At 41.7% G+C, this 144,179-nt stretch overlaps 4 protein-coding genes across 7 annotated transcripts in view; all 4 read right to left on the bottom strand.

Annotated features, from left to right (window-relative positions):
- LOC123022208 (gamma-aminobutyric acid receptor subunit rho-1) overlaps positions 1-13,354 on the bottom strand; it is a 32,675-nt gene extending 19,321 nt beyond the window's left edge. The window contains exon 1 of the mRNA XM_044427771.1: positions 13,161-13,354. Within this exon, the coding sequence (XP_044283706.1) occupies positions 13,161-13,282 (122 nt within the window). The 5' untranslated portion in view covers positions 13,283-13,354. The remainder of the gene's footprint in view (positions 1-13,160) is intronic.
- Positions 13,355-34,594: 21,240 nt separating this feature from the next.
- On the bottom strand, positions 34,595-77,011 carry LOC123022184 (gamma-aminobutyric acid receptor subunit rho-2). 2 transcript variants are annotated; one of them, XM_044427686.1, is made up of 9 exons: positions 73,076-77,011; positions 61,349-61,455; positions 48,862-48,929; positions 44,299-44,522; positions 42,873-42,955; positions 40,772-40,912; positions 39,291-39,443; positions 38,574-38,770; positions 34,595-35,229 (listed from the first exon to the last, which is right to left on the bottom strand). In XM_044427686.1, exons 1-9 carry the CDS (start codon positions 73,276-73,278, stop codon positions 34,921-34,923), a joined length of 1,485 nt encoding a protein of 494 aa, XP_044283621.1. In that variant the 5' UTR covers positions 73,279-77,011; the 3' UTR covers positions 34,595-34,920. The 2 variants fall into 2 exon arrangements, with proteins under 2 accessions (XP_044283621.1, XP_044283631.1); XM_044427696.1 differs by lacking the exon at positions 73,076-77,011 and having other exon boundaries at positions 61,349-61,466.
- Positions 77,012-77,137: 126 nt separating this feature from the next.
- Positions 77,138-96,601, bottom strand: UBE2J1 (ubiquitin conjugating enzyme E2 J1). Of its 2 annotated transcripts, none has more exons than XM_044427726.1 (8): positions 96,138-96,601; positions 88,254-88,327; positions 85,826-85,957; positions 84,561-84,645; positions 84,188-84,293; positions 83,322-83,451; positions 82,397-82,531; positions 77,138-78,214 (listed from the first exon to the last, which is right to left on the bottom strand). In XM_044427726.1, exons 1-8 carry the CDS (start codon positions 96,166-96,168, stop codon positions 77,951-77,953), a joined length of 957 nt encoding a protein of 318 aa, XP_044283661.1. In that variant the 5' UTR covers positions 96,169-96,601; the 3' UTR covers positions 77,138-77,950. The 2 variants fall into 2 exon arrangements, with proteins under 2 accessions (XP_044283661.1, XP_044283670.1); XM_044427735.1 differs by lacking the exon at positions 96,138-96,601 and adding an exon at positions 91,578-93,555.
- Positions 96,602-99,747: 3,146 nt separating this feature from the next.
- Positions 99,748-121,767, bottom strand: RRAGD (Ras related GTP binding D). Of its 2 annotated transcripts, XR_006414483.1 has the most exons (8): positions 121,387-121,767; positions 112,497-112,792; positions 110,679-110,878; positions 109,661-109,775; positions 108,489-108,631; positions 106,369-106,517; positions 104,139-104,349; positions 100,340-100,473 (listed from the first exon to the last, which is right to left on the bottom strand). XR_006414483.1 is itself a non-coding variant. In XM_044427712.1 (7 exons), exons 1-7 carry the CDS (start codon positions 121,568-121,570, stop codon positions 100,322-100,324), a joined length of 1,239 nt encoding a protein of 412 aa, XP_044283647.1. In that variant the 5' UTR covers positions 121,571-121,765; the 3' UTR covers positions 99,748-100,321. The 2 variants fall into 2 exon arrangements, 1 of the variants encoding a protein (XP_044283647.1); XM_044427712.1 differs by lacking the exon at positions 104,139-104,349 and having other exon boundaries at positions 99,748-100,473; positions 121,387-121,765.
- Between the last annotated feature and the right edge of the window lie 22,412 nt (positions 121,768-144,179).

Here is a 144,179-nt window from a genome sequence, read left to right as displayed (position 1 = left end):
CCTCCGCCCCGTCCTCCAGAGCTGTAGGGACTAGAAGGTGAGTCTGCTTTCAACACTGACAATGGGACAGCAACCTGCTCTGCTCCTGGAGATAGCAGGTTTGCTGGGACGATGCAGGGCAGGGCACATGGCACACGGCACACTGCAACACTTCATAGCTGCTCTAGGCCCCCACAATCTGCTGTCGATGGGAGGCTAGCCCTGAACAGGAATAGAATGGAATGAAGAAGATGGGAGGGGATAGTTCCAACTTTCTGGAGGAATTAATTAGTTCCACTAAGGGCAGGTCACCTGCATCTTCCACATAGTGGAACGTGAGTGGGGTCCCCCACACCACAGGGTGCACATCAGGGTTAAGCAGTATGTGGCCTTCCAGATGTTGCTGGATTTCAGTGTCCACCAGCCCAGTTAAAGTTGGCAATGGTGACAGATGTTAGGACTGACCATTCTGCATCATTTGGAGAACCTCAAGCTGCTCACCCCATTGCACACCCTGACATCTCCAGGTGAGGCTAGGAAAGAATCGCATCTGAAACCTGGAGAGCTACTGCCAGTCAGTGTCAACAATAGCAGGCTAGATGTCTGACTCAGAACTTGAGTTCTGTGAGAAGATACATTAACTGTACCTAGAGCTGAACTTAAATAGGGGATGGCAGGATTTCAGCCCCCATCCCAGGCTGGACCAGTCAGAACCTGCCACCTGGGTGCTAGAATCAGGCTTGCCTTGAGACCCCATGTGCTCTGGGGAAATGTGGTGTCCCAGCTCAGCTTAGTCCCAGAAATGGGTTGAATAGCCACAATCCCCACCAAGTTAAAACTGTGGCAAAATTAGAAACACAGCTGGCGTTGTGCAATAGTCAATTGCTACGTGGAAGGCAAAACCCCTGCAGCTGTACTGCCCAACTCACCAGGACTTAAACTTTCTTCCCAGCCCCATCAGTCCCTGAGTGACCCTGGTTCATGGGAAAATCAGAACAGGGTGGCTGGGGAAGTCAGTTGTGGCTCGGGCCTGTACTGCAGTGCAGGCCCCCATATATAGCCCAGATGCAGGCTGGGAGAACCTCCTTCCCAAGGTGCTGCCTCAAGGGACCAACCAGGGCTGCTGCCTGGCCCCCGGGGTTGCTCCCAGCAGGTCATCTGTGTGGCTTGACTTCTCCTTAGAGCCACCAGCACAGCACAAATGACCCCATTTCTCCTTAAAGCCACCAGCACAGCACAAACGAGGTCCCCAGTAAGCAGGGACCTGGTCCTGCAGTGCCTGAAGAAGAATGGCTGCATTGCCTTTCTCAATGGACTCCTGACTGAGGGTGAAGATGCTGATGAACAAGTGTCTCACCTCCCAAGGGCCCAGAATGTTTCCCGTCTGCAGCCAGACTTTCAACCTTCCTCCAGACAGCTCCAGCCAGGGAAGAAAGACCTACATAACTGGCCCAGCAGGGATCGCAACATAGGAAAGCAGCTGCTGTACCACCGGGTATATGCGAAGGTGTTTCAAGTCAGGCTCTTCCAGGTGTCTTTAAATTGCAACACTACACCATGTCCTAAAAATGTCGACTCTTTGTGTTTCAGGTCACTACCTTAGTGGCATTGGAAATGAATAGATGAGGATTGCTGCTGGGTAGTAGTGAAGGTATTTCAGTGCTTTGCTAGCCAGGAGCCAACAGAGAAAGCCAGCCAGAACAAGCCCCAGCAGGAAGCCTTACCGTCCATCACCAGCCACTCCATGACCCAGCAGCATCCCAGCAGGGGTGGCTCCGTTGCAATGCTGAGGATTCACAGACAGTTGGTCTTGGAGAGCATTAACATCCATGCTGAGGCCACCCTATCGGGAGCATCTCAGGATTTCATGGACTCCATGACAACCATGGGGCTGTCCTAACATGTGACTGGCCCAGCACATATCTCAGGGCACACTCCTGATTTGCTTTTTTCAGCTGGGCATGGACTGGAAGGTGGGGGACTTTGAATGGGTCCCTTTGTCATGACTGGATCACAACCAGATGGCCCAGGCAGTGGGCATGATTATTCCTGAGCTGTAGCAGAGCCCTGTGATATGTCCCAGAGTTGAGAGCAATCAAATAACACGGGATGCCACCAGAGCACCAGTGGAGGAAAACTCCTAGTGGATGCAGTCGAGCCCTGATCAGTGCCTCTAATCAGGTCCATGTGGGGGCACTGAGGGCAGCTAACAAATACTGCTTCTATTCAGTCTACCTTGCTGAGCTCTTGAGGGTCATCTGGGGCCTATTACAGGTTGTCCCCAAGGGCATCTGAGACCCAAGGTATTATATTTGCTGGGCACGTCCAGGGTAAAATCTCTTGCATCCACCAGGACTCTACTGCTACAGCAGCTGAATCAAGTGAGGTAGCCAGTTTTATTGGATGAGTTCCAGTTGTACAGCTTAAGGATGTTGACAAGGTGCTTGGACAAGCTCCCGCAACCACATCCGTACTGGATCCTTACAGCTCTTGACTTACAAAACTAGCAAGGAGGGAACAGCAGGCTGGATCAGGGAGGTGACCCATGCCTTTCTATGAGACACATGGTCCCATGCTGCATTAAAGAGGCCACTCCTGAAGAAACCTTCCCTGGACCTGAAAAGGTTACTCCTGTGGCAAATGCTCCCTTCCTGAGCAAGGTCCTGGATCCATTCAGCTGGGATTCGGGCCAGATTTTGGCATAGAAATGGCTTTGTTCACTCTGTATGAAGAGTTATTCTGAGGGAGAGACGGGAAAGTGCTCCTGTGTTGATACTCTTGGAACTCGTCATGGCTTTTGATACCATCGACCATGGTGTCCTTTTGGGATGACTCTATGAATTGAGAATGGGCAGTAATGCAATGCAGTGGCTCCACTTCTACTTGGAGGTTTGGCCTGGGGATATTGCTTGGGTCTGTGGATTCTCCAGTGTGGGGTTCCTCAGTGGTCAGTCTGGTCCCCCATCCTAAATAACATCTACATGAAATTGTGGAGTGCAGTCATCTGGAGTCTTTGAGTGTGTTGCTATCAGTATGCCGCTAAATAGCAGCTCTATATCTCCTTTCCAGCTTCAGCAGGTAAGGCTCTGGAGGTGCTGTATGAAAGCTAACAAACTGAAGCTCAGTCCAGACAAGACTGAGACAAGGCTGTTGGTGGGTGGTTTCTTTGACCAAATGGAGGGCGCTCCACCTGTTCTGGATGGAGTTGTACCCCATTTATAACCTGGGGTGCCTTCTTGATCTGTCTTTGTCTCTATTCTCAGCCTATAAAGACCTTCATGGCTTGAAGTCTTTCACAACAGAATTCCTGTTCCAACTACAATGTACATGGCCACTCCCCTCCACCTCTTGGGCTTTCCTCCAAAAGGGAGTCTCAGCTGGTACAACAAGGAGAACCTTCTTTGTGGTAGTCCCTAAACTGAAGAATGACCTCCTCACCAACATCCACTTGGCACCAACTTTGCTCTCTGTGGGCACTGAGTAAAGGCCTTCCACTTTGCTGAGCCATTTACCAATTCTAAACACGGTTGTATATGTGCATGTGTGTGCGTGTGCAGGGAGGGGGTATTGCCAGCTATTTTTCTGTAAGTAGAGCAGCATGGAGCTTTTAGCTGTTTCATTTTTAAAATGAGCTTTTAACTGTGGTTTTAAAATGTTTAATGTAATTTGATGAAGTTTCGTTGCTGCTTGATTCTACTTTGTATGATGATGTTGCATTTATATGTCATCCTTTCCCTCTTGTGAGGAACCCAAAGCAGCTGACAGCATTTCATTTTATCCTCACAACAACAACCCTGTGAGCTTCATGGCTACGTGGGAGCTAGTACACAGATCTCCCAGGTCCCAGTCCAACACTCCAACCACAGTGGCTGAGACTCTGTATTACTGAACTCATTACTGTTGTCCACCCCTCTCCAGAGAACTTCGGCTTTTGTGTGGTACAGAAAATAGGGAGGGAGGGAGGTAAGTGATAGACAAAGAATGAGTCTTGCTCAGCCAGGTGTCAGATGTGCTCCCAGGATCCCTGCCAGGTTACCGAAGGCTGATATAAGTCATATCTAAAATCAGATAGTCGAGCTGTACAAACACATTCCATTTTAGATTGCAAGCCGGGCCTTGTTCTCTGTCAAGCACCAAACATGCCAATGTCACTTTATAAGCAAACAAATAAATAGCTCTAGGAATGTGAACAAACAGTAATTCGGAAAAACTGAGGGAAGGCTGAAATGCTTGCTATCTCCTCCATGTAGTGTGGCAAAAGACACCTCGGTGATGTATTTGGAGGACTGTGTCTGGTCCATCACTTCTTGCCAGCCCCAGGGACAACTGGGGAAAGTGTTTTTTCCTCCAGACAGCTACGTTTCCCTGAAATGCTTTGGCTGCACTAAAGAAAGGAAGCTTAGCATTTCTGAACCAGCTGCTCAGCTGCTATATTGCTGAAATAAAAGGAAATAATTCTTATGCAGTGCATAGTTAAGCTATTTAAGAGAAGGAAGGAATTTAGTTCATAACTAATAGAAACTTTATATTTTGTTGGAATTTCTAAATCAGACATGGCACTTTTATTCTAAGCATGCTTTGTGTTTTGCTCTTATATCTATAGCTGTAGATGTCTCAATATGGCAATTCAGACTATGCATGCTTACATTCATTTATTTAGCAAACTTATATGCCGCCCCATTCGCATAAGCCTCGGGGCAGCTTACAAACATAAATAAATATCATCAATACAATACAATACAATCTTTTGGAGTAAGAGCCATTAAATTCATCAAGAATTACTTGGTGTAAACATGGATATAGAATTACTCTGTAAATTTCAGGTTCAACATGTTTAATGCTTTGCTTTATGTGGTGTTAATTATCCAGGGAACCAGGCATAATGTATATATAAACATTAATAATGCCTCTGTTTCATATGAGAATGGATGAAGACGTGCATCACAGTCTTTGCAGGTTTTCCTCTCTGCTTTCAGAATGCCCTTCTGTGACCTTCACAATAGAAGGTGACACTGTGGCAGAGGGTGGAATTATGGGAAAACTGCAGCCTTCTGTAGTGAATAATGCCACCATCTTGGAAAATACTAGGCTTGGGGAGGGGGGCAGCAGGGGGAAGCCATGGAAATGCCTGGAAAATTCTGGTGTAGCCCTGGAGGAGGAGGAAGAAATTGTCCTGAAAAGACCTCACAGACTTCCATGAGTGACAGATCAAAGCACACAATAAATGTCTCATGCAGAGAAGCTTATAACAGAGCCAAAAGTGCGGGGAGGTGAAGGCTGATGAGAGTGTTGTGTGGAGCTGGTGGAGGGGGAAGAATGGATAATACTTGAATCCTGACAGTGAAGCTGAAAGTGACACACCATGCTGGAGCACACAATGTATTGGTCAGCTTGTAGTATTTAGACATTTGCTTTATTTAAACATTGCAATTATGATTCAAAAGTCTCTTCAGTGATTTTTTCACTGCATTTAAAAAATAATTTGGTAATTATCTTCATCACTCGGTTTAGAATTGACGTGAAGCACTCAAAAGCAAGGCACTGAATTCTGCATGTGCTGGAGACTTTTCTAGGACATCAGAATAGATTAGGATGTACATTAAAAGAAGATGAGCTTGGTTTTTCCCCCCAAGGCTCAATATTTGCTCAGTGACTCAAGTACTTACAGTATTAATAACTGAGTATTTATAGTGTCTATTGGGAGGCGGGGAAGAAAATGGAATGGGGAGGGAATTTGGCCGCGGAAGACCATAACTTACAACCAAGATAGCCTGGTGTTTGGATTTAAACTCTTGACATTCTTGACCATGGGCTATGCTGGCAAAGACGTCTGGGAGCTGTAGTCCAAAACATCAGGTAATCTAATATCTGCCCACCTTTTATAATATCCTTGGGGAGGAATTACTGCCAAGAGGATCCATGCAATGAAGTTAGCATGGGTTTAGCTCCCATGCTGTTCAGATAAGATTTTGGGAAGGAAGGAAACAAAGAAGGTGCCCTTTCCCCTCTCCTCCTACCTGAAAGCCTTCCCTGCCTCAGTGGGTAGGTTCACAAATCACCACATATCAAGTTTTTTTTAACCTGCATGTGGAGATCAAGTGAGAGTGGACACGTGTGCTGGCTTCTGCTCTCCAAATTCCACCCCCCACACACACACACACCTCATTTGCCCTGAGTTCTGGCTATGAACTAAGAGCATTTCTCCCCAAGGTCTATCATAGCTCCAATATTTTTAATTTCAAACATTGACAATTACAAAACATAAAGAAGTGTCAAGAATGTGAGGAGATATTGGTAACCACTGGCTTTTGTGCTATAGAAGATAGTTACTTAAACAAGTAAAAGTCACAGGTATTAAATAAACCAAGGATTCTTAACATTTGGTATAATGCTAGGGATGTGTAAGACATCTGTTTTGGGTGGGAAAACTGCCAGATTCCCTGCTTTTGGCTTCCTAGACTCGAGTCTGCTTTGCAGTGTCTTGGAGTCTGAGTTCCTGGTGAGTGTGCCCCAGGTCTGGAATTGAGCCCCCCACTCTATGTAAGCAGTGCCATTCCACCATGCCCGCCACCAGCACCATGTGGGGAAGAAGCCTGGCCACCAGGAATGGCGGCTGGGGAAGGTTGCTGGTTGTGCAAGTGGGGCTTGATGAGCATTCATGAACCTCCTCTTGACCTGCAGGACTGGGCTGAGCACAAGAGAAAGTCTATGGAGGGAGGGACAGATCCTGAAAGGGTTCATTCCAACCCTAATGAGTACTCCCAAGTCCAGGAAAATGAAGTCTAACGATTAATAAAGAGGTATGTTGCCATGAAGATGTGCTATAAAGGCCAGACTGTCACTGAATTGTGGGTTGTTACTGAATTGTGAATTTTTGTTATATGGGAACCCTACACCATGTTTAACTAGGAGCTGTTAACCATGGACACACACTGGAAGAGGACCCCCATGGTTGATTGCCATGCAATGAACTCTTGAGTTGTTCATGGTTAACCCATGATTAAACCATAGTGAAGGATTCAAGCATATTGATGAACCATGATCCAACAGCCACGCATACTCAGCTTGTACTCTGGGTTGTTGTACATGTGAACCAAATTGCAGACTACTGAACCTGGTGTCCTCCAGATATGTTGTCATACAGCCCTACATTGCCTCGTGCCAGTCAATATTGGTTGTAGACAGGCCAACAAAACTGAAGAGCAAGAAACTGGGGAAGGCTGGACTAACATGAATGTGTAGTATGGTAAGTACCATTTTAAGGAATCACCAGGTCCCAAGGAATATTTGCAAGGCAGAGGAAGAAAAAGACAGTTCAACCAAAGCTCAGTGCAGGGGAAGGAAAATGAAATTGGTATTTGTTCTCCAGCTTCTCCTGATGCATTATTGTACTCACAATAAGAAAACCAAGGGGGTAAAAAGATAGACTATAACAGCTGCTAGAAATGAGGTTGCTCTAAAAAGCACAGAGAGAGATGCAAAAAGATGGGAAAGGTACAAATAAAGGGAATCTAGCTTATAGAGGGGTCCTAATGCTAGTTCAAGAAAGCAGTAGGGTTGTTTTGGGTCACTGGGGCACTCTCCCCCTCTCTAGCTTTGGCAAGTTAGTCAGCCTGTACAAGTAAAATAATCATTTTTGGAACTCCACTAGCCCTCCTTTTACCAGCTTCTGTCCAAATTCTGAGCCTGAATTGCAGTGGGGGCTGTTTCGCAAAATCTGCAAAGCAGTTTTAGCTAGGCTCTGGCCATCATCCTTCAACCACCCTGCCTTATCCAGTAATTTATACAAGCAGCCCACCTGTGGCTGCAGTATTAGAAGAAAATCCAATCAAAGCCAATTTCTGATTCTATTAGGGATTCGAATGCTCAGCTAGAAAAATAAAATACTAGGAAAAATGTTACTTTTTCAGAAATTTAATGTGAGTACTAAGCATCAGAGATTGGGTTAAATGGACCTGCTTAAATATGATATACATTTTAGGCCCTGCACAGGGACAGACTAAGATAATAGAATCATAGCATAGTAGAGTTGGAAGGAGCCATGAAGGCCATCAGGTCCAACCCCCTGCTGTTGCAGGACACCAGTTCACACCATCCCACTCAGATGGCTGTCCAGTTTCTTTCTGAATGTCTCTAGTGTGGCAGAGCCCACCACCTCTAGGCAGCTGGTTCCACTGTTGTATTGCTCTGACGGTGAGGAAGCTTTTACTGATATCTAGTCTGAACCTGGGTTGTCTCAACTTGACTTGATTATTACGTGTCCTGCACTCTGGTATCAGTGAGGAGAGAGCTTGACCTTTCTCTTTGTGGAAGCCTTTGAGGTACTTATAGAGGAATATCATGTCTCCCCTCAGTCTTCTCTTCTCAAGGCTGATCATGCCAAGTTCTCTCGGTCTCTCTTCATACGGAAGTGTTTCCAAATGCTGGATCATTTTTGTTGTCCTCTGGGAACAGTATTCCAGATGAGGTCTGACTAGTAAAGCGTATAAGGAAACTATTTCTTCTTGTGATTTGGAAGTAATACTTATATTAATGCATCCTAAAATAGCATTTGCCTTTTTGTGACTGCATCACAAAATATAAACAATTAGTTTGCTTGGACAATCATATTTTGGTTTAATAAGAAATACTTGACTATGGAGCAAGTTTTGCTCCAATCCTGGTTTTCACGCATTTGTTGGAATGTCTGAAATGTGTCTAGGAGCAGAACCAGCACAGGTGTCAGACCTGGCAAGGCGCAGGGTGCACCCTCCACTGCAGGGTGGAGGAAGTGGGTCTGGGCGTGATCCTGAGCAGAGGCAGGTCGAAATGTGCAGTCAGGATGTAATGAAAATGCTGAAGACTCTTCAGGACCATGGACAAGTCCCAAGAAGAGCCAACTTGCTCTGACAGGGGCTGGATGGTAAATGACAGCTTGCTCCAGATCTTTCCCTGTTGCTGGAAGCTGTAGCTTCTTAAACAAACAACTTTCCACCTTGGAAGTCTACTATCTTCTCCCTTCTTGGTCTTCCATGCAGTGCATGACTTGTGGTGGTGAACAGACACTTCTAATTCATCTGATCCGTCTCCCTCTGAATCCAAGTCACTGCTGGTGTTCTAGACGCCCTGATACCCTCCAGATAGTTTGAGCTGCAGCTCTCATAATCTGCAGCCAGCATGGTTAATGGTTAGCAAGTCTGGGAATTATTTTACATAACATCTGTAGGGTATTGGATTGCCTTATCCTTGGCCTAGAACATGCGAACAGGCATCACTGTTCATATTTAGGAAACCTGGCAGGTTCCTGATCACATGGAGAGGTTCCTACACCTCTGCACCTGTAGGCATAAGCTTGATTCAGATGTTACAAAAAACAGTTATGGGTCTGACCTGTTTCTTAGATGCTGCTTCTATCTACAAGGGTCGATTTCCACAAAGAATAGCTTTTGAAAAAGGCACAGAGCCTCATACACAAATAGACCAGAACAAAGTGAACATCAGAAAGGTTGTTAACACTCTTAACAACTGGCAGTGTTTACTCTGGAAACTATTTAATAAAACAAATAATTTATTTTTTTTATTTTTTATTAAAACATTTTATAATACAAGGCAACATGGGTTAGTATACTGAAACTCTTTCAGTTATATTGCATTTCTGTGGTCAGAATTGGTGCAGGGGGCAGAATCGCAGTCCCAGTGTTCAAAGCCAGCCCTGCTCAGGTGCCCTAGATAGCACTGCCCTCTTCCCCCTGCCCTGCTCCTTTCCCCCCACCCCAATCATTTTGAATTTTCCTGGCTTTTGTAACATTCCCCACCCCACCCCATGTTCTGCTAAGCTTTAGTTAATGGCAGGAAGTGCTTTAAGCTAAAATATGTCAGTATATTTGGAATTTAGAGGCAAGGGAATGAATAAATATTCTAAATAAAAGGTGCTGTGCATGGCTAACAGCCCAATATAAGAGCCATTTCAGCTTGAGAGCTCGATTCTCATGCCCCGGGGAAGTCAGCATGAGTAAACCAGCCCCTGTTCTTCTGTGTCTTTGGAGAGGCCCACAGAAGTGACTGTGGCCTGAAGCACAACTATAGGAAGGTATTTGGGACTGTTCAGCTTAACGGAATAATGGACACTCCTTGCCTCTGGCAAATTAAGGAAAGAATCCCTGTTGCCCTTGTGCAATAATGTTGGGTCTGACCATCTGGGCAGCTTCAGTTGTGCTGTCGTGCCAGTAAAGGGAAACTCAGGCCCAGCTGCTACAAGCTTGCTTCACTGGTACCGTATGCTCTTGTGCACCTCAGCATTTAAGTTGACATGTCTGTCTGGACTAAGGCCATATCACAGGGCAGTGTTCACCAGGCTATGATGTAGACTAGATATAGACAAAAGAAAGTGTAGCTAGATTTCTCTTTCCTACTAATAAACTCAGCCGGATGTGAAACAAGAGTATTGATCGTAGTTCTAGGGTGTTTTTCTGTCTCAACATACATTAGGCCAGTGCCCTTAGTAGAGCTGCATTTTCATGAGTAGGAATAACTTTTCCATTCCCCCCCCCATGAATGAAACTCCTTAAGTGCTTCTCTTGTTTAGCTTTTCTTTTCAGGGCCCCATTTTGCTACTCTGGTGCAGGAAATACCCCTTTTAAAAAGGAACTTTGTTCTATTATCTCAGGAAATTGACTTCCTGATAACCGCCAAAAAGCTCCCTACATAAGCAATTTAAAATAACTCATTTTCTAATACCTGAGAGAATTTTTCTGGAATGATTTTCATGTAGCTTTATCTGCACCATGTTAAGCTCCCTCTCTCCAGCATCCCCCTTTCGCGAAGGAACACTGCTTTAAAATCCAGAATGGATTCTATCACCCCTCCATGGAGTTAGATCCGAACCTCTCAGGACCGCAGGGGACCCCTCCTACCTGAGTATAGCACATAATGATGTGATCACTTAGATTCTGTAACAAGACCACACAACAGACCTGAGCAGTCTGCTGCTCATCAAATGCAGCCTACCCCTGGCCATTGCTTGAAAGTGCTTCCCCACCACCACCTCCACCATTTTTGTAGTATTGAAGTTGGCACCAAAGCAAGAAGGTTTATGGAGCCCCTAGTGGCCATCGCACAAGGCTGGTGGGTTGGGTTTGGCTTGGGTCCTAAGTTGGCAGACCTGCCATATGACTGCATGCAACTCATGTCTGAGTATTCTCCAGTCATATCCCTGCAAGTGGCCCCTGGTGATTGCTGGCTGCCACCTGAAACAATATCCTGTACATTTCAGTGGAGAATTCATTACAAAATCAGTAAATAGAGTGCTTCAAAAGGCCTGAGAAAATCTGCCGGTGCAGAAGCATTTGACTGCATAGTGGGAGACCTGGGAGCATCTCAAGGTACCTTGGTGCCTTGGGAAAGGTACCGTTTCGGCAAGGTGCACAACCAGCACAGAGTGGTTGTGCAGAGCCTCTCATCTCCCTGGTGTTGCTCCAAATGTCTGCAAATCCCTCCACAGCTCAGAACTCCAGCTGAGACATCATAACATCATAATGACCTTTTGGTCATTCCGAAGTCTGAGCTACAAGTTAGTGTTTTCTTTCACGAGCTATTTCTACCTTTCCACTTCATGCCATCTATTCTGCTTTGTATCTGTGTTTTCTACTGCTGAGCCCCAAGGAAGTCATTGGAAGTGGAAATGAGCATGAATACAGATGCCAGCAGCACACGGAGGTGTGACTAATCCAGAAAATGCCAACTAGGCTGTTTCTAGATTAACATTTCCTGACCCCTCCTTGCCCCTTCAGCCCCTCGCTCCTCCCGAAAATCCTCTTTGGGCAGGGCCCTCCAGGACAACATGGCTGTGGGAAGCCGTGGGGAGAAGATTCCCCCCAGTTCAAACAGCCCTTGTAAATATGAGTAACATCCCCTTCCTTCCACAGCCCCTGGTACATCACCCCACATTGTTCAGGGGGGCTGTCCTTCAAAGAGGCTTTTGGGGGCACAGAGGTTTTGTGGCAAGGGGCAAGGGGATGGGAACTCTCCTTCCATGGCTATCCTAAGAATCCAAGCCAATGCCATATATACTTTAATTTATTGTGTATTTTATTAGATGTTGTAAGCCGCCCCGAGGCTTCGGCAAGGGACGGCATAGAAATGGTTTAATAAATAAATAAATAAATAAATAAATAAATAAATAAATAAAATATACTGACAAAGCAGTCATATATTTGTAATATTGAAGCCTTGTGCTACACTAAATGCTTTGTGCATGGTGAAGAGAAGCGTTATGGCCATCATAACTTGCACATAAGCATTAAGCGCGATCATATACCTGTCTTTTCTGCAGTAAGACTGATGGAGTTCATTGGAGTTTACTCCAGGTAAGTGAAGACAGTGTATCAGCTTTATTTAGCATGTATCTTAGCTAATAATTTTTACAATGACAACTCCTATCCCATTCTCTGATCTGATCTGTACAAACACATATGTTGGACTGGGCAGCTGGCAAAGAATATCAGAAACACACACACTCAAGCCTGAAACCTGAAAAACCTGAAATACATACATGCAGGGCATGAACCATCAGTATTCCCTCAGGTTCAGACTTTATGCTGCCTCAGATAACCTCCTGTTTGTCTCATTATCTCACTTTCAGAAAAAATAGCATCACATCTTTTATACAAATAGCCACATCACCTAGACAAAATTAATCTTTCTTTCTCAAAATGAGGTCCATGCTAGTCCTTGATTTCTTCTCCTCTCAAAAAACAAATGCACTACCAGCGAATATTAATAATTATAACAAATATAAGCACAGAAAGATGAATGTATGATGTGACGGTAAAAGGTGGGGGGGAGCGATGATACATTTTAAATAGGAAACCAAGTTGTTTTCATGCCCACTGCAGCCTCCTTCAATCATGCCATTGCTCTAATAAATCACTGGGTAATACATCATACATAACTAAACTGCTCCTGTTATTCTTCCCCCAAATTAGGAAAAGGTACTAAACTGTATTCATGTTTTCCTGTTGTAAGAGTTATATTTAATACTTACCTATTAAATCAAAAAGAGTTAAACAGAATATTTGAAGCAAAGAACAGAATAATTTCTGTACAAATGAGGCTGGGTGGCTAGATCTGTTAGAAAGTATGCATTTATCAGAAATATCACATCACGTCTCTTGCTTTGCAGATTCATATTGGAGTCAACTTACCTGCCCTTTTTATACACTTCATGTATTTCTTTTCCTTGCCAGGGAGCTCTGCATTCTGTAGATAAAACCAATCCCCAAAACAGCAAGAACATGCTAAACCTCATTTTATGGACAGTCCACATGATATCTTCCACTCTTATGTCCAAAAATAATCCACAAAAGGAGACGAAAACCAAAGCAAAGAGCCTTTACTCTTTTTAAGACATTATCAGTCTGTTCATTATTGGAAGGATGTTTACTCATACAAAAAATCATCCCGCAGTATTTAATCTGGATGGTGGGGAAAGCAATTTCCACTAAACCTATAAATCCCCCTACGTCAGATGGCATAGGGATTTTCGGGCAGTGTGGAATTCATGAATCTGCACAGAACAATTATTCATTTTTGCTTGAAATACGCTGCTGCATAAATTGGTTTAAAGCGAAGCATTTCAGGTATTTTGGGAAGATGACATTGATCATTCCCTGAAGGAAAGCCAGGAGAGAATGGCAGCTCAAGGGTTGCCTAGTGTAGCTCTGTAAACATCAAGAAAGGATACAAAGGTAACTGAAGCACCTGTTGATATGCCTATATATATTCTGCTGTGTATTATAGACCACTGCTTCATCCTTGCTCTGTGCATGAAAGATAATATTTTGATCCCCAGCCATTTTATTCCAAGAAAACCGATGCTTCTGGAGAGGTCACTGGTGATATGCTTTAGGGGGCATGTAGAGCTTCTGGCAGTCGCTTTGTTCCTGTCCGTGTGCCAGGCTGCTCAGAGCTACAAGGGGCCGGTAGGAAACAGCCAGCCATGGAAGCAAACATGTGCCTAGAGCAGGGGTCTCAAACTCAACTTACCTGGGGGCCTCTGGAAGCAGAGTCTGGGTGAGGCTGGGCCGCATCAAGAATTCCACCACCGCGGTGGTGGTGGGCCGCTCATCCCGCATCGCTCCCAGAGGCACTTTGAAGGCCGCAGGGCACCTCCCCCATGCCCCACCTGTCCCAGCAATTGGCCCGGGGGCCGTGAGTGTGAGACCCCTGGCCTAGAGTGACCTGGGCATCCTCTCTAGGCTTAGGTATTCTATTAGCCAGCATATCTTGCTGTTCTCATTTCAGGAAAGCATCTCAGGGAGAAATCCCACAGGGAAAGCCCAATCCAAAGTGTCAAACAGCTGAGGTAATAAGAATGCCCGATGTGGTAACTGGGGAAATGCTTAGGCATGCAGCAGAAGGTGTGGGACCAGCTCCAAGCGGAGACTGGGGCTGTGGCGATGTGTCTTCAGTGAGCCCATGAAAAGGGGCCCTCCTCATGGCTGCTGCGGCCCATTCACTTGCCTGTCCCTTTGAGCCCAGCATGCCAACCACCAGGTGGGAAGGGTCAGGTGAGTGCAGGGTGCTGGCCTGTGTGCAGGGTGAACAGGTGGAGGTGGTGAGGAGAAGGAGGGACAGAAGGAGTTGACATGGACCTTGGTAAGTGCCAACGATGTGGACCCCTGACCATTTTTGGTTTTCCTTCTGGACAGGTTGGCTCAGTTGGGTGTTGAAGGCCCTGCTTTGCAGTGGTTCCGCTGCTATCTGGCTTACCACGTCCAGAAGGTGATGCTAGGAGATAGTTGCTCTACTCCATGGTGGCTACTCGCTCTCATTCTCATTAAACCCAGATGAGGTGCTTTCTGTTCTGAACTGAGCTCAGTAATTGACTGGACGATGGCCAATAAATTGCAGCTCAGTCCAAACAAGACAGAGATACTCTTGGTGGGTGCAATGTCTGATCAGTTGCAGGGGTGGGGGGCTTCCACTTGTCCTGGACAGGGACACCCCACCGTAGAGGACAGCGTTCATAGCCTGGGGTAATCCTGGACTCAAAACTATCACTGGAGTCTCAAGCAGACTCAGTGGCCAGGAGCACCTTCCTTCAGCTACACCTGATTTACCAACTTCGGCCCTAGCTGGGCAGACAGAGCCTTGCCGCAGTTCTCCATGCCCTGGTAACCTCTCGGTTAGACTATTGCAAGACACTCTGGGATGCCTTCGAAGGAAGTCTGAAAACTTCAGCTGGCTCAAAATAGGGCAGCATAGCTGTGGGCAAGAAGTAACCCATGCTCCCACATTTTACCAATTTTATGCCACCTTCATTGACTACCGGTTGAAGTCCAGACCTAATTGAAAGAGCTTGTTTTAATCTTTTTATTTAAGCAGCATTTTAAATGTTAATACTATTGAATTTTATTTGGCCAGGGCGGCTTATTTTATTCTAATGTATATATTTTAATTGTTATTGTCTTAATTTATTTTTTGTGTATTTTTACACAATAATTGTGTATTTTATTCTATGCTGTGAGCCGCCCCAAGGCTTCAGCAAGGGGCGGCATAGAAATGTTTTAATAAATAATAAATAAATAAATAAATAAATAAAGCCATAAACAGCTTGCAACCAGGATACCTGAAGGACCGCCTTCTCCCATATACACCGACCCATTCTCTTAGATTGAGCACACAGGACCTTCTGAAAAAGTTATCCTCTAAGGAGATGAGGAGGATGGCAAGCAGAAAGGGCACCTTTTCTGTGACTGCACCCCACCTGCCTCCCTAGAGCAGTTTCCTTGGTGCCTTTATTACAGTCTTTTTGGCACCAGGCAAAAATGATTTTACCCTCCAGATAGTTTAATTGATTTTTATTGTAAGGATTTAAAAAAATATGATTTTAACTCACCATGCTTTGTTTAATACTCACAATTGTTATATCTGTTATACTTATAATATTGCATATATATGTATGTATGTATATTGTTTTGCTATTTATTATCTGTTTTTATTGTTATGATTGTGAACCACTTAGAAAGGACTATTGAAGTGGTCTATAAGATCAATCAGTCAACAGCAATCAGGAAGTTCTTCCTGATATTTGGCCAGACTCTGGCTTTCTGCGGCTTGAACCCATTATTCCATGTCCCGCACTCTGGGATGACCGAGAAAGATGACAGACTTCCTCAAAACTGAATATCATGAGGACGAGGCTGGACTATTCAAAATGAACTGAAAGCTGCCCTGAAAGCACTAGCAGGGAATAAAGCACCTGGAGTAGATAGCATACCAAAACAGCTGATTTATAGGCGACAGCAAAGCCTTTGAGCATACGCTATAGATGGTCCAGAAAGAAATTAGCGTGCCTCAGGACTTGATTGTCCGGATCATGGACAAGAAGCTACAGTCAGGGCAGAATATGGAGAAACAGGATGTTTTCCTATAGGCAAATTTTTTAAAAAAGGATGTATTTTGTCTCCCTATCCATTCAAACTGTACACAGAACATACTATAAGGAAAGCTGGAACAGAATCAAAAAAGGAGTGAAATTGGTGGAAGAAACACCACTAATTTAAGATATGCAGATGATAACACACTAATGGTAGAAGCAGAAATGACAAATGGGTCCCTGATGGAAGTGAAAGAAGAAAGTACAAAAGCGGGACTATAGCTGAATATTAAGAAAACAAAATCATAACTGCAGAAGCATTGCAAAACCTTACTGCTAATAAAGAAGATGTAGTAATTGTGAAACACTTCACATGCCTGGGTGACTGAAGCCAAGAAATTTGAAGAAGACTGAGAATTGGAAGGGCAGCAATGAAGGGACTAGAAAACATCACCAAGTGTAAGGATGCTTTACAGGAGACCAAGGCCAAGATCATCCAAAATATTGCAGTCCTAATCACAGCGTATTGGTGTGAAAACTGGCCAGTGCAGAGAGCTGATTCTCTTCTATGGTCTAGGGAAGAAAATTGATGTTTGAAACATGGTGCTGAAGGAGAGCTTTGCAAATTCCCTGGACTGACAAAAGATGAAAAGTGGGTCCTAGATTAGATCGAGCTAGAGCTTTCTCTAGAAGCAAACATGAGAAAACTGAGGCTGCCATCCTTTGAATACATCATGAGAAGGCAAGACTCACTGGAGAAGACGATCGTTTTAGAGAAAGTCAAAGGAAGATGAGACAGATTGAATCCCTAAAGGAAGCCACAACCTTGCCTTGGAAGAGCAGAGCAGGGCTGTCATGGACAGGACATTTTGGAAGGCGCTCATTCATGGGGTCATCATAAGCCGGAGATGAATCAACAGCACAGAACAGCAACACCAAAGCCCCACCGACTAAAGAGATTTCATCACCATCAGAAAAAGAGTTTCTTTAGATGTGGTGCCAGGCAGTGCAGCTGTGACCTCATCGGGAAATAAAATGCCAGAACACCCATGACCCTGGTGGTCCCCTTAAACCAGAACAAAAATAAAGCACAGGGAAATGTAGTCCAAGTGCATCTAAGCCTGTGTAAATCCCTAAATGGATTATATGCTGCATAAAGAAAGAGGAATATGCTAGACAGAGTACCGCCAGGAAGCCAAAATCTCCAGAGTGGCTCCCACAAAGTGGCCACATGCCAACTTGGCCTAACACTGCCTGATATTGCTTGGATCAGCCCCCTTTAAAGAGCAACCTTCAACTCAAGACAGGATGTTTACGTTTGAACCTGAAAATTTTACATCATTTGTCTTGTACTGGGCTCTTCTCTACCTGATTTTTGTTCCTGTGGCCAGGCACCCCGATTCTTCCCATTGGTTCTTCCACTTGCTTCTGCTTCACATTCCCAGATAGTGCCCAGCCCTGTCTATTGAGATTTCTAAATGAATTTTAATAAATATTTCTGTGTAACAAAATGAACAAGATTAAAAGACAATGACCCCATTTTTACCTCTCTTGTTTGCTAACTGAATAAGCAGTGGGAGACCTTTATCTTGGATTCAGGGAAATATTAATATTCTAATGTATAGAGGTCAGGTCAACTCAGTTCACTGAATAGTATGGAATAGTAAAATATGCCACTGAGGGCTAGGAAGCAAAGGATCAGAAGCACCAGAGGAGGAACTTTAATTTAGGCTTAATATCAAAACTATCCTGGTCAGCCTCCATTCTTAAACATTGCCCATGCAGGAATCACATCTATAGCTGTAACCGTGCACCCTGGCTGCTACGAATTGGACAAGCAACATGAACAAGTCTGCAGTGTGTACATTTCTTTGTGTTTTGTATATCCTGAGCTCTGTATGCCAAGATGCTTTGCCATTTGTACTGATATTTTACTGAGAAAGTTCAGTAAAATTTGGTCAAGCCTAGGGTGATGCTTTCCTTTTGCAGTTTGATTTCTTATTATCTTTGCTAAGTATGACTCCTAGATTTATTTATTTTTTATTTATTAGATTTATTTCCTGCCTTTTTTCTTTTTTTCTAAAGAACTCAAAGCAGCTTACATCCTGCTGCTGTTCTCCATCTGATTGCCACAACAGCCTTGTGAGGTAGGTTGGGCTGCGAGTCTGTGATTGGCCGTAAGTCACCCAGGTTGCCTGAGTCCCACTCCCACTCTTAACCACCACATCCTACTGGCTCTTTAGATAGCATTTCCAGCATTGCCATAGAGTTTGGGATTTTCTGTGGGTTACAGCAATAGCAGTAGATATTTCAAAGTAAATCTTAAAAATGAAGAGCATGTTTATACATTTATTAAACCACCTTCCCACATAACTATGCTCAAAGTAAAATACACTGTAACAAAACATAGAATGAAGCACTGCAGAAAGTCCAATTTATTCCTACCCAATTTAAGAGACATTCAGAACAGCAAGAACAATTTTATAAGATATAAACAACATATAAGACAATGATGTTGCAATGGATCACTAGTTGGTTGAATATAAAGTGGAGAATAGAAATAAAATGGTAAATTCTCTCAGCAGAGAGATGTAAACAGTAGGGTCTTAGAGGGGCCAATGCCTTTCAATGTATTCTTCAAGTATTGGAACAAACACTTTTCAACTTATTCATAAATGATCTGGGCACAGCATTGAACTGCTAACACCATGTTACTCAGAGTGGTTAAAACAAAAAGAGATGTTCCCAAAGGATCCAGTGAGGGAAATTGACATCAAGATGGCAAATGTGGTTCACTGTTGTTAAGATCATCCTGGAGTGGTCCACTCAACCAGACCATACTGACTCTATCCTACCCAGGTCCAGAAGAAAGAAACCTCCTTTTTGGGACTTGACACAGCTCTCCTCGAAAAGCCAAAGACCAGGTTAGCTGGATGATGGCACTGCAATGAGGATGCCCTGGATGAGGTCATCTTAGGCCAAACACCAACACAATGAGGAAACTTCTGGAATCCACTTCAGAGCTGAAGATGAATGATTACCAAAACATCCAAGACAAAAATGCAAGAGATTTTTCTGTAATTCCTCCACCCCAACCAAGGAAGTGAGTGGGACCAAGAAGGATAGCCTCCCCTGGGAAAAGAAATTGGAGATCTTTCTCTCTCAGTACTAGTGCTAAGAGCAGAAGGGTATAGGCAGAGCTTGGTGCAGGCACTAGAGGAAATTGCACCCCAATTCAGCACAAATGCTAATGTACAGGTTCCCTGAAAAGTGATGGAGGGCCCAGAATAAGCACCAGAAGGATTTAACCACAAACACCATGAGAACTTGAAGGACCAGACCTGCAACTTTACTCAGAACTGTGTTACCTAGACGATATTTTCTGTTTATCATTTGCTACTGAACTACCACTTTAAACTGCTTGTTGTTTTGTGCTCTGAAACTGACCAACTTTTTTCTATGTTTCTATTTTTATTTCTAGTCTATTTCCATTTTTCTTTATTCTATTCTGTACTGAATCTCTAATACATCTTTTCGACTGTTTTTACCAGGATCCAGACTGAGTGCTTTAGCAATGAAAGGCAGGAGGGTCACAAGAGAACATACCACATTATTAGTCACTTTAACACTGGTTTCACCTCCAGGAAATTCTTGCAAAAAGGCCATGTACTTGAAAGTTACTTTGAACAAAAATGGCTGTTAGGAATGTCTCTTATTTCAACAAAAGCTGAAAATGCTGGCAGTCACTTGCTTGCAAAATAAGATCATTCATTCATTTATTTACTACTGTCACACCAATCCGCAATTCTGAGGCTCAGAAATCAGTTTCTTGTCAGAGCAAATAGGTTTATTTACAATTGAATGCATGGATCCATGGGTGCCTAAATAGGAACACCCCATGTTAATGTCCTTAGGGTTATATAGAATACACAAAAGGGGAGTGAATACAATACACAGGAAGGTGATTGGATACAAGTCACAGCACAGTAAAGAAAAGCTACATTTCACTCTAATTAGATGCCTTTGACAAGCCTTCTAAACTAAAGTTATCTTGAACAGGCTGGCCAAGTTAAATAAACAAAAAAGGTCACATGTGTGAACTTACAGGGTTAGGGAGGCACTTTAGCAAGCCTATAAAACACAGAGATTACACTTTGACAGTTACCCATTAATGGAGTGGGGTCATTTGGTCTTCACCACCAGACACGAAGGCATCCTTTTTGATCTGTTTATGGCAAGGCAGTGAGGCGGGATGATAAGTCTTGTTTTTCTGAGTACACTATATACATTTATACCCCGTCCTATCACTTCAAGCTTATAACTTATAAGATAATAGTATACGGTGACAACAGCTATTAAAAGTAACCAGTCAGGGGTCCTTTCCAGTGGCATGGACTTAAATAACTGGGGCCTATAGCTGAGGGTCACCCCTTTTATACAGGCATTTGGCACAACACTCTAAAGTACTGTGTTGTCATTGTTCAGTCACAAAGTCTTGCCCGACCCTTCACGACCCCATGGACAACATTCCTTCGGGTTTTCCTGTCCCCCACCATCCCCCGGAGTACACCCAAATAGCCTAAATGCTGTGGCTTGCTTTCCCCCTCCTTCCCCTTCAGTCTTCCAGCTGAAATCCCAGTGTTCTTCTCAACAGAACCAGTCTTGCCTCCACTCCAATTGCTACTTGATTTTATTTGCCACCATGCTGTTGTAATTTTAGGAACGTCACAAAAAGGAGGGTTGGGATTGAATGAGGAGGGATATGTGAAAAAGCACAAATATTCTGCACTTTTAAACTATTAGTTTTGACAGCCTTTCACAGGTGTTCAAGTATGCGCTTGCAGCTATCCAATATGTGTAGTTCCAGCTTGTACATTTGAGCTGTCAAAGGCAAGGAGAGGGCAAGAGATTGACAAGGAATGACAACAGATGTTCCCTAGGGGTTGTGGAAGGAGGGGGCTAACAACTCCTGGAAAACAACAACTCAAGAAAACTCCTTCTGCTGCACTGAAGTCATCTGGTGCTTTCTGCGTGGTCACTGAAGGACCACTGGATGGCAGACCCTTGGATTCTGGCCCTGACTTCCAGCACTAACTGTGGCACAGTCTCAGGTGAAGAAAAACTGTCCCCATTTTATGCAAACCAACTGGACTGGCAGTGGACTCCTACCTTAACTGGAGGTGGGATGTGCCTGAAGTTGGAAGGTACCCAAGGGGTCACCCAGCATACGCCATTCCATTGTCCAGGATGCTGCCACTCCTTCCAATGCACTGCTGAGGAAACTACCCCTCTCAGCTTAATGGTAGGCTCAGCCTAACTTTCTCTCATGCATGAGGTAAGGGACTTGAGAGAGGTTTCAATTAAATTAGAGCATTGCAGGCTGTTGGGCATCTCCACAATTTTGCTGGAGTATTTCCCATGTGTAGGTGAGTTATGCCCTCCAGATTCAAATAGGGGAGAAAACATCCCGCCAAAACTTTCTGTGGGTTTCTTTTAAATAAATAAATACTATTGCATGGTTCTGAGAATCTTCTTGAGGTTTATTTTGAACCCTGCTACTGTTCTTTACACTTCTGCCCTGTAAAATGCTATTAGATGCATTTCTGGCATGAGTGAGAAGGAAAAAGCTGTTTTTAAGTCCAAAAGCCGGAGAAGTATGTGGTGTTATTTCCCCCTGGTGGAGCCAACTTAATACTGCATTTTCTATCGTCCAAATGCTTCAAAAACGTTCCTGGGAGAGAAACGTGCCACATGATTAAAGGCTGGGTGATACCAATTTATAGGTGTCAGATTCAGACTATTTCTTCCTCTTATTCCCATTGTAATCAGCAGGACTTAAGTCATGTCTCACACTAAAAAAATAATAACAAGGCATCCTCCAAAGCAAAATACAGACAGCCATTTACCAGGGACAAATAATAGAAATTAGGGATTGCTCCCCGTAAATAGAGACGGCTGGGGCCCGTGGCTATGGTGCTCGTATTGTGAACCACGCAAGGCCACAGAGCATTCTGCTCGCTGGCTTCCTCCTGCCACTGTGGCAGGTTAATCCCTTGCAACTAGGTCATTTTGCTTCTTGAAATGAGAAGGCAAAGGGCGCTCTTAGTCGCAGCCCAGCCCTCCTTTTACATTTGCTGAAGACGGATGAGTACATTTTGGGTACAGATTTGCCCAGAAAAGGAGAGTGGTTGTTCTTGCGCTCCTAGGTGCAGCTTTAGGACTTCGCATGATAATCATTTGTACAGGGAGGGTTGAAAAAGCTGCCTAGCTTACCTGTTCTTGGATTTTATACTGCTTGGATGCCTGTTCCACCTCTGAACGGACAAGCTGTTGCAGGGCATAGAACCCCCTGCTTCCTTATCTATCAGATAGCAGGAACAGGGTAGATTGCTTCCACAGGTTTAATTTGAAATGTTGCCAAAAAGTTTCAGCTGCTGCTGGTCATGCTGTCTGATGCAGCCATTCCTCAGGGTATTTCATTTATATACAATATTTGCATACCCAGTGCTTTTTTTGTAAGAAAAAAGGTGCTGGAACTCACATCTTGTTAATCTTTTATTTAAAAAATTATATATTCAGTTCTTAACATAAATTTAATTTATTGTATTTAAGGCAAATGTTCATAGTAAATTCCAAAGCTTTGTCCAATTCTCGTCCGAAAAATCTTCTCCACTCCTTTCCCTGCTGTTAGTATCTATGTGTTCTGACATTGTGTCTGTTAATATTCTGGCCTTTTTATTAGCAGAACCGGTGGTTGAGAAGTAATTAGTAATTTTTTTCATCTTTAAATTTGGGGTCACATTTTAACACTAAAAATTAAAAAAAGATTTTCAATTCACCAACTTTTCTTTAAATAAATTATTTACCTTTCACATGTAGTCAATCACTGTACACGCACCCACACACATCAGTTGTGAAATGAAACATAACGGTCGCCGTCCACAGTAAGCACTCAGCGCACAACCACACAACCAATCACAAGCCACACAGCGCCACAAGCAGAGCATCACCATCACAACCAGCGCGGACGAAGTACGCATGCATCAGACTTGACACACAAGCAGCCCGCATGCACCGTTTTAATGATTTTGCTGCCGATCTGCTATGCTCAACAGGGTGATTCAAATCCATGTGGACCAAACATCAAATTTACTTTTAAATTTTAAAGTTACTTTTAAAACTTGGAAAATCCATCAAAAAAAGTGCCGGAACTCCATCCGGTGCGTTCTATAACAAAAAAAGCACTGTGCATGCCATTTAATAAGTATGCAGATTCCAGAGCAGTGAACAGTACAAAGCTAAAACAATAAATAATGCAAAGCAACATATTAAAACAAGCTAGCATTAAAACATGGACATAGAAAAGCAATAAAATATTAAAAGTATTATTCTTTATGCTTCTCCCTGTATAATTATTACAAATCAAACACTGCTTCTTATTGCTGTTCTGATCTCTAGTCAAGTATTATGTATTTGTTCTATATTCACTGGTTCACAAATGCTTTTCTTCACACAGCACTTGAAGATTCCTGTCTAGGGGTCTCAGCAGCTTAGCTAGTAAGCTTTTGTTGTTGTTCCACAAGCCAACACACATACACATGACTCATGTTTTAAGAACATCATAGCAAAAATCAGTGTCACATTTTGAAAATCACAGGCTTCAGGCTAGGCCAGTGAGAACCCTCACTGGAAGGGTTCTTTTAGCTGATAGGTATGCAGAGAAAAATTATGAAACTGTCTATGCACTGAAATATGGACATCTTGGTCCCTAGGCTGAGGCCTTGTTAGCCAGAAAGGATCAAAATAGCCTATTTTCATCACCAAGGGACAGGGTACAATCATATTCTAGCTTATGTACAGATATTCTTGCACTATTCTTTGCACCATACAAACAGGTTGGAAGAACCACCAGTGTGTCACAAGTAACAGTGAGGATCTCTGTGCAAAGCCACATCCTTAATCACCGTGGAAATAAAAGGGCTCCATGCTTCCTAGACTGAGCCATCCATACGGGATTTTTCCTTTATGGGTATTTCAAATAAAACCCTTCACTACCCAGAGTTTGTGCTGTCTTCCAGTTCTGAACTATTATGTAATAAAGCACTGTCAACAAAATGTGCCGTGTTTTCTGTACTTTGCCCTTGAGTATTTTTAATTAATTCTTTTACGAGATTAAGATTTGGACCTTTCCCCCCAAAACATCCCTTTGTCTGATCCAAAAATTGTTGTCTGCAATTCCCATGACAAGTGGATACCTATCAACTGGGCAACAGTTCCTCACACACAAAACATTCCCTTTTGGCATATATACTTAACTGTCCTTGGCACAGTGTTAAGATTTTGCATTTCTTGTAGTGTAGAAAGTAAGTGCTGGTGCTGCTTTCCATATTCTCACCCATTTTGTCATGTTGAAATGTAGTGTGTATTTTGCCCAGGCCAAGAAGCAGTTCATGCTAACAGTGTATATAGGTTGTGTATCCAATGGTGGATTTGCACCAGGGAAAAGTGCACAAGAACCAATGGGTCAAAAGAATGGGGCTGGGGCACAGACAATTTGGGTCTGAGTCCCCATGGAGCTCACTCAGTGACTTTTGGCCAATTACAGGTTCTGAGCCCAACTTATGTCCCTGTTTCATGGCAGGGAAACAGGTTGAATATAAATGCAATAAATAAATAAAGCCACTAGGACAAGGTCATAACTGGATACAATAAAATAATAATTTGAATTAGCATTTACATAGCACATTTCAAAGCACTTTCCAGTTACCATTTAATATCAGCTTAGTTGGAGATACCAATATAATAATTTCTTGAAAAATCTTGCTTGTAAAGAAATACTGGACTTGTTGATGTTCGTCAAAACAACCATTATTTATTTATTTTTCTTTAAAATGCTGCTAAACATCCTCTCCACACAATATATTCAATCCAGACAAGACGGAGGTCCTGTTGGTAGGTGGTTCGGGCCTCGGGACAGGGGACCTGGACCTTGTCCTGAATGGCGTTGCACTCCCTCTTAAGGACAGGGTCCGCAGCTTGGGAGTGCTCCTGGACCCAGAGCTGTCGCTAGAAGCTCAGGTGACAGCAGTGGTGAGGAGTGCTTTCCTTCAGCTGCAGCTGATCCATCAGCTGCGTCTCTACCTGGAGAACGATTGCCTGGCAACAGTGACACATGCATTGGTAACTTCCCAATTAGACTTCTGTAATGTGCTCTACATGGGGCTACCCTTGAAGACGGTCCAGATACTTCAATTGGTGCAAAACAGAGCTGCCAGGTTGCTGATGGGGACTGGGCATTGTTCTCATATAACCCCAGTCCTCCGTCAGCTTCACTGGCTCCCCATTGAAGTGCGGGCCCAATTCAAGGTGTTGGTTATCACCTATAAAACCCTTAACGGCTTGTGACCTGGTTATCTAAAGGAGTGCTTGCGTCCATATATGCCCTCCCACCCCCTGAGATTGGCGGAGGAGGCCCTTCTCAGGGAACCCTCCGTGAAAGATATTAGGAGGGTGAGTACCCAGAGGAGGTCCTTCTCTGCAGTGGTGCCCCACCTATGGAATGCGCTCCCCAGAGAGGTCCACCTGGCACCGTCGTTATTTGTTTTTCGGCGCCAGGCCAAGACCTTTTTATTTAAACGTTATTTTAATTGCTAAATGTATTTATTGATTTTATACATGTGCCGGTTTGCCTCCTGATTTTTAATGTAATTGTATAGTTGTTTATTTGTTTTGGAAGCCGCCCCGAGGCTTTGGCGAATGGGGTGGCATATAAATTTATTTATTTATTTATTTATTTATTTATTTAGAAAATTTCTATGCCGCCCCATTCGCCAAAGCCTCGGGACGGCTCACAAAACATCAATTAAAATATAATACACTAAAAATATAAAACGAATTAACAATATAAAATAAGTCGCCCTGGCCAAAGAATAAAATAAGCAAATAATATTAGCAATTAAAATGACGTTTGAATAAAAAGGTTCCAAATAAATAAATAAAATGTTCCAAATAAATAAATAAATAAATTTAAAATATTTAAAAAAGCAGTATTTTAAAAAATTCTAAAGCCAGCGGACTCAGCATCAGCATCATCAGCCTGTCTAAACACATACAGAATAAGAGAGCAGCAGCAGCAGCCATTCAGTTCCATCCTGGGAGCAATTTATCAGCGGAAAAAAACAAACCTCTTAAATGTTTTGTGGAAACTGTTTGAAAAGCCAAGAAGGAGAAACTGAAATGTCCCTCCTCGGAGAGGTTATTTTCTGCCCTCAGTACAACAGTCATTCAGGATCTGGTTCTAACTACAGCTAGCCTGACCTCAGGGGACTAAGATGCAGGATTCTAAATGGACATCCCAGGGAGAGTCCACAGGGGGAAAGTTGCTCTCTGAGATATGCAGGTAGCTGTTCATCACCTGTTTTTGGTTTCAGCTTTTTTTGGTGTCTATCGCAGTGCCCTCCAGTATATCTGCAACCAGGTACTGAGACAGAATTAGCCCTTTTCTCTTTGTAGACTTCTGAGTATCTGAGTGTAGGAATGTAAATATATTGGGCACCTCATTTGCTTATTCCCATAAGCTAATCAAGTGAGCAGCACCGCTCTGTCTGCTGGAAAGTTCACAGGTAAAATTTGAGCCCCTACAAGTTTGAATGAGTTGGTTGAACAGTAACTTTAGATATGGGAAGATATTTTAGGGGGATTTTCCCCCGGTGGAACAAAGCCGGATTTAAAGGTTGCTGTGGGTGGATGATTGTAACCCTTGATCCACAGCCAAAAGCATTACATTACATAAAGAGTTTTTGTCTTCATTAGGAATTAATCTGGACTAACCAACTGTCAGTTGGTAATGACAGTTTATTAACATGCTGCCCTCCCTGAACGCAGCACTGTTTTTAATTTATATATTGAATTAAGTAGAAATGGGGAAACCATACCTACATGGACATCCGAAAATGCACATTTCATTAGGGTGCATCATGTGATTTATCAGGACGTAGGCGAGAATCACCATCCAGACCTACCTTCTTATCTCACTGTCCTAGTCTGTTTATGGGCATCATTTTTGCTATTGTTAACAAATGTGTTTTTAGACTTGTGGATGCGGTTCATATGCAGGGCCAGTCCTATGCAATTAGAATGTTAAATAAGTATTTGTTTAATTTGAACACCCTGATGGAAGCACTTCTTCCAGCTTATGCAATAGAGTCAGTCTTGCACTGAATCACCGACACACACCAGACACACATGTGGAATTTCTGTTTGGGAAGCATAACTCCCTTCGGACCAAGCACATTTCCTGATGTGGCTCTTTTTTGTGCAATTGCCCTGCCTCAAACATGATGTTCCCTTGGAAGGCAGACCGGTCCATATCCCATTTGGAACCCTGCAGTGTTTTCCCATCACTTTGCTATGTTTTTTTCTTACCAGAAGAAATGTTAGGGGGCAACATTATACTTGTCTAGTCCAAAAAACACCCTACATCTCCCAGCATTCCCTAGCCAGCTTGGTTGGCTGAGGCATCCAGGGAGATGGACTTTTTTTCTATCTAAGCAGGGATAGGATTGTCCCTTTAAGGGGGAAAATATGGAATAGCTGTCCAATGCCTTTTGACTGTTAATCTCAGAAACATCTGGAAGCGGCCTAGAATATAAAGGGTGGATTATATCGACACCTGACAATGCAGATATTTATAAAATTAAACTGGTTAGGAGTTTTAAGGGTTTATGAAAGCACCCTCAGTCTTCAGCAAGTGCTGGAATTCCTGTAGCTGAGTTGCAAGATAGCATCACTCATCCGTATAGTGTCATCTTAAAAATGCAAAACACTTGTGTGAATGGAATGGGGTGATATGCATAAAAAGAACTGAAGCCAGGAGAGTCAGCAGCAATTCAGCATGTGAAATGCAATGTACAGTGCAAGAGCCATGACTGCAGAGCAAGAGGAGTCCCCGGACTGGGGTCACCTTTGGAGGATACACATTTTGCTGAGGCTCTCTTGCTTATGTTCATCATGTTCAATTTGGGGGTCATTTTCTAGCTTGTTTGGGGCACTGAACAAAAAGAAGGCCTTGAAATCCAGGACTGCCTGCCAGTTAAGAGACTGGCTCATGAATGCCATGGTAGTTTTCCTCTGCTTTGCTGGAAACAAGGAAAAGAAACCAAGAAACGCTGACAAGAACGCGTTTGCACTTCGTACCAGGCATACAATTTAAGATGAAAATATTTTTGGCTCTTGGTCTTGGAGGATAGGTCATAATTTAAAAAGCGAGAACAAAAATGTTACTGAGGGTTTTGGTCCAGTAATTAAGCAACATATTGGTAGTTTTAATTGGAGTAAGAACTTTTTATTCAAAATTCTTGAATAAAAGTGATGGATTAATGAGAGCACAGGTAAGTTTCAGGATGTTATCAGAAGCAAAGGGGTTTTATCTCTCTACATTTGTGGCTATTGGCTGCATGTAAGTTGTCATCTTTTCTTACTGCTTGGTTCTGATGCTTTTAACAGTGTGTCTCCTGCCTTCTTCTGAAGTGGGAAGACAGGCAATTGCGCTCCCTGAATATTGTTGGTTATCCTCTTTTTCCTCTCTTTCATGATACTTTGAGCATGCTTACTTTCTTAGAAGAGAAAGTGACTGAGTTTGAAGGTTATGATCACAAATTCTGGGTTGTTTAACACAGGATGAATGGCACATGATAGTCATTTGTTTTTAATCAACAACCCTGGAATGCTCCAGGAACCCTAAGAATCCTGAATGCTTCATAAGTATGGGAAATGCGTGGTACTCTGACACCTGGGAATATGGGGTTATGCTCCAGTTAACACAACAGGGTGGTTAATAAGGCTTCCTAACCAACTTTCATGTACTGATCACAACCAGAGTTCTGCACAGTTTATTGACATGGGTGAAAGCCATCCAGAACCTTATAACTGCCAATGAGTTCTGGGAGGCTGTCAAAGGAAAGGATTGTTGCTTATACTTATGTATACTTATGTCCCTGTCCAAAGTAACCCTGATGAGTCTCATCAAACAGCCTACTTTAAAAGGAAGCTCCCATGAAAGGGGTGGGTTCCACCTTTCCAATTCCCCAAACACTAAGGGTCTTGGGAGATGATGAAAAAGGTACAGGACACTGATAAGAATTAGATGTAACTTTAAAAACTAGAGGATCTCACTGGGAAGGGAGTGATATACAGGCCAGCCTCTTTGCTGACAAAGATATTTTTGTGGCTTTGCATTCACCAGACACCTTGTCTTTTGACAACGATGGAGGGAAAGCAAAGCAACAAATTAACATCTTTGTAACCTTGCTTCATCAATGCTCTTGGACAATGCCTCTTGCACCTTGACAAAGACGTTTCTTGGGACTTTAAGTCAAGGCTTTTCATTTTGGTCATGATAAAGGGAGGAAGAGTGTCCTTGAAAAAGAATTTTAGAAAAAAAGGACAAAGATATACAATTTTAGGCACTTTTTTAAAAAAAAGTTTTTTTTTTAAAGTAGCAAACCAGTGGCAACTACTCCAATGTGCCACTCGGGCCCTTTGGAGGGGATGCCAGTGACTGTCACTTTGGGGATCACAAAAGGTTAGCCATCTCCAGGAAAAAAAGGGGGCAAGTGAAAAAGGACTCACAGTCAGCAAAAAAAAAAAAAAAGGGGGGGGGGGGGGGAGATGAGATGGTTCTTGCCACTGAGACCTCTGAGGTACCTGTGGGAAAACTGAGCGAAAGGAAGGGAGACAATGAGGCATCTCCTCTGCTGGGCACAGGAGCTGCAACAGGCTGTTTTTTGGCAGGGGAGTTGCTGAGATGTGTAAACAGGGCCAGTGAGTTGCTTTCAGGCTGGTCATTAAAAGTTGGGGAGACCAAGTGAGAATTCTACCTGAAATGTGGCTTAAAATCCTTTTACATAACAAGTAAGTGCAAATGCATAGAAACTGTTGTCTTGTGCTTTTATTAGTATCCATTATGGAGCCAGTAACGTAGAGACATTAAATATATTCTCAAACAAGCGCATGCACAAATTCAAGACATTCATTTGGGCACAATCCTATGCACCTTTAGACAGGCCAAAGTCCACAATCCCCAGCATTCCTCAGCAACGTATTGCAAGTTGCAGGACTTTAGGCTGTTTATACAAGTGTAGATTGATCCCTTACATAACCAGGAAAACAAACAAACAGACAAACCCAAAAATGTACCCACACGTGCTCAGACTGCACAATGCCATCCACTGAAACCACTACTGGAACCTTTATGTTTTCAAAGCATTTTGTATTGTATTGCATCCACACACAAGTGCATACCATGCTGTTAGCTAAGGCTAAGCACTTCAGGACAAGTTCATTAAGTAGCATTTAAGTGGGAGATCATGTCAGCAGAACAGAATGTAGCATCCGAATGCCTGTCTCCTGGCACTAGCCAAGTTGCAGAAGGGAGTCTATAAAAATAAATAGCACTCTGAAGCCAAGGTATTTATCTACGCTGCAGGAGATATTACCCTGTATGTACACCATTCTATTATAGTGAACCTGGAAAAAATTTAGCGCAGCACAAAACTGCTGCTGAAATTGCATCAGGGTTTACTATGGCCCCTTTATAGCCACAGTCCCCACATGACATGCATAGGAAGCCAGTTTCCTTGATGAGTCTTTATAATCAACATTAAATTACTAATTAGCTACACACTACTTAATACAATATATTCTCTACAAAATGGCATTTTTTCACCTTGAAAAAAATAACACCCTGCCATTATAGAAGGCCTTGCCCCCAAGAAGCTGCCACACAATATCAGTCATTCTTTGGTCAAGCAGACCTCACCACACTCCTGTGAGGTAGGCTACTTCATCATCCCCATTTTACAGATGGAGAAACTGAGGCACAAACTGGTTCAGTGATACGCCCAAAGTTATCCTGGAAGCTCTGGCAATGAACAAGCTCCATCTTGCACTTCTGACTGAAGACAGATTATTTATAACTGACATGTAGAAATGAGCTTCTGCCTATAGACTGCCATCCTTTATGCAGTCCTGCATATAGGTGTGCAAAGGGATGCTGTGGAAAATAATTATAGCCAGCACAAACATGTGGCCATATAGTGCTCTTGCACAATAGATGTTTGCTACCGGCAGCTCTGACAATATTGGTTGCCTGTCAAGAGGTGGAGAGATTAATTCCAGGCTTCTGTAACCCTTGACAGGCCTTAAGCCCAAGAAAGTGCCTCTGGTCTGGGATATTTAACGATCACAGAATAAAGAACGCCTGTAGCCCTGACTATGGCACGGCATGCTCTTGTGCTCCTGTCTTGTGGGATTTTCATGGGAAGACATCAGCACTGTGTGAACAGGACGCTGGGCCAGGTGCAGCCTTTCTGCAACCCAGCAGCTCTTCCTATGCTCTTCTCTGTGTGCCAAATGCACCTTTCTTGCTAAGGACCTACTTCATGTGCATTCATGTGAATTGCCTGCAGACTTTTAAAAATATGGGCCTCGGAGTGTATCATTGCCAGCTGGAGTGTAGAAGCAGCTGCAGGAAAAAGGGGCTCCAGCATTTGCTGCAACCAGGACAGTCGCAAGACATTTGGCTGCCCAAAGACAAGTGGGTGCCCATCTCCAAGCAGCAAACCAGACTGGCAGCTGGAGCAGATGTTAATGGCTGGTGATGGAGCAGCGGGACAGTCATGAGGACCATAAGCCAGCTGCAGAAGGCCTTACCCGCCACTCCCTGCCCCACAGCATCTGCCCCCTGAGGTGGGCACCATCCTTTGCCTAAGGGTGCAGCTGCCCTGGCTCCCACCCCGAGCCACCATCCTACCTGGGGGGTGCCTGATTTGATCCCCCCTTCCCGATGCACATGGCACTCTTCATGGGAGCTCTCCTCTCTCAGAGAAGCACACTCTGCTTACCACTAGAGTGAGTCTCTTTCATATACATTGCATGTGCATTAGCAGGAAAGAGGATTTGTGGCTTTTAAAATGTAATCCCTCTTTTCCCCTTTTCTTACAAGAGTCTGTTCCAGCACTGAAATGTTCCCTGATGTAGGCACTGGCAGCATGCGACATAGCAAGACTTTATTTTTAAGAATGTGGGATTCATAGTGGAGCATATATATAAGTTCCAGATGAATAAACCTTTTCAGTGAACCAAAAATCAGTTGCAAATTAGTTTCATACTCCAACAAAACACAATCTCTAGTCAGAACTCTTCTTATGTATTTGAATGTGTATTTTATCTAGAATTTTAGGTATTGCTGTAAGGCCTAGTCATGGCTACAACTAAGACAAGGATCACCCCTGGAACAGAGGGCAGCACTGAACAGCTGCCCAACATGAGTACTAGTGACATGTGCCAGATGAAGTCGGTGCTTGTGCAACAGAACTAGCACACCAGGGAACGGCAGGGCCTCTCCACTGAAACTGGGCAGGAACCTTCTCTCATTGCAGTGGTTCAGTTGAACTTGCCTTGGTGCACTGGTGCAATCTCACTCATGCTAGTGTGGTGATATCACTGGATACTATTAGAATACCAAACAAGACATGCAATAGATTTTCCTCCTCACCACAACTGATGTTCACACCTATAGCTCAGATGCAGGCCTTCCTAGCCAGAGGATTTCACCTCCAGGTGAAGGAGAATCTTGAAAGCATCTTTCAGCCATGAATCCCTTTTTGAAAGGACCAGACAGTGGGGGAGCTGATGGAGGAAATCCCACCATTTTAAAGCTTAAAAGTAGCTGTGCGGGGCGCCAAATGAGCCAGGACTCCAGTGCTGGAGAAGGTACCACCCATCCTCCTGTTCCTTCCTCACTCCTGCTCCCTCGGAGCCGCTTTTTGCCTTCAGCGGGTAAAACATACCCACAAATATGTGAAGGGCAGCTGGGGAGGGGATGAGATTAGATCAGTAAAATGGTGCAGGCTTAGGCAATGTTACGTTGTCAATCTAGAGCCGTTCCCCAGGTTGATAGTTATAGAAATGTAATACAGAGATGGGTCTTCCTAGAAATAGCACAAACCTACTGTTAGATATCTGCATCTTTTTTCTCTGAGCATGTGTATAGGTGTGCATGTGATTGAGGGTAACATGTCATGTACCTGACAAAGACATGTCTAGTCCATGAAAGTTTGTCATAATAAATCTGTCAGTCTTTCTGAGACACTTCTTGTTTTTAAATTTAGAATGAGTTTTAGATTCATGTTTCCATTCTTCATCTCTAATTCAAATAAATAAGAAAAACAAGAATATTTCCACCTCAGAATGGAGACCTTTAGGACAATGTCTTAAAAACTTGACTTGTATGTTACCATCAGAAGAAATAATTTCTAATCCTAATTTAGGATGAAAGAAGGTCAGAAAGAAAAGGACAACAGAAGTGCAGAAAATGTTACAGGCCAGGTTTTACCATTTTAAACCTGCTCAGACTAGTGAAACTTAAAATACTGCTAGATTGGAATGCACTTGACTTGGCAGCACACAGAAAGCGCAAGCAGCAAATATTATTCTGTTGGGAAAAAAACAGAGGGCCTTCCTAGGTGGAGAGTTTAATTCACCATTGTGGTTTTAATTCACTGCGGCTTTTGCTTCTGGATTCTTTGTGATATCGAGATGGGATCCTCTCCATGTTTTTCCAACTTTTTAAAATTTCTCTGCCTCTCTGTATGTTCCACTATATAACATCAAGCTGGCACTGTTGCTTAGTGGATTTGCACAGCTACACAAGAGCTTCATTCCACCATTCCCCCAAATGCTGGGTTTTCCCTGAGCAAATAAACCCCACAAAATGCTTGGAAACTTGGAAAGCATGACAGAAGCCTTGGAGGATGCTGCCATTGTCTAAAGCACTCAAAACCCATGATGAATGAGGCATAACGAGCATCTTGCGGAAAAGCTTAGAATGCCAAGGAAGGCATCCCATCAGGACAACAGATTGGAGAGTGAGCTAGGTGCTGCCCAGGTGAGTCAGAGGTTAGTACCAGGATAAATAGCTAGTAGCAACTGGCCCTGATACGCGTTCCAGTCAAAGATCAGTCTCCATAGAGAGTGAGAAATCGAAGGGCTAACTTCTGGGTGAGTGTATCTTTTCAAAATGTGTTCAATATTTAAACAATACTCTTTCAATCATTTGTTTACTGATTGCAGAATTTAGCTAGAAAAATCCCACCAAGTTTTTTTGACTGTGCTCTTGGTTTGATTTTTCAGGTGTATTGTAAAATCAGTGTTCTTCAGCAGTATCCATACCACACGTGCTTTTTTCAGGTACTTTTGTTTCAAATCCTGGAAATTCTGGGGGTCACTGTTAGTGCCACTTGTAAAGTAACTCCAGCAGCAGAGTTCAACAGGTGTCTGTTTCAAGTATGAAAGATGAGACTACCATAAATTAAGAGAGGGATGGGGAAAAGAAAGCAACTGGCACAAGTGAATAGTTTCCAATAGTGTTATGCACAGCGCCTCTTGGAAAAACATGGCCAGTATCTTCATGCTTCAGAGTTGCACCAGGAAAAAATTGTTTTCTTTCTCAGATGCCATGTAGTATCAGAAAGCTCAACAGAGTCTTCTAACCCTCTCTGGGGTCAATCCCTGCCTCACCATATTCAGCAAAAAACAGACCAGTATATTAAGTTAAAAAATATATAAGTGCCTGGAAATATTAATCTTGAGTATTTGTCAATGGCATGTGTGTTTTGCATGATACGTAGACTAACGTGTCCCTTCAGCCCTCTTTTCCTTGATGAATGAGTCTCGTTATTCATGGCCAGATGAACCACCATCTTGTCTTGCTTATCCTCCTCAGTCCCCACCTGGCCTCTCAGGTAACCTTCCAGGCTGTTGGCATCTGAATCACTGTATATACCGTCCAGCATCATCGTTTTTGTAGAAGGTATTCCACAAGTGCATGGAAACTAAGGAAACAGAACAGTGAAATAAACAAAACAGGAGACATTATGTAAAATATTTGTTCTTGTTGCAACAGTAAATTACATCACTGAAGGAGTCTTGGGGTTGGATCCAGTCTTGTGCTGAATGAAACTCCCAACTCAGGTGAACCCATGGGCAGAAATGAGAGAGGCAGGTTTTGGTGTTTCTCTCTCTACCCCAAAAATCTTTTCTGGAGGATCAGGAGGACCTTCTAGAACATGGGTCCTCAAACTATGGCCCGTGGGCTGGATCCGGCCCATCATAGAGGTTTTGGACTAGCCACAAACACACACGCACACGTGGCAAGGCAGTGGCTTGCTCATGCAGAGATTGTTTTGGACTTGCTCAGAGAAAATGACCGCTGCGTGAGCAAGCCACCGCCTCGCAGTGCGCATGCCCAGCGGCAGATTGCTCACACAGAGATCGTTTTGGACTCACTCGGAGAAAACGATCTCTGCGCACGCACGCCCCCCCTGCCCCGCACTGGCCTGCGCCCCCTGCCCGCACTGCCTTGGTGGCCCGCTCCCACTACCAGAACCTTTCAACTGGCCCCCTGTTGAAAAAGTTTGAGGACCCCTGTTCTAGAACATAGAAACAGAGCGAATCAGAAGGGGTCTCCTGGGCCTTCTAGTCTGACCCCCAGCTCCAGCCGGCTCCACTCACAACGTAGAGCACCATGTGAGGGGATGCTACGGGGTGGAAGGTGAAACCAGCTGCTGACAAAGATGGGTTATAAAAGACTCATATTGGCAGCACTGAAGTGTGGTTTCACTGGGTGTTCATTCATTTCTGAGCAAGGTGCTGGGGCTGATCTTTACGGCCTGGGACTGCACATTTCTATGAGAGCCTATGCACAGCTCAGCAATGTTTGGTGAAGGTCTTCTCCAGATACCTTGCCCGCTGTGATCTGGTGAGAAATTACTAGGAAATAAGACCTGTTCTGTGGTGGCATCCCATCTGTGCAATGCTCTCTACACTTCTGTCTTTGTGTCATTGTAAATGTAAATGTCTTTTAATCAATACGGGTTTTAACACAGCACGATAATCTAGAGTTTTATTGCGGCTGCTTTACAGGAAGTCCTTTTTCACACTTCACACAGGTAATCGATGGAATGTGCTACCTCTAGATAAAGTGATGGCCTCCAAGTTGAGCAGCTTCCAATGACAGCTGGACACATTCATGGAAGGTCAGGCTACAAATGGTCCCTAGCCGTGATGCCCACGTGCAACCTCCAGTATTGCAGGAAGACAGGTAGCACACCTATACATTTCGGTTGCTGGCACTCTTTTCCTCCGTCGCTGGCCATCAGGGTGGCTGCTGTGGGAAAACAATACTGGACTTGCTAGTCCTGGGCCTCCAGTGTGAAGGCCATTGCCTTTTGGTCCTTCCTGCCTCTCTTAACACGCTTTTATGTCTTAAGATTTCTTTAAAAATTAACCGGCATATTATAAATCAAAGAAATGATGGGAGTTGTAGTCTAACACATCTGAAGAGTATCAGGTTGGGATCACTTAAGGAATCAAATGTGCTCTTCTGACAATGGCACTATGTAAATTTATAACGTCTATTGGAGAAAATAATTTTTCTGGGTGGCAGAGGAATGCATCTTTGCAATCTAAAATGTCACTAAACAAATGCCATTGTTCAGTGTGAGCCATCAGACCCCACAGAAGTGGCTCAGGCATTTCAGCAATGCACTGTCCTGCAGCAGCATCTCAAAGGAGGTATCTTCTGCTTAGAAGACCCTTCCATTGTCTTACTCTTAGATTCTTCAGCAAATTACACTTCTTTTAGTCTTACCAGTTTGCTTCAGTAAAAAGAGCATTTTGTGCCTGGGCACCCCCAACCATATAAAATGGCACCCCCATTTTATAAGCAAGCAAGCCCCCATGGCAGCCATTTTGTGACAGCACCCACAGCACTCCCTTAGAATTCCAGATGTGCCCCAAAAGGTTGGAGATCCAGGCCTTTGGTTGATCCAGCACAGCTTTTCCTGTGTTCTTATTCTTTTGATTTTTATTGGGAGTTTTTATCCTGTTCCTTCTTGCCTGCCACAAAAGTTTCTTTATTCTAGTTTCATTATGAGTTACTTATTATGGGTTGGATCTAGCATGGCCTGGGATAGTGAGACACAAAGTGCCGTGCATCTGGAGGGCACCTAGTTGTTTCTTTCGCAGGTACCCTTTGCCTATCACAGTTTCCATGTTTGCTTCAGTAGCTGTGCACTTTTAAACCATCACCTTGTTGTGAAATAATATAGCTGAGGATAAAGAAACATGTTTTCTTTCAGGCAGTAACTCTGGCTTATGTGATTGTCGCACTCAGAACAAGGACATCGCAAACGATACTTTTCTGACAGGAATAAGTTTTGAGAGTGGCACTGAAGTGAAGCACTTGATTTTTAAAGCAACTGAATGTAAGGAGCCTCTCTGTGGAAATGTTCTGCCCCTCCTATCCCGACAATTAACAACAGGAATAGAAACTAATTGTGACTCACCATGAAAATCCAACAGGTCCCGCTCTAGACACACAAGTGTCCAAATAAACAACCGAATGGCCTGAGATGAAGATGGGGAGCCCCATTTGCCCACTGGGCCCCCAGTGAACATGGGGTGCCATTCACATGCAAGGCCGGATGCGCATCTCTGCTGGCTGCATGTGGATCTGGCTTTAGAAGCTCCTGCTTGGCATATTTCACAAGAAGTGCACACGGGATGCATAAGCCACACCAGCATCTGTTCTTGTCACTTAATTAATCAATTCATTAATTAAGTTGCTTTATCAGATACCCTTCAGGAAGAGGGCTTTCTTAGGGTGACACAAAATTGGAAACAGATGCGATAAAACCATAAAAACAAAGGCAAGGTCACAAGAGACACAGAAGATACAACTTCTGTGGAACGCAAGAGGCCAATCCGAGTGCATCCCATATCAAGAACTTTCTGCCTTCTATGATACAGGTTGAAGCCAGTCTTTAAGTGTGGCTTTAACTAGCCAGGGGTTTATAATATTTCTTCAGCAGAAAGAAAAAGCAATGCAGCAAACACAGGGAAACGAAATGCTGAATTCCCCCTTCTTACCCTCCCTATATTGTCTCTGCCAAAGTCCCAGGTTGCAGACTTCCCCAGTTCTGATCCGAGTTTCTTTCCCTCTGTGGTTCCTACCATCACCAACTCCTGCTTTAGGGGTGTCAGGGCTCTGGTTTCAGCTCGAGTGTTCTAGACAAAAATGGTTCACACACACAGACACACGAGCATCAGAGTCGTATCATGCACATTCGCAAACCTCTAATATTTTCAGCTCAGGCACACAGGAAGCGCCCCTCACCCTCTCCCGTAGCTTCCGCTGCTTCCGCTCTTGCACGGTGGTCAGGTAGTTCACTGCTGCGTACTCTATCACCGAGAGGAAGACGAACACGAAGCTGACCCAGAGGTAGATGTCCACAGCTTTGATGTAGGAAACCCGAGGCATGGAGGCGTTGACGCCCGTGATGATGGTCGACATGGTCAGCACAGTCGTGATCCCTGAAAAGGGCCCACACACAGTTTTACTCCAAGTGTCCCCACGGATTAAGCAAAGAACTTTGTTTGACCTCGTCCCAATGGCCACAGGAATGGGTCTGACTTTCAGATATACAGCAGACCTGGGGCGTTTTGGGCAGGATCCAGTGCTGCCCACATACTAGCACAGGAGCAGGAAGCCAGTGGATCTAGGAGCAAGTTGAGCTGAGCCGAGCTGAAGCCCTCGTTTCCAGAGCATGGCAGCTCTGCAGAGGCTGCAGAAAGGCGCTCCAGTGTTATGTGTTGCTCCAAAAAACACACATTTCTGCTTTTTCCCATGGATGCTCTAGGTTTTTTCCTCTGTGGTCACTCCTTCTATCCATCGCCCTTATTATATGCCTCTCCCTATTTCTTTTTGCAGAATACAGTCTGAGGCATGGAAATCAGCGTGAGGGTGTATGGTTTTTCATGAGCGTGTGTGGAAGTTTTCTTTTCCTTGGATAGGCCATTCTGTGCTTTGTACATTCAGGGTGTAATCACTCACCTAATGAAACCCTTGCAGGCACAGCTCTGCGGTCTATCCAGAATGACACCCAGGACAGCATGACCATCAGCGTGGCGGGAAAGTAAGTTTGGAGCAGAAAGAAAAAGATATGGCGGCGTAACGTAAAGTTAATGTAGAGGCGATTGTACCAGCCTGTTGGGAGAAAAGTACTTTAATAATGGCAGCTCTTAACATGTGGTGTAACCTCTCTGTGGAGCTATGAGCAATAATTCAGTGAAAGGCAGTGCTTATTATGACAGGACAATGCCTGGGAAGGGGCAGAGAGGAAAAGGGAGTGGCGCTGGAAGAAAGGAATGTGAAAGGGAGGACAAGGGAAAGGGGAAAGACTAATATGTAGAATTTTTATATAGATAGCACTTGCACAGTGTGATTAAATTTAAATACTGTCTTAATCGCAAGCTTTTATTCTCCCATCTGGTAGAGATAATCTCTTCAATGTGTAGGTGTATCATTTGGGGTAACTTGAAGTTTATTGCGGGGTTCATACCTCCATTTTCTTATTTGTCATAATCATCTGGAGGTACTACACATGATGTGCATTGTACAAATATGACTACTGTAATTGGGTGGACTTAGAATTTATATTATGCTTTATTGTATTTGTATTTGTTTCCTTTGTATTTGGTTAATTGTTGTGAACTGCCTGTTGGCTAGAGAAATGAAAATAAATGAAAATGAAAAACAAACAAAGGTGAAGTGATGTTGCCAAGGCAAATAGACCATGCTACTTAAGATTGTCACTAGGCAATCTGCCATACGAAGTGCAGCTTTCATCCATTAACAGTAAGTTAGGGTAGAGGACCTCTGACACATTTCCATGATGGAGGAAACCCTATAGATGACATTACTTGTAGCATCAAGTGACCTCACACATGACTATGTTTGCCCATGTCTGCATTAAAACCTGTATTATGTCCATTTAGTTTGAAAATGGATATCTGCCTTGCAGTACTTGCTTTGTGAAAGAGTGTCAGCTTGGCCCACTGCAGCCAAACTAGATGGGACGCCGGAGACCCCTGAATGGTGTCATCTCAGTTCGGCTGTCAGTGTTTAGTGTGAACATTTCTTGGTCCTCACAAATAAGAGCATGTGAACAGAGAACGGACAGTCTCTGCTGTCTAGCAGTGAAGGTGCTGTGAATGCTCTGGTTAAAACTTTTATTCAGCTATAAATCTTGCTGGGTGACCTTCTTTCTGTTAGCACAACATCTCTCACAGGGTTGATGCGCAAATAAAATAAGGAGGGTGATGGGAAAAGCCACTCCTGAGATGGTGCAGTTAAAGGGAAAACGGGGTGAAAAGGGTAACTGGAATGGGGAAATAAGTACATAAATAAATGGAAGAATTAAATAATAATGGCCAGAAAGCAGCTTAGTGAAACTTTTGGTATTTCACTTGACAACTTTATGAGACTAGGTTATAAAAAGATTCAAAACAAAATTAGAAAGAAAGCCATGATACCAGTGCTACTATAGAAAGCAAGTCTGGAGGTCGTGTGAAATTTTTGTATCAGAAACTGAGACAAGGAAATCTTTTCATCTGTTTTCAGGGATTCGTTCCCATTTTTCCAGTATAGCATGAGATCTTCATCTGTGTAGGCATCTGTAGGTGTTGGGAGCAGGGGTGGGAGCAGAAAAAAAGGCTATTTATAGACTCATTCCCAGGTAAGCATAAGTATGACTATATACTAACTGTCTTAAATCGGCTCCCTTCTACTCAGAAGTAATCCCATTCTATTCAATGAGCTTACTCTCAGGTAACCATGCACAGGACTGCAACCAAGATGTCCCTTTCCTTTCTTTAAGGGGCTACAATAGATACATTAGAGATCTATCTATTTGCTTGAGAATTATTGGCACCATCACAGAGTGTCCATTCCCAAAATTCATTATGGAAAACCACGGCACTGTGGGGAAAGCAGTATAATTTGCAGCATTCATTGTTGGAAGATGACATGGCCAAACAGTGAGACCAAATAGGATCTTGTCATCTCAGCAACATGTGATACACATTCACTGAGGATATGATTCATTGGAATTCAGGTCCATATAAAACATTTGCATAATAAACTGTAAAATGAATTGGTTTGGCCTGTTCAATAAAAGAAAAAGCATTTCAGAGAAAAACAAACAGGAATTAAGAAGGAAACAAACCAATAGGGACTGTTGCTAAGAAGCAAGGTATGATTATGTTGATAAATGCTGCTCTTATGAATTCTACTGAAAGGATCATGGAGCAAAGTCAGTGAATTGATGGAGCAGATTTTGTTGCTGGCAAGATTCTGTACATTTCAGAAGGGCTGGTCTTCTCCAAGGATATGGCTCACTAAGCATGCATGAGATTCTCCAGAATGGCCTTGCCCTCTCTCCACCCTCCATGGCCTTGGGGCCCTTTTTACAATTCTCCTTTTCCTCACCATCAGTGGGCAGCCAGAAAGAGACAGTAGAAAGGAAAAGGAATAGACAATAGGCCCTTCATACTTCCCTTTGCTCATTGGACCTAGTTCCCCACTATAAGGCGGAATAGAATGCAGACTTGTTCTCCACAGAAGAGAGTCAAGAGAATTCTGTGCCTTCAGTTACAATCAGTCTCTCCTCTTGTAGGATGAGGTGCCTCTAGAGGCCAAAAGTTTAAAAATGGAAGACGCTTGCAGGCACAGCTGGATATGCAGAGGTGTGACTAGGCATGAACATGCTGTTGTTGTTAGTTGTAAACCATTCAGGCAGCCTCTGGCTAAGCAAACAGTATGTAAAAGCTTCTATAAAACAAGCAAGTAAATAATTAAATCAGTGCGAATCAGCCATGAATGTCAGAGCCCAGAAGAACAGCTCACGCTGCCTCCCTAAAAGCCCAATGGCATGGCATGGCACGGCACGGGTAGAGCCTCCAAGCCTGGCAATGTGCACTGCAAGAAGTGCGCTGGCATGGCATGGGCTCACATGTCTCTGCTGCCTGGCTGCCAGTTAAGTGAAATGGGAGATGTGAGAATGTCATGCATTTTGCAGTCGCTTATTATGGATGAAATAAAGGGGAATGATGAAGTAGTGGGGCTTTTGCTTTACCCCTTAATGTGCTGCTTCAGCCTTAGTTTCAAGTGCTGTGGGGTCTTGTGTTTCTTTGGTTACCATGGCACTTTAACTCCTGCCCATTGGCCATGCTAGCAGGGACTTCTGAGAGTTGACGCCCAAAATATCTGAAGAGCTTTTTTCTGCCCTCCCCAGCATAGATATTTTCCTCAAGATTCTATATACTTTGTACTCTGTGCTCAATCCACTTCTAAATGATTATGATGCTTAACTTAGACAATATGACAGCCTTCCCCATCCTAGAACCTTCTAGACATGTTAGACAAAAGTCCCATAATTCCATAGCCATTAATTCTGGGAATTGTATTCTGAAAGTTTTGGGGGCTGCCAGGTTCAGAAAGGCATTAGTAGACTCTAAGCAGATTCCATGGATTATGTGGTCTCTTCCATACATACATCCCCATTAATTTAATCTCATTAGTAACTGAGTAGCCATCTCAGAAAGCATTGCCAACAGAAATGCAAATACCACATACAGCTTTCAAGCTCCAGTGTACATGTCTGTGAATCTAGTGGAAATCGGCTGAAGTCCATGTTGCACATTGCTGTCACTGTGATCCTAGACATTCCAAAAGGGAAGGAAAAGGTAAGTTTCACATTGACCGTGTTCACATATCACAACAGGCAAACCTGCATGATTACCATGGTTTGCCATTTCTTACCATGATCTACTTAACAATCAAATGGTTTTTACTTCATCATGGTTTCTATCCTCCCCATTCAGTCCTCTCACAGTTGGCATGCATCCTATCAGCCAGTGTGACTGAAATGCAAGGCCAGGATGCATCACTCCCTGCTTATGTCACCTGCCTCTTACTCATTGGCCAACACTCAGAGTCTGGATGGTTGGAGCAGCTCCTGTAGCTGCCACTCTTTCCAGAGGACTCTGTGGTAGTTGCATACCAAGACCATGGAAACCATGATCCTGGGTTCAGACAACACAGTGAGCCATGGTGGTATGGAAAAACTATATAACAAACAGGTTTCTAAAGACCAAACCTACCATGATGAAATAACCATAGCTGGGTTCAGACGACATGACAGACCAACAACAATTAAAAAACACCACAACTTGTGTTGTCTGAAGCTAGCCATTGTAGCAGGATGTGTTCAAAAACTTTTCCACATAAGACTGCTTGCCTCTTAATCCATTGGAGCTAATTTTGGTTTCATTGCAGTGGTGAAATCTGACCACTACACAAGCATTTGCTCTAGGTGCCAGTGGGCCGCCTTTTCCCTGGCTGTATATTCACATGCTACATTTGAACTGCTCCTTTGGAGCACAGTGCAACCTAGAGGTTATGTAACACAAAAGCAGGAAAGGAAAAGTTCCTTGTGCAGAACTTGGCTCTCAGTCCTGCACTGAAAGTTAGGGTAGAGACAGTGATTAAAAACCTTGTGTGGAAAAGCTCTGCACTGAGAAATACTCATATATTAAGATATCCTGAGTCAGTTTAAAAAAAACAGGAAATATGGTATAGGTATTGGGAGACAGATGTGCCACTCATCACGAATGATGCTATGTGGGATATCTGGTACACACTCAAAGAAATTTTTCTACCATGAGGCAGAAAGAAAAAAGGAAGGAAGGAAATATAGAGATAGATATGCTCTATGAAAAAAGCACCATTTTTCCCCTAGGAAGAATATACCACACTTTAAACAATCAGAAAGCATGGCATCAGGAGTGTAGCTCTGCAGCAAGACTAAGAATCATTTGCACAGAAATGGTAACAAGAGCACATTTTGTATCTGAGCAGCACAGAACACAGAACACCACTGGTTGCGTAGGAAAGGTCTTAACTGCAGCTGGAACAGTACTGGGCAAAACAGACCCGACATTCACTCATTGGCCGCTTATAATTGCCAAGGCCTTCCTAGGCAGCTTACAGTGCAATTCACCTCATACTGTAGAGCACGTGGCCATCCGGGAACACCCGCAGCATGATGTTGTCAGTGGTTGTGTCATGAATGAAGGATCTTTTAGAGTGAACAAAGAAGACATCCGGCACCCAAATCTTCTTCACCAGCCTGCCATCGAATGTCATACTCTTGTTGGTATGACTGGGAAAGGAAAGGCGCTCATCCTTCCAGTAGTGCCTCAGATACAGGGTCATTGTAAAATCCTGCATGGGGAGTGGGGGGGGGGGAAGGAGGGAGAGAAAGATCTGTTGCCACTATAGCCTCCCTTCTGTGAAGAACGAGCGGAACAAGATGCAAAGCGGATGAGCAGATCCCCCAAGCGATGCCACTGAGGGTGGAGCACCAGAAGTGACATTCGGAGATGTAGACCTGGGTCTCCTGTGTGTGTGTGTGTGTGTGTGTGTGTGTGTGCGCGCGCGCGCGCGCGCGCGTGCGTGTGTGAGAGAGAGAGAGAGAGAGAGAGAGAGAGAGAGAGAGAGCACACAGCAGGGGAGTGTACTGAGAGTGTGGTGCTGGCAAAGAGGTCTTTCACTCTTTTGTCCGTGCTTTAAATCCACCCGTGCCACACTTCTACTTGTCCCACAGAGGGAAAATGTGCAGATAGCAAAGACTGCTGCAGCCACCTGGTCCTTCAGCTGGGACAACCTCTATCCTGAGAAGGACAGAGGTGGTGCCATTTTATTGCAGGTGCCTGGTGTTTAGGTTCCCTGCTGGAGGAAGCTGCAGCAACCATGCAGCTGAAGAAGTGCAATTGGAAGAAAGACATTTCCGCATTCAGTTCTATGCTACAGACATTTTCTTTCTTTATTTAGAATTTTTGCATGCCGTCCCATTTGCATGAGCCTTGGGACGGCTTCCATACAATAAATAAACAAACCATATAAATAATGCACATAAAATCCAGATTCACCCTGGCTGTAAAATTAAAGCCAATAAATAATATTAAAAGTTGTTAAAATGTTGTTCAAATAAAAAGGTCTTGGCCTGGTGCCAAAAAAATAAATAAATAACAACGGCGCCAGGCGGACCTCTCTGGGGAGTGCATTCCATATGTTGGGCGCCACCGCAGAGAAAGCCCTCCTCTGGGTACTTAGTCTCCTAATTTCTTTCACAGAGGGTTCTCAGAGGAGGGCCTCTGCTGCCGATCTCAGGGGGTGGGAGGGCAAATATTGAAGAAGGCGTTCCTTTAGGTATCCAGGTCCCAAGCCATTAAGGGATTTATAGGTGATAACCAGCACCTTGAATTGAGCCCGGACTTCGATGGGGAGCCAGTGAAGCTGGCAAAGGACTGGGGTTATGTGAGAATAACGCCCAGTCCCCGTCAGCAACCTGGCTGCTCTATTTTGCACCATCTGAAGTATCTGGACTGCCTTCAAGGGCAGCCCCATGTAGAGCGCGTTACAGAAGTCCAACCAGGAAGTAACCAATGCGTGTGTCACTGTCGCTAGGCAATTGTCCTCCAGGTAGGGACGCAGCTGATAGATTAACCAGAGCTGAAGGAAAGCGCTCCTCGCCACCGCAGTCACGCAGTAATTAATATGAAAACAGAGCTCATTAAGCTCAACCCACAGGTGAACAGAAGGGAGATTTCCAGGTGGTTTTGAGCTCCCAGAAGCCCATGCCAGTATGCCAATGGTCAGGAATGCTGGGACATGAAGTCCAAAACGTCTGGAGGTCTATTTTCTTTTATACCTAGCCTTGGTTTAAATAATGAAACAGTATCATGTGACTTCAATCTATTCCTTGGAGCCACTTTTTCTATTGCTATTTATGATAGTTTTGTGGTAAGAGAATGACTATACTTTGCACCAAGAAGAGAGCATGTGGAAGATAAAGCATCAGCAAAAGCTGCCTCAGTCAAAATGCCTTGGTGTACCAGAAATGACATTACTTCCTCTAGCTTAATTTCTCTAGCCGCTGTGCCAACTGTTTCTTCTCTGATGAAGTGGAAGTCCTATTACATGTTCCTAATAAGTTGGCTGAGGTTGGATTGCTGTTCAAGAATCAGTGAGTGTCAATGACTGACTGTGTAACTGTATACATCTACTCAGAAGTAAGTCCCGGCAAATTCAATATGGTACATGCCCAGTTAAGTGTGCATAGGAATGTAGCCTTAGACTCTAACTCAGGTGTGGACAATGTGTGGCCTTCCAGATGTTTTGGCCTATAACTCCCATCATGCTTTGGCACTGGCTCTCCTGGCTAGGGCTGATGGCTGATGGAACATGTGGAGGGCCAGAAGTTACCCCTCTCCCCCTTGCTCTAGCTAATAGAATTTGACTGACTATACCTAACAAATGAAGGATTAAAATCCAGGTATTTTGTGCATGTATATTAAAACATTTATATCAACCTTCAATTTAAAAAAAAATCCATGGCAGTGTACCGCTATGAGTTTGTCCATTCCCACCTTCCTCCTAGTTCCAAAGACTCAAGACAATCCTTTGAAATGCAGTTGTTTTATTGTAACTCCACCGTGGAGGGTTTAAATAGCTTTTAGCAAAGCTATAAGGAGAAGCCTCTGCTCACGTAAAGGGTTGAGTCCAAACTGGAAACTTCCCTGTGGTAAGTTTCCCCCTTTCAATAAGACTGAGGCTCCACCCTCAGAGGGCTCCTGCCACTGGAGAGCAAGACAGCAAGCGGGATGGAGACCCTCCACCAGAGCAGCTTGTCTCTCCTGATGCCTCCCCACTGAGGCAAGGCCTGGGCCCCACATCCCCCCTTCCTGAAAACGCTTCCCGTGACTCTTCCAGAACAGAGTGACTCCCCCACTCACTGTGAGAAACATCACTAAACAACCTTAAAGGAGCTTCAAAGGTTCCAGTCCCCACTTGTTCCTGCCCTTCCAACTCCTCCTCTTCCTCCTCCACTTCAGAACCTGACCATGGCTTCCACTGCACAGCCTGCCGTGGACAGTAACTGGTCCACTCTGTGCAGGTACAATAAGTCAGCCTTTCCTAACTTAATGCCTTCTGAATGCTTTGGAACACTGCCCCCATCAGTCCCAGCCAGCACAGACATTGTGGGGGATGATGGAAGTCATATGCCAAAACAAGGGGAGGGTACCAGCATGGGAATGCAAACAGTAGGCCGTGAAAGAGTTGCACGGGAATGATTAATTAAACTGGTAGCAGCAGTAAAAGGAAGAACTAAAATTGCATTGCATCAGAACAAAGATTCAGTCTTTGCTCCAGGACTTAGAGATGGCAACATAAGTACCAAGTCAGCGCTCGGGGCTTCCACAGGTGGCATGTCCACAGCACAAAACAAAACAAACACAAATGTAATTTGCACATACAAGTTTGCACAAATCTGCAAAGGACCCTGACTCCTAAGGACAGCTCTATTTATAAAAAGGTAAAGGAGGTTTGATTTCAGGGAAAAAAAACTCGAACAGAAAGATTCAGTGGGAAGCACTAGGAGTAAGTGAAAAACCAGCTAATCCAGCTAAGAAAATGGTAATGAGAAAAGAGTTACTAAGTGGCCTTGTTGAAAAGGGTAAAATAGCTATCAGGAAAAGTAAACTTACTTTGCATTCCAAGCAGAAATATAAATGTTCCTTGTGTTCCTAAGCAAGATTGTACCTAAGCATGCCATGTGTTCCAAAGGAAGATGTGAGTAATCTTTGTTATCCTAAGTTTTGCAAGAGAAACGAGACACACCAGTAGTGAAACTGTTAAACAGTCAGGATAAAGAAGGCATGCCAAAAGTGTGCAAAGAGTGCTACATTGCACAAGGTTTTTGGTGTGACCTCTGAATGACATTGACTTCTTGCATGCAAGAGAATAATGTTTGCGTGTACTACAAGGGGTGAGGCTTCAGCCTCTCCTGGGACTGAGCTTGGAGTCCCACGGTCCCCAGATACCCTGCGTCCCAAGATGCTTTCAGTCTGGACTCCTCAGCGTGCTTCTTACTTCTGCGCCACTTTCCCAAGCTAGTTTCTTACACACCCTTGTCATGGTGGCTGGGAAGGAAAAGAGGTGCCACCTTCCCCAGACTCTGACAGCTTTCAGGGATGAAACATTCCAGTGCAATCCGTACCAAGAAACACTCTTCTAACGATTAATTCTCATAGAGTCATATCGTGTATACACTGGAGCATTAAGAAATAATAATGATCATTTATCAAATTGGTCTTTATCCGTACCTGAATACTTGGACACAGAGGGCTCCACCAAGAAGAACAGATTATGCAGCCAGTTAGTCCTTATTTCCCTAACTGATTTTCCATGGCAAGGAAAATGATAGAAAATACAGAGAGAAAACATGGCAGAACTGTAAGTAGAACCCACCTTTGCTGGAACCCCCCCAGGAAAATTTTAGGAATGTTGAGGAAGGCCAATGGTGCTGTAAAGGCCTTGTGGGCAAGCATCCTGCAATGAAGCATTTTAAGGCAGAGCCATATTGATATTCCTACCCACACTAATCTCCTAACAATTTATTAGTGGCATGAAATAATTAAAGCTTAGTTGTCGAGCCCCTTGCTTTCATCTGAAACCAAAGTATGAGGTCAGTAATAATGCTTAAATGAAAGTTGCATACCATGTCAACCTCAGAAATGCTGTCCAAGCTTTCAACTTGCACATCTACCCCAACAGGAATCGCAGGACCTGTGGGAGAATGAAATTAAGATATTACAGGTGGTCCATTGTAACACTCCAAGTTTTAGATACCTGCAGGAAAGGATGTTAACATTATTTCTAAGGAGACCAGCATCGCTCTGGCTGATCACCACCCGACCCAGTTGCTCATGTTACATCCTGACAAAAGGGATACAAATGTTAAAGCACAGCGAAAAGATTTTAAAATATTATAATACTAGCATTATACTGAATAGTATTTAATCAACACCATCATATATATGTGTTTGCGTGCATGTTTTTAAATAAACTCTAAAAATACACATAAACCCCAGCAACTAGTTTACTCTTAAAGCATTACACTCAGTCTCTGCCTGAGAGCTTTGAGAGGTTGTCCTGGCTGCAGACCATACTGTTGAATTAAGCATCTGGTGATGAGTCACAGAAAGATGTCAAGAGATTTCTGATCTCGCTAATCCTCATGGTCATTAGGAAACTGCTAGATTTTTAATCCCATCTCTGCCTCCAGCTAAACTGCACAGCTATGGAGGGGCAGGGGGTTCAGACGGTTAGTCAAATTCCTCACCAACACTATAGATACTAGGACTCCAAGTAAGGTGGGTGGTGCAGAGAGAAAAGTGGGAATCCAGGCAAGGAGGGATGCGAAACTGGAAATCTGGCGGGGAAAGCACAAAAATTGGGAATGCTGAAAATAAATGTTCATGAGTCAAAATGACACATTTGTTTGTTTGTTTATTATATTTGCATGATGCCCCATAGCCTAAGGGCTTTCTGGGCAGCAGTGAAGATAAAAACAGTCAACCTAAGTAGATAACACCATAAATAGAAATAGAACTATAAAATTCAATATGCAACTTAAATTCCAACTTCAGACAATATACAGGACAGGAGCCCATAGTGCACAAAGTAAGCAGCACTAACATAAAACAATAAAATATAAAATCAGGAGGACTACTAAAAGGAAGTGTTAAATAAAATCGTCTTTACCTGGTGATGAAAGTTCAACAGTGAGGGAGTCAGACACACTTCCTTCAGAAGACAGTTCCACAAGCGAGGTGCAATAGAGGAAAAGACCCTTCTCCTTGCCATCTCTCCCCTTACTTAATTGGGGGTAGTTTCATGGAGAAGGGCCTCCACTGAAGAGCCAAGTGGTCTGGATGTGTGGAGACCAGCCTTCCTTCAGATAGCTCAGCCCTAAGCCATTTAATGTTAACCTAAGCACTCTGAAGTGGGCAGCCAGTGAAGCTGATGGAGGACTAGCATGATGTGCCCTCCAGGAATGGTTCTTGTTAACAGCCGTGCTGATCTGATTTGCATTAGCTGCAGTGTCCAGACCATCTTCAAAGGCAGCCCCACAAAGAGCACATTACAGTAATCAGGCAAGAGTTACCAGCACGTGGAGGACTGGGATGAACCCAGGAGCCTGAAAAAAATTGCAAATATGTCCATGGGCCCAAAAGTTTTGCCTACTCCTGTTACAGAGGAACAAACAAAATAAAACTCAAAGTCCAGGAAATCAAGAGTGGGAAAGGAACGAGAATCTGACAGCCCTGAAAGTGGCAGGTATTTCAGAGCACAGTGCATGGGAAATGTCTCTCAGATTGGTCTCAGTGGAACGAGCACTAGAGGGACATTGACCAATCTCACTTCCATTTCAATGGTATTTGAGTGAAAAATGTTCTCTTGCTAATAATGCTTCCCATTTCCATCCATGCAGTCTTTCAGGTGCTCTTTGTATAGAGAGATTTTTCCTTGCAGCACAGCATTCAGTCAAGCTGTCTCATCTTAGATACATTAGCTGTGGGGCTGATTTAGACTTGGCTTTCGAATCCTCCAAGTGTAGCACAATAAAACAGGGAAACCCTAAAACACCTACCATCGACCTCCACAAAGAACAAGAATCTCTGCAATTACAGTGCAGATGCAAAGTCAGGCACAGCACAGCTGTAGTTGCCAAGCAAGGCTGGAGGGCTAGCACAGTCCTTGGCCAAATTCCCACCCCGCTGTCTTTCTGATTCTCCCACTCCAAGTCTTTCATCTAGTTCTCCCCATTTTACCTCATTCTTTCTCCCACTTCTGCAGCCTGTGGATCACAGCAGTTTCAGGAACAGGAAGGAGAAATAGGCACACTAATGTTGTTTGATTTTTAAAAAATTAAACCTCTTTTTTCAAAGGGGCAGAGAGTAAAGAGCTTTGCAGGTGCTGCTGGAAGTGTGTTCAGGCTCCATGGCATTCATCAGCACAGCATCAGGACCTCTGAATTAAATCATAGCCTAGAGTACAGACCCATCCCAGGTTCTGGAGCTGAAGGAAAGTTTTCAGACCTGCAAGGATCCTTCACACCAGCCTTCCCCAATTTGGCAACTCCAGGTAGCTTGGATTACAATTCCCATCAGCTATAGTCAGCAAGGTTGGGTAGATGACCCTGATTATGTTCCCAAACACCAGCAGGATACCAGGTTAGGAAAGGGTGTGTCACAAAATAAAAAAAGGGAAACTTCCTATAAAAGCAGATTACAGATTGGAGATAAGCCCGGAATCAAAATACATCCAAATCCAGTGATCCTGCAAGGTAGGTTACAGTGTGAGTCCTTGATTGGCCTGAAGTCACCCAGTGAGTTTCCTGGCCAAGTGGCAACCTGAACCTGGGTTTCTCCAACACTCTAACACCACACTAGCTTATCTACAGTTTCTCATTAGCAAAGGATTCTCTTCTCACCCATGAAAGATAAGCAGTGGCCATCTTGGAGACCAAGGACTGGGAAGACCAGACAGCATCCAGTTTGGTAGAAACAGATGCTTGATAATATTGCCAGAATTTGGGAATGGCTTTGTATCATTAATTATGCTTAAAATGAAGGCACATGGGCTTAGCGTGGCCACATGTCCTCTTTCAGAAGGCTGCCAGAAGACTGAGCTGTATTTCACAGGCATTTTGTATTGGAAGGACTGTCCAACCCAAGTCCAACTTAAAGATGAAGAACCATCAGAAGGGAGAATTGGGCCCATCAACAGTATAATGACAGCAGACTGAGCAAAGCACACCCTGCACCCTATGCTGACATGCTGTATTTAGGAACACTGGCGAAACCTGAAATGGGCTCAGATGAGTTCAAATTTCTAAGTAGCTGACCTACTGACTCTGCGCTGGACCATTTTTTCCTAAATTATATGGATTCCTCAGACTTACAAATGATTTTTATTTCAAGTAATTTTACAGAAATTTAGTTGTTTAAAAAGCTATGCAAAATAGGAAAAATACCATCCAAAAAGCATATTTCTCCTTTGACTAAAACATGAAAATATGCATTTAGGGATTTTGCATACTTTGGGGGAATTTATACATTTTGGGGAGTGTAAAACTGGCCTAACTCTGAGTTTGCACAAAATCCAATTCTGTCAATTAGCAGTCCTCAGAAAGAAAGGCACTTGCCCATCTGAGAAACTTGGGTGGAATGGATTTTGCAGTGTCCATAGACCCTTAAATGAATTTCCATTCAAATTATAATAATTAATTTTCAATTTGTAAATTTGTCTTCATTTTTGGTGAGGATGACATGAGGAGAAGCAATGGCAAAAAACTTTCTGCAGTGGATCTGTTGTGTTCTCCAGACCCAGTTCTGGAGTTCCTCCATGGCAGGATTAGTTTTCTGAAACCATGGAGAGAATCAATGGTCTGCACTAAGGTTACCACATTGCACCATAGCTTCTCTGGTCATTTGAACCTGAGACTACCATTTTACCACTGTTGGTATGGAAATATCATAGAGTCCCTTGGCAAAAGTGGCTCTGGAAATGGCTGCTTCTAAGCTTCAGCCTCTACAGGTCACAATAACCTAGTAACAAATGCATAATTGCTCCTCTTATTCCCATTTGCTGGGCAATCTGTTTGGAAACAAGGAGATAACATGAAAATAGATGGAAGGAGGAGTGGGGAAGCATGCTAAAACTGTTTGCAGGCAGTACCCGAGTTATAAACACCCAAGTTACAAATAACCGGTACTTAACAATTAACTGCCACAAAGCCTATTTATTTGAAATAATTGCTGCAGAAAATTGTCATTACCACAGAAAGAGAAGTGAAAGGGGAAAAAGGGAGGCCTCCAAAGCATGCCTTCCTGCCCTACCCCTCCAGAGAAGAAAATCTCTCTGGTATTTCCTTGCTGCAAAAAGGAGGCACTGGTGAGTTTGGGTGCAGGTGAGGTTAGGGAGTTCTAGGGAGTTCCAGAAAAACATCTACTTCTGCTTCATTGACTATGCTGAAGCCTTTGATTGTGTCAATCACAACAAATTGTGGCAAGTTCTTAAAGAGGTGGGAGTGCCAGACCACCTTATTTGTCCCTTGAGAAACCTGTATGAGGGTCAAGAAGCAACAGTGAGAACTGGACATGGAACTACTGATTGGTTCAAAATTGGGAAAGGAGTACGGCAAGATGCTTGTTCCTTGGAAGAAAAGCTATGGGAAATTTAGACAGCATACTAAAAAGCAGAGACATCACCCTGCCAACAAAAGTTTGTATAGTCAAGGCTATTGTTTTCCCAGTTGCAATGTATGGCTGAGAAAGTTGGACCATAAGGAAGGCTGAATGCTGAAGAACTGAGGCCTTTGAACTGTGGTGCTGGAGGAGACTCCTGCAAGTCCCTTGGACTGCAAGCAGATAAAACAAGTCAGTCTTAGAGGAGATCAACCCTGACTGCTCTTTAGAAGGCCAGATACTGAAGATGCAACTCAAATACTTTGGCCACCTAATGAGAAGGAAGGACTCCCTGGAGAAGAGCCTAATGCTGGGAACAATAGATGGCAAAAGAAGAAGGGGACGGCAGAGGATGAGGTGGCTGGATGGAGTCACTGAAGCAGTTGGTGTGAGCTTAAGTAGACTCTGGGGGATGGTGGAGGATAGGAAGGCCTGCAGGAGTGTTGTCCATGAAGTCACGATGGGTTGGACACAGCTTCACAACTAGCAAGCAAGCAAGATGTTAGAGATATTTTCTGTTTTTCCTCTTTCACAGGAGTCCTGCTTCTCTAGCCCCCACAAATCTGGAGGGCCAATTATACGTGATCCAACATACATACAAATTAAAGATGAATTTCCATTTTCTCAGGAAAGGGACTCATTTGTAACCCAGGGACTGCCTCTACTTTCATTTAATAAAAATCTCTGTGCAGGCTGGAGAGGTTGGGAAGCCCACAGACATGCATGTACACCCAGGAGCGGGAAGGGAGAACTTTCCTTGGGACCAGAGCAGACCAATGAGGAGGAGACGGCTGAAGTCCCTAGGCCAGCCTGGATGGGCATTAGCTTGCAGGGGCTGCTGGGGGGCATGGTGAGTTGGGGAGGAAAGCAGGGAGTGCAGAAATCGCACTGCCTGGGTAGCCACAATAGCACAGGACTGTTTGCTGTCGTGTGAAGCCAATCAGTGCTGCAGCAGTGACATTTGCAATCTGCTAGGAACTGGTGCCACATCCATTTCCCAAGTATCTCCAGTGGAACTTCACCTGGAGTTGTTCCACGTGATTGCAACCAGTATCTCTCGACCGTTATTTGTACACAAATTTCTGCAAAAATGTATATCGTACTGGAGTTTTATGATCCAAGGACTGTGAGGTATATGGGTTGAATGGGACATGGCACGCAGCAATATAGATCTCCTAATTGCTGTTCCTTTTCTTTTTCTGTCTGTCTGTCTGTCTGTCTGTCTGTCTGTCTATCTATCTATCTATCTATCTATCTATCTATCTATCTATCTATCTATATGCCGTCCTGTCGCGAAGGCCTCAGGACGACTTACATACCATTTTTGTTCTTGTTCCTTTTAGATTGTAAGCCTATAGGCAAGGACTAGATTTTTTCCTTTATACTAATGTCATATAGGATGACCCAGAAGCCTTTTTGGGATAAGACTGAAATCAGAATGCTTTTGGAACGGAATGGAATAGACTTAGAGTTCGAATAAGGCCACTGAGTCCAAGCCCCTGCTCTGCTTCCACATGTGGCCACCCATGGGTTGCAGCCTGCGCCTTCCCAGCTTAGCAAAGGTAACACGACATGCTAGTTTGATGTATAGCTGTGCAGGCATAAATAAAGCTTTGCCCTCATATTCAGGAGAATCAATGGCACCCAGGTCTCTGGATGAGAGCATATGTGTGGAGATATAGATCAATTGTTGGAAACATGCTGCCTATCAACCTTCTCCAGCTTGGTGAATTCAGAAGTGTTGGACTACAAGTCCCATCATTCCAGCAAGCAGAACTAGTGGCCATTCTGGCTAACTGTGCTGGGATTTCTACCTCAGCAATTCTGAAGAACATCGTGTTGAGAAAGGCTGCCGTACCTCTTTGCCTTTTGCCAGTGTAACCATGTAGTTCTGTAGTCACATTTAACATTAAAACAGTTAGTATTATATGCACAAGCTTCACACTCTTGAATTCTCACTTCTTCTGGTGCAGCTGCAAGGAGATCAGAAGAGTTTTCTTGTCTGTTCAACTAACCCCAGTTCACCTTCATGACCAAATCCAGGGAAGCTTTGGTTAGTGTTAACTATTTTTACTGACACAAATGAACTTTCAGCTATGGTTAATGTTCCTGGTTTATTTCAATAAACTAGACTTCCCAACCTTGTATCCTCCAGATTTTTAGGCTACAGTTCCTGGCATTACCTGGCCCTTGATGTTTGTTGTATCCTAGAACATCTGGTGCATACCAGGTTGGGGAAGTTTGCAATAACACTAAGTTTGCATAGTTAACACTGGCCACAGTTCAGACATAAAAGGAAAGTGCAGTTCGTTGAAACTAGATGGAAAAACTTCTGATCAATTTGTGATCTTGCCAGAGGAAGAGAACAGAATAGGCGCATGCAAGCCTAAAGCACATGCAGGTTACATTATGTGGGAATGCAACCTTTGTGTTCTTCAAATATAATGCGAACACATACATTCTTGCAGGCCAAGGCTATTATTGTGCATGTTTGTCTTTATTTGTTCACAATAGTCACTTTGTAGTTTGCTCTAGCTACAAGATGCAGCATGGATGTACCCCATTAAGCTATGCCTGGAGGAGACTGCTTGAACTCTTTGGCTTTCCAGAGACTGGAGGCACTTTTTAATGAATCCTTTCCAGAGCCTCAGTTCTACTTTAACATGGCCATTCTACTTGATTTGTTTAGAAACTATTTCCCTTTTGTTCAGTCCACTGACTCCACTCACTCCTTATACAATGAGCAACCTTTTGTAGCACTGTTATTGAAACAGCTTGGCTAGTAAAATCATAGAAGCATGTCAGAACAACCCGTCTCTAGCAAAGATTTTGCAAGGGGGTCCCATTGTTTTGAAACACTGGCTGAAACCCTTCGGATCCTTCTGCTTCTGAGTGAAGTCCAGATGAACGTGGAGGGACTGAGCTATCCAAGGTTTTCCTTTGCATGCAGAGCCATCTTACCTCAGCGTGGAGGGCTACATGGCCTGGCAAGGGCCCAGGAATAGCAAGGCTTCTGTAGGTTAGGATTTAGTCTTGCTGGGGGTGGGGGGTGGGCAGCTCTGCCAGAAGCTTATGCAGCACCTGCCTTCTGCAACTTCAGCCCCCCCCCCCCGCAGCTAATCCTGCAGTTTTGTGAGCTACATTTGTGACATTTTTTTTTATTTCAAACTGTGATTGAATTTTAGATCTCTTAAAGAGACAAGGGATTAACAATCTGAGCAACTGAAGTCCAGACTTGACTTTACCTAGAGAATAAGCATAGTTTTAATTTTGCCATTGCTGGAAGGATGAGGTATCACTCTCAGTTTCAAGGTTTGCTTATTTTATAGGTTTCAGTACAATAAGGGCCACACCAAATGCTGTGTTGCTGTATTCACTGAAGTGGTGTTGTTTTTATAAACTTAACTGCCATTGTGTTCTGCATACTTGGTGATTTGCTTAATGCAGTTTTATAGATCACTGACTTGGTTCACCGACTTAAGTTCCATTTTCAGGGGAACACGCAGCATAAAACTAGGTAAAATTAGTAGGTGAGATAAATCCACTAACTGCATCTGGGAGTGAAACTGGGAGGGTCCTCTCCACAAGATACACACCACACACACTGCACATGCTGTCTCCAGGCAAGTTGTTGCCATTTCTCTTCTTCTTTTCCCCTTCCCCCTTCTTTTGCTTTGCTCTGCTTTGCTTTTTCTGGAGTACAACCCAAATATTTCGATTTGAGCCCTGAATCTCTGAGGAAAGCCAACTGTCCACCCCGCCGCTGGCCACGGGCGATTGCTGAAATAAAGAAACTGAAAATAAAGGATTTGGGGCCCTGATGATTGGCGCTGCATCAGACCCACTGGATTAGCTGGCATTTTGCCCACTGCTCCTGCCCCAAACACTGGAATCTTTCCACCTGAGGTCTTTTCCCCATGAAATCAAATGCTGTCCTCTTTCCTATCCATATATTCGTTTTTACAAATAGAGTTCGCCTTAGGAGACAGGGTCCTTTCAAGACATACCCACAAGCTTTAGATCTCTCTCTCTCTCTCTCTCTCTCTCTCTCTCTCTCTCTCTCTCTCTCACACACACACACACACACACACACACACACACACACACACACACACGGCCATATAAAAATCTGCATTTTTCCCTGTGTGCCTTGAGCCTCGGAGACCCTGGTACCACCCGTTTGGGGCTGCAACATCTGTGCACAACAACCCCGGATACCTTTGATGGTAGGCTGCCTCAGCAGGGTGTGTGTCAACACTGTGTGGTTTGTATGTCCGTGGTTTGCAGAGGAGAGAGCCTCCACCGGCTTTAGAAATGGCCAGCAACGTTTATAGACAGATAATGTGGTTCTCCTTGTTTATGTCAGGCTAACCGCAAGCCTTGTGACTGAAGCGGGGCATTTAGACCTTCAGACCATATGTCCTGATTAAATGTCATCCAGTAGGAACTGGCTGGTATGAAAATTGAGGTAGGCTGGGGGGAGGAATACTCCATGCCACAGGAAGCATTAGGCTGTTCTTCGATGGAAAAGATACAGCTATTTTAAGTATCAGCTAAAGCTGCTTATTCCTGGACTCCCTGTTAATATATATATATATGAGATGTCCTAGATGAAATACTTATGCTTACAGAGTTGGAGGAAGGCAGCCCAATCAAAACATTTACATAATCTTCAAATATTAATATTTGTAGTTAATAATACCTGAACATCTGCTAGTTCCAGCAAGGTCAATAGTGTCGAGATAACACTGAAAGCAAATGTGATCCCACATTAGCCTAGCAGGGGCTCTGCCGCAGGCAGGGGCAAAAGAATTCCACTGCACGCGATGAACAGATTGAGATGAGGAGGTGTGGATACACATTTGACCCGTACAGTGGAACAGCACAGGTGCAAAGGAGAATGCCTTACACGGGGAAAGCCTCTGGTCCCTCTAGCCCGGTATTGCTGCAGTGACTAGCAGTGGCTCTCCAGGTGGCCCTTCTTTCCTGGAGATGCTGCAGGATGAAACTGGGACCTTTTGCATGCAAAGGACCCGCTCTGCCAGTGAGCTACAGCCCCCTCCCCGCTCTAGGCCAGATCGAGAGAAAGAGGTGCATCCGAATAGCAACAATCAGATCGGTCACGTCAAGCTGAGTTGCTGTCAAAGTGCAGCCTGGTTATTGTTTTGCTCCAGCTAAAATGGGGCCTGCCTGCAGTTATAGCAAGCTCAGCACTCAGGTACTGCATCTGCTGCCAACATGCTTTCTTTACAAAAAGCATAAGAGATAATTAGATCTACTTGGAAAAGGTCAGTGAGTATTTCCAGACAAAGCTACCGAGCAAGTCCCTGCTCTCTTCCACGTGAAAACACAGGGTATATACAGATAACGGTGGCAATGGAGCTTCAGAAGTTTCCAGCATGACGTTTCTAAGCTCCCTTGCCACTGTTATCTCTACATACCCCATATATAACCCCCTTGAATCCAGCGTATCCCTTCACTGTTCATCTGCTCTGTGTGAAGCAGGGGTGGGCAACTCTCATGGCCTCTCGCCATTGGCTATGACGGTTCCGGCTGATGAGAGCTGTATGCCAAAACATGTGAAGGGACACAAGGCATCCACTTCTGGAAAATAACTGGTTTTGAGGATGCTCTTTTTAAAAAATTGCTAAATATTTGTAGAGGAAATGCATATTAAAGAGAAATGAGAAATGAAAGAGAAAATTGTCAGTCATGCTTTTTAACAAATAAAATATTGTCTCTGTGTTAAATGTTGCAGTTTAGAGGTTTGGACAACAAGTTGGTTTTTCTTACGATCCTAAATCCATTGACTGAGGAATACATTATATCAATAGGTTTCACTTCTGAATAGACATACTTAGGATTGCACAATTAAGGCTCCATTACTTCTTGGTAAAACAAACAAACATCTTCATGGAGGTTGTGAAATACACAGAGGAAAGGTAAGATCTCTCACAAACCATTACCTGATATCCTGAAGTAGGTATCATCTTCAGGACCATTCTCCTGAAGTAACTTTTCATACTTTTAACATAGAAGAACATCTTTTATTTGACATACTCACCTTGATCCCCAAGTACCAATGGTGTAAGGGATTGATAGATGAAAGAAGATGTAAATTAGCAAAAATACACTGGTCTACAAATTTTGGTAAAATTATCAACCTCTGAGATAAAATGTGCTAATTCTTACATATTTTGATTAGATGAATTAGGAACAGGTGATAAAGGTGCTGGTTGGCTAAAGTTTTCAATATATTTCACAAATATTTATGCACAGGCAAGTATATTTGCCTACAGGGAAGGAGGTGTCTGATGATCATGATGCCTCGTAACTTCTCAACAAAGTATGGTAGAACAATGAAAATGGTACCACATGGAAGTCTATAAATTTATCTTCACTTTGAGACTAAAGATTACTACCTAACTGTAATCTGTTGTTCTTTTATTGCAAGGTACATTGGTCTTGGTCAGATCTACTCATCATACAGTTACATCTGGTAGCTCGTGAAAGTGTCATTGCCCAACATTTCCAAGGGCCATTTGCATGCTATTTTCCCTCAGAAGCCAAGATGCCTTGAAACTGTGTAAACAATGCAGATAACTTCTGCTACATTTGCGGCAAGGTTATATTTGCATCTCAAAAGTGCAGTATGACGGCAGTGGTAAAAAAAGGCATGCCACCAATATCTTGGATGCAAAATAGAGGATCATGACCAGAGTTGGCCCCCTCATTATTGTTGCATTACATGAGCAACTTATCTGCATCATTAGCTAAACAAGAAGTCCATGCCTTTCGCAGTCCCAATGATGTGGAGGGACCCACCAATCATAGTAGCGACTGCTATTTTTGCATGGTTCCCCCAATTGCACATTCCATCCATACTGCATCCTGTACCCCATGGTGAGGACTTGCCAATTCCAGATCCACCAGAATCCTACTCTCTAGACTCAGATGATGATAAAGACAATGCGCAGGATGCAGCTGATCCAGGGCTGTCGATGTCAGTGGACCCAGACTTTAGCCCTCCATATGTTCTTCCTGAACCACATCTGATTTCACAGAGTGAACTACATTTATAATGATTGGTGTGGCACTATTCTCATTGCTATATCACATTTTGCAGAAAAGTTATGGAGCATAATCACACATCCCCCTCATAATTTTGAATTATGTTGATACAATTTTGACCTGAAGCTGTATCTTGGAAACTGGAGCCAATTAATACTCAGGACTTAATTTTCCTTTATTAGTGACCCAATTCTGGTAAAATTTAGCTACTTTCAGTTCCGAGGTATTCTCCTTGTAGACCAATGATATTGAAAGAAGAAAATATAAGCAATTTAAAGAGAAGAGGCTCAACTCTATGCACTCTTTCCTAAGTTCTTAAGTCCCACGGAATTCAGTGGACCTTACTTTGCTACCTACATCGCATTGGACTGCTGGGCTAAAATCCTGTGTACACTTTACTTGGGAGTAGCCCCCCACTGAGCTCAGTGGCATTTAGCACTGAATAAAAATGCACTGCGTTGCATGCATTGCCTTTTACGGTGGGAAGATCCTCATAGGGTAATTGCTCTATGCTAGTAAATATTTTGATTAACCAGAACGGGGAAACTGTGTGATTCAAGTCAAATCAGCAAAGGTGTTCCTTGTGGATCTTCTCCATATTGTAAGCATTCTCCATATTAGAAATAGGACCTACAATTCTCAAAAATAAAATAGCATTTAGAAAACCAGGTCCATTGCAGGCCAGTTTGGCAATAAGGTGGGAATATTATTTTTAAATGGTCCTGGAAATTTAGAATACCCATTTTCTGTTTTCAGCACCATTGGTTTGACTCTAATGAACTAATCACACAGCAGCCAGTGGCTTTACTGTTGATGCAGGAAAATGTAGATGCATTGAACTGTTCAGCACCAAAGGAATATAAGTAAGAGCCGATTTCTTACCTCCAAAAGCAGGCCTTATAGTGAAATCATGATCATCTACTCTCAGGAGCTGTTCGCTTTTTCCTGTCCGAGTTTTGGTCATGTCGTGGTTCTTTTTATATATGTGGCTAAAACGGAAAGCAAGAGTACCAGTTGTCATGCCCGGTCTCTAAACACTGTACCAGAAAGAAATCATGAATGTTGAACTTTTTCTGTGGGACATCTGTAAATGAAAAAAGATGGGAATCACACTTCAGCACAAAGGATTCCCATACAGTGGGGGAGCCATTAAGTCCCCATGAGACTGGGAGCATGTCTACATAGCCCACAAGCACTGCCATCATGCCAAATTGGGAGCACAGCAAAAGCCCTTGAAGAAGAAGGAAAGACAGTGCATGGTACAACTCTGTAGTGTCGTGGTCAGTATAGTGGCAGCCTCACCTCCACTGGCCTTCCCATGTCCCCATGGGTCTATCAGCATTAGTTGAAATAGAGAAACTCTTCAAAGCATGCAAATTAAATGCGTCCATGTCACCTATCTTAGTGCTTATTCCATGAACCTGGCCAGCACTTCAGCGACTATTTTCCAGCTAGTCCATCCAACATGTCTAAATAGACAACAAGTAGTACTACTTGTCTGTTTCAGTGAAGACAAAAATGTGTGAATTTGCAACATAGCCCACCCTGCAAATAAGCTATGTTATTCCGTGAACAACCCACAGTAAACCTGGGAGGGGAGGGGAGGGGAGGGGAGGGGAGGGGGTGTAGCAACTGTGACAAGAGGGATATGGGTTTTTTGGTGCTCTTGCTGAGTGACTAGCTTGCCCACACTGCACCCAATGCCTACGTTCAGATGATGTGCACAGAGCAACACCTAAAACAAGCCATGGGCTGGCAGGGTAGCTGGTTGCCCAGAAACAAGCAACCTGGCAGGAAGTGATCCTCAATTCATACATGACCAACATACATACATACATACATACATACATACAATATGAATATCATAATAAGCCACGGAATAATATAATAAGCCAAAGAAGGTCAGTGTGTCATAACAACCTGGGAAGGCTCTGTGAAAGTGACTGAAGATTGTCTCATAAGTGGCCCTGAAAATCCATGGGAGGTTGCAGGGATTGCGTCACCCACGCCGGATTCTTGCGTGATCTGAACCTGGCTGCCATGAGGTGAAGGCACGCTGCCCCTCTCCTTGCTGCTGCCTTGGCAGCTATGGGCAGCCCCCTGAAAATGCTCCAGCAGCAGCTTGGAGGGGCTGCCTGGGTTTGTCAAGCATTGTTTTAATTCCCTCTCCCCTAAATTTGGAAGTATTTATGAAAAGTGTTTTTAAAACCCATAGTTGCTCAGCTGCAGACATTTGCATGTGCACAGGTATTGGAATGGGCAAGTACCCACCCTGGCACTGGCCAGCAAAGGCTACAGGTATGTTTATTTTTCCCTTTGGCTCCATCTGACAATGTTAAAAGGTGAGCTGTGCCAGGTAACCAAAGGCACACGTGATCCTGACTTGTGAAAATGTGGAGAAGCCAGTTCACTGCCTTTGCACCGAGAACCACAGCAAGGAGGCATTGGAGAGGGGAAGGACTCCTGCATCACAGGGGATCCTGCACTTTGAGATTTATTCCTGAGATTCTGTCAGTTCAGGAATAATTACTGGAGTAGTGATCTTTGACAGTTGTCAAAAGTAAATTTCATCTTAAAGTGGGTTTAGAAAAAGTAAAAAGATCTTTTGGGAAAGAAAGCATGTAGCCTTATAGATTCTATAACCTGTCTAATTTCCTGTCCTCACCAAAACAAAAACAAAAAAACCCACATTCTAGTTGTTGTTGGAGCCAAAGTTAAAAGGGGCAGGGCCAAAGGCAGAAGGAATGAGCCTGAAAACATAAAACCCCCAAGACATTGCAGCTTAAAGCTGTTACTTCCAGTGCCTAAGCTTAGGAGGCGCATTTCTACCTTTTAGAATAGGGCAAGATGGCAAAAGCTGGGAAACCACCCAATGGTTAAAGAGTGAGGAAAGGGGTGTGGCCACCTGAGGGACCTGGAGAGCCCATCAGTCTAAAATTTACACCATTATTCCCGTGCCCATTGGCCTGCATCTGAAGGCTCTAATCCAGAACAGATTTGGTTTTGCACAGAGTTGCTTCTTCGTACATCTGAATTTGACTATGAGTAAGCATGTTTAAATGAATCTAAACAGATTAATGAATCTGACATATTTTCGGTCGTCTATTCTCAAGTAACCGCCAAGTGAGATTACTGCAATATGCTCTTCCTTTGAAGATGGTTCAGAAGCTGAAGCTTGTAAAAATGCAGTGGTTGGACTGCGAACAAAGACAAGAAGATCCAAAGAGGCACCCATAATGTTGGCTCCCATTCTGGGGTGCCTATAAGTTTCTGAACCCAATTCATGGTGTTGGTTTTGATGTATAATGCCTTTTGTTACTCAGGACCCACCTCTCCCAGCATGGACCTAGCCACCTGCTACAGTCATCATCAAAGGCCTTCCTCTAGCTGCCTCCTCTGAAGGAGGCTTGGAAGGTGGCAACGGGGGGGGGGGGGGGGGCTTCTTGGTGGTGGCCTCCAATTATGGAACATTCTCCTTAGTGAGGCCACCTGATACCAGCATTATTATCTTTGGGGTATCAGTTCAGACCTTCCTATATTTTCATGTATTTGGCAGGTTATGATGAGGTTTTTCGTTCAAGTCTTGGCATTCTTATTTCTGATTGTTAAAATAGTTCAATGTATATATGGACGTGTGTGCAGTCTGTTATATATTTGCTTGTAAAGATCTTTTATACTATGTACAAAATGGTATTTTTAAGGTTTTTAATCTTTGTGAACTGCCACTGTGTAGTATAGAAATGAAAAGAAAAGAAATAGAATACCCTAAGAAGCAAATATGGAAATCGTATGTCGCATGAACAGAATGAACTGCATGGAAATACGGCTGAGTAACTTCTCAGGTGAAAAGTTGCTATAATATATGTATGTAAAAATTTAATTATAGTCATGCTAGCCATGCTGAGGGGACAGTTAGCTAAGATAAAAATGTCTAGTTTTCTAATCACTCCTGTCCCATTTGATTTAGAATGGGAGATTAGAATTAATTAAGATTCACATGCCCTTTGCCCTGGCAGTGAGATCTAGAAAATTGTAAATACCATTGCCACAAGTCAGGAACAGGAGAATATGGAGAAGCAAAGCATTTGTTTAAGCCAGTATTGGCTGATAGACAAGCTAAACAACAGAAATGGCTACTGGGGCAAAAAGGCATATAACGTAAGATGTCACTAATTATGCTGGAAATATCAGTGTATTACAAAGAAATGCCTACACCTAAAGCAGGATGGGGAACATGTGGCCCTCCAGACGTTTGTTGAGCCACAGTGCCCATCATGTCTCGGCTATGCTGACTAAATCATCCCCAAGCCATGTCCTGGAATTCAGTAGGAGCACCCCTGGGCCTGACATTACCAGCCACAGAGGAACCTGCATGCTGCATCCTTGCATATTTCACTGTCCTGGCCTTCCCTCCTTTGGGCTAGGAACATCTGCCCAATCCTGCAGTAGGTGTGACTGGAGATCATTCACTCAAGGTAGAAGCACTGCAATTTTCCACATCTTCTGCACTGTAGTGGGGCCAGAGCCTGCAGAGATGTAGCATTGGCATGAAGCTGGCCATTCCCTCAGAATTCCTTGGAGTTTAGCTATGATCCTCACAGTAGCTGCTGGTGCAGAATTAATTTCCCAATATATCGCTCCCTGTTGTAATGCAATGTGTTTTGGGGAGACTTGGTCTTGAATGGGCGAAGGAGACTTCCTAGCTTTACCAAAGACACATTCCTGGTGGAACTGCCAACACTAGAACAGGCTTGCTGATATGAATCCTCACATCTGCCTGAACTTTTGGAGTATCTGGCAGATGTGGCTAAGGAAAATTGTCAGCATGAGCATTTGCACTTTAGAACTTACCACTCTAAATGCACACTTTGAGAGCCCATTGCACTTCTGCATATACTACTTGGGTATATTCTCAGTCAAGAAGCCCAGACAGATCAATGGATCAGTTGTCCACACTGCTGGGGGCCATCTCTGAAGACATCACATCCTTCTCATTCATTCTAAAAATGACCTCATGTGGGGGGCAGGCTAGTCACTCAGCGAAAGAGCGCCTGTACTCAAGGGTGTCTTAACGCATGGGCCTGATGGGCACTTGCCCGTGGGCCCCATATTAATCTGTGCATGTTAACGCTTGGAAAATTGGAAAGCTTCCAAAATTGACAGTAGTTGTAGTTGTCGTAGGGGGCCCAGTACACTGCTTTGCCCGGGGCCCATAATGCTGTTAAGACAGCCCTGCCTGTACTGCAAGCAGAAGGTCCTGGTCCAGCCTCTGGCACCTCACGACAGGACTGGGGAAGCCACTTCTCTGAAGGCCTCTGGAGGTAGGTGGGCCAACAATCTGGCTCTGTATATGGTGGACCCCTTCTTATGAGCCTTCAGAGTTTGGACTATCTTCTGACAGCTCTTTAAATGGAGAAAGGTAAAGGAGCACAGATAACCATCCTGACAGAAAGAAGGCTATGAACAAGGAGGCAAAGAAGCATCTCAGAAGACAGGTGCAGAAGAAGACAAGGAGAAAATAGGAAATGAAGGATGAGAGTAGATAGGCTGCTGATCACACAAGCAGCAGTTGTGTGCATGGCTTCAAAAAAGTTAGCAGCAACCACAGGGGGTCCAGCCCAGTCAGTATCTCTGTAGGAGCAGAAGAGACCTTAGAAGACCCAGAATTTGCACTGAAACCCGCTTACTCGTGTTTCACTACTCAAGCTCTCAATATGACTCATCTAATTCCTCCAATGTGCCGGTTGCGCAGGAAGCCTGCAATTAATCTGAAGGTTCCAGAATTAAATGTCTTCAGTTCCCATATTCCCAAGCCGGGCACCCATATGAAAGGCCAGAAGTATACCTTGCCCTGATATATAGGAACACAGCTCTTTTCTCGCTATGCGAAAAGCGTTGCTGGTAAGCATGCTAAATTTATGCTTAACATTGAACAAAACTATGCATCTCCACAGATTTGGTAGCAGATCTATACTAGTCTACACTGACCTTTGAAATTCTAAATATATTTTTATTTAATGTATAAATCACAAGCTTCATCTGCCAGGCACATAGAGCAATGTACAACAAAGTCCAAACTTTTAGGCTTCAGTGAGTGATTTTGTTCGACACACTGAAAAATACATGCACATTGAAAAGCTACATGAGGAGATCAGAAATTAATCTTTTAAAACTGTGGGTTCTGAAGATTATCGTGCTACCTGGCAGACCTTACAGAAAACCTTGTTAATGCCACTTTTGCAGCCCACCAGAAGCAGAAGAAACTGCTCACATAAACCCTTTTCATCTACAAATGTCTGAAGGCAGGGAAAAGGAAGGCTTTATGAAGCCCACTGCCATGTGAAATCATTCCATTCTTTGCTGCGGCAGAAAGCATTAATCGATTAACAGCTTGGTGGAAGATTAAAATGGAGCTCCAATTAATCGGAGCCTGCCATCTGGGCATTTCTGATGCCACTTAAAAGGCCATGACCAGCTCTCCAAAGCATCTCCCCCCCCCCCACACACACTATTCCTTTCTTGCAGAAAGAATCTTGGGGAATGCTAGAACTTTGTGGGGGGGCACGTGTCCCACTTTACACAGGATTGTCCTTTCTTTCAAGGGCTTCAGGGATTATCCTCTATTTGAGAGCAGCCACTGTTTCAAGGGCCACCTGATTTAAAGAGAGAAAATCGTAAAAAGGCAGCAGGATGCTCAGAATTGCACATCAACAATTAGCACCTGGAACAAGTAGGTGCACAAATCACCTGGTCACAATTTTTACAATTACAATTCTGCTGAAATTATAGTAATCCTATACTATATAATTAGTATCTGTAGGATTGCTATATATAATAATAATCCTATACTATATAACCAAGGGACTGCAGGTGGCGCAATGGTTTAAACCACTGTGCCGGCTGATCGAAAGGTCACCGGCTCGAATCTGCACAACCGGGCGAGTTCCCGTTGCTCCATCCCAGCTCCTGCTGACCTTGCAGTTCAAAAGCATGCAAATGCAAGTAGATAAAAAGGTGCCACTTCGGTGGGCAGGCAACAGCATTCCGTGCACTTCGGTGTTTAGTCATGCTGGCCACATGACCACGGAGACTGTCTGCGGACAAACGCTGGCTCCCTCGGCCAGGAAACGGAGATGAGCACTGCCCCCTAGAGTCAGGCATGACTGGACTTAATGTCAAGGTGAAACCTTTGCCTTTACCTTACTATATAATCATATGCTATACTATAGCACATGATTACTATAGTAGTATTTCAAAATCTGCAACCATATTAATTAGCATATTGCATAGCATAAATTAGCATATGTGCATTTTATGCAAACCTGTGCCCCCTTCTGTCCTCTTTTTTGGTGAACGGTGGCCACCCTCAAATTTAGTCTGTCTTTGAGTAGGTTCTCTTAGCATACAAGGATGCAAACACAATATTTACAGCATAAACTGATATAAACTTTTGCTTCCCGCAGAGAATTGAAGCGATTGTCATTATTGCTGAGAAAATGGTTGTTAGACCATTTCAAATCTGTGTATAGCTACAGCCATATGAGAATAGATTGGCACGGTCCTTAACTTCTTCATGGACCTTGCTGCCCTGTTTTGGTGGGTAGGAGAAACTTGGGAGAGGCAGTGCTACAAGGGGAAAAGCTGCCTTGAGGGATCTCTCTGTGCTTTTCAGACAATGTATTCACTGATTTAATATTTCAGTTCTAGTGCATGCTGAACTTGTAGAGGATGAATTCAAACATCAGCAATAGCTGCCATCATGACCTAAACAGAACCCAGAAGAGGAAAAACTAGACTGGGAACATGAGAAGCTGGTGTGAACTGCGTCAGGCTGTTGGGCCATCTAGCCTGGTATTGCCTGCCGGGCTGACAGTGACTCCCCAGGTCTCAAGCTGAGGTAGTTCCCATCACCTGCTGCCTAATCCTTTCAACCTACAATGCCAGGGACTGAAGCCTGGGAGCTTTTGCATGCGGATGGTGCTGTGCCACTGAGCTAGGCCATACGGACAGCCAGGAATGCCAGTCAAATCCATACATCTCCAGTTGCTGCGCATTTCACCATCATGGGGACACACTGCAAATGGGTCATCTTTTTTCATAGGCAAAAGAGACAGTGGCTAAAACACTTGATGACAAGCAACCCTGAATGCTTTCCATGGTGTGCTTGACAGACAATCCAGTGCTTCCTCTGCTAGCGACCACCACCCTCCTTGCACCATCCTCCCACTGTCAGAACAACTCCCATCATCCAGCACATCTGAAATCCAATCGTGCTGGATGGCTAGCAGGCAGTTCCTGCAGTTGCCACTCTTTAAAATAATTATCTAGACTATTTAAAGCCTGCCCTTCCTAAACACAAATCTTTAAAGTGACTAACAGTACCTATCTGCTAAATCCTAGTCCCCAGACATGCTCCAACATGAGGGGAAATGTAGCCCTGGAAGTGGCTTAAATTATTCCCTTCCCATTTGCCTTTTGCCACGCCAGCATGAGTTCAGCAGAGCTTTGGATAATACCATTCACCCGCCTTAAGATCTCTCCACAAGGATTGCTCTGCAAAACAGAATAGAAGCTGTCTATCCTTACTGTGAGGCTTTTCAAATTACCCCTTGTCCAAATCTTTTGAAATATACTATCAGTTTTGTGTGGGAGTGCCATTCCCCTGGAGAGTTCCACCTGACCATCCAATCTCACTTTCCAAAACTGGTGCCTACGTACGGATGTGGAGGTGGTACAGTTTCCTTTGAAGTGTTCTCAGAGTACAGCCAATTATTTCATCTCCCTTTTCCTGGGCCTGTTCCTTTTGGGGTAGGAGAAATGCATCCTTTATTAGCCTTGATGATTGTGGCTGGCAAAGGACCTCAGATGTGGAATCACTGGACATTCCAGGGCACTTAGGAAGTCCCAACATCCTAGCTTCACCCACAAATTCTGGCCCACCCCTGGCTGGAGAAATTTCCTGTCCACAGAGTTCAGGATCCAAAACAGGGCATGTGCATGTGTGTGAAGAACTTCTGGATGATGCAGCCCCTCTTGCAGAGCTCTTGCACTGGTAAGGAAGGGGGCGCTGGACTCAAATTCCCACTCAGTCCTGAAATTCCCCGGGTAGCCTTAAGTTTCCTGGAAAGTCACCTTCCTATGGGGTTGCTGCGTAGATTAAAAGTTAGCCCCCTATATGTCACCCTGCATTTCTTAAGATGAAAGGACAAAGCACAAAGGTGCAATGTCTTTACTGATGGTAAACAGCCAGCATTAGATATTGCCCACTGGAACTTTAAGACTGGTGTCTCAGTTTGATTGTTTTCCCCATCTCCCCATCTTCTGAGTTTCCCCTTCTTCTCAGGACTTGTCTTTAGGGACCGCTTGTTCTGGATCATATCAATCTTATCTAAGCTGCTCTGGAAACCTTTTGGCTGAGGGTAGCTGTGTGTGTGTGGGGGGGGGAGGAGAGAGGAAGCGGGGGGGGCAGAGAGAAAGAGGGAGAGGGCCAATCCTGCACATAATCATGACCTGCTACTTCAATAGTACAATCCTCGAGGCATTGTTTTTATATTTGCTTTAGCTGTCTTTTCACTTCTTGCTTGTCAGTCCTTGATTTTTCACCATCTCAGTCACACTGTTTAAATAAATGCTGGATAGTAGCAGTAATGGAAAATTGTAGGCTAAACTAGTAGTGGTCAGAAAGTAGTTCTTCAGACGTTTGGAATTTGGATATTGGATGTTTGGGATTTCAACCAAATTCTTGCCAAGGTGACCAATGGTCAGGAATGTTGGAAGATGGGTGTCCACAACATTTTGAGATATACTTTACGCCCACCCGTGGCCTAAACCAGCCGTCCCGAACCTGTTGCCCTCAAAATGTGACGGATGGTCAGTCCCAGTATCTCCATCCCAAAGTCCTCCATCCAGGACATAGTCCAACACAACTGGATGGCAACAGATGGGGAAGGATGTCCTAAACCACAATGTGCTGGAATACTTTCCATCACAGGGGAATACTGTGCAAGTTTACTCAGAAGTAAGTCTTACCATGTTCCATGAAGCTTATTCTCAGGTAAGTGCAGATATAAAGAGAGTGAGAGAGTGTGGCATCCTGGTTAAGAGTGTGGGCCTGGAATTGAGAAGAGCTGGGTTCTAGTCACTGTTCAGCCATGGAACCAACTGGGTAACTTTGGGCCAGTCACAGACTTTCAGCCCAATCAACCTCACAGGGCAGGGATAAGACCGAAAGGGGGAAGAGAATTATGTAAGCTATCTCCAGAGGAAAAGGGTGGGATTCAAATGAATGAATGGATACTGCCTGCAACAAGTAACTTTAAAATTCTGCACGTGTTCTTTGTGTAAACCACTGGCACTTTTTGCTCCACACAATCATGCACTGGGGTTCATGATCACAAAAATATTTTTTTAACAGCCTGAGGTGGTCTTTACTCTTACTTCCTTTATTATACTTAAATGAATAGTAATAAGCAATGTACATAACCCTGAAGTTAATCCTTGTACATTTTCTGAAAGGGATTGCATTAAATGCCAATGTTTAAGGTTTATCCATAATAATTTCCAGGAGGATCTATAGAGATTTCCTGATATGATTACGGGATAATTCTGATGCAATTCCCACCACCATCACCATAGAATAATACATGTGAAAATGCTGTATTTGGTGTTCAATATCCTCATGAAGTTTTAAAGACCAGATCAGAGGGGAATATAAGCAAGAGACCATGTTTTCGGCATAAGTATTCCTACATGCAAAGAAAAATGATGTGCTGAAATCATCCTGTAGAAGCCTTCAAGGCTATGAGCATTCCAGGAAAATCTGTAGCAGAGCTGCATGTTTGTCCATCTGCTCTTTAAACCGGAGCAGATGCTTAAATTTATAGGTATGTTGCTCTTGGACGTTGTGCATGGGTTGACTCTTGCCCTGCTTCCCTGGATAAGAATTATGCAGTGTATAAGATGATTCCTTTTATCAGACCATTGTTGCTGCTGACTGCTTAGATTCTTTGCCATCAGCAAACTTGTTCCAGTATGAGGATTTGGAATCTGGTACTTTGTTATGCCATCGTTAGTCCTGTTTATTTAAAGATGTTCCCCATATGAAATGGTACTGGGTGCAAACCTTCTTTGGCTTTTAACACAAAGACTGGAATTCACCAAGAACTGCACTGTTCCCTTTCAAGAAACCTTGATGGAACTATGTCACAGTCGTAGTTTGATTAATGAATCCTGCAGAGTATTAGGGATTTGGGGTTGTTCCTTACGATGATGCAAAATTTCAGATTCTAAATTGAATTATTAAACAAAGAATTAGTTAACCCCTCTTTAAAAATAGCAGTATTCTCAGTTGATGCAAATTTGGTCTGTAAATGTAAAAAGCAGAAGAAATAGCTCAGTAAAATGATGTGAACCAGCTTTGCCAATGGAAGTGGCTATAAGTGGTCATCACATCAGCAACATTGGTTCAATAAAACAAATAATCTAAATCATTGTATAGCTCTTATCCAGGGGAAGTACAGCAAGAATCAACCCATGTGCAAAGCCCAAGAGCAAGGTACCTCTAAGGTTAAGCATATGCTCTTGAATTAAGCAGCAGATGGACAAACTTTGCAGCTTTAATATAGATTTTCCTGGAATGCTTGTGTATCAAAGGCTATCCATGACTTTAAATGATCTGGCTTCCAAGGGGCATGCTAAAGAAAACACAACCAATAAAAAGATGAAGGTCATAGTCTTTCCATTTAATGAAATGGATTAACCCATCTTTGTGTATAAGGTCTTAGTGAGGGCAAGAGAATTATAAAATGCAAGAGTCACTGGATGACATAACTCAACACAAAGATGAATAATATATTCAGGATTGCTTGACAGTTTTTGGAAGATTATGTTTTCTAATTTAAACTATTCATTGAGCTTCTGTCCCATTCAGTCTCTTCAGCTTTCGTTGTCTTATCGTCAGAAAAAAGAATTAAAAATTGCCAAGTAATTTGCCAAAAGATGTAGATTTTTTTTTAAACACACACACAGACCAGTGCCCATATTAAGATGTTTAAATACCTAAATAAAATTAGATATTTTACAATAAACAAACAGGCAGCAATGTTTTGCACATTGACTGGAGAACAAGCCTCACTGGATTAAGCAGTACTTCCGTCTAAGTAAACATTCTCATGTTCAGGCTGAATATTCTGAAACTTCAACTTACCAGGTCTTTTCTAAATATTAAAATAAAGTCTATATTCCCTTCCACAGTCTTTGGACTCAATGAAATTAGCTCCACTGACTTAGTGTGAGCCATTCCAGATTGTGCAGCTGCAAATGCAACTGCTTGTGCCTGGGAACGAATTCAACAACATTATCTTTTAAAACCATTGGAAACCTGGTTGGTTACATTCGTTCTCACAGCAACAAAGAAAGCAATTTAGAATTATCCAGGGAGGCAAGTTTCCCAGTTTATCACCCCGATAACTGTAGTACGTGCACTTGTCAAACAGATGGTGTGTAGCAGAACATAGCTCTTGCAGAATTACATTTACCATGTATTTTCTTGGCGAAAATATAGTGAGAGCTGAGAGAAAGATAATCTCACTTTGTCAAGTCCTTTCTTACCTTGCTTTCTGTATTTCTACTTGTCCTGCCCACCTCCTCCTCCGGTGCTTCCTGCTCTCCGCAAGAAGGACCAAGCAAAGGATCAGGAACATGAGTTTTGCAAAATAAGGCATTCTGTGGAAATCACTGCTCCAACTCTCCTCCAGTCCTGCAGCCTCCAGCTGTGTTAGCACCCCCTGGTTTAAGCACTGAATCAGCTGCATGTCCAGCACCTTGCCTCTAGCAGAGTGTCCATGGCTAGAAATGCTGCGTTTCTGATTTAATATTTTAAACCCGCTTTTCAGGGCTTCCTACTCACAGCTCTTCTTCTCTTGCTGCTCAGCGATTGGCCATTACTCAAGAAGAAGTTAGTCTGATCAGGCAACATTTCCACTGGGTCCTAACTTAGTGCTTTTGTGGAAAGCAGCCTATGGATAGAAAGAATGCCGCTCCATCTGCCAGGTTTTTGTTCAAACTGCTAATCTGAGCACTGTATCCGCCTTCTGTCAGACTATGAAAACCAGACCTCTTCTTTTCATTAGGGATGCCATGAATGAGGAATTGGTATCTATACATTTAAGATACACCAAACTTAGCAGAGAGGCACACTTAGCAGGATTGCTGCTCTGAATCTTGCCATCCTCTTGCGATACAGTTCACAGACAGGCGATGAAGATGAGAAAATGTCAGCTATTTAAAATAGCCTGTGTAATGTACACACAGGATTTTCTCAGTTGAAGTTGTTTGCTCTCGTTTCCAAACATTACACATACATTATTTTATCCATTGTTACAGCAACCACAGCAGGTAAGCCATTATTATTATCCCCAGAAATGGGGTCCTGCAACCACCTGTTACAGGAGTGCTTCAGTTCAGGGTTCCAGCCACTTGGTCCCATTCTTCTTCCCACCTGATTCTCCTCACTCCAGCAGTCAGTGTTCTGGATCCAGTGTGCACGCTCATTCCTCACTGGCCCAGTTCCTTCTCTATTTTTGAGGGGTGGGCATGAATGTCTGCAAACCTTGTGATAATCCCGATCCAGCAAATACTGCGATCTTGTATGCAATTTCAGCATTTGTGCATTTAGCATATTCAGTTCCATGAGCGCAGGCAAAGGAATAGATATTGCAGAAGGGAGACTGAGGCTGGCTTGTCCAAGACCACCCAGTAAAATAACTGTGCAGGAAAAAATTGACTTGGAAATTGCAAGATACACATTTCATATCCTTCACTGTATCAGCTCTCAGGACCTCAACTTGTAAATGAGTTACAGTGGTATCTTATGGCAATTTGAATATTTTTAAAAAGATGTCAGGTATGTTCCAAACCAATGTGTGAGTCAGGCAGTGCTCCTTTATATATAGCTCCATGCAAGGAGTGAAATCAGTAAACAAAACTATTTGGGTTAATGAAGTTTGAATATTCATATTGTCATGGCTTCTATATTAGTAAGTTATCTTTCCTCCCTACCAAGATATATAACTTTAAGGACATATCTTTGAACCTCACTGCTTTAAGGACTATTTGTACTTAATCTGAACATTTTACCTAATCTTTGAGTAACAGTGCAATGGGTACTCACACCATCCCTTCTCCACACCCCATTTTACATGCTTACCCCTGCAAGCAGTCATCCAACATTCTGTGCATATTTAGCAAGCTTTAGTTTCCTTTCACTGTTTGGAGGATTTCTCTCCTGGGAATCTTCTGCACCTCAGCAAATTTCTCAAGCCTGTTCATACCTCCCACTTGTGTGTGGATGTTGACATGTTAGTTACAGAAGGACCAGCACTCAAAGAATCAGCCAGCTATTAATATATGAAATCATGTGCATGAAGATGTAATTTGAGCATGCACTATTCTCTTACATGAGAGACTCATTAGCTATTATGAAAGAGGAATACTGAAGCTTTTCTGCAAAAACCAGCAAAATCCATTCCCTCTTATATTCTCCTGCAGGTCTCCGTCAGATAGAAAAAATGGAATCATCAAACAAATGGAAATCTCTGTAAATCTGTAGATAGTTGTACATCTAATTCCTCCTTTTTACCATATCTTCTTTCTGCCTCTCAGCCCCTCCTCATATATTCTTTTTCTCTGCACATGTGTGCATGAGAGAGAGAGATTCCTGTTCAGATGGCTCCTTTCAGCTCAGCAATAGTATAAAAACGCTACAAGTAATTCCCTATCTGCTGTTAGTTATGGACACCCATTTCAGTGCTTATATTACTTATAGCAAACAGCTAGGACAATTCAAATACTGCAGTCTGTGTTTATCACTAGTTCCCCTACACCATGCCTTTGTTGAATTTATTCAACTCATAAATAGCTTAATTATGACGGGCATAATTGTGACCATACCCCATGGAACATATCCTGTGATACAGGCACTATTCTCACGTAAGCAGCAATGGCTACATGTGAGAAGGGAAAGGAAGCAGTTAGAAGTTAGATTTTCTTTTAAGCAACCAAGTTAGCATAGAAAGTAAGCTGAATGTAGGTAAATGAATTAGAACAAAACCAGAGAGTAATGAAATATAAACTACTTTTTCTGCAACACAGGAGTCACAGGACTCAAAAAGCAGCTTAGTCTTTGGTCGCTTTCTTGCTTTGCTTGTTTATCAAGCAATGGATAATAAGCTCTGTGTTTTTTAAGGAATACTGTATTTTTTAAAAAAGACAAGCAAGAAATCAAACAAAATACTTTATCCTGTGTCTACAGGTAAGTAGAAATCTTTTGTTTCCAGATACAATGTTAGCTATTTTATATTTTTATATGTATCTTGTACATTTTAAAATACAATAATATAGTATAGCCCTGTTAGCCTTCTGTTTACAGATTCAAGGGTTAAGTATAGCATTTGCCCATAGAAGCTGGTGAAGTAGGCTGTAACTCATGAGTTTATTAAAATATTAAATGAGTTTATTAACTCATGCTATTAAGATATCCGAAAAACTAAATGCTTCCCTTGAAATGTTAAAAAGTAAGTTATACTAAACTGGATCCCAAAAAGTACTCAAATAAAAGGACGTTCCTGTCCTCCTTTCTGCACTCCTGATCATAAATCACCACAAAAGCTGCCCTTTGTAATCAGGGTCCATGCTGGCAGAGGGGGAAATCAGTCAAAATTGTGCAAATATCAAAGAATGGCTTTGGAAAAGATGAAGGGGGTTGCAGTATACAGGAGATACAAGAGAGCTCTGCTGTGTAAATGGACTTCCATTCACACCCAGATTTGGATTTAAGCAACTGACTTATCAGTTCTATACATCCCAGTAATGATACAGCAATGCAGGCAGCCCTATTGTGGCAAACACTGAAAGACTGGTCACATTCTTGAAAGTATAATTCAAGAAATCAGCAGCATTCACGTTAAATAAATCAGAATTCTAGAGAATCTGATCCTGACTTATCGTTTGCAAGCAGAATGCTTGTGCATGCTGGCCAACTGCTCCTACTTAGCTATTCCTAAGAGGAGTGGATAAATAAACCAAGAACTCATCAGAAGTCAAAAGTCTGTGCTACATTTGAACTGGGTTTCCTGGTTGTCACTCCTCTAACAAGCCAGTATACGAAGCTGGGCTATGCAGCTGGTTTCCATTTCCTGATTTGTAGCAGGGTTCCAATAGAGGCTGGCATGAGCTGGGACAGAGCAATGGGAACTCACCCGTTGTGCAGATTCAAACTGGCGACCTTTTGATCAACCAGCCTAGCAGCACAGCAGTTTAAACCTCTGCGCCACCTGCATCCCTACACTCCAATAGAACACCAGCCCTCTTGCTGTTCAGTTCCTAATTTGAAATTTTTTGTCATTCCAGGTGATGGGAAAAGGCGATAGCCAGAATTCTGGCTTATCGTTACATACAAATGCAACCATGGTCACCATAACGGCTAATTTTCAGTACAGAAGAAAAAACTGCCTAATAGGTTGCTGGGGGCAAATGCATTCATGCTGCAGGAAAACTGCAGTTCTTTCCTTGCCAATCATTGGATATTAAACCATCAGAGCAAATTTGAATTAAACTCAAATTGTTTTTTGGCACTGCACTGGTTTCATGGATAACCTTATGAAAGCATATTTATTTTTTGGTGTTGAAAATGCTTTTAATTTTATGGGAACATAAAACAGACAATTTAAAGCATCATACATACTTCAGAAATAAGTCACAGTCAATAGGTGACAGGTAAATATTACATAGTTGGAACTATTTCCAAGATCTTCAACTTTTTTTAAAAAGCAAAATATACATAACTGAATATTAGAAAACGAAACTGAAATCTCTCAAAATATTATACTAATGCCTTGAAAATTAAAACAAGGAAAGCAAATTCTGTTCTGGCCCCTATTTTTCATGGAGGATACATTCCACAATTTCAGGGTTCCATCCCCTCATCAAATTTGTTGGGTAGGAAATGAATGTACTTACAAATATTAATAATTTCCTCTTCCTGCTGAAATTAACATTTTTATGCAAACATACTTTCATTTCAATTTAGGAAACACCTTCTCAGGTAAATAATTCACTCTATTAATATTTATTCATGCCAGCATAAAACCACAATTTTATGTCTCTGTCAGTTAAAATTACTCACCAAAGCTTACAAGTAATGTGTCCAATGCTCCCAGTCCTTAAATACCCTGCTAATGCAGAAATATTCTCTGCATAACTTCTCAAGGTATCTGTTCAGTTTGTATAGATTGTTAATAATCCATACACCCACCAATATCAAGGGGTACTTTCCTGGCAGACCTTAACGTACCCCTTAGTACATTAACATATGGACTTAAAATGAGTAAATACAAAAAGTAATCTTATGTAAACAGTCTTTGACATATCCAACATAGAACATTTTAATAAAGCATTCAAGTCATTGTTCTTAAGAATGAGAGAAACTCATAATTCAAATGTATACTCATTTGCTAGATAAATACGCCTAAATATAAGAGCTGCCAGTGCTAAAACAAGAAGGAGAATCAGCAGATTTGACCCAACATGGCTTGTGTGGACTCTTGGCTGTTGAACCTGATTGAAGTTGGCTGAAGTTGGCACCCTTCTCTGCTGCACACTCCGCTGGCGAGGGCTCACAGAAGTATTGCTTGAAGCAGGCTGGGCATGCTGCTCTTGACTAGAGGTGGATGAGTTGGTCTGATTCTCAGACTAAGAGGATAAAGTGGGAAAATTACATCTATCAGAATGGATTGCATAACATGATACAAAACTGCATTGTTTGGCAAAACCAGTGCTTGTTGGAGAAGAGAACAACCATCATCTTGCTTGAACGTGTTCCTCAAAATACTGCCAAAACTAGCATACTACCCTCAAGAACAGTAATTTAGCTGTATCAGAAAATATAACTGTTTTTAATGCAGCAGAGAGTACTAATAAATTAATCTCAATATTGGGAGGGGAAACCGAAAAGAACTGATCCTATTTGGGAAAAGCGAATGAAAATACCAGGGAAAGGCTCATAGCCTCAAGATAAAACCTAAAGCTTACTTTCTGTTTTCTTGTCAGATAAAATTCAGGGGTACATTGAGCAGTAAGACGGCAACTTGGCAAAATCCAACACTTTATCTGCTGGATGACAGTAACAATGAAGCAAATTTATTGTCAATTATCAGTTCTAGGCTTCAGCAAAATTCGCTAACCCTCACATTTTCTATATATTGTCTATTTTTTTGCACACCTTGGACTTCTCAAAAGATCTCGTAATGTGACCCTGCTTCTTCTTTTCTTCTGATAGGAGCATTTCATCTTAGCTTCAAACTTGAAATAACTTTTTAGTTAGAGCAGCTCAGCAAGATTAATGCTTTAAAAATAAGTTTTTTTTTAAAATCTGTATTCCTGAAGTTAAAGATTTGTCTGCTTATTTCAAATCAATGTCTGCATTCAGACCTGCCCTACCATAGTGTGATGTCAATAGTGCTAGTAGGAGCACACCACTGGAACTTTCATTGTCTGAATTTAATATACACTTCACAAAAAGATCACAAAGTGGGGAAAGAGACAACCATGAAAGTGACAGATTGAAATGTTCTATTGGCTTAGACAGTGTTGTCTGTGCAACTTAATTATCTTTAAAATGAGAAGTTGCATACAATATGTCTGAAATTTGGCAGCTCTGATGTTTGCAAATGTCATACCATTTGAAATTGATAAACACCAAAGTGGCAGGTAGCATATGATGAATCTTCCATTGAAACAAATGGAAAACAGACCACAACTTAATGAAACATGAAATGAAGCATTGTTTCTTCTTGTACCTCTCCTACTTTCAAGTTCTCAGTCCTCCTGCCTATTTGGCACTGCATCCATGCTACAGAAGTCAGAATATGTATGAATATTCTATGGATGGAACTGCAGCTCAGCCCAACAATATGAATGGTTTGGGAGTGCTCCTCGACTCAGAGTAGTCCTTGGGAGTCCCAGGTGACTACTGTGGCGAGGAGCGCTTTCCTTCAGCTTTGGTTCATCTACCAACTACGCCCTTACTTGAACGAGCAGAGCCTAGTGACGGTGACCCATGTCCTGGTAACCTCTTGACTGGACGCTCTACATGGGGCTGCCCTTGAAGATGGTCCAGATACTTCAATTGGTTCAGAACAGAGCAGCCAGAATGCCAACAGGGACCAGCAGATATACAAATGTAACACTGGTCCTTTATCATCTGCACCAGCTTCCAGTTGAAGTTTGGGCCCAATTTAAAGTGCTAGTGATGACTTATAAAGCCTTAAATAGCCTAGGACCTGGATATTTGAAGGAGCACCTCCTTCCATATATATCTGCCCGCCCTTTAAGTTCTGGATTGCAGGTCCTTCTTTGGGAGCCCTCTTTGAAGGAGATTAGGAGAGTGGCTACCTGGAGAAGGGCCTTCTCTGTGGTGGTGCCCTGGTTATGGAACATGCTCCCTAGAGGGGTATGCCTGGCACCAACACTTTTTTCATTTCAGTGCCAGGCCAAAACATTTTTATTTTCCCAATATTTTAAGTGTTAAGGTATTTTAAGATGGGGTTTTATTTGAATTTTGTGCTCTGATGCTGTACTTTCATTTCATTGTACTATCATTCTGGGACTTTTTAAGCATAGGGCGGTATATAAAAACTTTAATAAATCTTTACATGGCCATGATACAGAAAAATGAACGAGAAATCTTTTGCTTCAGAACCTCTAACAGATCTTTATAAGCTACATTCTGTCATGGTGGGAGGCACACATTAACACAGAAACAAACAGAGCTTCCTACCTTCTAGGCAAAGGGATGCTCGGAAATATGGTCTGTTTTTCAAACATATGTCGAATGAAGCATCAGACACACAGAGATCAACAATATCATCCCTTAAAATATTAATCTACTTTAGGCTGTTAATCATCTATCATTTGCAACAAATGGAAATAAATAAGTTAAAGCTTCTTTGTTTTATGTCTGGCACGCATTCTAAGGACTAAAGCATGAATAAAGTAAAATGAGAGTCCTTAGATAAAATCATGTCATCTAAAATGGGATTAATAAAATTACTTCTGACATTTTTTTTAACCTTCCCGGCAAAAATGGAGTGATTATTTCTGGTGAGTGAATGGATAGGCCTAAAAAACACCCATTCAATAACTATGATACTTGTGCATACACAACAAGTCAAACTATGCCACTTAATAATAATCATACAGGAAAAACTTTATTGGGGAAATCTGCATAATATTAGCATGCCTCTATTTCCAAATAGTTGTAAAAATACTCTTCACCAAGCAACAGATGGTCTGATGTGATTTGACATGATTTTTTTAACCAATCTGCAGTCCCATCAACCCTAAAAACACACACACAGCTTAACTGGGATTTGTCTACAATTTATCAGTGAATTTAGATTGCATCTACATCAGTGATAGCAGCAGCTGCCCTGTACCAATAGCTCAGTTACTTCCAATATGGATGGGTTATATAAGCAGTCTCCTTGGCCACATTAATATGTCATAATTAGGCAAGCAATTATTTTAAATAATCAGAATAAATACTTCCCTTTACTCAGTCAAATTTATTTCAGAGATTATGAACAAAAAGGAACCTGGTAAGCATTTTTAATGGAATAAAAGCTTGAAATAATTAAAGGGGACCTCTGTTTGCTTTGGTTTACATAAGTCTCTTGGACATAGGGCTAAAACAAGCATGACTGTGAACAGAAGTCTATACAGTTGTCAAATAAGTTACCTCTCTATATCATCCCCATTATGTTTCCAAAAGGTAGAATATTCAAGGCAAAGAAATATATTCTTTATTATAAGTGTGTTCAAACTTGCTTGTGATAAAAGGGCTGGTTCAGCAGCTGCTGCCCTATCTAAAGAAAGGTGATCTAGCCACAGCAAGGCTTGCCTTTCTTATGTTGAGGTTGAATTACTGTAATGCAATCTGTATGGGGCTACCCTTGAAGATTATTCAGAAACCATAACAGGTAGAGAATGCTGCAACGAGAATACCTATGGAGCTAGGCATTTGGATCATATTACTCCTATGCCATATCATTGACATGGAATGTCTAGACCTAATTGGTGCTGGTTTTGGCTTCAAAGCCCTAGGGGTGCAGTCTTATGTATGTTTACATAGAAAAAGGTCTTACAACTCCTAGCATACTCCAGCCAGAATGGAAAAATGCTGGGGTTGTAGGACTTTTTCCTGTCTAAAAATACATAGGATTGCACCCTAAAAGTTTTGGATGTTATGTGAAGAAATTCCTACACCTGTATGAGATGCATAAAGCATTAAGAAGCTCTGGTTCCTGGCACATCAGCTAGGGCCTTTAGGCTGGCAGAAGGGAGGAATAGGGTATTCACAATGGCAGCATTATACCTTTGGAATTGGATCTATCCTAGTCTGCATTTGGTGCTTAATTTTCTTTCTCTCTCTGTATAACTGTAATTGCATGTTCATGTTTTATAATATTGTAGACTGCCTTGTGTGGGCAAATCACCCTGAAAGACTAGCTTTAAGTCTTTTAATTAAATCAATAAATACTTGGGCAAAGAAAATAAATGAGCAAAGTGGTTACTACAATACCTGGTAAAAAATAGAAGAGGGAGGCTGAAAGCCTGTACATGTCTACTCAGTTCTAAGCTGCCTTTTAGGGGCAATGAAGCATACTTCCAAGGTAAGCATGCAAAGGATCACAAGCAAAGAAAACAACAGAAACATTCAAGAACAGTGGCAAGATTTGCCAAGAAAATAATGGCTGAGACTTTATAAACAGTGATGTTATTGAAATGCTAGTAAGTTTTTAAAAACTGATCTCTAGAAACATTTTTCCATGTCTTGATGTCCATTCAAATTTCTCAGGTTTATTAAACACCCACCGTTTCACTGGTGGTTGTGTCCTGGAATGCTGGAGTTGTAATTTCCTGTTGCTGTTCAGGTGAACTTGTCAAGTGGTTAAATTCTGATAACCCTGCAGGTTCAGCAACAGATTTCCTAGATGAATTAACTTCAGCCTTAAACAAAAGGATAATACACCACAAATTAGAATACCATATGGAAAATCAAAACTCTAATCAGGTATGTTATGTGATGCATCTTCTTATCTAAATTACTTATTCGGTACTTAACAGGTATACATGTAATGTTTAGAAATGTGAAGAAACAAATGAAATGGTGTGTGATACAGAAGCTTCAACTGAATGTAGGGCATCATAGGGAGAACAACATTCTATTCTCTTCTATGAGAAGGAAATTGTCTACATGTACAGAATGGCAGGTTATCATCCTGAAAGGTAAATGAGAACTCCTTGCATTCACGAAGCTCTGGACTACAGCTGTTATGCTTATATCGTTTTGGTCACCAAAAACTCAATGCAGCCATTAGTCAACAACCCAAGTTACTTTATGAATAGGTATAGTGGCTATTCATAGCACTGTACTTAAAGCATATATACAGAAAGCTTAAAACAGACTTTTAGGACTTTATGCACTTAAAAAAGTCAGAAACATCATTTAAAAAGTCCTATTCCTTATCTCAGGTTTAGTCTTATAATCTGGATTTTAACCAGGCACTTTTTCACTATGGAAAAAAAAATTAACCATTTGCACACCATTTACATTTTTTTAACAAAATGGTATTCAAAATTTTAAAACATATTTTATTCCTATCCCACATATTAATGACAAGGATTTTTTGTAAAAATAAAAAATAATTTGATAGACAGGAGCTGAGAGAGCACCTGGCAGTGAAAAGCGAATGACAAATTAACTCCATGATTAATAAAAAGAAAACAGTTATGCTACCTTGAAACTAATTTGCCTAGCAAGTTCCTTGGCCTCTTTGTCAGCTTGACTTGAGGCACTTCCAGATGTTAAGGGTAAAAGAGCTTCCTTCATAAGTGAACCACATCCTTCACAAGAGAAATCCTGAGACCTAGAAATTATTAGAAACATAATTGATTCAACTGGATCAGCAAAAGCAATTGCACTCAAGTAGTTACAGTGAATCTACACTTGCATAAGTTGAAGTAACCTACTTATCTGGGTGTTGGATAGAAATTAGAGTTACTACTGAACAGACATGAACAGGAATGCACAGTAAATAAAATATCTGAAGAAACAAATGCTGCAGGTGTTACAGAAATCAGAGGTACTACCAAACTCCACCACAGGTGGAACTTGAAAGTATATAATTGGGAGGTACAGCATTGTAACTTACAGAGGATAATGTGATCTTATATGATTCTGGAAGCTTCAGCAATGCAATACATTTTTCCAAACGTTTTTAGAAGACTCTTGAACTGCAGTGGCATGATAACATAGTAAAATTAAGTTTGACTGCGAAAGTAGGAATATTACAATGCTGAACAGATTCCAGAAGGAGCCATAATTTCAATAACTACTTGGATTAAAAAGCAGATCTGAACCTTTTCCAGAACAAAATCAGGTGGTTGACCTCTCTGTGCTAAACATTTTTGGAAAGTCATAGTGGTAAAGCCATATGTCAGGTACTAGCACTATCATACCAGTATCTTAATTCTTATTATTAAGAATAATGCTTAAAGCTAATTTGTTTCTACACAAAAAACAGCTGTGAATGTTAATTTACCCACAACACCAAAGGGTTCTACCTTTAGAAACAGGCTTCAACACAAAAACAAAACGCTTACTTCTTAGCAAGTGCTTTTCTTTCCTCAGGTGTGTAGTCTAGAGATCCTATGGCTCCCTCCCCTTTGGTTGGCATAAATCCAATGATGGCAAGCAAGGCAGTCCTTACTATAAGCAAAAAGAGAAGTATGCAGTAATTGGAAATCTCCCATTAAAGTACCAAATGAATATAGGTCCAATGCAATTTTTAGAAACCGAAAGAAATGCAAACTTGATCGATTTATGTCTCAGTATAAATATAATAATGTATCACAAAAATATAAATTCATAAATGTAAATAAAAATTACAAGGAAATACCTTCTGACCGTTGTAGTGCAGCAATTTATGCCTCCTTTATCAAGGCCCTTTCACTGCCAAAAACCATTGATACTTACTACTCCATGAAGGCTGCCATGTTTCAGGATGGTGTCCTGAGATGCTTAAGCAAATTTTCTTTCCAACTTCAAACCTGCCATTGGCCTTAAAGAGTCAGAGGAAGAAGAAAGAATCAAATTCTTTTCAAAACTCAACATTTCAATGCGAGTAGCTGGGAAACAGTACACTGATAGTGTAGTTAATAGTGTCTTGTGAGCAGTCAATAGCTAGTACATGCTATTGCCCAGAAGCTAGCTGAATGACACAGGAAGCCTTATCTATAGCAATAGGCATGTTAGTCAAACTCCGGTATCGTGGTTTCCCTTAAAAAATGAAGAGGCTACCACTAAAAGTTTCCCAGAACTGCCTTCAAATGCAAGCCAAGCCCAGTCTGGCATTATTATTCCTTGTCATTAAAACACAATCGTGCACTATTACTCTCCTGCCCACCATACTGGGAAATGTGAACTCTTACTTAACACTTTTCTATACCATTCTCATTACCAAAGGTCTCAGAACAATCTTACAATAAAACAAAGTAAAGCACAGCATTATTTCCTATAAAACCCCAATTAAAATAACAATTTAAACCTTAAAATTCTGGGAAAATAAAAAAGGTATTGGCCTGGCACTGAAAAGAATAAAGTGTAGGCACCAGGCAAACCATTCTTGGAAGCATGTTCCATAATCTCCTTCAAAGAGGGCTCCCAAAAAAGGACCTCCAACCCAGATATGAAGGGGTGGGCAGGCACATAGGGAAGGACATCTGACATCTGTTTCTGATGTCTGAACTTGAGAATGCCACATAGCAAAGTTTCATATACCAGGGAACACACACACACAAAAACCAGATTCAGAAGTAATATTTTTTTAACGTCATTCAGTTCATTGAACAAACCAAAAACATACGACCTATGGGATGTTGTTTTTAATATAAATACTACAACTTTTGATACAAATAAGGGGAAAGATCTTGATTGGTAATTTGCTGTTGCTCATCTCCTCAAAACTTCTTATTTCTTCTCAATGTAGCATGGGTATCATGCTGCACTGAATTCAAAATAAAAGGAAGCAAATTTTCTTCCTTATTCTTGAGACACTTTATATCCCTACACATAAAGCCTAAATCTTACATTCCAATTGGCCTTCCTGGCATGAATACAAAGAGGAAGAAAGAGCACACTGCTATGTATTCTTAGAATTCTTTGTTTGAGGTCAGCACAACTTTTAATGGCAATCTAATCATGCGATCATTCTTTCATTACTAGTTATTAAACATTCTTACTGTTAGCAGAATAATACTTGGTGGTTTCATAGGATACTCTGGAGGTAGTACTATTCTTCCATGATAAACTCCTCCATCAAAATCTGAATCTGGTGGACCTCTGACAGTGAAATGCCACTCAAAAAGGTTGTCCTACAAAAATACCAAAAAATAAATCTCTTAATATAACAATCACCAACTAGTCCTACTCAAAAGCACATCTAAGTAAGCATGGAATCAAATAACATGTCTCTCAAATACTGCGACTAGAGTTGGACAGGGAGAGATTTGGCATGCAAACAAATCTATTTGACACCTGGTACATGTATTAAATAAATGTTTGAGCTGGTAATTTAACTTCACTGGGAGAATTTAACAGCAATATTTAAAATTAAAGCAAACTAGACTTTGCAGAGTATCTTTACACTAACCAAAACAGCAACCACACAGCTGTCTCTATAAGCACACACAGAAGTATTATTTATTGATTTATTTTCAAAGTTTCCCTTCTTTTATATTGTTATTTATTTTATATTGTTAGTTTTATATTGCTATTTTTGTATTATATTTTATGTTGTGAGCCGCCCCAAGGCTTCGGCGAATGGGGCGGCATAGAAATGTTTTAATAAATAAATAAATATATTTTAAAATCTATTAAACACAGCTCAGCTGACTCTAGTCAAGCAACTACTTTAATGCAATCCAGTAAACCCTTTGCAGCTTGCTCTAGTGTTTCAACACTTTTTCGTGCCAAATCAAAATACAATAAATTAAGGCAAGGACTTTGTTAATGAATTTGTCAGTTCTCCAAGAGTGCTTTTTTAAAACTTGATCCACACTTTTCTTGCTTTGAGACTGAGCCATAGAGAAGGGAATGCAGTGAAATCTCCTTGGTTAGTTGCATTTCAGAATCTGCTGGATAATCCTATAGCTGCTTTATGAAAGACTAGAAGTAGGGATTTGTGATGCAGGAAAATGTGTTTCGTTTGAGTCCTACAAACTTCCTCAGTGTTTCTGATCCAGCAATCAGAAATGGACCACACTGAATTTTATTTTAAAGTTCCAGAAATGTGCATGGAATAGCAGTATACCTTGAGAATGGAGTATTTGCATATTTGGAGCTCAATGTTTTTAATTTGCATAAATGGCTTTGCTTTGTTTAAAATTTTAATCACATTTTCATATTACTTTACAGTTAGGTAATCCAGGCTCAGCATATACTCTTGGTAAAGATCCTTGTCCATCTCTTCCTCTCATCCTCATGAGCTCCCCATATAGCATATGACATAAAGAACTTGTTTTTGTCAATTTCATCTAACCACTACAGATTTCTTCTAGAGTTACACAGTTTGCACACATCAAATGGACAATTTTTTCATTATTATTTTTAGTTATTTGTCAGCTCCCATGATTTGTGCAAATGGTATGATGGATTTTTAGTCTTTTTCCCACCCACAATTGGCACAAATTTCCTGAGCTTAAGAACCAACCCAGTGTAAAAGCAGAAACCCATGTACTGTCTTATTTGCATCAGGGTAAGCTAGTGCTAGCATGGGAGAAATGACATGAAATCTGGAAGGCCAAGTCTGGAACATTCTTCAGATTTTCACTCCTGCAAATGGGCATCCCTAATTATGAGTATATTGAAAGTTTAGCCAAGATTGCCTATGGTCATTTTTCAAATATAAAAGTCACTTTATGAATGACTGCAAGTCAAGTATTATACCTCCATCTTCTTCGGAACAAGTCCTAAGAGAATTGTGCTGTAGTTAACTCTGGCTCAAATCAAAAAAAAGAAGGAAACAGAAGAGCAGGCGTGAATGCTCAGCCTCTGCAAATCCATGCATTATTCTGATATAAATACAAGTCAGTTTGGGCAAAAATATTCTTTGTTCTGTCCGTTACAGATCTAGGAATGGGGAAAGCTCCTCTGCGGCCTTGGCAATGATTTTCCTCGATGTTCCTTTGTACTCTCTTGAAGTAACATAATTTTAAACATAAAACAAATGCCCAATCTTTTCTTCCGCATTCAGGAATGTGTGTGTGCACATGTGTATGTGGGCACATGCATGCTTTTAAGTTCTTATTTCAGAACAGCTGAGCAATTTTCAACCTGAATTTTTAATTTGTGAGGATTGGCAGTTTAAGTCCCACCAAACATTGTGGCCTACAACTCCCATCATACCAATGGTGAGCTGTAGGCCAAAAGTCTGAAGGGGCACAAGTTACTAATACCTATTTTAAGGTGGTGTGCAGAAAGGGTTAAGTATGATTTAAATTTGTGTATGGCAGATGTTTGTGAACTAATTTGCAAAGCTGACTTAAAATCATATTATCAATATGCTACAAGGGTTATGCCACATAGTCATAAGTTAAATGTGGACAAGAAGTTATATTAACATGTCTGTGGGTACATAACTGTTGTAGATTTATTTGGATACACACTAACCTCTAAGGGCTGTGCATGATAATGGTCTGTTGGATCCTTTAGTTCAGCAGCTTCTTTCATTAAACGTTTCACAGCTAAAAGAAAAAAAAATACAGCACATCAGTAAGAGGGATCTTATGGCTGAACACATCTATACCTCTCCCTAAATGATGCATTATTTTTAAAGTTTTTCAGATGCGCTGAAAAGGTGTCTTTCCAAATGTTCTATTAAACAGCTAAATTGTCACAAATTATATTAATATATTTATTAATATGGTCATCAAAGGGGAACAAGAAGGCCAGTGTCATGAAGACCAAAGGCAGACCTGAATAGAAAAACTGAAGTAAAGTGAAGGTTTCAATTATTTCAGCAAATGTATCCAGACTTTTCTATAGGCATTTCGAGAGGAATTTTTTTTTGAATACATGATGTTTCCAAGTATATTTCTAAACCGGAAGTATATTACATATCCAGCATGGAGTAGTGGAAAGATGAAATGACTTCATGACCCATTCAAAGATGTTTTTGAATGTACTTCAGGAAAATCTGTGCGTCAGTAGGTCATTAATTTCCCATTCTGGTTTCATCCCTTGTGCTACAAGTACAACCACAGCAAGTGAAGCTCCTAACAATCTCTGGCTTCCAATAGCAGATTTCCAGTAGAGCTGGGAATAGGACTGGATAGGCGGCTTGAAAAGTTCTGGTGTAAGCATGGAATTCCATACTACTTTCTATGGATTCCAGCTGTAATTATTCTTTTTCTTGATGCTAATTTATGTCCTGTTTAAAACCTGCTTAAGTTTTGCTGATTTAAGATGCTCTTTCCCTAGTTTTGAAAGTATATATAATACTACCTGAAATGGCTCATGTAAGTAAGTAGAATTAATTTATTCATATTAAAAGAGACTTGACACTAGGTAGCACAACTGTTCCTACAAGTGCAGAAGGTGTTTTTGAGTGGCACAGACCAGTGGACTTGCTTTTCACAATATATGCAAACAGGCCTACTAATTTTACAGTGCCAGTTTTGAGTTGTTCTTTACTTAGACTAAGCCATTATATAAGAGACACTCAAACAAAAGACAACACACACACACACACATACTCCTCTGGAAACAAAATTTTGGCAGATGTACTTATTTCATTGGATATCTTGAACTAGACATACATTCAGTTTGCAGGTGAACTCAACAATGGCTATATCAAAATGATTTAATCACCACCTTATGCATTTGGAGCAATACCTATGCCTATCATGCCAAAATAATATCCATACTGGGAAGGCGAAGCAGCAGCAATACTGCTGGTCTTCCGGCGGAGTCCATGTCATTCTTACCACTCAGATTTAACCAAGGAGCTTGCTGGAGAAGTGCTATAGCAGGATCCTCAACTGAAGCATTGACTGAAGGTGCTCCAGCTGGTGCTTTGGCTGATTATGTCAGGGTGAAGAGGGCTACCCCTGATGTCACAGAAATGCCCCTGCTCCAATGTCATCTGGGACATCAGTGATGTGGGGAGTCAGAGGATTCCCCCCCCCCCCGGTTACAGTAGCTCTGAAGACAATTCCAGGTGTATGTCTGGTCCCCACATCTGTAGAACTCTAGCTATACTTGTAATGTGTCAAGGGCAGTGAAGAATCAGTAAACTCTATGTTCCAGTAGAGCAAAGCCATGAAAAAGGTTGCTCAAAAGTCATTTGATACTATGCCAAGGTCAAGCTCTCTTTCCCTCTCTTTGCTTATCAGAGCCTTTAAAAATTGTCTCAAAGAACTTGCTTTTTTCCTTCAAAATCATGTCAGGACACCTTGTTTTTCTAACCCTAACCCTACCTCTACCCTGGTGCACACCCCTAACCCAAATATAGGGGTAAAATACCATTGAAAATAATGCAATTTTGAAAAAGCCTTCCTTGAGTAGCTTGTTCTGCACAGCTCATCATTTCTGCCCATTCTAAACACATTCCAACCATCAAAATCATACCAGAACACCTCATTTTTCTAACCCTAACCCAGTGATGGTGAACCTTTTAGAGACCAAATGCCCAAACTGCAACCCCAAACCCACTTAATTATCGCAAAGTGCCAACACGGGAATAAAACCTGAAAATTGAGGTTTTAGTTTAGAAAAAAGAACTCACAGCCAGTCCAAGCAAATATATATCCTTGGCAGTGCACTGACCAGCCATGAGAAAGCTTGGACAAGTCACGGCTCGTGAGGTCATCACCTGGCACCTCTACTCCTTTCCGAGCATGTGCATGGTCCCTATATGCACTGTGATCTGACGCTTGGCTGCTGGGGCGATGCTGGGGGGACTTGGCTCGCGTGCTGACAGAGGGCTCTGCACACAAGGTTTGCCACCACTACTCTAGAGTAACATCAGCCACTGCACCACAAATACAGACAGATGGATATAAGCTTCTTTGATTATTTTAAGCTACCCAAGAAACCATCGTATTAAGCATGATACAAGTATTTAAATGTTATGCCATTGGTGAACATGTACAGCAGGACTCCCGTATCTGCTAGTTAGCACAGTTTCACTTAACCAAGTTTCACCATTGGCTCTCCATATTCACAGGCATGAAAGGATGAAGGACCCCCATAAAAGCTGAAAAACTGCAAATATTTCTAAGAAAAAATGGTGACTATAGTGAATTATGCATTCTGTTTGGGGATACCACGCTCTTTGTCTTGGTACTAGGTAGCCTCATTTTGGGGAAAGGCTGGAGCTTCAAGAAGAACTTCCTGCCAGTACACACTGCTCAGCTGTTTATCAGACTGGTGCAGAAGATGGTAGGCTTTACTTTATTAAGAGGTCTTTAAGCAGCAGTTGCATAGTTATTATGGGGTACTGACAGATAAGCTCTGAAGTCACCTCTGAGGTCTTTACTTAACTCCACATTCTCCTATAATATGCAAAATACAAAATTTTAGAAGCAAAATACAATTACAGTTTCAGTTTTGTCTCTCAGAGGGGAAAGACTCTAGAAAGTCTTTGCAGTTTTTCCCTAGGGATATTAACAGTTTTCCCTAGAGATATTTGCAGTTTTTCCCCTTTTGTGGGTATCCTACACCCTTAATCCCTGTAAATGTAGTGTTTGCCACTATCTATGGTTTCCGGTATCTGCTGGGGTGCTTGGAACCTATCCCCCTCAAGTATGGGGGGTCCTGATGTATTGATTATAATAAGCATTGTTAGTACAAGGAAGGGCTCAAAATTAAGAGGTCAGAATAACTCTACTAAGCTATGTCATCCCATTCATCTATCACAAGATAGCTAATAAGTAATTATGTTACCTTAAGTGAAAACAAAAACAGGCCTAAATCTGACATGAATACACAAACCTTAAAAATCTATTTTCACCAGGCAGAAGGAAGATACAAAAAATCCATTGTGGATCTGACTCCATTACAGTCATTCACCTGAGCAGTCATGAAGAAGGAAATGCATTTTGGTAAACTGGAGAGAACACACAAGAAGAAAGCAATAAAGAAGGGGTTGTGCAGATTTAATTATCTAATTATTTAATTAGCTATCTATGACTTCAGCTAATGATCTAGTTCAGCTTTTCCCAACTGGTGCCTTCTATGTAGTTGCCATGGATCCCTTCCTGTTCAGAAAGTTGGGCTGATGTTTCAGCTGGGCTGATGAGAATTATTTATTATATTTTCTAAACTTATATTCCATTAAATTGGCCTGAAGGCCCTGTCCAAAACATCTGAAGACCACCAGGTTGGAGGTCAATCAAGTTTCTTTCTTGTTGTCCATTCCTTCCCCTTTCACCTTATGTATTCTTCTATTTTCGGCTAGATGTCAGGGAATCTTGGTTAGCAGCCACAAGAATGCACACTCGGATCCACAGGGAGACACCTTCGCCTAAAACTTCAGCAGTTGTATTGGTGAGAACAACGCAGGTAAACCCCTTGGTAGAGTACAACCCTACAGCAACACTGCTGCAAAGAGGTCCACCAACCAACTACAAGTTCCAGAACATATACAGAGTGTTTTATAGATTTTAAGTCAAGTGCACAAATAATATGTATTCATAGACAAAACAATGTGAAGACAGCCAGACATGACATAATGGTATAGTAAATATCAGTGATTACAGAGTATTGATATGGCACAGAGAAAGGTACATGAATCATAATAGGATTGGGTGTGGGTATTGACATGCAAGAAAACTAGACAGGGCAGTTTGCTGCTGCTCAGGAGCTTCACAGAACAAAAAGCCTCAAGGCAGTGAAATGCTAACAATGTAACAAGCTTAACTTTGCACCTAAATGTAGCAGCCACCTCAGGGAAGCAGAGAGTCTCAATCTCTTAAAGAAACAGATGACTAATAAAGCTTTAGGGAAACAAAGGAGCCTGGCTTGGAATTCTGGTTCTTTCTGGGCAAGAGCAGCAGAGACACTGAAGGTCTGATTTTATATCACAAAAGTACAAATAAGCAATCTTTCTCTATAAAGATTTATTTTGATTCTCCCAACAATATTTAAGGATCTTTTTAAAAGAATGTATTTTAAGAGTTTGTCTCATCAGCTATGGAACAGCATGAAGTATTTCAGAGGGTTTTTTTTTTTAAAAATCAAGATCAGGAGGAATCATAAGCACTGTTTTAAGAACGCCCAATAGCCTAGACACACATGTGTGATATATATATTCTCTCTTTGAACACCTGTCTTCATGCCATGTAACATTATGTTTGCGAGAGTACCCTGTTTCAGAAGTGGTTTGCAATGTGGCATGGGGAAGAATAATGGAAAAAAACAGGTTCAAACCTTGCTAGATTTTTAGGGCCCTAGCCATTGTCTGTCTCAACTTGTTTTTAAGCAAGATGATGAAACAATTCAGCAAAATCATGTATACATATGTAAAAGTGTAAACTGATTGTTTTTAGCCCAATATTATTTTACTTTTAATTGTTGGTTGGAACAAACTCAAATACAGTATGAAATACCTAATGTGTATATTTTACTAGAGGCAAAGTATCAATGGAGGGAGTTTCTTTGGAAAAATAAAACCACAGCATATCACAAATCACTACATGAGTCTCTTCAGAGGCAGAAAACACAAATAGAGACAAAACACAGTCCTTATATTAGCAAAGGTGAAGCTTAATTTTAGTAGTAGTGAGATGTCAAATCAATAAAAAGAGAAATTATGTGTGAAGAAGATGCAGGAATGTTATCAGGTGACAGAAAGAAGGCAAAACTGCTCTACTGCTAGTTTGCCTCAGTCTTCTCTCACAAAAGAAACTATGTTTGCATTTGGCCCTTTTCTTACTCAGAAAAAAGGGTGACAGCTAAAGGAACGTTTATCTATAATAGCCTCTATCTATAAATTTGGACATTTCTTGAAAAACAGGGGAAGTGCCATGTAAGTGGAAGTGGGAGAATGTTTTCCCCATTTTCAACAGGGAGGGAGGGAGGGAAAGGGATCCAGGAAACTACTGACCAATATGTCTGAAGGAAGGCCACAAAAATGTTGAGGATCCTAGAGACCGAGTTCTATTAGAGTTTTATGAATGAAAGACTCGGTTATGTTTAGCTCAGAGAACATATGATTATGAGGCAATATGATTATCTGACGGTCAGTTGAATAGATGATGGAGCTAATTCATTTTTGTTGTTTTAGAGAAGACTTCTCCAAGCTGGCAACCTCCACCTGTTTTGAACTACAGCTTTTTATCAAGTCCAGCCAGTGTGGTCAATGGTCTGGAATAGCACAGAACTATAATCCGAAACATATAGAGAGCAGCCAGTTCTCTAGAGGACACCAGCTGAGACAATGGGTAAAATTAATAAGATGATTTAAATTGAACTAGCCTTCCCCAGCCTTAAGCCCCCCAAATGTTTTGAACTGACAATGCTGGAAATTATGGAAATTGGTATCTAGCTTGGGGAAAGGCTGGAGCTTCAAGAAGAACTTCCTGCCAGTACACACTGCTCAGCTGTTTATCAGACTGGTGCAGAAGATGGTAGGCTTTACTTTATTAAGAGGTCTTTAAGCAGCAGTTGCATAGTTATTATGGGGTACTGACAGATAAGCTCTGAAGTCACCTCTGAGGTCTTTACTTAACTCCACATTCTCCTATAATATGCAAAATACAAAATTTTAGAAGCAAAATACAATTACAGTTTCAGTTGAATTTCAAATACAATTTTTACATACATTTATACAGATACTTCCAGTACTGAGCAGCCACAGCAAACACATAAGCACTTTCTGCCAAAAGTCCAACTTTTATTTTTACATGCTCTAAACAAATGTTTTGGTCATGACTGCTGTAACAAATTTAAGTATTCTCTGACAAATGCTGGAAGATGGATTAAGAACTGTCAGGTGTGTGCAACTACAGACTTTCTTGCAACCTGGCACTGAAATTAAGCTAAGGGCTTATTCACATGCTTTTGTAGGTCCACTGTAACAGCATAATTTTTCTAGCTTTCATTCATACTGAGCTGATTTATCATTGCCCCTGTTCAGAAGGTCATGTAAAATCTGACAGCTGCTGCTGGGAGGTTGCTAAATTCACTCTATATTAACAATTTGCAAGCAGGTGCAACTTCACCTAACAATTGCAGCTGTGGCTGAATACAAAAGGTAATCATGGCTGAGCTCAGCAGCAGTTTTCACATGACCTGTGGCAGAGCAAGCAAAGACAGCCCATACTAACCGAGGCTCAGTTATCACAGACTTAAATGCCTTGCTAACCAAACTACATGTGATGCTTAGTCACATGTGGTTTGTCCCCAGTGTTCCCTTTGATTACAGTCATGAAGGCCACAATCAAAAGGAAAAGACCAGTGGAGGGTTAGGGAGAATGTGTGTAACCCTCTCTCCAGCATGTGTTCTGCTCATAATTATCCCCCATCCAGAGAGAGAAGCACCCAGACATGTTGGCCAAAGCATAGCAGATCAAAGTTTCAAAATGAGGCATCACATCCAAATTGCGATTGGTAGGGTCTATTCTTTAGAGCTGCAGGAGTCGCACTATATCTATTACATAATATTCTGGGAGATGCCAAATTCACATGATCACATGGAATTGAAAGTGTAACCTCTGGCACTTTGTTCGTGTGATTATTTCATCAAGTTCCCAGCTCTTGATGCTTCCCACTTACTGTACTCACCTGGCTTGCAACTGCACCTCATTGGCAAGTCACAAGCCAACTGCATTAAATACATGTGTGAGCATACACCTACACTTCTTCATTTCAGTATGTACCAAAGGATGGACAGATCTATCTACCTGTGTACCAAGTTCATCCTGTGACCTGTTAATGAGATATTGCAAAGTTCCTTTGTTTGCTTGAAAGTAGTCTTTAAAAGGGAGGGGAAAAAAACCACGCTGAAGCTATACTGTCAATCATATGGGGGGGGGAGTCAGGAGGAAGCCTTGAATAAAAATAGCTGCAGATTATAGAGCAACAGAACATCAGCTGAGATGCGGCAGGCCAGAGGCAAGCCTGTCCCCGTTTCTCAGCTGACTCTGAGTAAATGAAATGTCCTCTCCTAACCCACACCAGTCTGACTCGAGCGCTCTGTGCCCTCCAGCTCGTCATCGTCTTAGGGAGGTGCAGTAGGAAGTTAACAGGAATGACGCTCGTACCACCGCTTTGGGTCCGTCCCAGAGGAGAAGCAGGAGAGCGGAGCATCCTCTGACGAATAACAACAGTAGTGCTTTTCCTGCCACACGCCCCCTGGCAAAGGTCGCGGGGGGCGACGGGCGTCCGGGAGGAGCGCCGCCGGTTCCGGCCTAGGCAGCCACCAAACCACGGGCTTGCGTGACGGCGCACCCCGCTCCGCCAATCCGAGGGCAGCCAGAGGGCTCCACGACCGAGGCGTTCGCACAAAAGGCTCCCGTCTCCCCGCCCGCCCCTCCTTCCTTCCCGACTCACCCGGGCTTTTGAGGTTGTAGCGCGCCTCCATGGCGGAGCCGGGAGAGCCTCTTCCCTTCGGCGCCCCCGTCGACGCTCTGCTCCCGGGGCAGGTCGGCGGCGCGCTCCAGGCCAGCCACGTCAGGCGCTTCCCCCAACCCGGCGACCACCCACAACAACGCCGGCGGCGCGGCAGCGGCGAGGCGAGGCGAGACGGCGCAAGGGGCGGAGGGGGAGGCGGCCAACGCGGCGTCCGGCTTTCGTTTCTCTTTCGCAGCGGCTGGGAAGTTCCCTCGACGTGGCGCGGCTCCGGGTGCGCGAGTCAGAAAGGAAGCGCCGCCGCGCCTCCCCTTTCCAAGGAAGAGCGGTAGGCAGCCCGCGAGATGCCGCCCGCCTCACCCTCCGGTTGCCAGCCGGGGCGAACTCCTCCTCCTCCGCCTCCTCATTTCTGACACGCACTTTCTGGCCCGCACTGACATTCCCCGCTCGCAGCACTGCGCTACTTAAGCACCTCCGCTAGAGCCGTGAGCACGCTGTGGTGTAACACGGGGACATGGGGGAAGAGAGCGAGAAATGCAGCTACGCTTTTATTCCGCTTATGTCGAGATATCTTGGCTTCTGAGGCAGAAGATTGGGATGGCTCTGACCCACTCATTGTCTAGCAAATATATATATATATAAATAAAAAAAACTCGATGTGTGGCCCTCCAGGCTGATTGTTTTACCCCATGGCAAAATCGTATATCCTGATTTTAAGGCAGAGTAGCTTAAGCCTTTAAGGCAAGCCTATACCCTTCTCCATTGACGTCAACGGGAATTACTCTTGAGTATACATGCAGAAATAAGAGGAAATGCGTTGCCAAAACATGACACAGTATATGGATTTGCCTATGCTATTTAAATCTATATGTGTAAGTGCAGAAGTTACTATAGCAATTTAAATAGAAATGCATTTCATCATCTCCTGTGACTTATGTGCCTGCTTGGTTTGGTGGGAAACTAAACTCTTGATGGGCAACTTAAGGCTCCTGCTTCCTTTCCTGATAGTTCTTCTAAAGCTAGAGGCGGACTGGACAGCCCTTTCAATAAAGGATGCTTTCAACCAGTGGACTATAATCTGTAAAGTAGGATACTGGGATAGATGCTATACCACAAGTACAGACCGAGTCCTTGCATTCCTTTTATGTATTATAGAACAAATATTATCACAGTCACAATAATTAATAGCAATGGCGGGTGGTACCCATTAGAGCAGAGTAGCTAAAACTAGCAAATTTTTCTGATGGTCAGTCTTTGAATTTTGTTACTCTTCATGAATTCTTTTAAAGCCATCAGACTTCTTGTCCATGACTTTATCATGTGGCAGCAAATTCAACTGTTTGTTTTTCTATATGATATAAAGTAGTACATGGAGTCTGAGTTACAAATGTCTGAGTTATGAATGACCTGCACTTAGGAATGAACTGCCGTAAAGCTTATCTGGAGTATCTCCTTCCCAATGTGCCTGCCCACCCCTCAAGATCTGGCTTGGGGGTCCTTCTTTGGGAGCCCTCTTTGAAGATTAGGAGAGTAGCTACCTGGAGAAGGGCCTTCTCCATGGTGGTGCCCTGGTTGTGGAACATGCTCCCCAGAAAGCTGCTGCTTGTTTCGACCTGGTTTATTCTTTTTGGCACAAGGCCAAAACCCTTTTTCTTTTCCCATTATTTTAAGACCTAATTTCTATTTTAATTAGAAATTTTATTATGGATGTAATGCTGTGCTTTTGTTGTTGGACCATCCTGAGGCTTTTATGTATAGAACAGTACAGAAATGTTTTAGATAAATAAAATATTAATGCTTTAAAATTACTACAGAAAATCATCATCACTATAGAGAGGAAGTGAAAGAAGAGAGAGGGGAGGCCTCCAAAGCATCACAATAGAGAGAAGCATAGAGAGGGAGGGAGATGGGAGATGCAGGGATATCTCTTGTTTAAGCAGCTATGGAGAAGGTAAGCAATAGCAGAAGTCTCTCCTGCTCAGAAGAGATCCCTGCTATATTTCTTCCTTGCTTAAAAACTACAGTGCTGCTAAAGGCCTTTCCAGAGCTGCTCAAAGCACATAATGAAATGGCATGTGGGTGGTTCCAAATGCAATAAAATGCTTGCATGGATACTGTTTCTGTGCATGAGAGTAAGATATGTACATGGATGGCCACTAAAGGAGAGCAACAGATATTTATAGATCCCAGATAGACTGAAATGAGCTAAGCAATAAAAAATTACAATCAAAAGAAGGATACACAAAGTTTGGCGGTGGTGATGGCCTAGTACAAGCTCTAATGGGATTGTTTTTATTCAAACCAGAGCTGCAGACCAGGCTCAGAGGCAAAATCTACAAGGGTCTGCAGATGACCAAGCCCATGTCCTCTTTCCCATGGCTCCAACCCCTTCCCTCTGGCCACCAGAAGCCTGGTGATTACCTATCTTTTTTCTGCATTCTCAAAGACTGAAATGCTTCTGCGAAGGATTTGTTACAAGCACAAAGAGCTTTAAACTAAAAATACTGGTATTTTGGCCCTATACCCATTTGCATTTAGTTTCATACACCTCTAAAACGTACCCCAAAAGTTTCTCTGAAATGAAATTTGACCTTCAGGGTGAAAAAGGTTCTGCCCCCTTATTTAAAACACTCAGCATTTAGTGAATCATTTCTAAACTTAATGTGTTTAATAGTCCCACCAACACCACTGAGTCTCCAGTGCACTTCCAAATGTTAATACAGCAGTGAGAGATACCCATTTTAAAGTTGAGGCTGCAATTTTATACCCATTTACCTGGGGACAAATGCAGTGAAATCAATAAGGCCAGACATGCAATGGATCATGCTGATCATTGCAGCTCTTTCTGAATTATGAACATGGGAAATAAAAATGTTATTCTGATTATCACTTGTGCAGCCATTCTCTGAAGGATGCATTAGCACCAGGTACCTCCTTATTCACATTAATGAGAATAATACTATAATACACTGGCCTTCAGAATGAAAAAGTAACTTTTCAGATATATAGAACCTTCACTAGAAAAGGAAGGATCAGAAGGTTTCCATCAAACTTAATTTTTTAAAATTACATTAGCAGAAAAAATTGAAGCTACATGCTTATACAAGAGGATATGAGTACCCAGTTTCTGAGGCAGATGAGGTGAGGTGAAAGATAGCATTTTATGTAATGCCTTTCAAGCAGGCTAATTAGATAAGCATTTTATTAAAATTAACAGGAAAATTTGTAAGTAAAAAGGGGAGTATCCAAGTTAATGCAGTATACTAGCATCATGCCCCCAGAACCTCCTGGAACCCAGTGATCTTACAGGATTGGCTTCAAGCAATGCAATACTCTTTGACTTCGGGTTCCATGGAGGGGGTCCTTGGGGGGGTCCTTTCCCAGTGTAGTTGTATAGCAACAAATGGCGATAGACTTCAAAGACAAAGGATTATGCAGTGACTGTTGTCTCTGTGCCCTACCCCTTCCAGACATAATCATAATAGATGCCTATGTGCCCTCACCAAATTCACCTCTTTCACTACAATATTTATCAAATATTCTCACACACTTTAAAGACAACCAAACTTACAGGCAACCATTACAAAATATGTCGCTTTATAGAAAGTTACTTTTATGTAGAGGCAATCATCATATAAAAAACAAAGAGGATTTATGGAGACATTTAGCACTAGCTAGCACAAATGCCTGTTTTTACAAAACTTTTAATGTTCCAATAAAGACTCTCAGGAAATCTTTTTATTGCTATTGTACTTCAAAATAAAAGATCAATTTACAAGTTGGAATATTATATATATATATATATGGTATGAATATTGAATTCACAAGTTTGTAAAAAGTCATCTTACCGTGTTTTCTTGATTTACTTATTTGTTTGCAGCATGTAGAGAAACTATGGTACATATTCTGCCCAAGACCAAATGTAAAAAGTAGCATTTTAAATAACCTGGTTTATCAAAAGTTCATTTCCATCATGAAACATGACAAGAGTGCAAAACCAATCTGTCATAGATATTTCTTAATATGAACAACTGAACAAGATATACAATGTTTGGAGTTCAGGTTAACATTACAGCAGCTCCATTCATCTTCCAGGCATGGAACATGATGACACCATTAAATGAAATAAGAGGCTTTACATATAAAGAGTGGCGTAAGGACTGCAGCTACAATGGCATTCTAGGTGTGCCATTAGGGGTGGCTCGCTTGGTCTTCTGCAGTTGGTTCTGATTCTTCCGTGCTTTCACTACTTTCATCCTCACTTCAAACACTTCATGGATTGCCTTACGGAAACAGTGAAAGTTGTAGTCTATTAATCCTAAGGAAACAAAACAAAAACAAAGTTAAGTGCCTTTCCATACTCAAGTTTACATCCAAATAACATAACTATTTGACGGGAAAAGAAGAAGGGGACGGCAGAGGATGAGGTGGCTAGATGGAGTCACTGAAGCAGTCGGCGTGAGCTTGAGTGGAGTCTGGGGATGGTGGAGGAGAGGAAGGCCTGGAGGAATGTTGTCCATGGGGTCGCAATGGGTTGGACGTGACTTCACAACTAACAACAACAAAGCATAACTATAAACAGACTTTTCATATTTTATTGGCTTAAATCACACACCTTGCTGACTTGTGGCTACAATCAGTAAATTTTAAGAGAATGCAGCCTAATTCAACATATTTATTTTGTAGCAGTGATACATTTATTTTATTTTTAAGAAGTGCTGTAACTGTCCATCCAGAGTTTGGAGCCTAAAAAGTCTATGTGCTATACAACTTCAGTGTAAAGTTTGGCCAATGCACTGGAAAATTAGTGCCCCTAGTGTACTCATTTAAAAATAAAAATGGAAGGTTCACCAGCTTAGCAATATTTATTTATTTATTTTTGGTGAATATTCATATTGACAAAGCCAGCACAGTACATTCATTGCTAACACATTAAAGACTGCAAATTCCGCCTAGGTCTAGGCTCCAGAATGTATGAACTGGCCATAGTGAAGGAAATGAGACAGCTTCACCCACAACTACTTGAAGGAAATAAACGAAGGGCTGGATCCAAAGAGCTACTTTCAGCATGTTAAGTAAGATTTCTGACTGGAAAGGAGAAGAGGAGGAATCCCCATGCAAATTCATGTTCTGCTTTTGAAACTCCCTGTGGTTTCAAAAGAAGCCTGACGCATGTTGTAAGAGAGGCACACTGAACCAGCTGCATACTTTTTCAGTCCAGCTTTGCATAATATGCAACAGAGTATGAACATATGCTTGTTAGTATTCATATATTATGTATTACTTAAATGTAATAAGATATGTTTCAAAACAGCCTATCAAACAAGTCCAGAAATGATACTAGCCCTTAAACATTTTGACTAGCCAGCCTGTCAACATAAACTCATGTTAAGCATGTATCACACAGCCGTGGCCTGAAAGGAAACATGAACAAACATACACCACCCGTTTCTATACCTGCCATTTCTTGGATGAAGGCCAATGCTCATCGTTTCAGTGGCTGTGCACTCACAACATAAATGACACATATTCAGCCTTCCATGCTGGATCTGGCTAGGAAAGAATGTGTCCTACTTTTGGGCAGAAATTAGGTTTCCATAGTGCTAATTGTTCCCTTGGGCAGGATCTTCTTTTCCATCACTGGTGCAAGAGGAAGCTAGTACTTCTTAAAACCTGAACAAGCCATAGTACTTTTTTCAGAATAGTACAAGTCATTCAAACTCTCAGAAGTGAATTCTGCTGACTTGTTTTGTTATAGAAGCAAACGGGGTTGCCTTAGGAAGCACTAGCTTCCTGTTGTGCCAGTGGTGGAACCTACTGGCATAACAGAAAGAGAGCTGGGGTGGCGGCGGCAGCACTGGAGGCAGTCCAATTTGTCAACAGTGGAATAACACTCCTCCCTCTTCTCAGACCCAGACTTTGCAGAATGTCGGGTCTTGTAACAACAATGGGGGGAATCCATCAAAAAGAAAATGGGTAGCTGGCCTGAAGCATCAGGAGAACAGCAATTGCCAGCTTTTGCTTCAAAGTCAGGCATGTGAACCAAGGGCAGGAAGAAGCAGATATTTCGAAGCAGCCAAAACAAAACAGAACAAACCAAAACAAAATCCTTGCTCTAGACATGAGTGGATATTTACAATTCTGCTCTAAAGAAAAAGCAGGGTTAATGCCTATCTTTATTAAAAACATGCACCTTCCCTCACCTTTCAAACTAGATGTTAATAAGCAAGTCAACAGGAAAAAAAAAAAAACAAGTTCTGAAGGAGTATTCAGTGAGATACAGCTTCTTATATCAATCAGATCGGAACTATTAACTATTTTAATAGTTTCCTAAAACATATTAACAATACATATGTGTCTGTGAGATAAAGGGACAAGGTTCTATTCAGTTGTGTTGAAATGAAAGTGCTAAAATTATATTTTTTCATACACAGAAATACAAGAAAAATGGTACATGACTATATAGAACTTCAGTGATAATTTACCATGACCTAAAAATTATTTTATAATTATTCAATACAGCATTTGGATTTAAGCACTGAGTCTCTGACTGAGACTGAGTCTCTCAAGGTTAAGCTATAATCTCTCACTATAAATACTATAGTGTTAGGAAAATTAAAGCAGAGATAATACATATTTTAAGTGGGTTTAACATCCATGGTGTTAGTCCTTCACTTTCCAGGAAATTCTCCCTCCATCCCATACCATTCCTTAAATTCAGACATCATGGGATCCTGAAGACATAGGATATTGCAGATTAATGAAAATTAGTAAATTTTATTTTAAGCCAAGTGACAACTGCATACAGCTAGGAATCACATACCATCAAGATGTATTTCATTCATACATTTTCCACAGCATTTGAAAACTTCATTGTAAGTTTTCAAATCTGAACAATTAAATATTATCAGAGATTGGAGATAAAGAGGTGGCTTGTATACTCAAATTTTTTCAAAGATCTACATGTGACCAGTATTTAACTTTTTCTTTACTTGCAAAAATTTGTGTTCTCTTCAAGTAAAATTATTCAATCTTGCCAAGCAAAATTTTCTGGAAATTCATATAGTTAATCATAAAAAAATACAGTAAATTTCCCTAAAAACATAGGTCCTAACTCTCAATCTCTGTTCTCTTTGTGTTATTCTTTTAAGTTTATACACTTGAGGATGAGGACTATCTTATTATTGAAGCCTGTAACTTGAAGAGCAAGATTAAAATGTTTTAAACAAACACAGGCATACATATTCACTGAAATGGAAACCACAGATTTCATGTCTACAGCCAAGTTAGAATTATGCTGTCAGTATTTTTGGAACTATTCAAATTGGAACTGTTTTGGACCCATTATTCAAATTATTAGAATACAGTGGAGCAAGTATGACAATTGATTAAAAAAAAGATGCTGCACATAAAACCTTTGTAGAGTCCTTAATGTTTTCTCTTGAAAATGCTTAATTCAGTGTTTCAAGTCCAAATTTCTATGCGTGGAATACTAGTAGTAGTAATTTGGCTCAACACTGTAGGAAACATAGGTCAAAAGAGAAAGGGCACAAACAGCTGTATGCCAGTTGTAAAGCAAACAGCAGAAGCACAAAATTAACCTATTTTCTTCTATATTAGAATGCAGAAATCAGGGTTTGTGTGTTAACCCTGTTTTAGGAAAGACACAACTGTTATAGTTATATGACTGAATTAGCAAATTAAAACATCAACAAAAATAATTGTTTTGCATATGCACACAGGATTGCTGAATCCCACTTGGAAAGGACAAATACCAATTGCTGATTACAACTGGCCAAGTCTGCCAATCCTCTGTATCAGCCTTCCCCAATCTTATGCCTTCCAAACACGTTTGGACTGCAACACCCAGAATTCCCAGTCAATGGTCCTGCTGGATGGGAATTCTGGGAACTGTGATAAGCCTTGATGGCCTGGTAATTGGCAAAACAATCCATACTGTGTCTAACAGACAACTGGACTCACCATGGGTTGTTGCCCCTTGGTCCTCTGGAGATATCATAGAAGGACTGGATTGTCCTCCTGCTGCCCGCTGTCAGCCTGTTTTTGGCTTGTTACAGCTTTTCTTTACCCATTTTCCCCAAAAGGAAACCAGGTTAGCATCTTGCTGTCACAATCCCCATTCTGATGGTCACTGACAGCCGCTTCAAAGCACCCAAAGAGCATCTTGAAGGAACTGTCGATTTTTTTAAGGTGAAAGAAATTACAAAGAACAGCATTAAAAAAAAAAAAAAAGATTACTGCAAGACAGCAACTGTGAGCCTTCACAATCACTTGAGTGTGGGGATTTGATGCCTTGACTGAAGCAATGTCCTGGGCTGCCTGTTGCCAAGTTGCATTAGGTACCAACCCTGTCCAAAAAAGATTCCAAATTGTTTTATCCCCCTTTTCATTGCTCTTGACAGCTATCAAAAGGCCACATGTCAAGAGAAGCCAAAGGCACAGTTTATCTCACAAAAAGGGAATGGTGAGATTTATACCCCCCCCGAGCAAGATATTTTCCCCCCATCCCATATTCTGGTACACATTTTCCACTCTCCCTCACTCCAAGCCTCTAGGAGCTTGGGAAGCTGCAGAAGTGCACCTCCCTCCTTTTGCTTTGGAAAAGGAATTTTATACAAATGTAAGTATAGTTTTTCTGGAAAATAAAGCATTAAGACAAATTTCTTCACAACAAAGCACAGAAAGCACTGTGAGGATTAACTGGTGCAGTCGTATTTATATACTGTATGAAGCATCCAAAAAAGGCTACTGGGGAGTAGGCAAGCTTTTTTGGCTGTGGACATATTTGGCAATTTGCAAAACTATCTTGGGCAACATCGCAAAACGGCTCCCATAGGAGGCATAGGAAAGAATCAGTAACCTGCCCAAAAGACTTAGTTTAAAAGAAAGATTGGGGTCTGAGTCCCAACACACTCTCCACCCCGCCCCCCACCTCAGGCAATCCCAACTCTGGTTAAGAATATGTGCTCTGTGTGTGTTGTTGTTGTTTTTTAAGTGGGAAGGGTAGGGTTCTTTGGCAGATACCAAGAAAGGTTCCACATTTTTTCCTCAGAAAGTAAAGCTTGAGAATAGAATGAAGATGATGAGTGTCATGAGAAAGGAAGCATGTATGGGGGCATGTCAGGAGCCGGGTTGCCTCTTCTCACTTTCAGAACAACAGACTATTCTTTAGCAAAAGCTCTTTATTCTCCAATATATATTCAGCAAACTATAACCAGCGAAAAGTCTCTGAGGATGCAAAGAGTGGCTCATTGAACCCAAATTAGAACCCTTCTTTGAACCCTTCTTCTCAGGAACTCTTCCTGGGAGAGCCGTTCTGGAGGCGGGGGAGCATCCTGGCTGCACACAACCCCTCTAGCTGGGTAGCTCGTCTCTGTTTCACGGGGTCAAGCGTCATACCAGGCTTGCCTGGCTCCTGGTCCATGCCCCTCCCGGCACTTCCAGGCTCTGGCTGTTCTCAGGGTTTGCCTGAACACCTGGAGAGGGTGGCCTTGAAAAATGTTCTTCTGGCTCTCCCTTATCTTTATCGGGAGGTCCCATTTCCCAGGCCTTATTCTCCCCATCCGAAGAGTCCATATCACCCTGGCACTGAAATGTATGCCAAGAACAAATGCTGCTTTCATTCCCAACAGGATAAAGGTTCTTAGATAGGATTTAGGGAGAAGAAAAACTGAGAGAAATCCCATATTGGCGGAAACCCATGAGGCTGAACTATGATACCTAGGTTTCAACCTTCACTGTACAAATCTCACTGTGTTATCCTCTCAATTTACCCCACTTCACTGGGTTAAAGGGGGTTGGAATAACCATTTACACCTCTCGGAATTCCTTGAAGGAATGGCCAAATTTAAATGCAATAAATTAAACAAATGGCTCCAGCAACTTTAACACAGACTGTCCCAAACCCATCCACCAGCCAGCACATTTTCATGGCCTATTTATTTATTTTATTTAGTTAGAAAGCTTCTATGCCGCCCCATTCGCCGAAGCCTCAGGGCGGCTCACAACAATAAATAAATAATATTAGCAATTAAAATGACATTTAAATAAAAAGGTCTTCGCCTGGCACTGAAAAACAAATATGACACTGTTTACAATCATTTTTAAAGTTCCTACTTGTATACACCAAATTACAAAGTCATGCAAATAAATTATGAAACATTCAAATCCCTAAGAAAATGAAGACAAATACCTTTTCTCTCAAAGCTTTCTTCTCTGACAAAGCAAACAAGTGCAAGGAACTTTGTCACCTCCTTTAAATAAAGGACAGTTGTGTTGTTCAGTTTTATTATTGCTGTTGATTCTTTGTCATAAGGTGTTCCTGCGCCATCTTCTTTGAGCCTAAACAGGATGGGGAAGGGGAGTAGATATATATAGATCACTGCATTTATCTCCTCCAGGGAGGAAGACTATTTTCAAGACTATTTTAAAATAACATTAAGTTTAGATCTGCTGCCTGCAGCATGCCAAATATAAAATCTACAGTCTTGGTCACAGAAAGCTGAGATAGCCACAGCAGATCAGTCTTCTCCAAACTGGTGCTCTTCAGATGCATTGGACTACAACGTGGAGCATCCCTATGCTGGATGGAGATGCTGGAAATTGTAATCTATCATATCTGAAGGGCACCAAGGTCTGCTTACTGATTAGTGGGCCAGAAAAAAATTAGGGAGGGCTCTTTGCAGCCCATTGAGGCTATTAGGCCCATGTAATGACAGGCAGCAGGAGTATGGGGCCTCACAGGCCAGGTTAGGTTCTCCAATCTGTACTACTACCACCTTTTTTCCAAGAACCAAAAATGAAGCAAAACAATAGCAAGGCACATGTACTGTAGCTCACAGTGGCTTTTTCTCTTACTGTGGATTTGACTCATGCAGTATTTGCCAAACTAGTTGGCTGCAATTAAACTAAATGTTGCATTTGGGGTGGGGTGGGCATAATTTGGCATGCAGATTGAAAACTAAACTCCAACCTTTTGCATTAACTGCATGACGTATTTCATATGTATTATAACAGGTGGTCGGAACAATCTTGATAACTAACTATTTGGCTCTCCAAAGCCCTGCATTCCTCTTTCCTCTCCTTAAGGCTTAACACAATCCAAGTGATGTTTTAAAAGTCACCACAGAATAAAGAGTCTGCAGGAGCTGGCACTGGCAGATGGGGCTTCCTGCTTTTAAGACAGGTCTGGTATTCCTTGAATTTCCTGGCATTGGATTAAAGTCTACCCTGTGCAAGGGAACGTCTACTCATGCAAAAGGAGCTTCCCTACTCCCTCTCCCTTGTAGTCCCCTCCTGCAACCTAGATCTGTTCCAGAGCTCCCCTCATACATCTGAATGAGATTGGGGATGTGTCAGAGCTTTGCATATGGGAGGAGCAATTCAGTATTCCAGCAATGTGTGTTCTGCTGGTGGAAGCACATCCCATTTTCAGCAATATACCTTACTCCTCCACTTCCTTTCCATGTGTGAGTCAATCAACAATGCATTAAAAAGGGATTTCAAGGTTAAAAAAAAACCTGCAGCTTTGCCAATTTTTGTTTTCACATATTCTATTTTGTGTCTTAGAAAAAGAATGTGTTGTCAATTGACTCCTCTCTGACAATTTGCAAAGCATTATTTTAGTCAGGTCTTTCTGCATTTTAGGTAAGGGTGTACATTTATTATTATTACATTTCTATCCCACCTTTTTCCATCTTGAAAAGAATTCCAATCAGTTTACATCTCTTCCTCTTATATATTTTCTTTTCACAACAACTCTGTGAGGTAGCTTAGGCTGACAGTAAGTGATTAGCCCAAAGTCATTTAGGGAGCTTCATGGCCAATAGATACTAGAAGCCAGATCTCCAAGTCCCAGCCCACTACCCCACATTAGATTCTTAAATCTGTAGTCTTTTCAATATGGTTTATTGCTTTAAAAGTGCAAGCAGCTAATGGCAACTGGCTTCAAATGATTCATGCCAGTTTTGCTCAAAAACAAACTAGACCACATAAACTGAAACTTACCAGCCCCTATATTAAACACTTTCCCCCTTTTCTCTTATACCAACCCATTGTATTAAGCCTGTTCGCTTCAAAGTTTCAAGATCACTCTGATTCATAGCTCTGATAACCCTGCACACACAGTGTAACTGCATGATTTCTACTGATACTTTTAGCTGAGCTATTCTCCTTTCCTTCCAGAATACCAAGCTTAGAAGCACATGAGAGTTTTTTTTTAATGTTGGCTTGTCATCTAATTGTAAATCTTATATATTGCCCACACACACACACACACACACACACACACACTACCAAGAACCCTTTACTTACCCATAGATGCATGAAATGTCAATGACAACATCTATCATGTCACAGCTGAGCTCATAAGTTTGCATGTCCACTGGGGTACTGTCTGTTGCAATATAAATTTTACTGACTACATCAAAGAGAAAAGCTTTCTCTATTCCAGAATTCTACAACAAAAAGGGAGTGTATAAATTTCATTAAAATGAACTCAGTCTTTAGCTAATAAATATGATACTTTCTTTTCCCATGCTTCAAAGCTATAATACAACACAGATATGTGTTCAATCTTTTTTTACATTTTTCATCTTTCTTGCACTGCAGCCCTAATGGTTCAATCATGGATTGTGTCTAATGGTGGCTTGTATTCTGTGGGTGAGTCATTCAATTTTAACTGATCCATCCTATCTGCTGCAGCCCATCATACCTCCACAAAACTGCTCCTAAGAGCTGAGAGAAGAAATGGCTGAGCAGAATTGTTTCTCACTAGCACAAACCCTCTACCTGCATCAGGTACAGGCAATTAAAGCAGGATGGCTTAGGGACGGAGAGGTTGTTGTTGGGGAGAATTCTTTCTCTGGTCTTTTCCAGCTTTTTTACTTTTTGTGGGAGAGGTCCCTTCCTATTGGGAGTAATGGGAGGTGAATAAACTATAACAGCTCCAGGGTAAGCAGAAGGCTAATTCCCTATTTCTCCAGGCATGACTCCTACAGATTCAAAGCTTTCCATGATTTGCCCTTGGAATGTCTCCTTTTCTCTTTCTTCTTAACAGGCCCATCAAAAGATGGAAAAGCAACCATTACACATGGAGAAAGCTTCCAAGGATAAACATCTCTCTCCAGGGGAACAGAAGAAAATTGGCAAAACACTGTAGCTGCTGGGATGTCCTCACAAAGACCATAGGATTATGTACTAAGAGTCACAGAAACCTATGTTATTTAGCTACTTTGCAATACACATGATCCTGCAAGTAAATAGTAAAATTGTATTCTCAGAAAGGTACTATGAAATTAGGTTCTAACCTTTAGTAAGTTACTATTTACAAATATGTATGTGTTTGCAGGTCACCTTCTTGGTTTTTATTCCAGAATTCCTTGGCAGCCCTAACAGTAATGTTTTGAAAAGTGAAATTACAAACATTTATTTTGCGATAAGATATACAAATTTTATGAAGTGTATATGTATGCAAAATTATTTACCGAGATAAAGATGTTAAGCAGGTTCTCCAGTGTTGGAAGCTGGGGGATCAATTTCTGTACCACTTTGCTAAATGCTTCAAATATAGAATGGTCGTATATACTGGTTAAATAAAAGCTGGGAAAGGAAACAGTATCATCAATGTATTCTTTGAAATGAGCACATATGGAAGGTTTGTTAAAAGAAATAAGAAATAATGAGAAAATGACATGAAGCATTTTGCATGGTGCTTTATGTTTTGTAAGCAGCATTAAGGATATTACCTGAAAGCAAAGTACAAACTGAATGACTAGCAACAAGTGCATGTATTTTTAAACATTTATTTTCCTAATGTGCAACCTAGTCTCATAATTTTGGTAGCATGGGGAGAGGGTATATAAATAAATGGACTTATATTCATCCCAGTTTGTAGTATCCTCTGAAGTCCCCCCCCCCCAATAATAAGTAGTACTGATCACCATGGGAAGTCAATTCAAGTGCAATATCACACTGACTACTTTGCCATGTGGCGTATCACTGCAATAAATAGAAAAATTATATTCTAATCAGTGTTTCCCTTAGACTGTGCACATTAAGAAAGCTGGTGCTAATAATGTATAACAAATTTAAGGCCTATAGTTCACAATGTAAAGTCAAGCAGCTTTTGCATACCACAGAGAATGCCTCCTTCAGAGGAGGAGGCATTGACTAGACAGAGCCATTTGATGACACCATACTGAACCGAAGTCTAAGAAAATGAAGAGTTCCAATTATCTGACCACTGTGTATCTGACAAGAGGTGCCGCACTGCTACCAGTTTTTGCTTTTGTTTCCTAAGACAGCCTTTCTCACTGTAAATTCCATAATGCCCAACCACCCTGTCCATTGGCTGGCGAACAGTAGGATTGCAGTCCAACATATCTAGAAAGAATCAGGTCAGGGAAGGCTGGCCTAAGACTTTGAATGAATCTGGCACTGGCACTGGGAGCCATAACAGCTCTTCCTCCAGCGGTGTGTGTTTATCAATTGCTATACTCTCACCTCAAGTGGATTTTTTCTAGCCCAGCATCTGCAAGGTCATCATTTGCTCTCTGGTGAATGTCTCGTTGTGTTTCGATCTTGTGATCATCAGACAAGCCATCTACTTTGTGAATAAATATTTCAAAGTTTATGTCCGGATTCACTTTATATGCTCTTGTCACAGTAAGATGAAGCCTCGCCAATGCTTCCATATAGTCATCCTATAAACAAAAATAAATCGGATATTTTGCAAAGCAACAGTAATTACAAATTCATTTTTTAAAATTTTATCACAATAGCTTTATTATAAAGGGGCAGATAAAAGGAAAAAAATTCCTCGCAGAGCACACAGTTAAACCATGCAATTTAATCCTATGGGATGCAATTATAACCACCGAAATGGATGGCTGTAAAGGGAGATTAGATAGTCTCATGGAGGACAACATGATTAATGGTTGCCAGTCATGATGGCTAGGTATTATCTTCAGCAGCAGAGGCAAAATGCCTTTGAATAATAGCAGCTGCTGGAGGACACAACTAGGAGGCCGCTACTGCCCTCAGGTCCTGCTTGTGGGCTTTTGATGGCATCTGCTTGGCCAGTGCAGGGGCAAAATCCTGGAGTATGCAGGACTGTGGTTTGATCCAGCATGACACTTCATATGTTCTTATTTTGCATTTTTATAAAAATCAGCTTTCATAAGCAACAATGGCAATGTAGGGAACACTTCAGCAAGTCATCAGGCATTAAATCTCTCTAGCATTCCTATTGAACCTTGTTTTTTCTGTCTGCTTTTCATTTTCCTTTATTAAAAGCAACTGCTTAACATATACAAATGACTTGCTACTGTATCAAATTTTCCTTTGAGTAGTGCACGTTATGAAACTTTTGCCATGCTTGTGGCAGTACTGTTTTCCATTGCTGAATAGAGCTGCAAAAATTAGTAAAATCACATGCATCTTTTGCTTACAGTTCATTAAAAGTATTCAAGTATGTAATCTTCCATATACAGGCTGAAGCTATGTCTACCCACATACACGATTTTGTTACTGTCAATCAGCTCTTTTTCATACCTCTGAACATAGTCAGAGCAGTGTAATACTGGTTAGAATGTTAAAGATCAGGTGCAAAATCCCATTAATATATAAATTTCATATATTCTTGCTCATATCAAAATATCTTGGCCTAACCCAGTGTTCCCCAACCTGGTACCCTCTAGCTGTTTAGGACTTCCAGCATTCCTGAGTGTAGGCCATTTCAGCTGGGACTGATACTCGTAGATGAAAGTCCAAAACATTTAGAAGGCACCAGACTGGAAAGGTTGACCTAACCAATCCCGTATGGTTATTGTGTGGATAGAGGAGAAGGGGTGTTATATACTATTCTGAACTCCTTGGAGGAATAGCATAATATAATGTAATCTTACTGATTTGACACCTGTACCCTTGCTATATGTAGAAAACTGTTCCACTCATGCATGTGGAGTGGATGGCTAATCCTCCAATTTTTAAGTTTTAAATCTTCAAGTTGCAGTCCCTACACCACACTGCACACAAGTTCAGAGAGTTCCGCATCCCTCAGCAGTAGCTTTTGGAGTGCTGCAAGGGCTGCAGTGGGAAAGAGGTCATCAGAAAATCCTATTGTAAGAAGGGAATCACTGCTGCTTGTAGTTCTTTAGATCCTGCTGGTAGTAAGAAAAAAGTTACTCACACTTAGTTTTTCTTTTCAGCATTTGCTCTGCTTTTTCACTGTCAGGGGCATTCATGTATGCAAGTACAGAGTGTTGCATTTGGATAGGAAGGGAAAAATTAGTTTATTGTTATCATTCTAAGATTCCTTACCTGAGAATCAATAACAAATATCAATGCTCCAGTGCCTCGGAAAATCATCTCATAGTCAAAAGTAGGATCAAAAAAATCAATCTGCCCAGGAAAGTCCCATATCTGAAAGTTAACAAAGGAGCTATTGGAGACATCTTCTCTGCAGATCTTGTTAGTACTCTCCAAGAAAAGGGTTTCATTCGGTGACATTTTATGAAAGACAACTTTCTGAATGGAAGATTTTCCACTTCTTCTTAGTCCCATGAGCAGGATTCTTGGCTTGACATCAGTACTAAAGGGATCACTGAAATCTAGAACTGAATAAAAGTGAATGCTTTTGCTATGTATAATTAGCTCACACAAAAGATGCTTATTCACATTCTAAAACTCATATGCAAGTCAAGACTCTCCATCTTAATTGATTTAACTCCTACATAATTGTTCTTTGCTATCTTAGGATTTCTTCCTTTCCAATACTAAGGAAATTAGTTTTAACTGATTTAATGTTCAATTGATCTCTGCATTTTTCCCTGTCATTTTGCTAGCACTATCTGCTTGTTCAAAAGACAGCTTACTCTCTCAAAGAACTAGTCACTAAAACTGACATCTGTGTAAATGACTATGCTAATTACAATTCCATATTATTTATATATTTTAATATTTATCTCTTATATGGTTTTAAGTTTTAATCACTGGATCATAAATTAAAGTTACAGCTGAATAGGTAAATTAAAATGTTAAAGTGATGAGACTTGTTATTTTAAGGGTATTTTGGTTTGCACTTGCTCTTATAGATGTAAGGTATAAATAAAGAGGCCTTATCTTCAAAAAGTGACTGGTAGTCACTGCTAAATTATAGGTTCTTAAATACACTTCAATATCTTAAAAAGTTATATTTATTAAGGATTTTGAGGTAGGGTAGTATAAAAGTCTTCAAAATAAAATATAATAAATTTAGATACAGTTAGATGTAATTAACCAACGATTCAAACATTTTATTTATATTCCACTAACAGCATACATGGTCTGTCCCTATTTTATCCTTACAACAATCCTGTGAGGCTGACAGGCAAAAAGTCACTCTACAGAACAGTTGCGTGGAGATGTGAATCTGGGTCTCCCTTGTCCTAGTGCAGGGGTTGGCAACCCGTGGCTCTGGAGCCGCACGTGGCTCTTGAATCCCTCTGCTGTGGCTTCGTCACCCAAACTGCGCATCACAGCCACCGATCTGCAGGCTCTGAGTTACAAAATACCAGTAGGTGTCAAGTAAATTGCAACATTGCAGGGGAGGAGTGGAACAAGCTTCCTGCAGGCTCTCACATTACATGAAAAGCTGCTGAAAAGATTCTCTTTGTTCAAATGTTATCTCCTTCCTCTGAATGATAAAAGCTGCACTTGGAACCTGTCATAATTCACATCACTTGACTGTTTATCTGCTAATCAGTCACTAAACACACCTATATCTGCGACTTCCTCTGGTAGGCCAATCATGGATCGAAGAAAAAAAAAGTTCGAAGAAAAGAAAAGTTTCTGAAGAAAACCAAACATTTAATGATCCGTGGATAGATTTATTTGCTTTTACTGCTGACGAACTTAAGGGTTTGCTGTTTAATGCATGCACCCCTTAAGCACTGACTTTGACTCTTTATTTATATGCCGTCCTATTCACACAAAAAGCCTCAGGATGGCTTACAATATAACATAAATAACATAAATAAAATTCCCGACCCACAACTGGCTGCAGTTAAAAAACACACCTGGCAGGCACCGGTTCAGTACAGCTTCCTCAGGAAGCTGTTCTCCTATTCAAAATATATGAAGGGAGTCCTACTAGTTTATAGTGTAAGATTAAAAATAACAGTTTTTAGTGACTTAACAAGAGCTGCAGCTAAATCATAATGAAGATATACATAGCATTAAGGTAAAAAATGATATATGCAGTGTTATCTTCATTTTAGATGTCAAAAGGGTTTTGTGGCTCCCGGTGTTTTCTTTTGTGTGGGAAATGGGTCCAAACGGCTCTTTGAGTGTTAAAGGTTGCAGACCCCTGTCCTAGTGGAACACTATCACTCGCAAGTACTTTTTACTCACTTTTTAGCCAATACGTATATTTGGAAACACGAAAAATCCAAGAGCACCACTACAATATGGCTGCCACAGCAGGCACAGCTAGACAGAAAGAGTAAATAATCTGCCTAAATGACTCTAAACAAGGCAGAGGTGAGGTCTAAACCATAACAAAGTACACAACTCCTCCGAAATTTAGTTTTCAGCATATTTACTTCCCATTTCTCTTGGTGGGGGGGCATGCTATAGAAGAAATAATTCATCTGCAGATGCCTATCTTCTTCATTCAGAGAGGAAGCAACTGTAGGGAGTTTACTTTATCCCTCCCTGTGAGAAGGAACACACAGCTGTACCTAAAAGTTATCTGGAACTGCAGACTCATCCACTGGCCAGAGAACCCAAGGGCCACCGAGGGGCCATAGCCTTTGCCCCCAGTAACATCAACCCAGGAGACCAGCCTGGGCACATACAGGGCCTAGAGGAGAAACAGTTGCAGGGAGCTTGATGTTCCCTTCTCTGATAGAAATAACTCTGAAACTAAGACAGTGCTTGAGTTTTCCTTTCTCTTCCTCTTCTCACCCAATTCTTTTCCCTTCTGTGTCATTCTTTTAGATGTCAACCAGAAGGGAAGAAGTGTCTTAGTATTAATCTAGGAACCTTTGCTGGCTAAAGAGAGTGAGGTAAAAATGCTCTAAATAAATACATACCTTGGAATATCTATGAACTCAAAAGCATTTATGAAAAATGAAGACAACAGCAGCTAGAGGCTCTCACTTTATTCTGAAGTGGCACCAGGTGCCAGTAAGAAAGTATGCTATTTATTTTTAGGAGAACTGGAGAAGACATCTTGCTGGACACCAAGAAAGTATCTAGGACAAATTGGTGCCCAAAGGCATCATGCTGCCTATGGCCTTGTTTTAACCAGTATGTCCAAAATGTTATTTAATTAGCTAGCCTGTCTATTTTGTTCTATGTAATATTCCAGCAGAAGTTTCAAAGAAGAAACTGAAAGGGGGAAATGCTATTAAGTTTTTTCCTTAGCATTATACACACACGCGCACACACACACACACACACAAATAAACTACTCCTGAAACCATTGTAGACTTAGATCCAGATTCGCATTTAGTGGAGTTCCACTCAAACTGGAAGACAAGAGGGTCAGTTTTGAGATTCCAACCTCCTCCTGTGCTTCACAAAAAGTTGTGCTTGAAAGTAGGGAACCATCTGAAGCAAAGTAAGAATAGATGCAAGAGGAAAGAGGAAACAGTAGAGACTGCCTTCTCATCAATTTCCTTCAGTGGGGATTCTCCACAGGATTCCAGTGCCTTCCATAAATGGAAGATGCTCTCCCATTCACAGAACTATAAATTTGAATCCAATCCTTGGTTTTATAGATTAAACATTAAACTGCAATGTATAACCCACTCTACTTCATTTTCTTTCTTAACAGCCTCTGGAAAATGTTTTGAAGTGTATTGCTTCTGTTAGTCAGCATGTTCATAAACAATAAAAAATGGAGACAATATATTTTTGTAATTCTATGCCTGCTGCTTATTTCCTGTCTAGGAAAACTTAGAGCAAGGTGGGTACTACCCTAATTCTAAAGAAGTCATTGAAAACATTTCACATGTAATATTTCTATTCCCCCTACCTGCAGCTTAAACTTAGTGCTACAAAGAAGTGTTCTGCCTGCTTGCTTTCTCCCCTTACAAGCCCATTGTCTAATGCTAATGCACTGCTTTGTAACCAGGATGCAAAAAGTACAGCCCAGCAAACTCCTCTACATCTGTTGCTGTCACTGAAAAAAATTGTACCAGCACTGCCTGAAGTTTCCCGAGATAGTGTTAGCAAGGAAATCCCTTATCTGGTATCTTATGAGATATAAAAGATAAAAAAGGGATTCCCCTCCTACCTATACATGAGAAATCCCAGACTTTCCATAGCTAGCCCTAATAAGGAAATCCCTGTTCTTAACTCTGGTCTTCATCACAGTCTGAAGATAAGGGACTCCCTTGCTAGCAATAGCTATGAAAAGCCTTGGGTGCCTCTTGTTTCCTTTATCCAGTTGAAAGAAGACTCTTGCTAACACTAGCCAGATTTGCAACATTCATGCACACTTGCGTGCGTGTCCCCCTCGTGCAATCCTTGGGACCATAAAGGTTGTGCTTTATAGCATAAGGCACATCATTCAAATATAGATTCCTCTCCACCAGCATCTGCAGTCTGTACAAGCATAACCGCAAAAGAACAATAATGCAGACTATTTTGGCACATTCCAGTCAATTCAGAAAAGGAGCTGTGAAACATGAGATGACACATATGCTAAGCAAATTATGGGAAAAGCCATCTGATGGAGAAGTGTATCCATTTTGGAGAAGCATATTCATTTCTGAGGCTTGTGAATTGGAAGTAATATTTGTCACATTTCCCTTTTTTTGGAAGGAAAAAGAACACTTATTAAAATAAGTACTTCTCAAAGCACTGTCATTTGAAAAGTTGCTTTTTTAAACAGATCTAAAGTTTATCAGTCATACATCCTTGATAAAGTAGTCTTTTGCAACAAATAACAGAAATGCCTTTGATGTGAACTGTAGTCAGAAAAGTCACTTTGAAATCTACATTATTTAATGCTAGTCTCAAGCAGTTCTGTAGTTCAAAGTGATCACCTTCTTTATCTTCTCCCTGCTCTGTAAAGATAATTTAGTATAAAAGTAGTTCATGTTATTCAAAAAGAAAAAAGGAACAAGTATTCTCCTTTTAACAGAAAAGTGTTTTATATGTTATAAAAGCATTTTCCTTTTACAATATATAAATGAATTTAAAAATATGTTTCTTCTTATAAACACAGACATTAGATGTATGGTTCTTATAACATCAATGGACAAGATTCCATCAGAAACACAGATAGGCTCGGTGTAGAGCCTGCTGATATGTGGACTGACATTCACAGCTGCAAAGGAGCTCTGAACACATAGCCTTATATGTCTGCTGCCTTTTATGGTCCTCCTCAGGCTTCCTTGCTTCCTCAGAACTCCACAGTCATGTAATTAAAGTGTATCACTTTGCTGCACTTGGAATACCTGCATCACAACAAGAATATTTAAATATTTTTCAGCAAACATTGCTGAAGAGCTCAACATATTAACTCAGGGTTTTCTTATTTTTCCTCTGAAAACAAAAGCTCAATCCAATCTCCATTTCTAACCTATTTCCCTGCTTTGTAGAAATTTTAATTATTGTTTTACCCTAATTCTACAATATTAACATTTGTTTAACTCCACTGCTCATCTACATCTACTTCTTCCCTGCTTGATACTATAATATGGTCACTTCTGAAGTATCCAGGCAATAAATTAAGTGAACTCTGAACTATTATTTCCATTCCCTCCCAATGCCGACAGGGTTCTGCTTTACGTGAATGCTTCCTCCCCTTCCCCCTCCACTTTTCTCCCTGTTCTTCTCTTCCTGTTCTTCCCCACAAAACCCAGCTACAACGGACCGCATCAAATATTTGACTGCATCAAATTTATATCACTCCCCAAACCCTCATGGTCTTCTCAGAGCAGTTGGACACAAAAAATTGAGATCCACATGATCCTTCAAAACTGGATCTGACCTGAGTCAGAGTCAGCTATCTTCTTTTCTTTTTGACTTCAAAATAAATTCCAGTTGTTTTCCTTTTAAAACCCTCATTTACCCTAAGATGCAGATATATATAATCTGAATATACTCATTCAGCAGTTGTGGAATGATGATGTTTAGAGCTGTTCTATGAGCTTTTGTTATTTTCTGGGACCTATATACTGATATTGATCCAGTTGGCACATCATGACTTTTTAGGAAATTCTGGACTTTCATGAATAAGGCAACAGCAATGACTATACAACTCAGGGACAGTCCACGCTTGGGTTGTTTAGTGTTCCATCCAAACCTGGACTACTGGCTTATTTCTTCCCCAACAAAGAAACAACCCTGTTAACAAACTATTTAGTTGCCCTGTTCGCAGCAGGAGTAATTTGGCAATTTGTTCTCAAAAGCCTACAACTTAAATTTTGGTTGTTGTGACATGTGTACCGCATATGAAAACATACAGTAGACACCAGCTCTGAATTACATGTGGGGCTCTGTGTGCTCATCTGTAGGCAGTTAAGAATTGACCACTCATAAACAGTGGTAGCAATTGAGTCTAAAAGTTTGAAACATAAGCAATGGGACAACTAGTTAAAATCTCTACCTGGCTAGTGATGCAGGCCTTCTGGAAAATTTTGAACTGGTATAGATTCCAATGCAAATTAGGTCTAATTGTATAAGGTCATAATCATAGGAAAATTTTCAGTTTAAAACAAAACAGAAAGCAAAACTGGTTGCCCTTGGGAGAGCTATTTTTCTTGTATTTAGTAAACAATACTTTTTTTTTAAAGTACATATTTCTTTTTTTGTCCCAATACACCACAAGTATTTAACATGAAATACCTGAGGGGAAAATTTAGGCACACTTAATGTTATTTAAATATTTATGAAATTTGTATTGGAAAACTTGTTAAAAATAAGACAATAGCATGTGCTTCCCTTACAGCGCTTACATTTAAGGAAAGCAAAGCCACTGAGAACTGATAACACTTGTTGATTTTAGCAACCCAAAGAACTGTGCACGATGTGCTGACAACCATTCTTTATGTCAGCAGAATTCAACTCTCTTCCACTAATGTTATCAGGGCACCTTCAGTTTCTCTGTTGCTCTCTGTTAAGTCCATTCCCCTCTGAACATTTGTGCTTCAATGAAATGTATGTATTGTCTAACATAAAACATTTGCGAAGGATACTCAGCTGAAAACATGAATTACAATTTTGAAAAGGTCAAGTTTGCCTACTATTTTAGTTGCAAGTGGCATATATGCATTTTTACTCATGAACTTATGAAATGGAAAACATGCAAAAAAACCCAACTGGAAAATATTCTGCCCCATATCACTCTACAAAGTTTAGAAAAGAACTACAGGCAACTTCCAGCTTTCCAGCTCCAGTATTCCATCTGCAGTACTAATCTACCTTCCAAGGCTGTTGTCAGTGTTTGACCTTCCCATAAAGCACTGTAACTACCAAGATGAACCGCACCTCAATAATTAATCTTATAGCACCTCAGTCCTGCAGTCTAAGGTGCTCCAAAAGATTTCTAGCACTCACCTTTTCCCCAGTCCATCTAATTCCTAGCCCAACTACATTCTTGCAGTAAATCCACCCATGGTTTCATACTTTCCTACATCACACCATTAACCACCTTTCAGTATGAATTATCCACTTACTCCTTAATGGCAAATCACCCCTAAGTTCCCTTCCTAAACGTTCTCTTCATTTCACAGGCCCCATATTTAGCTTTTTTCTACCCGTAAGCCGTTTTAAACTTCCTCCATCCAGGAGGCTCATTCGACTTTCTGCCCACCGCAGAGCCCAAACTTCCTTGCTTCCAAAGGAACCATGCATCTCCAAAATCCTTGTTGCCCAACCGCTATTACCAAGATGTGAGACTCTTTGTACATCTACAAGAATTAAAAGGTTCGGTAAGAATGACCAGCCCAGGGCATGCTGCTTTTTGGGGTGAAAAGCAAGATGCATCCCCACATTTATGTACAGTAGCTTATTAGACTGGCAGATGGACATTCAACCTGGGTTATGAGACACTTTCCTCCAGCACACCTGACCTGAGGGCAACAGGCTAGGTTAAGGGGCAAAGGGCAGGCTGCACAACATAAACATTTCTGCCCTTCAAAATACTGCCACTGCTCCCCACTCCACCACACATTACCCCTTGCCAGAACCAGTCACCCCATTCTGCCCAATGGTAAGAAGTGGACTCCTCATTAAGAAGCATGAGATTCTCTGGCAAGGCTAGCTTGGTACTAACTAGGTCAGAGCGGCTGCAGTTCCTAGTGTTGCTAAGACTTAAGGAACCACAGTGAGCAAAAGAAGGCTGCTGGGATGAGTTCCTCTGTTGCTTTTGCCCAGCCAGGAGCTAAAGACACTTGCTCGTGCGTTCTCCTCTCCTCCTTCATAGGGAGAGAGAATAAGAGGCGGCCTTCCTGGACCGCAGTAAGTATCAATAAGGTAGCACGTGAAAGGGACTAAGAGTTGGAATCTTACCGCAGGACAGAGCAACAGAAAAAGGAAATGTGACCCCCCCCCCCACACACACACACATTTGAGACTATGTTAGGTGTAAGCGAAGGAGTGCTAGCTAGGGGAGGGAGGGGATCTGTGGCTACTATTAGGCGTGGGGAGCGGCACCAGGTGTGCGAAACGAGGGGGTGCATGTGTATCACGTGCCCTGCTCCCTCCCGACGCAACCTGTTGCCCCCAAGTATGTGGCAAGGCGGTGCGCTGAAGCAATAGTCGGCCGCCAGCCCAGCCGGTTTCTGCAAGAGGATGGGGGAGGATGGCGGGGGGGGGGGCGCACCATCTTGTCCCTCTCCTCCGGCAGTGGCTCCATGCCTCAAGACGGGCTCAACGAGGCTCTCCGCCCTCCCCGCCTCTCCCCGAGATTCCGAGCAAGCAGCCCAGCATTGCGAGGCGGCATTCCGGCAGCGCTGCCCCCACACCGCGCTCTTCCGCGCCAGGCGAGCTCCGCCCTCCCGCCCCACAGCTCTCCCCAGCGAGCCCCGCGTTGCGCGCCCCTCCGCGTCTGCAGGGAACGCCGCTCCCTTCGGCACCGGGCTCCTTCCCCCCTCCCCGCATCGTCCCTCTCTCTCCGCCCCAAAACAATGGGCCTGGCAGCGGCGCAGTCACAAGGCTGTCCCTTCGCTTCCCTTCCCCTCCCTTCGCTTCCCTTCTCTCCGCAGCTACTTACACGCCCCGTCCCCGCCGTTCTCCGCGTCGCCATCCGAGAAGGATTCGGCCCCGTCCCCATAATCCGCAAGTCCAACAATCTCATCTTCCTCCTCTTCCTCCTCCTCCTCCTCCTCGTCGTCTTCATCTTCCTCCTCCTCCTCGCCCTCTTCCTGCTCCTTCAGCTTCCCAGGCACCTGGCTCATCCTGACCGCGCCTCGGCTTCTCTGCACAGACAGAGGCTTCCGCCGTCCCGAGACGCTGGCCGAGATTACCGCTGCTTTTTCTTCCTCCTCTTCCTCCTCGCCGCAGTTGTCAAAGGAAAGTCAGCCAAGGCCCCACAGTCCCTCCCAGAGGAGAGAAACTGCGTGACCCGAGTCACCTGACACACACACACAACGCACTCACCGAGGAGCAGGCTCATGCAGCGCGAACCCCGCCACAGAAGGGAGAGGCCCTACCCATGAACACACACGCGCATTTTATTTTTCTTTTTTGCACGATTCACGTGCCGCACGCAGGGAGGGTCCGCTTTTGATTTGTCGAAAGAAAGCGGCTGGGTTTCGAATAGGCATCGGAACGTCCTCCCCTCCCTGACCTGCCCAAATGTGCCATCGGTGGCCACGGCTGACGAATGGTCCACGGGAAGCACTCTGTATGTGCTCAGACGCAGTGGGATTCAACAAGGGAAAGGACACTGGTAACTTTGTTTTATAGTTAACCTTTAGATGCTGCCTTGCTTGCCGAACAGCCGTCAAGGCGGTGTGCCACAATTCAAATCAATAAAACCTTGCAGCAATAAAATAAAAAATACACACCCAACTTTACTTGTTTGGTAATATTGTAAATTTTGGTGCACACACCTTTTTTCCGGTGTAACAAGATGCACTTATGTCCAAATACCTTCTAAACAGTGTTAAAGATACAGGCACTCCTCTTGCTTGTTTTGTTTTTATTGAAACATGTACCAGGAGGTGTAATCTCTTACCCACTGGATAATCAATATTTCACATCAGGGTGAAGTGTTCTGGTCAGATCTGAAATACAGCAGCAAGTTTTTTAGACTCTTACCAGAGAGTAAGTCCCGTTGAGATCAACAAGGCTTACTTATGTGTAAGCATGCTTATAGAATTATACTCCCAACTGCTTCTGTTGTATATAACTGTATAAAAGAAAGTTGTTTTAATACCACTCCCCAAATTGAAAGTGTGGAAGAGTCTGTAAAGATAAATGCTGATCAATGCTCTTTGTGAACACCTTCAGACTGACTGTTCAGTCCTTTATATGTCTACTCAGTAGAACTGCCTTCATTTAAATGGAATTATTCACAGTAAATTTTGCATAAGATTTGGCTAGATCCAATAGGCACTTACAAAGAAATAAGTCCTAATGAACTCAGAGAATTTCACTTATTTCTGAGTGACATATACAAGATTGCACTATTTGATAAATTTAAACACTTCAGAGCCACTGGTTTACTTTATCTGTTTTCAGTAATGGTTGCAATTCTATACCAAATAAAAGGAGAGGAAAAAGAAGACAAATCAGTATCACAAGAGTATAAAAAAGAGGAGTTCTCAAAAATAATTAAGTAATAATTAATGAGAACATACATGTCTTTATATCACATAAATATGTGTAATGCTCCTTGAATTTCAGTGTGCTTTTATTAATACTGCATTTTATATTGTTTAATAAACTGTCGCAATATAATGATTGTTTTGGGGTTTTTGTGTCACGAATAGCCTTATTTATATGGATGAACATTTCTGTATATCTTGACATGTTAAGTAAGGCCCCAGAATGCAGGGGTTCCACTTTTGAACAAATATGTGTAAGTACACACACATTGCATGTGATGGAAGAAGGTAAGGAAGAGAGGGGCAACAACAAAGAAGAAGAGGAAAATTATTTTTTTAAGTGTTCAGAGCTCAAAATGCTTAACATGCATGTGCTATGAACTGTAATCCCATACATGTGGAGGTGAAACATTCTGAATAAATTGATCTTTGTCAGTACTGTGCTGTCTCTTGACAAAGGAAATAAATTTGGTGAGTTAGGTTCTGCTGAGATCTTGCTCAAACTAAGCCTTGTATACGCTGTAAAAAGCTTTCCCAAAATGCATAGTATTGTTCATAATTGCCATCTTTAGATTCCACTTCTGATTACTTGGCTATAGGGCAACTCATACATTTTACAAGCAAGCAAAGAAATGAAAAATAAACCTATTTGGTTTTTGCTTTGTTTTTGATGCTGTTTCAGTTGAATAGCATTTACTGATCTTACTCAATTTGTACATTTCTTGACATAGCAGATATCAGTTATTAATATCATTCTGTCGTCTTTTATTTCCCAACAACCAGTAATGGAGATCTTTGCAGTTTTATTCATTCTCAAAACTGACATGGTTAAGAAATTCTTCACATCATACAAGTTGCTATACACTTACAAGATTTTACAATAGCTCATATTATTATACGTGTAGCTATGCTTACCAATACCCATATGGACATGCATCCCTGCATAAAAAATAAATAATTTTCAACACATATGTTCAATTCTGTTTCCTTCTTATCACCTGCCTATGCATGTGTATCAAGTAGGATGTAGTTGCAAGGACAGATGTATAGATACATACTAGTAGATGAGCTTGCATTTTGAAATCATGAAAAGGCACTTCAAGCTCCTGCTAGAAGTTGCTCAGATCACTTTGACTTAAGTATGCAGAGAGGTAGTGGAATTGCCACCATCCAACATTTCAGCCCTGGAATGTATTTACTTCTCTTAATAGGGAAATGTAATGCTGTAAATGTCATATTTCCAAACTGTTAATTATTTTAGAATCAGCATACTTCAATCCAGATATGTAGAAGATTAGAGAAACAATTGCTTCTTTTTATTTTATATATGTTTATATTTTTGTCCCAAACTTTTTATTCTCTCAAGGAACTCAGGCCAGCTTACAGGTACCTCCTCCTATTTTATCCTCACAACAACATTGTGAGGTAGGTTACACAACACCAAAAAAAGAAAACAAAGCAGCATATATAAAATCCACATATGTAATTTATATGTGTGGGAAAGAAGAAACTTGGGCAGTGGATAAAGGCAATGCTAACGAGAAATGCAGAAGAAAGGCCTAAGGGAACAGTTTTGACGAACAACAGAAGAGCTTTGGATTCAGTTCAACAGCTGTAAGAAAAGGAGAGGGACAAAAAACCAACTGGGAAATGAAATTATCAGCTGGAACTGGCATTTTCCTATATATCCAGCTAAACCTCATGTTAATTGTTCTATTTCCATACACATTCCTACTAATGCCATGTTTTAATATTTGTAAGGTCACCTTTATGGTAAAATGTATTGTCTTACTATTTTAATTACAGGAATATTTCTAAATATGCATTACATCTTTAGAACCAGCCTTTGACCAAGCATATGTTTCAGCTAAATAGAGATAGTGATCCTCCTGTAGGTTGTCAACCTGTTGTGTCCTATGACTTGTTAGAGGTGCATAATATCTATTCCGTACATGTTCAAATTGTTATTACTTTTAAAATCCTACATTATATAGCAAGTACTCCACAAAGGTGCTTGAAAACAAATAGGCCTTATTAAGTTCTTTACATGACCCACAGTTAAAGGAATAACCCTATTTAATGGTATCATAGCATGGAAGCAGCTTCTGTGGCATTTCACATATTCAAGTCACCCCTAACATGGCACTTAGTAAATGCCCCTTTTTTTACCTTAAAATGAAAATCTCACTCAAACAGTTGCATCTCTGACTATTTGCGTTTTCCTACACACGCCACGCAGCGCGATCCCAAACACACTTGCTGAAAAGTGAGTCCCATGATATTCAATGGGACTTTCCGGCCCACCAGTAAGAGTTTCGGATCACAGAGGCACAGACGAGTGAATAGGGAAGGAAATATGACCTCGTCGGGATCTCGCAGCAATCACAGTCCGTGTAGTTTCGGGCTACGGCCGCTAGATGTCGCTCCCCATCCCAACGCGAGGACTCTCTCCTCTTTGCTGTTGCCAAATATGGCCGCTAGATGGAGTTGCCGCGGCGTATTGCGACTGAAAATTCACCCAGGGAGTAAAAGCAAAGTTACCTGCGAAGTGAATAGGAGGAAGATATTGCAGTAACTTTACAAACCCCTTTGCTGAGGGTGGAGCAAGGAGAGACCAAGCCGAGCGCTTCTGCAGGGCAGCTCGAGCAACACAGTCCCCCCTACCCGTTCCTCAAGCCCAACGCCTGCTGGTGTGTGTGTGTAAGCGGAGCTTCCTGGGGGGAGAAGCAAAAAGGTAGGACTTGCTTTATTATTTACTGAGAGCTGAGCGTGCGTTTTCGTGTATGCAAGAAAGAGTTCTGCAGCCGAATCTGAGTCCCTTGCGCTTTGTCTGCTTGTAGTAAACAAACAGGAAGGGAGGAGGATCTTTAAATCCATTCGCTACCTATAAGATGCTTTCTCTCTCTGTCCCCACCCCGGTGCTATGATCGTGTGTCCGCTGTAAATAGTCTCTCCCGCCCCGCCTCCAGATCTCAGAACCTTCCAGGGCATTAATCTGAGCCCGAGCAAAATCCCCAAGCCTGTTTTGACATGCCAGAATTTAATACGGGGGGGGGGGGATAAGGACAACAGGGGCCCAGTGCTTACCCCAACAGAGAGTAGCAACAGCTGCCCATGTGAGATTAGGGCTTCAGTTTTTAGGCACCGTTAGATCGGAGTGGACAAACTGAAAACGTGCAGGATCTGATTTATGTCGTTGTTTAGTAGAATTTAAGGTCCGTCAACCAGGGTCAGGTGCAAAGCAGGGAGAAAGGGATAACATTTAGGAGCAGGTGCCCTTTTGTGTTAAGTCCCTGAACTTGAGTTCACAGTCCTCTTAAAATCCACTTCTGGTTTTTATTTTAGCAGTTTAAATTAGGATGGGAAATTATCCTTATTGTTCTTTCTGTGGAGATTGTTGCTCTCCTGCAAATTATCCAAATTATCCCGAGATCTACCAATAGGCCCTCACTTTACCTTCTGGGTTAGGTGACTTCCAGGCAGCAGAGCTGGTACGAAAACCTGACCTGGACCACCCAAATGGCACCCCAGCACTTTTCCACTGGGCCACACAAATGATTGTGTGAAATCCTCTTAAATGAGTGGTATTTATTATTTATTAATACAACTTAATAAAATAAGATGCCAAAGTGATTATAGATCTGTTATGCATGATATTCAGGCCCTGCATTTCATTGGGCCTCATGCAAGAGAACTTACTGGTGATTCTGGCCAATAGATCAGGTATGTCTAGCCCACACTAATTATTGGCACACTATATTTTCCATGTTATTGGCTCATGACAATATTCCATGTGTAGGTTGTGTGTAACCCATGTGTGGTTTTGACCATGTATATGTGTACTGGAAAATTTTTGGCTCAAATTCCAAGTGCATACATACAGTTATCTATCCATGCATTTTTTACAAAATAAGCTGCATGTACATTTCATGATCTCAGGAAGTCTATAAAACGTTCTTAATTAAGAAATTAACCATATCTATGCTCCAAACAACCTCTTAATTTTAATTTTGAAAACTCTTTTCATACTGCATGCATTTCAGTTAAAACTTTTTTTAAAAAAGAAAAAGTGGGTTTATAAACATGGTTTCCATAAGAGGCAAATATGGGACTCCATTGACAGTCAATGTGGTTTAATTGTGAGAGTATTTGACTGGGACATCTGAGTTTGAGTCTCTTCTTTACCATGAAACTCACTGGGTGACTTTGGGCCAGTCATTGACTCGCAGCCTAACTTACCTCACAGCATTGTAGTGAGGATAAAACGAGGAGGAAGGGGATCATGTAAGCTGCCTTGAGTGAGTAACTTGAAGGAAAAAAAAGGTGGGATATAAACGAAAGAATTAAAAAGAAAAGCAACAGAATCCGGCTTTATGCATTCTACATGGAGCAATGTTTCAGATTATCTAGATGGATACCAGAGAAGGGTCCATACCCAGTGGTGATGAACATGCTTTGCATCCACAAAAGAGGAATTTCGGTTGTTCGCATCTTTAGTTGAAAGGATCAGGTGGCTGGTTATATAAGAGATTGTCTGCCTGCAAATCTGAACAACCATTGCCAGTATCACCACTGGGGTAGATGGATACACAGTGTGATCAGGTGTAACATCCAGATATTTGCAGGTGGGGATTTTATGTCTTTCTTGAACCAGAGTATGGCACCTTCCATAGAAGGCCTGCCTACCTCTTTCTTTTCAATAAAGTCATCTGAGTTAGAAAGCAAATCCTTTGAGGTCCTTAATCGGTTCTGGCCGCCATTGTGCATGTATTTGTATCATCTAGACCAGTGGTTCCCAAACTGTGCTCCACAGAACCTCAGGGTTCCACAAAAGCCTCATAGTGGTTTCACAGAAAATCTGAAAAATCAAATTTAAAATCGATATTTAAATGAAACCACGTGAGGCCAACTATTCAATTGTCGGTGTCCAAGCAGCAAACAAGGAAATTTGGTTCCTTGGACATCATTTGTTTCCTAGGACTCTATTGGGTAGTGTTGGGAATAATCAAAAGAATTAATTTGGGATATTAATATATAATTGCTTTATTCATTTGTTATATTTAAAATATGTTCTCTTTATTTGCAAACCTAGTATGTCATGCAGAGAGCTCAAGCAATAGGAGAAGATGAGAGAAGGAAGAATGTTGTGGATTCACAATGCTTAGTAAAAATCAGGGATAGAGTTAGGGTCCGTGGAATAAAACATGTATTTGGAAAGTTTTCATGACCAAAAAAGTTTGGGAACCGCTGATCTAAAGTGGAGTACTTCTCAAAGAAGTAAGAGGGACAGAAGACTGACTGAACTGCAGGCACAGGAAGCATCTTAGCGAGTTTCACCCCTTCCTCCCATACCCCAATGAGAGGGAGGGGCAAAGCTAGTGCGTAACACGGTCTGACTCCCTTGCACTTGCATGCACATGCGAGAGTCCGTCTCTGTGTGTGCATCTGGGAGGCAAGGAGAGCAAGTGTATCAGGACACATACCAGCAGCCAGGCTCTGTATTATGACCTGCCCTAGGGTTTTGCGGGAAAAAAATGTCTTCAGAAAGGTTCCATGACTGAAAAAGTTTGGGAACCGCTGATCTAGACTGTACCATATAGGTGATCACATCTGAAAATTATTTGGAAGCTTTCCCTGATGCAGAACGTTGCAGTGAGAGATTTAACTAGATCTCTCTTCAGGGAGTACATGTTATCAGTGTTATGCCAAAATTTGTATGTTTATAGAAGGAGAGGCCCTTCTATAAAAAGAATCAGCATGGCATCTGCAAAGGTAAATTTTGTCTCCCTGTCAAGAAAGAGTCAGTAAACATGAAGAAAGGGATGATTCAGTAGAGACTGTTTACTTGGACTTCCAAAAGGCTTTTGACAAAATCTCTCAACAAAGATTCCTAAAAACCTAGCAGCCATGGAGTAAGAGGTGTTCTTATGGCTCAGTAACTAGTTAAAGAGCAGAAGGTACTAGGTGGGATAAATTCTCTCAATGGCAGGATGTAAACATTTGGGTCCCACTGGGATCTGTATTGCTTATCAATTCATTTATAAATTCCTTCTTCTCAGGGCTATGGTGAGGATAAACTGGAGAGAAGAAGGACCATGTGAGCAGCTTTGGGTTCCTTGAAGGAAGATAAAGGTGAGATATAAATGCCATAGTAAATAAATTAAAATTATCTGGAATTAGGAGTGAGCAATGAAGTGGCCAAGTTTGCTGTGGCTAAAACAAAAAGGGATCATGAAGAAGTTTGAAGTGATCTGTTGAAACTGGGAGAGTGGGAATTATTATGGCAGGTGTGATTAAATGTAAGTAAATGTAAATTAATACACATGGGGGAAATTCCAACTTCAAGTATAAGCTGATGGGATCTGAGCTAGTGTTGACTGGCCAAAAAAGAGATTTTGGTGTTGTGGTGGACAGTTCAGTTAAAATGTCAACCCAGTATGCAGCTAGTCCTAAAAAAGCAAATTTTATGGTAGGCATAATTAGGAAGATAATCCAAAATAAATCTGCAGTATCGTATTCCCTTTTATACAAATTTATGGTGTGACCTCACTTTGAATTCTGTGCACAGTTCTGGTCACTGGACCTAAAAAGGATATTGTAGAGCTGGAAAAAGTGCAGAGAAGTTGATCAAGGGGCTAGAGCAGCACCCCTACACAGGAAAGGTTACAATAGCTGGGACTGTTTTGCTTAGAAAAAAAGGCAAGTGAGAGGTAATAAAAGCATACAAAACTGTGCGTGGTATAGTGAGAAGTGGATAAAGAGACATTTTGCTCCCTTTTCAAGAACCCAGGGCCATGTCATGAAGCTCATTAGTGGGAGACAGGACAGATAAAAGGAACTTCTTCACACCATGTATTTCATGAGAAGTAGGAATGACCACCAATCTGGATGGCTTTAAAAAGGGCTGGATAAATTCATGAAGCAATAGCTACTGGTCCCAGTGGCTTGGTGGTATCTCCAATCTCAGAGCCAGTGTGTCTGTATACACCACTTGCTGGTGGACATGGGTGAGAGTGTGCGATTGCACTCCTGCGCTCCTTGTCAGTGTCCCAAAGGCAGCCGGATGGCCAGTGGATGAACCGGATGCTGAACTAGATGGAACCCTTGGCCTGATCCAGCTCATGTATGAACCTGCCCTCTCTCCTGCGAGATCCTTTGAGTGATCCTTTGTTTTGTTTTCTGATTTGGTTTGATTTGTCTCCACTATTCTGCTTTGATGTGGTATAATATTTCAGTCATTTCTTTGTATTATTTTTGTGTCATTACTGTTATAGGAGCTGGCGTACGCTTATTGCAAGCAGGAGAGTAGGATAAAAATATCTAAAGCTGAGTGTTGGTGGCTTGCCAAATATAGTGTTACCTATGTTGCCAACCTGTGTGTTAATGCGGCATAAAATACAGGCTGCTTGAGATATCTGCTTAACATTAATAACTGACTGCTATGAGTAAGCATTGGTCAAAGTCAGCTATGAGAAAATGAAATTGACAACTGAATCAGAATGTTCCGATCAGAAAGTGGGAACTCTGACAGAAAGTCACTGTTTTAAGAGCTGATGCTATTTTGGGTGAGTGGATTCCAGTCTCCCATTTCCAAAATATAATACCTTGTGAGTGCAGCATATTAAAATACAGACAGATAAGCTTTGTTTCCATAACTGTATAAACAATGAAGCTCTCTGTCTTTTGAAAAAGTGGAAGTAACATTGCCTGAGGCAACATGTGAGAAAACATTAAGAACATATATTCTTCTTGAAATTGGCTGGGTGCTGTGATTTTTCTCTTGTTACCTGTTTGCATAGGCTTTTGTGAAGATTTACAATAACACTGGCACCAATGTATGGAGGCCTGGTTTTGCATCTGCTTGTCTTCCTCAAGAATACATGAACAGGCAGTTTCAACATATTGATTCAATTTTTGCAACATCTAGGTATGATTCTATGCGTGCTTGGGCAGGAAAAAAGTCCAGAAATTCCCCAGCAATTCATGCCAGTTGGGGAATGCTGAGAGTTGAGCAACTTTCTTTCTGTACAAACATTTATAGAATTGCCCCTTTAGCGGTAGAGCAGTTCAGAAGATCCTCTGAGAACTTAAAAGGATTCTGTCTACCTGGTGGATGGTGCAGATACAACTGTACTGGGTGCTTATGGAATCTTACTGAATAGTAGCAAATAAACTATTGAATCAGTTGGGATGATTTGACTCTTTAGCATGGGGCATGGGAGTGAGTGTGCTGTTTCCCACCAAATTACCTCTTTTGATTTTAATGAACACCTCAAGAATGCTGCCCTCCCTGGCTTGTCTTGTGCCATTCAAACCCAGAAGTCCTAGGATGTTTTGGATTAGAGAAACCAGGATGACAAACCACGAGCACTTACTGAGTTAAATGTGGGTTTTTAAAACCCCTGAACATTTCATAATTCTGGGTTCAGTGTCACAAAACACCCAGGAATGAGAAGTTCTTGACTGATCATTGAAAACAGAAATAGATGAGTGGGTGGGAATTAAATCACAAGTACATGCTCAGGGACAAAGCATGGTTTGTTAACCCTGGGTTGCTTGATTGTCCAAACTGGGCCAATGGATTTTAAGCAGGATTGCAGGTACAGATGACTGAGTAGCATCATGCTAATCAGATTACAAACTAGGAAAAGCTTATCTAAACAAGTTTATTTTGAAGAGAAGTTAAAAACACACCATATTGTCTGTCTCCTGAATAAAAGAGTTGATCAAATAACAACTTGAATTAATTAAACATTACTTATACTTCTTTAGGAAAAGAAAATCATGTTCAGTGTAAAACATGATTACATATGTGCCCTAACTCCTGAATTAATTTTTGTTGCTTAGTGCATTCAGTCCTTGAAGTATGAACACGCCATGTCTGATTTGCCAGTGCAAATCTCTGTATTTGTTTTTGGAGATGGAAATATGCAGTCTTTGACAGTTGGTGCCAACCATGGACTTACAAGACATTGCTGAGACAAGCCTTCCATTTCAGCTATTGTATTGTGTATAGCTGCACAAACCAAGAAAACCAGTAAACAAGCAAACAAACAGATGATATTTGCAAAAACATTTATGAATCTTTAGTTGCACAAAAGCAGTAAAATTATATAGGTGTCAAAGCTTTCACAGCTGTTGCCGTTTGCTGCTTGGGTGCTTTGGAGCACTGTCGGTGGCTGTCACTTCTGTGATTGCAAAAAACAGTCTCTGGGGGGAAATGTGGATACGCCTTGGTAAGTGCAAAAGGCCTTGTGATTACAGCAAGGAAAGAGGCAAGGTGACTTCAGCTGGCACGACCCCTGAGAGATCTCTTGGAGAAGCACAGAAGAAGCAGAGAGCGACGGCCTATGGTGAGCCTGAGAATCTCTCGGATAAACATGTAGTTTGTTCTCAGGGTTGCTTGCTGTGTGATGCAAACTCATTGGCTTTGCATGTGCTGAGTAGTGGAAGATTTCCCACTTCATATTGGTTGGCATTTAACAGCCACAACAAGGTATATTTCCAGGGGTTTTTAAAGAACGGAATGTTGCAGCAACCATTGCTTAGTCGGTAATGGCTCATTTTGCACATGGCCACTTCATCACAATGCTGTTAAATAGTCTTGTTAGATGTAGTATGATGGATTATTGCAAATTTAAAAAAAGATTTCCTCCATTATCTGCTTTAAGCATAGAGTTAAAAGAGAGCCCTCTACCTGTCAAACACAATATCTGTACATTTCAGACTATCTTTATACTACAGTGCCTGACAGCAGAAGTATAATCTTTATGAAGAGGTGAGCTGCAATTTGCTTTAGGCAGTTAAGAACAGGGATGGTTTAGTTCTCTTAAGATGTTTCACTTAATATTAAAGTAGTGTTCAAAGTGCAATTCTGAAGCAAATTCACATAGCTGGAGGAAAAATAAAATGTCAAAAGCCTAGCATATTAATGGAACTTTCAAATCCAGAAAAAACATGATAGAAAATCTGCCTCATAACTAGGATATGCAGGTACAAGATATACTTCTCAATATATGTGTTGATCTATAGTGCACAAAAACCGTGTAATTTTTAAAAATAAAACTGGAGATGTTCTTCTTTTGGTCATCATGTGAGGTGAAACATAATATGGTTGAATTGCTATAAAACATCATATATGGTGCTAACTTATATTCAGGTATCTGCTTTTCATTTAAAATAAATTCATATTAGATTAAAATTAACTTTGTGTTTCTTGTCTGCTTGGCTTCCTCTCAAAATGAAAGGTAAAGCTAGGATGAGTTATGACTTGAAAAGGAACGCAAATCTTGATGCCAGAACTTGCCAAAGGTGCTGATAGTGGTTATCTGTTTAATTCTTTAAAATGTTTCTTACTCTCCCGTAAGTACTTGAGTTAATGATAACCATCAAAATATTTGTTTACTCGTGTTTTTGGTTTTTAATGTGTGACAGTTGGGACTAAGTAACAGATTGCTGAACTGGTTTTTTTCCCTTGCTTTTTTGGTTAATAACCCCTCTTTCATCACAACTCTCTCCTTTGTTGAAAATAGGAATCTTGCCACCACAAAAAAGTGAAAAGTGCTGAAAAGTACTTGCTGTCTCTTATATGCAAACAATTCAGTTTTACAAAACAATCATAGGTGTATTAGTATTCACTTCTAGTAACAGCATCAGATTTGTATCCATTTATTATTTTGCATTGAGACTGACACATTTATTCTATGTAAGCTGCAGAAGACCTCTGCTGACATGTGGTGACATAGGTGTGCTGATCATCAGGTGCATCTCTGATGATGCAGCCGATATTTTTAGGTCTTGTGGAGTGTTGCTTGGAGGATGTGGTGGTGGTGGTGGGGGGACTGAGTTGGCATCTTGGCATGTTGGAGGACAAGACCCTCAGAGTGTGTCTTAGCCAGGTGGCCTATTGTCACTTATGAATACAGTGGGAACCTTTAGAAACCAGTGGAAGATCATTTCAGTCTTCAGGGGTATCCTGCTGACCAGAAAGTTAATGCACAATAGGGAATAGCATGAATAGCTGTTTTTGGGATACTGTTTGAGTGACAAATGTTTTTAGTTTGCCTTTACAGAAAAGTAGGTGCAGTGAGCTTGTATACTGTAGGATTGAAAGATAGAAAGGAAAAGAAAGAAACTGAAAGTTACTTCCTAATTAAATTTCTAAATGAAGTTGCCGTATTACTGTGCTTAAAACAATGTTGTGAAAAAGGGAATTCTTCTTGCCCAATGTGGCTTTCTCCCCCAATCATCTGGATCAGATTTTGAGTCTGCACAAGGGAGAAGAAATCCCCTGCTGTTTCCACCAGCAATTCTATCAGCAGAAAAACTGAATTGAATTTCACCCAAGGGCAAAAATATGTATTACTCTGAGGCTATTATCAGCTCTATGATGGAAGAATGAGCAGAGGAATTACTGGCAGTCGGTAAGAGAAATGGTGGCAGGCAGATGAGAATCACTTGAGAAAGTCCTAGGGAGTTGAAGGTGGTGAGAGAGGAAGGATGAGGTAAACGGCTGGTGGTTAGGATGGCTGTTAAAGAGGAAGGTCAGTTATGTTAGGTTACGGTATTAAAGCTGTCAGTTGCTGGCCTGCGTCAAATCACTGTTTGTTCTGGCAGGAGTAAAGGTACGTGTGAATGTAAACTAACGCAGGAGGTCTGGCCTGGAGAGTTCTGAGACCTTTAGCAGGTCTCCCTGCTACTGTCGTTTGTGAATTCCACAGGAAAGTACATAAAAGGAAGACTGCAAGTGCCTGCAGGACCAGGAACACCAGCAGGGGGCAGCTCAGAGGCGGTTCTGCTGTGCAGCTGGAGGTCCTGGAGATCACCTTGAAAGGCCTCCCTGCCACAGCAGTTGTTTCTGCGTCTCTCTTGTGTTCTGGTCTGCTGCATCAGCATGCCTTGAATCCTGCTCCTGAAACACATTCAACATGGGGCTGCCCAGAAGCTGCAGCTGGTGCAGGATACTGTATCAGATTAATAACTGGGACCTGGAGAGCCAAACATAAAAAACCATTTCTGGCCTGCCTGCTCTGGCTGTCTGGATGCTTCTGGTCCCAATTCAATTCTGGACGCTTAACCTATGAAGCTCTACATGGCTTGGGACCACAATACCCGTCAGGGTGCCTCTCCTTACCCTGATTTACTTGGATACTATGCTTGACCTCTGGGGCTTTCCTTTGAGTGTCAACTCCCTGAGAGGCTCGGAGGGTAGCAACTAGGGTGAGGGTCTTTTCTGTGGTGGCCCCCTCGTCTTTGGAACAACCTTCCTGCTGCAGCCTGGCTCGCTCCAAATTTGCCATCTTTTCAGCTCTAGGTTAAAACAATCCTCTTTGTGGAGGCCTTTAAGGACTTCCCTGATCATTCAAGGGCCTTTCTTTTATTCTTGGCTGGGCATTTTTATTATATTTTTATAGTATTTTAATGTTTTATGCTATTTTAAATTAATTTTAAATTATCATTAATGTTTTTTATCTATTGTATTTTATTGTTTTTGCACTTTGTAGTAAACCTCCCAGGGAGCTTTGGCTGTGGGCAGTATAGAAGTGAAATAATAATTTATACTAAAGCCTAATTTGCAAAATTGAATTTCAGAATGCCATGTTAGTTTAGCTCTTGCTATGAGATGGTAAAACAAAAGCCTTACTGTGGGCCTAGTGAAGAAAGCATTGCAGGATAAACACACTTGGGGCTTTTTCAAGACACTGTTGACTGAAGTGGTGCTTGTCTATTGCTGTAGCCTAGTTTCACTGGATAGAAATAAAAGTTCACATCTATTTTGTTTTTTATTAAAAACAACAACCAGATGAAAAAATGACCAGAGCAGACTTAATAAATCTGCAGAAAAAGATGATGGGGAAAATACTTAGGCCATAATCCACCCAAACTCAAACAATAAAATAGTTAAGTGCCATTAATTTAAATGGAAGAGTTAAGCTTAGGCAATATATAAACCAAAACTTATAGGTTAACCATGTTTAAAAAAATCTCTAAACAACCCAGAGTGTCTGGGTTCATATGTAAGGACAGCAGCCTATGAATCAAATGATCCTAGTTTGTTAAATGAAAGTAGAAGTAAGGAGCATTCCAGAGGGAGCAGGCCTGCCTGCCCTCAGCAAACTGTGGGTTAAGCAATCTACAATTACTACAAAGAGAGCCAGAGTAGTGAGGTGTAGAGAGTGCAAGCCAGAAACTTAGGTAATCTGGGTTCTAGTCCACATTTGAACATGGAGCCAACCAGATGACTTTGAACCAGACACAAACTCTCAGCCCAGCCTACCTCACAGGCCTTTTGTTGCGTGGACAGGATTGAGAGCAGGGGGATAATTATGTAAGCTGCTTTGTGTTTGTTATAAGATAAAAGAGGGCTAGCAATCTAATAATAAAAAATCAGCATTATGTGTGAATAGGATAGATAGAATTCATACCTTTGTCCACATAATTTATTGGCTGAAGTACAAACTAGTTACATCTTCAAGAACTTGCATAGGGAAGCCTGCACTCATGAATTATTTTTCTGCTGACATACTTTTTGTCAAAGTTAGCAGTGGGGGGAAAAGCATTATAACTGCTACAATATTATTTATAAATAATATTTTATTATTTATATTTATTATATGCATATATGTATATATGTACAATATTTATAAATTGCATAAATTGGGTCATAGATTGGAAGCCTACTGTAATACAAGACATCTGAAGGAGTTTAAGAACACTGCACAGTGTTTGAACAGATTGAAACTATTGTAGACAATTTAAGCTCCATTGATTTTGTTTGAAGGACTCAAGAGGAACTAACATTGTTGAGCAGCGCTATGCAAGATTTGTAGCAGGCATAATTCTTCAAAAACTCTTCTGTCAGCAAGACCAATCATTCATGCATTTGAACTGTTTCCGGAAATAACTGCAGAACCTAAATCCTGCTCACTTTAAACTGACTTTCCTGAGTGTACAAACTATTTTCCTGTAATGTCCTCTTAATATTTTTAATCAAGAAAATATTTTAGGATCTGAATGTTTTGGACAGCTAAGGCTTTCAGATTTACTCATGCATCCAAAAAAGGGGGAGATTGTAAATTTGTTTAGATTTTCAACCCTAATCCTACTCTTCTCAGGTTGGGGTTAAACTGAAGTGATATGCCTATCTTAAATATAAATTTCTGTGCTCTTTGTTGTGCAGGTGAATTTATGAGCCTTAATGGTTCTCCTAAACTCTTCCCTTAAGCAGCCCTGTTCTTTCCTATGCACATAAGAGAGACCACCCATACATTACTATCGGTCCCTTCCTTCCCAACCTCTGTTGTTTATCAGCAAATGCAGTCAGTTGTTCAAGATGCATAGCAGCATATCCGGACATTTCAAAGAGACCTTTACATGCCTCTCTAGAGGTCCAGGAATAGTCATAATATAAGTTACAATTAAATTATTAAAATGTAAATGTGACAGGAATTTAAACTAGTGTTGATCTGCCCTAAGCCATGGCCATACCTGACACTCTGATAAGGACCTAGCATGTCTCTGTGCATCTGGTGGCAATTCTTGTTATTCCAGTAATTGATCCCTCAGCAAATAGCATGAAAGAACCCTGGTTTGGTAGAAGAAGGGACCATTTCCCTTGCTTTTGCTGCCATGTGACCGCAAAGCGACTTTCACTTTGTCTTCAGAAGTCTGATACACATTTGTGTGTGGGTTGATGTGGGGAAAAGGGAGGGCTGAGAAGAACAAAGCACAGAATGCCAGCAGCGCTTTGGAATGAAGGATAGTATCTGTGAAACATCTTGTAAAACCAGATCTTTTTACTGAAATACTAAATCTTCATTCCCAAGTCCTTTACTGTTGCCTTCTGATTCAGGATGTAAGTAGCTGTGAATAGTATTCCTGTGACCCTTTATGACCTCATTGAATCAGCTCCAAAGCAGATTTGAATTACTAAAGCTACTGCTCACCATGCTGCAGAATCAATGGTTCTTGTTGCCATGATTCAACTTAAATGCTCGAGAAACAGTGTTGCTGTTTATAAAAGAGTATCAACAATATATGTGGTGCTTTTTATAGTAATAAAAAACTTGGAAAAGACTTGGTCCTGCAGGGCTTATGTTGGCTATATTCACATAATGGGAAGCCACAAATCCTGGTTGAATAAGCTAAGATATGCACAAACAATGTGTAAGTGCACACAGCCTGTTTGTCCTTGTTTCACTTGTCGCTTCAAGGCAAGTTGTAAAGTTAGCCAGGATTCAGCATTTAACTTTCCTCCCCATGATGTCCAACTTAGAGTCTATGGTTATAGAAAAGTCAGAAATTCTGAGCCAATTTCAAAACTTGCTTTAAAGCTGGATTCCTATCCTGGCATGTTTAAAAGTACTTAACTATAGTAAGTGGGTGTAACAACTACATTTAAGGTTTGAATCCTGCTTAGTTTTACCATTTCTGCAAAAGGAGAAACAAACAGGCTGCTTGCACATCCTGGCTTCCTGTTTATATGAGAAGAAGGTCACTGTATATTACAGCTTGATCAGTTTTCTCAGGCTAATTTGCTTCTGTGGGGAAACCCAGACATCAAATTGCTGAGAAATTGTTTTTATGGAAGACTTGGACAGATGTTAATTTTTACCTTGGATCAATTAGTGAGTGCTGATGAAGAGTCTTTGGCAGTTTTGGCTTTGTGTGCTAAATATAGCTACGACTGAATGGCAATACTTGCAACTGAAACATTTGTTAGAAACTATGCTTGCCCCTGCAGCTTTACAGCATTAGTGGTACCTTGACTGTTGGAAATACTTGTTAATACTAATCAGGTATATCAACCAACAATCCGTGTTTATAAATACTTAATAGTAAATAAATAGGATAAGTAGGATCTCACACAGGAATGGAATAGGGAACTGGACTAAACTATTTTTCCTAATCCATAGATCAGCGTTTTAGTATCTGTATCTGAAATGTCAGTGGGTTTTAGGTTACAACTTATTCAACAAAAACTGCTGTTTCATGTCTATTGGACACACAACATCTCTTCAATAAAGGTTTGCCTAAGTTGCTGGAGGCATAATTCAGCTAATGGTTCTTTTAGGGTTAGGGTTTTGTCAATGCCCATTAGTTGCCTTCTTTTGGGAGGAAGTTACAATCCAGATAAACTTTGCACTGGAACACTCTTCGACATTTATTGCTGCAGATGGTCTCTTGGATTATTTAACTTGTCTTTTTAAATTAACACTAGGTCAGCATAAGTGGATTCTCCATGCCCTAATATTGGCTTAAAGACTGATATATGAATATTTGGACTGTCTATGTTAAAGTGTATAATTTGTATCTTTATATGGGTAGACAGGGTATGTGTGTGCATGTGAACATTTCATATGCATTAATTGAAAATCATATATTCAAATTTATATAGCCTTTAATTAGATGGATGGATGGATAAAGAGAGTGTGTCTTTTGCATTTTCTTTTTATGATTTAGTTTTGTATAGTTATGATTACTATAAAATAATTTAATAGGGTTAATAATAATTTAATAATAGTGTATATAAATAGAAGCATTTGTGTGTGTTTATATTTGTAGAATCTTTCCGCAATGAAGGGGTCTTCAGTGGGGTGAATGGCTGCCTTATTTGATAGCACAGAGATAGAAAGAGGGAGAGATGGAGGGAAGGAGAGGGAGGAAGAGGAAGGGAGAGAGGAGCAGTATGCCTATATTCATCAGCTGCTGGGGACTTGAATGGGAGGATGCTCATATCCTGCTCGTGGGATCCTGTGGACAGCTGGTTGACCATTGTGTGAACAGAATGCTGGACTAGATGGACCACAGGTCTGATCCAGTATGGATTTTCTTTTATGGGCTTAGAAAAAGAGGGGGAGAAAGAGATTCATTTTACATTCCAGAAGATAATTGAAGAAGCGTCCTCAGAAAAATGTCTAACAGCTATAAACATATATTGTCCTGGTAGGACATTAGTGCAGGAAGAGCAGCCTTTCCAATGTTTGCTCCTTAAGCATATATGGGCAGGTGAAGGTTCCAGCACTGGATAGTACAACAGCTGAGTTTGCAATCTACCTCCCAAAGAAAAGGAAAGAAAAACTAAGGACAAACAGAGTGATAGTAGGGAGTTGTCATAAGTGATGATCAAAAGATAATAATGATATCTGTGTGAAGCGCTTTGATTTGTGAAAAGTTTTTCTAGTGATTCTTACTAAAATGATTTAATGGCTGGTCTACATGTTATTCATTTTTCCAAACTGTTTTTCATGCAACACATGGTTTACCTAGAAAAACTTGTGAAAGGTAAAGGAGAAGTAAAGTGTGTGATGATCTAAGCTTATTACAATGAATGCTACTCACTTATGCCAACTTCCTTCACAGTGATTTATTTGTTTTGAAGTAATTGTGTTTGTAGACTACAGGAGTGTGGGATGGAGTCCTTAACCTGTCAGTCAAGTCAGTTGCAAAGATGTTTTCCTTGCTGTAAAGAAACATGTGGCCCATGGAAGCCCGACAAGCTCATACATCATGATTGTTATTGTTAAGGGCAATTTTGCAACAAGGACAATGTGTGCGTGGTACAGTGTAGCCAAGCTAATGCTTTTTAGGGCCCATTTATTTCAGTGAAAGACATGTGAATGTGCCTCTCCTGTTCAAATCAGTGGTTCCAAAAAAAGGGTAACTTAGTCTGGACTGCACTGAGGCAGTGTTCACTTTGGAATATTATTCGTATCATGGAAACATTTCTGAAAAGAGACTCACAAGATTTTCATCCTTCCAGATTCCCTCTTGATAGCTTTTAACACTTGCCAGAATGTTAAAATGAACACTTGTTCTTTTCTACAGTTTTTGTTCTTGTACAAGTAAATATGTTTGGATCCAAACCCCTGTAAAATCTCTCACCTTCATAATCCAAATTTAAAATATGTCTCACTTAAAACCTCAGTTAGCAGAACTCAGCTATGTCTCTTTGGAGTAAAAACAACATCTTGTGGCATCTTAGAAACAAACACATTTATTGTGATGTAAGCCAGCCTTCCCCAGCCTGGTGCATTGCAGATAGTTTGGATTTCAACCAGGCCCCTGCTGGCATGGCCAGTAGTTAGGAGTGCTGTGAGTTGTATTCTTAAAAAATCTGGATGGTATCTGATTGGAGAAGACTGACATAAGCTTTCATGAAAAGTGTCCATGAAATGTTATGCTACTGTAGGTTTTTAATCTAGTGCCATGACCGACAGAGTTACCCCTCTTGCAATTTTGGGGGAAAGATCCTGGTGGCTCAAGAGTCTAGATTAGTCCTTTTCATCCTCTTTTTAGGTGACTTTTAAAAAATAAAAACACAATTCTGACAGAAGATTGTAGCATTATCACCACAAAACTACTGCTGGCAAAATTCATATGGTGGTACTACTGCTAATAACAAAAACGTATAGCTAACATGAGTACAATAAATGTAAATGCCTGGCATGATGCAAGAATCCAAGGGCTGGATTGAGCATTACTCAGTTGGAATGGCTTTCCCTTCCCCCCCTCCCTGCAGCCCCCTTGAGCTCTGCTCATGAGACCCTCTGTCTGAGCACCCCTCAGAGCATCTGTTCTAGAGAGCTGGAGACCCTCCAGAGCAGGATTTGCGTGCACGATGGTACTGCATGGTACAGGAAATACGGGGAAGTCCAGCTGCACCATGTTTTCCTGTGATGTTGGGTCCACGTCCAAGAATCATGGTTGTTGAACATATTGCCTCCTTTACAAATGTCTTGCTCAAAGCCTCATCCCCAGCAGAGTACACTTTATTTCCATATGCAGAAACTTCTGTTGTGATGCTGACTACCTCCTTATGACCCAGGTCGAGAGGATCTTCAGAGTTAATAGGAATAAATACAATGCAGTTAGTTTCTGTTTGGCAAGAGTTTTGCTGCATCTCCTTGCCTAGACTGGGAGCTTCCTTAAGCATTTTAAGTCTCAAACAGCAGGCAGGGTCTGAGGTGAGGGGTCATGGGCAAGGACAGTTGGGAAGACATCGCCCATAAGAAGGCACCCCAGGAGTTTCATTAAATTTTCAAATGAGCTGATTTTGTTCTGAGGTCAAAAGGACAGGATATACAGAAGGAAAACAAGGATTTGCATGCACAGCATTCTTTCCAAACTAAAACAAAAACCGGTTACAATTCTAGTTACACTATTTCTATTTTTAGAGAAGTTCAATTTAGTGCAGACCCATTGAAATAAATGAAATCATCATCATCATCATCATCATCATCATCATCATCATTGATCCACTGCTACTGTAATTATAACTCTGTGTGGATCTAACCCAAGGAGATTGCCTGTCTTTATCCTTAAATGACAAGTCCAAACAATCAGCCAGGCTCTGTTTCTTTCTCCCCATTCTATCAAGGGGAAGTTGCCTTTCTCTTGACAGACAGCTCTTAAAATGTACTTTTCCAGCCTGCTGGGTCATTCTAGCACAAGCCTTCCCCAGGTTGGTGCCTTCCAGATATTTTGGAGTATAATTTCTATCATCCATGTACATGCTGATGGAAGTTGTAGCTCAAAGAATTGCAGAGCGCTGGATTTAGGAAGATCTTTCTTATCCAAAGTAGCAACCAGTATTCCCTATTTAAATCAATACAGTAGTGGTGACTGGGAAAGTATCCTGAAGCTTGTGAAAGAGCATCCTGAATCCCATACTTGCAAGATGAGACTCACTAACTCTTGGTGATAATACTGTATTTCACATGACTGCCTGCAACATGACAATATGTTATTTTTCTGTGTAGCTGAATGTATTTTTATATATATATATATATATATATATATATATATATATATATATATATATATATATGGCAAATAGATGGATGAAGAAAGTATCTTGCTGTAAGCATATATAATACATTTATTTTACCAGACTTTTCTATAGAGAATATTGTCAAGCACCCAAGATAGCTCCCAAATGTTTTAAAAAACTTTTTTTAATTACAACAAAATGTTAGTCAGTAAGTGAAGCTGAAGAGGAGATGGACTGGATCCAACAGTGCTCATCCACAAGTGGAATGGAAACTGCCAGTAACCAGTTTCCCCTCTCCACTATATCCCCCCACATTCCTCAGAAGGTTGAAGAACCCTCCTCAGTAGATCTGGAGAATGTTGAGCTGGGCTGCAAGGCAGAGGAGAGCACAGGACAGTCCACTGGGCCACCAGGAATGTGCCCATACACAAGCGGATCTAAGTCAGTGTGGTGGATGACAAAGATGAGGGCGTGGGTACAGTCTCCAAAATTAAATTTGGCCCTTGAACTCACAGAAGCTCGACCCCCCCAATTTCAAGGGTGCAGTAGATAAATCTGTGGCAAGGGCAGGCTTAGATCAAATCGGCCAGCCTCTCCATCCCTTGGCAACTGCTACTGTTCAGCCATCAGTGCCAGATGTGCGCTTGGGCTTGGGTCCACCAACCCTTTACCTTGCCTCCTGCTGACTGCTGACTCTTTTGCACCAACAGCCCTGCCTGTCGCTTCAAGAAAGGGACTGGGTGGCTAAAACATTGCTGCCTGATACCGTGAGAAAATCTGCTTGCGCTTTACCAGAAGAAATGGATTTGTAGAGGGGACTCTATGCAAGTACAACTAGTACTTGGCAGAATGACATCAGTATCACAGGTCTCTCCTTATGAAACTGTGGTTGGGAGCGTGAAGCTATTCATATCTCTGACATCTTTCTGATTTAGCTGTTCCCCTTTCTGTCCTCTTTGGCTATGCCTTTTCCATAAATCTCAGGTTATGCTTTGGGTTCTACTTTTTTTTAACACTTAATTATTTAAGCTGTGCTAAAATGTAGGGAAATATCTATGGCGTGCTGGTGACCTAAGGTGAAATGGACCATTTCTCCCCCAAGCCCCCTTAGTTTTATAACTTGTGATATTTGTCTTTCTCTTCTATGAAGGGAACACAGACATGTGAGTCTTCTGAGACAGTTATAAGCATTTGCCCTCAGTCCCAGACTGTTGGAAGCACGTTTCCCCCCTTCGCATTTTCAAAAGAACAAACTGTTCTTGGGCAAAAGCTCTTTATTCCCTACTGTACATCCAGCAAAGCATAAGCAGCAGAGAAAGTCTCTGAGCATGCGCAGAGCAGTTTGTTGAACCCAAACTAGAAAATACCTCTGAGAACATTCCTGAAAACCTGAGTAATCCTGGGCCCCACCCTCTGGGGCAACCCGTCTGGAGGTGGGCAGGCCTCCTTGTTGTCCACCTTCCC

This window comes from Varanus komodoensis, unplaced genomic scaffold (assembly GCF_004798865.1).
Source record: "Varanus komodoensis strain SLA01 unplaced genomic scaffold, ASM479886v1 scaffold1, whole genome shotgun sequence".
NCBI lineage: Eukaryota > Metazoa > Chordata > Lepidosauria > Squamata > Varanidae > Varanus > Varanus komodoensis.
Note: the sequence above shows the minus strand (reverse complement) of the source record. Positions and strands in the feature narration are given on the sequence as shown.

What these genes read in the sequence shown, in the direction of transcription:
- UBE2J1 (XM_044427726.1), bottom strand. Translation starts at nt 96,168, where the DNA reads ATGGAGGCGCGCTACAACCTCAAAAGCCCGG. An exon ending in CTACAACCTCAAAAGCCCGG is followed by an intron (nt 88,328 to 96,137) that starts GTGAGTCGGGAA and finishes TTTTTCTTTTAG; the next exon opens with CTGTGAAACGTTTAATGAAA. An exon ending in AGAAAAGCACTTGCTAAGAA is followed by an intron (nt 83,452 to 84,187) that starts GTAAGCGTTTTG and finishes AATAATTTCTAG; the next exon opens with GTCTCAGGATTTCTCTTGTG.
- LOC123022184 (XM_044427686.1), bottom strand. Translation starts at nt 73,278, where the DNA reads ATGCAGCTGATTCAGTGCTTAAACCAGGGGGTGCTAACACAGCTGGAG. An exon ending in TACACTGGAGCTTGAAAGCT is followed by an intron (nt 40,913 to 42,872) that starts GTATGTGGTATT and finishes CAACACCTACAG; the next exon opens with ATGCCTACACAGATGAAGAT. An exon ending in TGCTTTCTATAGTAGCACTG is followed by an intron (nt 39,444 to 40,771) that starts GTATCATGGCTT and finishes TTCTCCCAACAG; the next exon opens with GCTGGTACAATCGCCTCTAC.
- RRAGD (XM_044427712.1), bottom strand. Translation starts at nt 121,570, where the DNA reads ATGAGCCAGGTGCCTGGGAAGCTGAAGGAGCAGGAAGAGGGCGAGGAG. An exon ending in GAACGGCGGGGACGGGGCGT is followed by an intron (nt 112,793 to 121,386) that starts GTAAGTAGCTGC and finishes ACTTTTATTCAG; the next exon opens with TTCTAGATTTCAGTGATCCC. An exon ending in GACATTTCATGCATCTATGG is followed by an intron (nt 106,518 to 108,488) that starts GTAAGTAAAGGG and finishes CATCCTGTTTAG; the next exon opens with GCTCAAAGAAGATGGCGCAG.